Source organism: Monodelphis domestica, chromosome 6, assembly GCF_027887165.1.
Source record: "Monodelphis domestica isolate mMonDom1 chromosome 6, mMonDom1.pri, whole genome shotgun sequence".
NCBI classification, from domain to species: Eukaryota; Metazoa; Chordata; class Mammalia; order Didelphimorphia; family Didelphidae; genus Monodelphis; species Monodelphis domestica.
Window position 1 is genome coordinate 109,699,472 of NC_077232.1, and position 112,947 is coordinate 109,812,418.

The window sequence follows — 112,947 nt, forward strand, 5'->3', positions numbered from 1 at the left end:
GTTGAATTAATTCCAACTGAAATAAGAACTTGGGTGGGACACAGATGCACTCAAATAGGTAACTCCCAAACATACATAGAGGACAGTGTATAAATGGGTTGCCTGTAAAAAAGACATTCAGTTGTTAATCACATTCATATTGAGAAGATTTGGCACAAATATTAATTATTTCAAATATCAAATATTTCAGAGACTTAATCTGGCATATGACTGTCAGCATTAATAGGCAAATAGCAAATTGACGTGATGATTTGGATGATAGAATGACTACATTTTATTTTTAAAATTTTATTTAATTAATTTAGAATATTTTTCCATGGTTACAAGATTCATGTTCTTTTCTTCCCCTCCTCCCATAGCCAATGAGCAATTCCACTGGCTTTTACATGCGTCATTGATCAAGACCTATTTCCATATTATTGATATTTGCACTAGGGTGATCTTTTAGAGTCTACATCCCCAGTCCTATCCTCATAAACCTATGTGATCAAGTAGTTGTTTTTTCCTCTGTTTTTATTCCCACAATTCTTCCTCTGAATGTAGATGCTATTCTTTCTCATAGGTCCCTCAGAATTGTCCTGGATCATTGCATTGCTGCTAGTAGAGAAGTCCATTGCATTCGATTATACCACAGTGTATCATGTTCTCCTGGTTCTGCTCCTTTCGCTCTGCATCACTTCCTGGAGGTTGTTCCAGTCTACATGGAATTCTTCCACTTTATTATTCCTTTGAGCACAATAGTATTCCATCACCAACATATACCACAATTTGTTCAGCCATTCCCCAATTGAAGGGCATCCCCTCATTTTCCAATTTTTTTGCCACCACTAAGAGCGCAGCTATGAATATTTTGGTACAAGTAGAATGACTGCATTTTAGCTTGAAAACAGTAACATCATATGTTTTTGCATTGTACTCATATCCTCCTTTGCTTGCTCTAAATATAGAAATTTGCTATAAGAGGACAGCATAATAACAGTATCAAAATCGATTCTTTTAGGCATAAGTCTCAAAGGCATAGAGTGATTTAGCACACATGTAACTCTGTATCACCTCTGGTAAGAGTTAACAGTTGGCAATCAATCATTCAGTAACAGTTTCACTTCCCAGCTAGACCCAGCAATAATCAAATGGGGAGACATTCCTAATTAAAATGAAATCAAATGGGGATATTGACTCCCAAAGGGGTCCTACCCTCAGGTGTGCTGAAGGTCATCCCTTGACCTTTTCCAGATAAAGATCTCCATCTATGGCAGTTCAGAATTATACTCTTTCTGAATAACCTGTGGCTTTTTTCTTTAACGCGGGTTACTGACATTATGATCAATGCCAGACAACTAAATCTGAATTCAAAACTTAAAATAATATGAGATAGCATTGCAGGAACTTTCACCTCAAATGGCAAGTTTCACCAACTATAGCTTGGGAAAAAATTTTCCAAGATTCATTTACTCTATGTGAGATTTTATTCCATATCTTTTTCTTTGTTTTCTTTTCTTCTTAAATTATAACTCATTCTGTCATAAAGAGAAGTTATTAGAAATCATTCTTGTAATTTAGACAAACTTGTAAATTCTCAGTAATCCAGTTTCATTGTTTAGAAATTCCTTAACCCAAACAAACTTTTCACAAGGCAGATCAATTTGTTCACACAGATGAAACTTACAAGCTCACAGATAAAAGGTTTTTTCCTTGTAACTTTTCTACCCAGACGAAACTTTATTTTCTTTCCATATTTCTTTAAGTCCTCATTGAGTCTTATCACGATATAATTGACCTGACAGGAGTTCTTTGGGGGCCATCGGCTTGTTCTTTATTGTCCCTTAAAAAGTTTTTCCTTTTGGTAGTGAGTAAATAAGAAAATTCTTAAAAATTTAGTTGAATCAGTTACAAAATAGATAGGAGATACTCATACACGTCACAGCACGTAAGACTTCTTGATATCTAACTATTCTCATCAAAATTAGTACTTTTTGTTTCTGTTGCATCCCAAGTCATATACCTTTTCATTGTCTGTGAAGCAAGAAAAGGTTAATACATTTGTAGGGGTATTGATTTTGATAACTTTCCCTAAATCCTTTTCTAGAATCAATGATGACTTAATTCTCTAGTTGTTTAACCATAAAATTGCTATATTGTATGTTGGGAGATGGGGAGATGCTCTTACTTGCTTTGAAACAGATTAACAAAGAATTCTACTTTTTAAAAAAAGGTGTCTGATGGAGACTGTAATTTTCCGAAGGTGTAACTTTTCTCATTTTCATTTGAAGCCAATAAAAGATTAAATATGTGTTTTCGGTTTCCTCACACTAATTTATTATAGAAAACATTTAAGTTTTGCTTAATTTTTAGTTGTTTGCTTATTTCAAAACAAACCTTTCCCTCCTTGCATTGATAACAGGATTTGCTTGGTTTCCTTTAGAAAGGATCTGAATTTAGGTTTGTGGCATTAATCAGATCTCTGATCAGTAAGCTGGTTATTTTAGTAAGTAGAAATTCAGTTTAGGAAGTTACTTTTGTAATAAAAAGATACTCTGGAGATAGAGAGATCCTTGAGAAGATACTTGAGATACTCTAGTATCCCTTTATCTCAGAGTATCCCTTTATTACACTTTCAAAGTTGAAAAAATTGGTCAAGATATTTTATTTTACCTGAATGGAATCAATATGTATGAGCAGCTAGATATTCCCTAGTAATAGGACCCTGGGCAAATCAGTTAATCCCCATTGCCTAAACTTTGGAACCAATTCACAGTATTGATTCTAAGATAGAAGGCATGGGTTAATTCCTTACAGGTTGTAGTTGACATCAGGTTGATATAGACTTTATTGCTATTTATCAACTTGCCATAACTTATTTAAATCTTTAAACATGATGAATTTTTATTCTCCAGGTTTTCCCAATATCATTATATGAAAAACCCATGTCACCATTGTAATATTTAAATTCGGGCTCATCATGTAATAGGATCAACACACACTTCCCTTACAATTTTATTTGTTGATAAGGATAGAGTACAGTTAAATTAAAAAGAAGAATACTTTCAACAGTCTGCAGGCTTATAGCAATATCTTTAACCCTGTGATGTCTGATGGAAGGAAAATTCATCTCTTTAGGCAATTATGATTTCTGTATCCAGAACTTGAAAGTATTCCAAGCTTCAAATTCTAAACATTCAGAGCATAATTCAGAAGTAAGATCTGTCACTTTAAAAAACAATCTAAATCTAAGTTTAGGATTATTAACCTTTAATATACATACTTTAATACACATACTACACATATGTTGAAACAAGCATAATTTAAAAATTTCCAGTGGAGAAATCAAACTATTTCTCTTTGCCGTAGTCTTAGTTTCCAGTTATTTTAATATCTGTATTTTGTCTCTGTCCCCTTTTAATGTGACCAGTGTTATTAGGAGAAAAGATAATATATAAACCACAGAGATACAGATATAAAGACAGTGATTTTTAACAATTAGAACTCTAAACCCATACCTATAGACTGATGAGGAAGGAAGCTATGAATTTATCTCTGTCTACTTCATTAGCCCTTTAAAGCATAGATATACATACACACATAAACACTCACACACACACAAAATAAATAATCTAGGAACTCTTGTCATAAGACATATAGAACAAAAAGAATTAACTCTATTCTCAATGACTCTTCAACCTCAAATGGTCACAAGTTGACCCTTCAAATCCTAAATATTTAAGAAAAGATGGAACTTTCAACAAGATTAAAAATTCAAGTAGTCTCTTAAAAACCATAAAAAACAAACATACAAGAGAAGGGCCAAAAGGGGGAAAATTTTTCCTAAAAGCCACTTTTTACTTATAGCTCAGAGAGATGAGAGATTTGATGAGAGGGAAGTTTAGGATTTGGGGGCCTCCTAAGGTAGACAATTGTGAAATTGGAATCTGTTACCCTAAAAACTACACTTCCCAGCAAAACAACAATTTCTAGGAGCTTACTTCCTGCTGTAATGTGCTGACGTAGACAGGAGATAAATTGGGTGGAGTTCTATGTCTAGCTCTCTTTCCTTCCTGTTGGTGGCTTTGGTGGTGCGGGCCTTTTGAGCAGGTAGGTTAGCTTAGGAATGTGGTTTTATTTTGTTAGATAATTACTTTTTATTCCTTTACTTCTAATGATTATTAATTAATCTTATAAAATACAACATTTGGAGTTACTATATATTAATTTTAATTTTACATATATGGCCACCACTGAAGTTGGAAAAAGAATTCTTATTTTGAGTAGCTAAATTTTGCAAAGCTGTGTTTCTCTCCTGCCATTTCTAATTCCCTGTTCTTGCTGTTTTCTTTTTTTCTCCCACTTTTTCACCAGCCACCACACCCACCAGTCTCCTGCAGCTAACTCCCTGGATGTCCCTTCTGCCTGCCTCTGCCACTCCTGATCCTGCTCCTGCTACCATCAGGGTTGTCTAGACGCTGTCTGTAGATCCTTCCCATTTCTGCTATCCGTGAACTATTGCAGTCTGTGCCTAATTGCCCAAAGGTCAAAGAGCCTTTTAGAAGCACCTTTTTTTTTTTTCTGTGGAGGGTGAAGTACAGAGATCCCTCCCCACATCCCAACATGAGTTTTCAAACCTGCACTAGCTACTTTTCAGCAGGGGAACACACCCACCCCTACCTCCAGTTTAGCTAACCCAGATAGTCTTCCATGCTCCTGTCTGTGGAGGAGGGGACTGAGGTAGCATGTGGCCCCTGGTGGCTTTACCCTTAGGGGGAAGGGGAATGAAGGCTACTCTTCCAAACAGAAAGTAGAATTGCAAGCATTGCTTCCTCTGTGAAAGAGCAGTGCATTACCTATCTCCCAGATCCCAGTTTTAGGATGTTTTTTCTTTCCACTGTTCCTTGGGATTACAAGGAGAGATTCATCTCCATATACCCCCCTTGCCATTCTGGCCTGCCCAGTCTCTACAATACATCCAATATGGGATTCCTCCACAATATGTTCAGTTTGGAATTCTCCCTATGGGAGATCCCAGAGGTGTGACAAAAGGAACCTAGAAGGATAATAATCCTGTGGGGGGGGGAGGGAGAAGGATCCTTAAAGAGTCTGGAGGTGGATTTTTAAGCCATTTCAAATTTCATTGTTTGATGGAAGTCTCTGTATTGGAATTGGAAACAAAGGACTTTTGAATTCAGTACTTGCATCCTGTCATGCTTATTTTATTTTGCTCATTATTTGCTTTAAGATTTAATTCTGTTTTAAGTCCATATATTAATCTGATCAATACTATTCTATTATACTGAATCACTTTAAGCTACTATGTTTTGGCTACTAGATATATTCTGTTACATTGTTTTTATTTGTATTTCCATCATGACTGTACTGAACAAAATATTAATTTAAATTGATTTTAAGGGGTCTTCAGAAGTGATTTTTTAGATATTTAATAGCATCAATAGCTCTGACTGATTATCTTGCCTGCCTTTGAGTTCTTTGTAACAAGAGGTAAAGGGTCCATTTAGTAGCTGAAGTGAAGTGTTATAGCACTATTATATTCCCTACCTCTGCATTTATAAAAATGTAATGGATGAGACATATACAATATCATACCAGAGGAGCTTCAAACATTTTTAAATGTCACACAGGAAGTGGCTATAGATACTCATGTGAATCCTATATGATAGTGGGTTTGTTTGCTATTTTCATTAACTGGGCTATTGGGAATTTTGCTATTTTAAAAAAAATGTGCATTACATACTATACTGCTGTTTTATAAAGCTGTTTACTTTGTAAAAAATCATTTGCACTCACACTGTGGATCATGGACAACTTAAAAAGGAAATGGATCTCAGTTTTGGGTGATAAAGCCTTTGTATTATACCTCTACTTGGCTGACACAGTGTATCACTGATCATAAGCCATATTTTTGATTTTTAAAACATTTTTCTTTTTTCTTGTATGTGTAATATAGTATTTGAGTTTTATTTTTCTCTCATTTTTTGAACTTGAAGCATATGTTACCAGTATTTAAAGTTTTTTTTAATTTGCACTAGAGTAAGTTTAAAATGTCCATTAGCCCTAATATGAATGCATATCCAAAAGCTTTAGACTATAGAAACTTGCCATTCATTGTTTAAAATAATGGGACTTTGCATAATGATTCTGTCTGATTCAAGGAGAAGGGAATACAAAAAGAACCACTGTACATTTCGAATGAAGCACAAAGCTAATCTACATAGTGCCAATTGAGCAAAAGGTCAAGGAGACCAACTAATCCCAGTGGGATTGATGAGATTTTGAGACAAAACAAGAGGACTTGAACTTGTTTGGGGTTTGAAATTGAGGATGTTTGACATACATCATAGTCAGGTCTTCCCTGTCCCACATTCTATCAAGCACTTTACTTTGGCAGCCATTCTGGCTCCTGTAGCCCTGAGAGAAAAGGTAAAATCAGACCAAGGAATGCTATTTCCTAATTTGTGGCTAAAATCTAGTCCCTTTTCTATCTTTCATAATGTGGCAAACTTTCTGTAGCCCTGGCTACTGATTAGGTAAGTGCATAATTGCTACTATAGGCTTGTGGGACATAAATCACTTTAATTGGGCCCTGATTCAAGGTTTTATTTTTCTTTTACTCAGAATTTTTACACATAAGAATTTGATATTTTATATTTCATCCAGAAATAATTTTTTCTCTTTTATTTGGATTTTTTTGATGTTGTTGATTTTCTTTTTCTAATTGATTTAAATGCCTCACAACTCAGCTATTTATCCCTGGGTGACCCCTGTATTTTCACCATCCTCCTCAGGAGGAAATGTATTATTATTCTATAATGAAAAATTTAAATTACTTTGAGCATAATTTTGTGATAAGAAGCTTGCTACCCCCCCAAATCCAGAAAGTGAACTGTTTCGAGAAGGCGCCATGAAGATGTTTGTGGAGGCCACATGCTGCACCAGAAGATCCAGAGTAAACTTTTGGATGTGGTGATTTGAACTGTGGTGAGTTGAATGCATTTGTTTTGTATGTATACTCTTATGCTAAAGGGGACTGCTCCCTAATTGACTTTTTGTCAGTGTGCCTAGCAATCATTGGTTGACAATGATGTGAGAGACATCCTTTCAAAATCTATTGGATGCAGACAAAGCAGTATTCAGGGGGGAAATTATATCCTTGAGTTCATATATTAACAAATTAGGGAGGGCAGAGGTCAATAAATTGGTCATGCAAATTAAAAGACTAGAAAGTGAACAAATTAAAAATCATCAGATGAAAACTAAATTAGAGATTATAAAAATTAAAGGAGAAATTAATAAAATTGAAAGTAAAGGAACTATTGAATTAATAAATTAGACTAGAAGCTGGTACTTTGAAAAAAAAGAAAATAAAATAGACCAAATACTGGTCAATCTAATTAATAAAAGGAAAGAAGAAAACCAAATTAAAAGTATTAAAGATTAATAGGGAGAGCTCACTTCTAATGAAGAGGAAATTAAGGCAATCATTAAAAACTATTATGCCCAATTATATGGCAATAAATATGGCAGTCTAGGCGATATGGATGAATATTTACAAAAATATAAATTGCCTAGATTAACAGAAGGAGAAATAGAATACCAAAAATAACCCTATATCAGAAAAAGAAATTGAACAAGCCATCAAAGAACTCCCTAAGAAAAAATCCCCAGGACCAGATGGATTCACGAATGAATTCCATCAAACATTCAAAGAACAACTAATCCCAATATTGTACAAATTATTTGACAGCATAAGCAAAGAAGGAGTTCTACCAAATTCATTTTATGACACAAATATGGTACTGATTCCAAACTCAGGTAGGTCAAAAACAGAGAAAGTAAACTATAGGCCAATCTCCTTAATGAACATAGGTGAAAAAATCTTAAATAGAACATTAGCAAAAAGACGCCAACAAGTGATCATGAGGGTTAGTCATTATGATCAAGTGGCATTTATACTAAGAATGCAAGGATGGTTCAATATTAGGAAAACCATCCACATAATTGACCATATCAACAAGCAAACTGACAAAAATCACATGATTATCTCAATAGATGCAGAAGAAGCCTTTGACAAAATACAACACTCATTCCTATTGAAAACACTTGAAAGTATAGGAATAGAAGGGCCTTTCCTAAGAATATAAACAATGTATATCTAAAACCATCAGCAAACATCATCTGTAATGGGGATAAACTAGAAGCCTTCCCAATAAGATCAGGAGTGAAACCAGGATGCCCATTATCACCTCTATTATTTAACATTGTACTAGAAACACTAGAAGTAGCAATTAGAGAAGAAAAAGAAATTAAAGGTATTAAAATAGACAATGGGGAGATCAAGCTGTCACTCTTTGCAGATGATATGATGGTCTACTTAAAGAATCCTAGATAATCAACTAAAAAGCTAGTTTAGCAAAGTTGCAGGATAAAAACTAAACCCATATAAGTCATCAGCATATCTATATTTTTCCAACACATCTCAGCAGCAAGAATTAGAAAGATAAATTCCATTTAACAGCACTCCAGATAGGGGGCAGCTGGGTAGCTCAGTGGATTGAGAGCCAGGCCTAGATACTGGAGGTCCTAGGTTCAAATCTGGCCTCAGCCACTTCCCAGATGTGTGACCCTGGGCAAGTCACTTAACCCCCATTGCCTAGCCCTTACCACTCTTCTGCCTTGGAGCCAGTACACAGTATTGACTCCAAGATAGAAGGTAAGGGTTTAAAAAAATAAAAACAAATCACTCTAGTGGTAGTCTCTTGGTGACTGAGAATGACTATTGTCTTTGTGCAGTTTCATCTACGGTGTACCCTCATGTGGCTTTGGAGTCCAAAGGCTGAGGCGCACAGTTTGTGGCACATGGGGCATGGGACGCCAGTTGTTATGGGAAGTGCAGTTGTGGCCTGGTGTCGGCGTTCACTCGCAGCGGCAAGACGTCGACATCGCTCATCTTCAAAGGTGGTGGCGGCATGGTGAATGTGGGTTCTCCAGCTGCTTCTATCAGAGGCAGCGAGTTCTAGTTGCTTTGGTGTAATGCCAGCCCACTTCAAGTTGGACTTTAGCTGATCCTTGAATCTTTTCTTTGGTCGGCCTTGTTTCCTGAGTCCAGCTGACAGTTCACCATAGAATACCTGTCTTGGTATTCTCTGTGGGTCCATGTGGATGACGTGTCCAGACCATCGTAGCTAGGTTTTGAGGACCAGGACTTCGATGCTGGTGGAGTTGGCTCTGTCGAGGACTTCCTGATTGGTGATTCGGTCCATGTCTCACAACCGTACAGGAGCGAGCTGAGGACCGCTGCGTTGTACACTTTGAGCTTCGTCGCAGTGCTTACACCACTGTGTTGGAGGACTTTGCAGCGCAGCCACCCAAGTGCCTGGCTGGCCTTTTGGATCCTGGTATTAATCTCGTGGTCTAGGGACCCGTCGTTGGCGATGGTGCTGCCCAGATACTTGAAAGTGTTGACATTAGAAAGCTGAGTGCTGTGGATTGTAATGCACGGCTGGTTAGTTGGCCTCCCTGGTGCAGGTTGGAACAGCACCTCTGTTTTGGTGAGGCTGATAGTCAGGCCAAACAGTTTTGTTGCGGTAGAGAACCTGTCCACAATGGTTTGAAGATGATTTTCTTGGTGGGCCATGAGAGCACAGTCATCTGCGAAGAGAGCTTCCAGGATGAGTCTCTCTGTTGTCTTTGTTTTTGCGGTCAGGTGGCGAAGGTCGAATAGTGAGCCATCCAGTTGGTATTTGATGTAGACGCCCAGGTCTAGATCCATCACAGCATGTTTTAATACTTGGGTGAAAAATAGGTTGAATAGTACCGGAATGAGGACACAGCCTTGTTTCATGCTATTGGAGATGTTGAAGCAATCAGAAGTTTCTCCACCAGATAGGACTTCCCCTGTCATGTCGACATGAAAGAGCTGGATCAATTTGATGAATTTTGCTGGGCAATTGAGCTTGCTAAGGATCACCCATAATGCATCCCTGTTCACTGTGTCGAACGCCTTTGTTAGGTCTATGAAGACAATGTAGAGACTTAGATTCTGCTCAAGGCATTTTTCCTGCATTTGCCTCACCGTGAAGACCATGTTGGTGTTGCAACCTGGTCAGAAGCCACATTGTGATTCAGGCAAGTTCTGCTCTGAAACAGATGACAGGAGTCTGTTGAGTATAACTCGGGCGAGAATCTTTCCAGCAGTGGAGAGTAGTGAGATGCCTCTGTAGTTGTCACAGGCTGCTCGTGCACCTTTGTTCTTGTATAGGGCTACGATGGAGGCATCTCTGAGTTCTGGGGGCATGTCTTCCTCTTCCCATATGCTGGTCAGCACTATGTGGAATGCCTGGAGCACCTTTCCATTTAAGGCCTTGTACACCTCAGTTGGGATCCCGTCTTTACTGGGTGCCTTGCCTGCACTCATTTGTTGAATGGCTTTATGGACTTCCTCTATTGAAGGAGGGACGTCAAGTTGTTCAATGGTGTGGTTTTGGGGGATCTGGTCAAGGGCGCTTTGGTCGACTGAAGAGGGTCAGTTGAGAAGCTGATTGAAGTGTTCTTTCCACCTGTTGCTGATGCCTTTTTTATCTTTTATGACAGTGTCACCATCAGAGGATAGCAAGGGAGTGGTGGTGGGTTTTAATTGCCCATAGACAGTCTTGAGGGCACTGAAAAATTGTAGTTTTTCGTATCAGCAAAACACTGGATTTCTTCTGCCTTTTTTTCCAACCATCAGTCTTGCATCTTCCTGATCTCATGCTGCGTCGTGGCTTGGAGAGACTTGAATCTGTCCTTTTTAGGAGCAGAGTTTGGGTTATTTTGCCACTCCATAAAGGCTTTGTTCTTCTTGCTCAATAGGTCTTCAATAGCAGTGTTGTTTTCGTCGAACCAGTCCTGGTGGTTGCGTTGTTTGGGGCCTAGGACTGCCTTTGATGTTTCCTTCACTGCATCTCTGAAATGGTTCCATTTCTCTATTGAGCTTTCAGTGAGTGGTCCCTTGGCAGACAGCTTGTCGTCCAGGCAGGACTGGAATGTTTGCAAATAATATGGATCTCTAAGACGACTCACGTTGTAAAATGCGCGAACTGTCTGGGCGCGTTTTGGATGGTGAGGCGCAATGCACATTTGAAGAGTCGCTCTAACCAATTGGTGGTCTGTCCAGCATTCAGCTCCTCTCATGGCTCTGGTGATCTTTACATCCTGGATGTCTCGCTGGCGTACAATGATGTAGTCAATGAGATGCCATTGTTTTGATCGATCGTGGGTGCATCCATGTTGTTTTATATTTGTTCGCCATTCTGAACACAGTGTTCGTGATGGTGAGTTCAAACTCTGAGCATTTGCTGAGTAGCAGTAGGCCATTGTTGTTCATTTTGCCCACACTGTGTTTGCCGAGCATTCCTTTTCATCTTTCGTGGTCCTGGTCAACGTGGGCATTGAAGTCTCCCAGTAGTATCAGCTTGTCATTTGTGGGCACTGAGTGCAGGACGGCACTCAGGTCAGAGTAGAACTGCTCAATGGTCTCCTCTGTGCTGGTCAGTGTTGGGGCATATGCGCTGATGATTGTGGCATACCGGTCTTTGCTGAGAGGCAAACAGATCTTCATGAGCCTCTCGCTGATGCCCACAGGCAAGTCTGGCAGCTGTTTGAGCAAACTGGTCTTGATAGCCAGGCCAACACCGTGGATTCTGTCTTCATTTGAGGCTCTACCTTTCCAGAAGAAGGTGTATCCAGTGGTGGGTTCGCTGAGTGATCCCTCTTCTGGTAAGCGTGTTTCGCTTAAGGCTGCAATGTCGATGTTATATCGTGCCAGTTCTTTACGAATTAGAGCTATTCTTCACTCAGGTCTTGGGGGTATTCTCTCTATCAAGTAATGTCCTGATAATCCATGCTCCTAGTAGGAGTTTCTTAGTATTTTGTTTTCTTTGGTTTTGACCACTTAAGGTGATGACCCGCCAGCCGTGGTGTGCTGACCGTGTGTTTGTAGGGCAGGCAATATTTGGGACACCTTTTCTAGTCCCCTCCCTTGATTAGGGTGAGCAGTGCTGTCCTAGAGAGGGCTGCTCAGTCACCCAGGATGCTGCCGAATGTCCCTGATGCCCACAGGACCGAGAAACCACTGGTCCGTGGGTCGCCTACGTGCAGGATCATGACTACAACTGCCAGTGGTCACCCCCACCTGTTGCGCCACCACTCCCCCGTCACCACAGGTCTTGAAGAGGGTGGACGGAGTTAGGATAGATGAGTGTGCACAAAAATACTTGTGCGTGAAGGAGATTTAAGTGGAAAAGCTGATGCACAGAGACAGTCCCACTCTCTCGGCATTGGAAGCCTGGGTCCAGTGGCATGAAAAATTGTTACATCTGGAGACTTCCTCAGCTGCATTGGATGGCCGTGTTGTTTTTTTGTGCTCCAACACGCCCTAAGCACTCCACAGTGCTTTGCTGCGTTACCATCTCAGCCATTGAACCTTCTTATTGGTTTCTTCCGCCTGTTCCGCCGAAACAGTCTTCACATGCTGGGTGAGCAAAGCCCTGGTTCACTGGGGGTCGATGACCAGATGGCTACCCTCACAATATAAATATAAAATACTTAGGAATCTATCTGCTGAGACAAACACAGGAACTATATGAACACAACTACAAAACACTTTCCACACAATTAAAACTAGATCTAAACAATTGGAAAAACATTAGCTGCTCATGGGTAGGATGAGCTAACCATCCTGCCCAATCTTATTTACTTTTTTAGTGCCATACCCATTGAACTACGAAAAAACTTTTTTACTGAATTAGAAAAAAAGTGACAAAAGTTCATTTGGAAGAACAAAAGATCAAAGATATCAAGGGAAATAATGAAAAAATGTGAAGGAAGGAGGCCTAGCAGCACCAGATCTTATACTGTACTATAAAGTAGTGGTCATCAAAACAATATGGTACTGGCTAAGAGACAGAAAGGATGATCAGTGGAATAGACTAAGGGTAAATGTCCTCAGCAAGATAGTGTATGATAAACCCAAAGATCCCAGCTTTTGGGACCAAAATCCACTATTTGATAAAAACTGATGGGAAAATTGGAAGACAGTGTGGGAGAGATTAGGTTTGTATCAATATCAAACCCAAACCAAGATAAACTCAGAATGGGTGAATAACTTGAATATCAAGAAGGAAACTCTAAGTAAATTAGGTGAACACAGAATAGTATACATGTCAGATCTTTGGGAAAGGAAAGATTTTAAGATCAAACAAGAGTTAGATAAAATCACAAAATATAAAATAAATAATTTTGATTACATTAAATTAAAAAGTTTTTGTACAAACAAAACCAATGCAACCAAAATTAAAAGGAAAGCAACAAATTGGGGGAAAATTTTTCATAACAAAAACCTCTGACAAAAGGGTAATTACTCAAATTTATAAAGAACTAAATCAATTGTACAAAAAATCAAGCCATTCCCCAATTGATAAGTAGGCAAGGGACATGAATAGGCAATTTTCAGTTAAAAAAATCAAAACTATTAATAAGCACATGAAAAAGTATTCTAAATCTCTTATAATCAGAGAAATGCAAATCAAAACAACTCTGAAATATCACCCCACACCTAGCAGATTGGCTAACATGACAGCAAAGGAAAGTAATGAATGCTGGAGGGGATGTGGCAAAGTTGGAACATTAATGCATTGCTGGTGGAGTTGTGAATTGATCCAACCATTCTGGAGGGCAATTTGAAACTATGCCCAAAGGGCGATAAAAGACTGCCCTTTGACTCAGCCATAGCACTGCTGGGTTTATACCCCAAAGAGTTAATAAGGAAAAAGACGTGTATAAGAATATTCATACCTGTGCTCTTTGTGGTGGCAAAAATTGGAAAATGAGGGAATGCCCTTTGATTGGCGAATGGCTGAACAAATTGTGGTATATGTTGGTGATGGAATACTATTGTGCCCAAAGGAATAATGAACTGGAGGAATTCCATGTGAACTGGAATGACCTCCAAGAATTGAAGCAGAGTATAGGGAGCACAACCTGGAGAACATTGTATACGAAGACTGATATACTGTGGTACAATCGAATGTAATGGACTTCTTCTCTATTAGTAGCAATGCAATGATGCAGGATGATTCTGAGGGATTTATGAGAAAGAATACTATCCACATTCAGAGGAAGAACTGTAGGATTAGAAACACAGAAGAAAAACAACTGCTTGATCACATGGGTTGATGGGGATATGATTGGGAATGTAGACACTAAATGATTACCCTAGTGCAAACATCAACAACATGGAAATAGGTTTTGATCAAGGACACATGTAAAACCCAGTGGAATTGCAAGTGGGCTACAGGAGGTGTTGGGGGGAGGGGAGTAAAGGAACATGATTCTTTTTACCAGGGGAAAATATTCTGAATTGACCAATTAAATACAATTTAAAAATAAAATAAAATAAAAATAAAAACAACTCCCCCCCCAAAAATAAATAAGATCACTCCCCTCTACCCCCCCCAAAATAAAGAGTAGAACTGGTCAAATGAAAAAGGCAACACACTAACTTAAGGAGGAAAATAATTCCTTAAAAATTAGAATTGCACAAATAGAAGCTAATTAATCCATAAGACAGCAGGAAGCAGTAAATCAAAATCAGAAAATTGAAAAAGAAGAGAAAAGCTAAAATACTTCATTGGAAAAATGACTTACCCCATAAATAGATCTAGAAGAGATAATCTAAGCATCATCAGAATATCTGAAAGCCACAAAAAAAGAAGAAGAGCCTGGACACCATATTACAAAAAATCTTCAGGGAAAACTTGCCTGACATGCTTAAACAAGAAGGAAAAAACAGAAATTGAGAGACTCCAATATTCATCTTCTGAAAAAAGATCCCAAAATAAAATACCTGAGGAGTATTTAGTCAAATTGGGGAATTTTGTGACCAAGGAAATACTACAAGTATCCAGAAGGAAATTATTATAATATTATGGAACCACAGAAAGGATTACACAAGAACTAGTAGCTTCTACATTTAGGAACCACAAGGTATGGTATATGATTTTCCAAAAGATGGAGAATCTAGGATATATACCTAATAAAACAGCATAATCCTATGGGGTAAAAGGCAATGGATATTTAATGAAATAGAGGAATTTCAAATTTTCCTGACCAAAAAATCTAAGCTGAAAAGAAAATTCAAAGAACAAATTCAATACTCAAGAGAAACACAAAAAAGTAAAGTGAAAATTTTAGGGTTTTGATAAAGTTGAAATGAGTATATTCATACCTAGGAAAGTGATAATTGGATACATTTAGATATTTGTGATACTTGAGAAAAGTAAGATACTTAATTTATACAAGATACCTAATGTAATTAAGATGCTTAAGAACTTTATCCCTGTTAAAGCAATTAAAAGGACTATAAAGAGAAAGAAGGGATGGGGGACACAGGTAGACAGCTAAGTGGATTGAAAGCTAGGCCTAATGAAGTCCTGGGTTCAAATTTGGCCTCACAGACTTCCTAGTCATGTGACCTTGGGCAAGTCACTTAATCTACATTGCCAAGCCTTGAACACTCTTCTATCTTAGAACTGTAAAATTGAGATTTGAACTCTGGTCTCCATTCCCCAGGAGTCCTTGCTAGCTCCCAGAATGCTCTCTAATCTCACTGAATTCTCACCTGGGACAAGAACAAAATTTTATTTAAAGGGTTTTCCCTGTAGGCGGCTCTTTTTTTTTGGACTTCTGTTTTAGAGCAGATGTGGCTCTTTCCATAATGTAGGTGAGGTCTTGTCTAGGCCTCTGGCCTAGGCACATTTTCCATATCCTGTATTTTCTTTAATCCTTAATCCTTAATAAACCTCTAAAAAAATATAATACTCCATGGAGAGAGAAACTAATTTCTACCTGCCTCAGTCTCCCCTAAATTTTAATCTTTACTGAACCAATACACCAAATTGATTCTAAGGTGGAAGACAAGGGATTTTTAAGAAAGCTAAACAACATGGCTTGACTTGCAGAAAAAACAAAAAACAAAATGTGAAGGAATAGGAAAGAGGAACATCTGGGGAGAAAAGGAGAGATAGGTAGAGACAACATCTCTCATTAAGAGATTCATAAGAGGCAAATACAGTGAAGGAGAAGCTGGGGTGTGGAATAGATATCCTTGAACCTTACTTTTATTGAAACTAGTCTAGGATAGGGATAACTCTCACATTCAGTCAGTTGTAGAAAACCTACCTTTCCCTGTAGGGAAGTCGAATTGGGGAAGGTGGTCAACAAAAATCTGTGAATAGGGAAAGACTAAAATGGAGGGAGGAAGGGAGAGATATCAACAATTTTATTTTTTAAAATGACAATGAGGAAACAACATATCAAAATTAATGTGAAGCAGCCAAAATAGTACTTAAAGGGAAATTTATATGTCTAAATCCTTGTATCAAGAAAGTTGTGAAAGAGTAGATTGGGCATATAACTAAAAAAAAAAGAAAGAAAGAAAACAGAAAAAAAAGGCAAATTAAAAAAACCATGGCTAAACACCAAATTAGAAATCCTAAAAATCAAGGGAGAGATTTATGAAACTGAAAGTATGAAAACCATTGAATTAATAAATAAGACAAGGAGTTGGTTTTATGAAAAATAATAGATAAACCATTGTTTAACTTGATTAAAAAAAAGAAGAAAATAAAATTATCAGTATAAAAAATGAAAAAGATGAAATCACAAGCAATGAAGAAGAAATTAAAACAATTATTGGAAGTTATTTTTGCTCAACTATATGCCTATAAATCTGATAAACTAAGTGAAATAGATCAATGCTTACAAAAATATGAAGTACACAGATTGGTAAAAGAGGAAATAAAAAAACCCATCACAGAAAAAGGGAATGAACAAACCATCAAAAAACTCTGTAAGACAAAGGCTCAAGGGCCAGATGGATTCACAAGTGAATTCTACCAAACATTCAAAGAAGTGTAAAATTTAAATTAAGGAGCTTGACAAAGTAAGGAAAGCAGTTTAATTGAAACTTTGTTTAATTTAAGAAGTTACAGATAGATAGAAAGAAAGAGAAGAGTGATTATTAAACTTCTACCCTATAAATATACCTAAAATTCATAAATTTTCCTAAACCTATCTCTGTCTTCTCAGGACAGCCTGGCACACCAGGCTTACTCTACTCTACTCTACCTATAAATTATTCACTTACTACCTAACTCCCTAAAATAACAGACAGCCACCACTCACTCACTCCTTTAATCAGTTTTCTATAGTAACCCAACTGTCAGTAGCCAACTGCCAGCAGATCCTTGCCTCAGAGACAGACCTCCTGCTCTTTAGAGATCCCAGAGGTAAAAGATATCAATTGTCAACTGCTGCTTCTTTTTCTTCTCACTGACCATCTTTCCTAACTTCCTTTCAGAGGGCCCGCTGCTTCCTCTCCTCAGTCCTGGTCTCCCTGGTAAAGGAATCTTCAGCTCTGGCTCACTGAACCTGTCAATCCTGCTCTCTCCCCTTGTAAGGAGACAGAGGAAGAGATTAAGAAAATTCCTTTAACAGAAGAACTAACTCCAATACTACATAAACTATTTGGAAAAAGTAGAGGAAGAGGGAATCCTTCCAAACCATTTTTTAATGACACAAATATGGTACCTAAACCAGAAGAGCTAAAACAGGTTCCCATTTTTAGATCTTAGTGGTTCTTTGCTTAACAGTACCTCTAGATTTGAAACCTGGGATCAAATCTTGGATTGGATAAGATTTGTTTGTTGAGTGACCTCTCACTTCTCTGTGCCTTAGCTCTGTAAAATGAGGATAATGTGATGGAAATATTTTGCGAACTTTGTAAGTTCTATAGAGATCATAAATTTAAGAGCTGGAAGGATCTTGAGAGGCTTCATTTAATCCAGACCTTTAATTTTATAGATTTAGAAACTGCCAGAGAAGTTTGGTAACTTTTTACACAGGTAGTAAGGGGGTGGAATCTAGATTTAAACTCAGTTTGCTTGACTCCCTATCCAGTGTTGTTTTAGCTGTTGAAGTTGTCCTTTCTCCTAGATTGAGAAACTCCCTCATTGCTCCTGGTACAAGAATGATGGACTTCTGCTTTTCTGACAACTATAGCAAGGGAGAATGGGAGAGAAAGAATCTTCTGCTTATTTTATAATAAAAATAACACTAGCAGCCTAGTTATAATTCAAATCATCATGAAACTCAATTTTCCTCATCTCTCTTGGCAGACTTTTTCCCTAGAACTGTAATACAGTTCTGAGTTAGAGGCAGAAAGGACTTTGGATATAAAAAGCTAACCCCCTCACTTGATAGCTAATAAAACTGAGATGCAGGGAAGTGAAGTGATTTGCCCAAGATGAGAAAGATCAGCCTCAGTGGCAGGATTCAAATTATGGTCTCCTGTATTCAGAAATTGAGTTCTTTCATTTGTGCCAACACTGCTTTCTCTTTTCCTTTTATTCTTGTCCTCTACTCACTACCTAGCAGGAGAGACTGCAAGTTATAGTGATCTAAAGCAAAAGGACCAAGCAAAAGTGGGGTTTACTCTCTACTGACCTGGACATTTTACAGATGATGGTAGATATTTTTCTGGAGTAGGTAAGGAAGATAAGAGTTTGGAAAAACTTTAGCAGAGGAGTACACTTCAGAAGAATCAGGATTTCTTAAAAGGTAGATCTCAGCACTGAAAATATTCAATAGTGTTAACTTACTGTTCTGATACTTTTAGATTATGCCAGAGAGTCTTGTCCAATTAGCATTCCACCTCCTCATTGAGGCAGTTTGCAGGCCTCTAAATCAATGAATCATGGCTTACTAAAAATCCATCTATTAAGTGCCTTAGGTACTGTAGGTACAAAATGTTATATACCAAGAAAAGAATGGAGACCCATCAGAGGAGGAAGGAGAAAGCTGACTATCCATTCTCTACTTAAAAAAGCTAAATAATTTACAATCAGAGTCCTTAATTTGCCTTAATTAAACCAAATATTGGAATTGGGGCAGTACAGAATTACATCTTTACTAGAATATTCCACTAAGTAACTTGACTATATGTAGAATGAAATCTTGGGGTCTGCACCCCAAAGTCACTCTAATGAGCAGATAGAAAACTGGACAAGATGCTTACAGAGAAATTGTGACCTTTATTAGGGAAGGGAAGAGGATGGGGGTCTCTGCTCTGAGTGGTCGACTCAACAGCAATGTTCAAGGATATAAAAATAAACTCGGAACTTGTAGGAAATTAGCAAACGCTTCTCTTTTAGATGCCCACCACCTGTGTATGACACAATGGCAGTGTATGTTATATATTTCTTTATCTTGTCCTACCTTTCCTAAGATTCCCAGTGTTCTTGAACTCATGGGAGCATTCCTCAAATTTGCAATTTTTAGCTGAGTCAGAGTTTAGACATGGCCAAGGTCTTTTGTACTGATATATTTGAAATAGGAAGCAAGGTTATAACTGAGTCTCATGAGAATTTCCCATCACTATGCCTCAGTTTCTAATCTCTTTTTAATCTTTTGAATACTAACAGAGTTATTTAAAATCCATAATAAGAAAAAGGGGAAAATCTGGGGTTTGTTCACATTAGAAAAGAATGAATTAAAGGTATATATATATATATATATATATATATATATATATATGTATATATATGTAATACTTACTGGCTCCATCTTTGAACTCATAGTTCTTGAAAGGAAGACAATTCTGCTTTCAAGCACTGTTGTAAGATTTGAGATTCCCTTGTCCCTATATCCTTTGCATTCATTCTCTTGCTGTTAGACAGAAACCCCAAGCATCCTAGGCTACTCTGAGACTGGTTCAGCAACAGCTAGGGATCTGAGAATTTACTTTAATTAACTGTTGGGGCCAGGAAGTAGGATAACTAACCGAAGATTCCAAAACAGTTGGATTCTGCAGAAGTCTGTTGGATTGAGTGAATGAGCCTCTGTATGTCTGCCTGAAAAAGTGACAACTCGTTTGGTGTCAATGCCCTTCACTTATCTTTTGTTCTGAAGATGCCAGGTATACTTATCAGCTGTTTACTTGTTTATACATTGCAAATCACAAGCAATTGATAAGTTTGAGCAGAGTTTAATCTGGAAAAGGTTTGGAGAACTATCAGAGGAGAAGGCCATGACTTGAGAAAGTTGACTTTGCTAAACTGGTGACTAAGATAAATGGTCTAGATAATTGAATGAGACATCTAAAATTTAGAAGCCATGAAGAAGCAGAGATTTAGGATAAAAGAAATTTAGGATGACAATGACTAAGATCAAGATTAGTGATTTAATTATGAAGTTGGGTCTGGGAGGGTGGAAGAAAGACATGTGGTTGGGAAAGTAAAATAGAAGTTTATTCCATGATGTCATATGCTGTAGAGAAGAATACATATACATGCATACAGACATATGTATGTATGAGTTTGAAAACTAATGTTTTTTGCTTGTGTTATTATTGTGTATCTTCACTTCCTGGGTTCCATATTGGTATAAAATCCAGCCAAGGTACATTTTTTGGTAATTATTTATCCATTTAAATTGGATTTTTCAGTTTTACTATATAATTGAGCTAAATAACTACCAATAATTACCTCAACTTCATTTTCATTTGTAGTGCATTCATTCTGTTCATTTCTGATGGTAGTCTGTTTTTCTTCTTTTTTAAGTCAAATTAATAAATGTTTTATTTGTTTTATTATTATTATTTGCTTAAAACTAGCTCCTATTTTTATATTAGGTCAAATTTTTTAAATTTGAATTTTGTTTGTCTTTTCCTTGATTTTCAGAATTTCCATTTTGGTGTTTAATTTGAGATTTACATTTCTTCTTTTGTCTAATTTTTTTATTTGCATACCAAATTCACTGCCTCTTTCTCTCTTTTATTGATGTATACATCCAGAGATGTAAAATTCCCCCTAAGTATTGCTTTGGCTATATCTGACAAGTCTTGGAAGGTTGTAATATTGTTATAATTCTCTTTATTGAAATTATTGATTGTTTCTATGATTTGTTCTTTGTTTCATCCATTCTTTAGGATTAGATGATTTAGTTTTCAATTAGTTTTTATTCTGTTTGTATGGCCCTTTATTAAGTGTAATTTTTATTGCATTATGCATAAGACCATATGCATTATGGTCTTAAAAGGGTGCATTTAATAGTTCTGCTTTTCTGCATTTAGTTGTGAAGTTTCTGTGCCTGAAAATAATGTCATCTTTTTTTTTTTTGTGAAAGTGCCATGTACATCTGTGACAAAGTATACTCCTTTCTACTTACTTTCAGTTTTCTTGAGAATTCTCTCATATATGTCTTTCTTAGGATTCAATTCATCTCTTTGACTTGTCATTTATTTTATGATTACATTTATTTAGCTTTGAGAGGTGAAGGTTGAGATTCTCCTTTAGTATAATTTGACTATTTATTTCCTCCTGTAATTCATTTAAGTTTTCCATTTCTGAATGCGATGTTATTTGGTACATATGTTTAGATTTGATATTACTTTATTATCTGTTTCTTATTAGCAAGATATAGTTTTCTTGCTCAGCCCTTTTAATTGTCTATTTTTTGCTTTTCCTTTGGTGGCTACCACTGTCTTTTCTTTTTTAACTTCAGTTGAATAATGATTCTGTTTCAAATATTTATCATAGCTGTGTATATCTCTCTGTTTCAAGTGTGTTTCTTGTAAACATGTATTATTTTAGCTCTGATTCTTAATCCATTCTGCTGTCCATTTTTCTTTTATGAGTGTGTTCATTTCTTTCACATTCATGGTTCTGATGGCTAACTATGCATTTCCCTCTATCCTATTTTCTTCTTATTATCCTTCTCTCTCTCTTTTTTATTCTGCCTCTTTTCTAAAGTCTGTTTTGCTTCTGATAATTGCCTTCTCTTTTATTACTCACTACCCATCTTCCATTGTCTCCTCCAACTTCTCTATTGAGTAATATATATATATATATAAGACCACCTCCCCAACCATTTTCCCCTCCACAGTCAAAGTATTTTTTTTTTGTGGACCTCTTTTATGTAAGATAATTTCATTTCTAGTAAATCTCTCTTTCTTCTCTATCCATTTTTAAAACAGCATCCCACCAAAATTAACTTACTCCTACCACACTTTCTATGGAGAATACTTCTATGATAAAGTTCTTAGCAGGTATATATATCATCTTCCCATGTAGAAAATTATATAGTTTAAGCTGAATGGTTTCTTTCTGCTTAGTTGCACTATTTTCTCCTTGATCTGGAAATTTTGGCATTTAGCTATAATATTCTTAGAAGTTTCCATTTTAATAAATTTGTCAGGTGATGATCAGTGCATTCTTTTTCTTTGTACTTTTTGTACTTTATTTAAAACTTTTGATCAATTATGTGTTAAAACAATTTTTAATAAGAATTTAAAAAATTTCAGTTGCAGATTCTCTCTCTCTTTCTTTTTTTCTCTCTCTTCTCTCTCCTTGGGAAGGCAAGCAATTTGATATATGTTATATATGTGCAGTCATACAAGACATATTTCCACATTAGTGCCCCTGTTTTAAAGAAAACAGGTCAAAAAAATCCAAGACAAATTAAGAAAGTAAAATTATACTTTATCTTCATTAAGCCTTCATCAGTTATTTCTCTGTAGGTGGAAAGCATTTTTCATAATAAGGCCTTCAGAAATGTTTTGGATACTTTTATTGCTGAGAATAGCTAAGTCATTTATAGTTGGGCATTGTGCAGTATAGTTGTTACTGTATACTATGTTCTCCTCGTTTTATTCACTTCACTTTGCATCAGTTCACATTTCTTTCCAAGATTTTCTCAAATCATCCTACTTGTTCTTTATAACCATATAAAACAATTTTTTCAGCCATTCCCCAGTTGATGGACTTCTCTTCAATTTCATGTTCTTTGTGACCATGAAAATAGCCTGTATGTATATTTTTTTATGGAAATAGATCCTTTTCCATTAAAAATATCTCTTTAGGATATAGGACTAGTAGTGGTATTGCTGGATCAAGGGGTTCCTTTGATATTTTTTTCCTTTTCTTTGAAACTCAGACCTAACAGTACTGTAGACCTAGTAGTGTTACTGGCCTAATGTGTTTTTTTCTTCCATTTTTAATGTCTCTTTTACCAAGTTATTAGTTGTCCTATCATAATTTTCTTCCTTTGCTTTAAATTCTTTATATGATTTTTCCTCTAACACTCATTTGATTTTGAAAATTATTTTTTAAGTCTTCTAGGAATTCTTGTCAAGCTTGTGTCCAATTCATAGGTTTTTTCCTCTTTGAGGTTTGAGAGCTCCTGAATCTGCTGCTCCTTCAGTTACCATCATTTAGTATACCACTGGTGTTTTATCAACATGGCCAGCCTCCTCCTCCTATCTACGATCTTTCTTTCTCATTTCCTATGTTGTCGCATGTGGATTTGAAAAATGTTTTACTCTGACTTTTGTTGCTGTGCCACTCCAGAATTCAATTTGAGGTGTTATTTTAAAGTTGTTTTGAGGGGAATATTGGGAGAACTCAGCTAAGGGCTTCTATATTTAGCTATCTTGGTGATGCCCCTAGAAGTCCTGTCTGATATGCATTTTTTAATTTTTATATTACATTATTCATAAATAATGGTCTCATGGCCTGAATTTGGAAACTCCCAATCTGATCCTCATAAGTAAATAAGAAAGCCCATCATCCAACAATTAATTATGAAAAGGTAAAAGAACCTCTAGAAGTAAATACCATTCTTTCATTCACCCTAAAGTAATATGACCCTGTCATCTTTTGTTCTTCCCCCAGAGAAATGGGTCCTATTTCCTTTCTTTTTTGTTTTCTTTGGAAGATCATGCCAAATCCCCTGTAAGCAAAGCAGAACTTCTATTTTATTCTACTATTGCATTCATTGAAAACCAGTAGTAGAGGAAGACCCAAGGGACATCTAACTTTTTATGACTTAAGAATCAAGTGGTCCGGTAATGATCCCTTGGAGAACCTAATTCAGTGAAAGATTTATAACTTGCCTTGCTTTTGATTCTATTTCCTTTTTAGGTATCATAATTGTGTGTGTGTGTGTGTGTGTGTGTGTGTGTGTGTGTGTGTGTGTGTGTGTGAGAGAGAGAGAGAGAGAGAGAGAGAGAGAGAGAGAGAGAGAGAAAGAGACAGACAGATAGACACAGAGACAGAGACAGAGACAGACAGAGAAAGAGACAGATAGAGAGATGGACAATGAGAGGGAGAGAGAAAGAGAGAGGATAAAGGCACACATGTGCCTCTCTTCTTTGTGGAAAGAAATAGCATCTTACCATTTCTCAGTAATGTGATAGTGGAAAGAACTCTAAACTAATATTTTTAGAAAATCAGGTTTAAGTCTCGGGTTTGACATTTGCTATCTGGCTGACCTTGGAAAAGTTATTTAATCTCTCTGAGTCTCAGTTTTTTCTTTAAAATAAGTATATTTTACATTTGGAAAGTTAGTATAGTGTACTTGTACTCCTTATATTACTAGGTTATTGTGAAGAAAGCATTGTGCAAATCTTAAAACACTGTATAAATGTTAGCTGGAATAATTTTTCTTTGGTTCCTAGCTGGTGGCTAGGACTGTCTTCTGGCACCACTGAAGATATTGAGGACATTCTTATCTAAGATCTTGTGAACATTTATTATTATTATACTTTATTTCATTTTGGATTGCTTTTGGACTTCTTAAATTTCATTTTTGCCTCAGTCTATGGCTCTGGCTTAATACTCATCAGTTTTCCACTTTCTCCTTTTTCGTTCTATCTGTGGGTTCCTTGTCTTCCTTGGACAATGTCCACTTGGAGTCAATGCATTCTCCCTACCCCCTTTATCCAAATCCCATGTAATTCTGTTGCTAAAGACATTAACATTTATATTATTCTATAGTATAATTAGTATAGGATGGAAAAAACTTGGCATTACAGCAGATCGTGTTAAAAATTAATCCTTTTCTTCTTCATACCCTTACCTTCTGTTTTAGAACCAGTAGAAAGTATCAGTTCTAAGGCAGAAAAGTGGTAAGAGTTAGGCAATTGGGGTTAAGTGACTTGCCCCAAATCATATAGCAAGAAAGAGTCTGAGACCATATTGAAAGCAAGGACCCCTTGTCTCCAGGTCTTGCTGCGCGATTTTTATGAAATATTGAGTGATTTTTCCTCTGGCTGCTTGAAGTATTTATTCTTTGACAAGGGAGTTCTGGGATTTGGCTATCATATCCCTGGGAGTTTTCATTTCAGGATCTCTTTCAGGAGTGAATAGTGGATACCTTCCATTTCTATTTGTAAAGGGGAATTCTTTGTTTTCTTTTCTGAGTTTACACTTGTAAAAGGGAATTCTTTATTCCCTGGGTCTATTTTAAATTAACACTTTAGTTAACACTAACTTAAGTACCCCTATTTAGATTGTGAAGACAGGATTAACTCTCCTTTGTCTACTTTTGAATTGAATCAACAAAATATTGAACATCTTACTTAGTACTCAGTGCGAAGCTAGCAAGGTACTTAAAGAACTCACAAGTCATTTACTTAGAGATCCACCCTTTTAACTCAGTACCAAACTTGCAAATCCTATGATTAGAGTTTACACCCTCCAAAACTCAATCAGCCAGGAATCTGTGAACTCTTTTGATGAGTATTCACTCCTCCAGAAGGTGAGAACTGGTTCCCACAAGCACTGCACCCTGGGCAGTGATAGACAATTTGGAAACTGTTATTGGTCCCTATGAAGAGGGGCAGGGGCAAAAAAGTCACCATAAAAGCCATAAATCCTTCAGCTTGAGTCAGTTTTGTGGAGATAGTCTCCTGACTAGAGAGAGTCTTCCAGGGAGCTTTCTTGGAGACTGGGATTTGGATTGTGGGCTTGGAGATCAATTTCAACTTGGACTCTAACTCTTGGACTACTTTGTGGGGTGAGTGAAAGGCTTTTCCTAATTTCTGGAGAGACTAGCTTCCAACTGGGAGGAGGTCATGTGATTACTCACTACTGGCCTTCCTGATTGAGAGCTAATTAATCTCTGCCTGGATTAAGATATGATTGATAACTTTCCTATCCCCTTCACATTTTTCTACTTTATTGTTTCCTCTCTATTTTGTAAATAAATTTCTGACTTGAGATGTGATAAATATTGGTGATGACATAATTTTATAAAATTATTGTCTAATCATTAATTTTCACCTTTATATTTTGTGTTGTTTGGATTTGAAATATTAGGATGGGTTTTCTTGATCATTTCTTGACATTTAATGTTTAGGCTCTATTTTTTTATCATGTCTTTCATGTAATCCAATAGTTCTTAAATTATTTCTCCTTTATCTATTTTCCAGGTCAGTGTTTTTTTCCAAAGAGCTATTCCACATTTTCCATATTTTTATTCTTTTGACTTTCTCTTACTATTTCTTGCTATCCCATGGAATCATTATCTTTCACTTTCCCAATTCTAATTTTTAGGAAATTATTTTTCTCAGTGAGGTTTTGTATCTTTTTTTTTCTACTTGGCCAATTCTGCTTATTAAAGAGTTCTTCAGGTAATTTTTGTGACTCTTAATATTAGACTTCATTAATAGAAGTAAAATATCTAGATCATGCAAAGTGGTTGCTCTTTATTATATTCTTTATTAGTCAGACTATATTTGAAATAGTATGTTCAGTCTTTGGTGCTGCATTTAAGGAAAAAGATTTGGATTTTAATAGAATTCAATAAGAGTGTATCTAGGAAAGGAGAAGCAGGATGATTGAATTTGTAGTGAAGGAACTAGGAAAGCTTAGATGGAAAGGAAAGACTACCTCCAAATATATGAAGGAACAGCATGAGGAAGATGGATTAATTGTTGTTTGTTTTTTTGGTAAAAATTACATAGAGGAAGATATTGGCTCTAGAATAAAGAGGAAATATCTGATTATATCCAGGAATTATCTAAAAGCAAACCAAACTCCCATTAGTGCAAGTATACAATTAAACCCTTAATGACTGGGAATGTGGAACAAGGGATTCATGAAAAACATTAGATGGGAAGACTAGCTGATATGAGCTTCCTTGAAATAATGAATATATTATGATTCATCCATCAAACATTTTTGGTAGTTTACTACGGGAAGGTTCTAATTATGGGCTTAGGGATGTGTAAAAATGGATAACAATCCAGGCTTTGCATGAGATAGATTTGTTTTCAGTTTCACTAGTCATCAGTAGTTCTGGTTCTAGTCATCTGTGCCTCCTTGGCACAGTTTTGAGAGATAAAAGTTGTCCTAAGTCAGTTTTGGGTCAATTTGCTATTAGCTTCATTGTTGGGCACTGTCTTAAAGATGACTTTCATTATCATAATCATCAACATTAAACAATTCATTACATGTGTCTATGTTTATTAATATGTGTTAGGGAGGCTACAAAAGTAAATGAGAGTGTTAGGAGTTTTATCCTGTGGAAGACTTAGTAGGAAGAGGCATGAAAATATGTATGTGCACAGTATGGGAATATAAGATGAGAAGGCTTTCCAGAAAATAACACACAAAGCCCAAAAGATAGATCCTTCATTCCAGCAGGAGCTCATGAAACTTCTAGGCAAGATAATTTTTATATTTGAGTGGGAGATGTATCTTCACTCTTTTTTCCCTCTGTGTATAATATAAAGTATCCACTAGGGGACTCAGTGGATGGAATGCAGAGCTGGAGTCATAAACACCTGCTTTTGAATCAACTGCAGACACTTTCAAACTCTGTTAACGCAGGCAAGTCACCTAAGATCTCTCAGCCTCAGTTTCCTTAGCCATAAAATGGGGATAATAATAGCACCGCCCTCACAAGTTTATGTGAAGAGCAAATGAGATGAAATACATGAAATGTTTTGTCAAAGTTCAAGCACTCTGTATAGGTTAACTATATGACTCCTTTATTTCCATCCATAGCATTTTCTACCTCTCAGTTCTTGCATAGTTTTTCATATATGGGCATATGTTATATCCCCATTAGATTACAACCCGTGAGTGCAAGGAGTGTATCTCAATTATCTTTATATTCCCCCAGTTCCTGGAATAGTGGCTTATAAAAAGGGGGGTTTAGAGTAAATGAATGAATGATCATCTCAAATGGTTGCTGAAGGGGAATAGCAACAGGGCTTTTGCTAAGCAAGTGTTTCTTTCTTTTTTTAATGTTAAAATTATTATATTTTTAATACCAATATCCAACCTTCATGATTAATAAGCTATCTAAGAATATCAAAAATATCAAATATCAAAGAATCACAGAAGTAAAAGAGAATGAGATATGGATAGTTTCTGTCTTTTCTTAGGCAGAATTTAAACCAATGCAAACTCTAGGGCATTTTCTATCCTCAAAGCTACTTAAAATTATTCACATCTTAAAACTTAGACTTTTACCAGGCAGCACTGGGAAAAACCAAACCCAACCCAACTTTCTAGAAAAGAATATTCAGACAAAATATCACTCATATTAGAATTGAATGTTTCTTGGCTGGTAAGGTTACTTTCTCTTAGCCATACTTATGACCAACCTTCTATGTGGATAATTTATGATCACAAATATATATGCTACAAGGATCTCAAATGCTAAGCATTAATGAAATAATGGAAAAGCAAATAATTTATGCTACATATAAATATATTTCTCCAGTAAAGTTACAGGTGATGCCTTATCAGTGCAAGCAATCCTGTCTTACAAGGCTATGACAATAAGTTGAGGCAAACCTTGCTGACAGAATATGCTTGTTCAGATCACCAGACTAACCATGCATGGAAAGGCTCATTACTTGAAGAAAGCTACCAAAAGACAAAATTATTTTGGCAAAATTATAGGGGGCAGCTGGGTAGCTCAGTGGATTGAGAGCCAGGCCTAGGGACGGGAGGTCCTAGGTTCAAATCCGGCCTCAGACACTTCCTAGCTGTGTGACCCTGGGTAAGTCACTTGACCCATTGCCTAGCCCTTACTGCCTTGGAGCCAGTACACAGTATTGACTCCAAGATGGAAGGTAAGGGTTTAAAAAAATCAATTTAAAAAATACTGTTTACTATGTCACAAAAACAGTTTCAATGTAGCCCAATAGCAGGTATACACATATCAATGATTTCATTAATACTTTTAAGTACTGATGGCATGTACACATTATATTTTGTACACTTTTTCCTTTAAATATATATTTTTCCATATTTTTTAAGAAAATACATTTTTTAAAAAGGTTGAAAAGATATAGAAAACTGTCCTACAAATCTAATGTTTATTTTCCCTAACTAGTATAAAAGTTAGCCAGCTCTCTTTGAGCAGTAAAATATCAAGTTTTCACTTTTCAAGCATGAAGGCCTAGTTACATATATCCCATGTTGCTTTTGCTTTCCCATCTCTTCTTTGCTTCAAACCCCCATGCAAGTTTCTTCTTTTTTTTGAGCCTCTTGTGAAGTTTCAGCATCTTTTTTAGCCTTTACAAAATTACGCTAAGCTACAGCTTTGTCAATTTTTACTCCAAGCTCCCAAGTAGCTAACCCATTACATAGTTCTTCTGCTTTCTCAATATCCCCTTCAGCCACAGATTTGTCGATGCTCACTTCAAGGTCAAACTTTAGAAGTTCTCTATTACTTATGAGGGGTTCAAACTTATCATTTATTCCAAAATACTGAGCAAGCTCCTTCCACTGGGCTTCATTTGAACATTGTTGACTGCCAGACTTCATTATTCTTCAATTTTTCTTTTCTGGGATGTTTTCTTTTAGTCCTTTTGCTTCTAGAATTTGTTACATTTTCCAGTTCAGAATGTTTTTGATGTAATTCTTGAAACTTATTCCACATATTTAGGGGAACTCCAGATGGACACACTTCATCAGCATTTTTTGCGTCTGTCTCTGCCCCATTTTTAGGTCCACCAGTATGGAAAACAGGGAGCCTGACTTCTCCAGTCACATCATCTCCCTTATCTTCCTTTGAACTGAGTTCTGAAATCTTCACTGTGGTCTCATCCTCTCATCCTCAGAACTCAACTCAATATCACTTTCATTCACCCCAGGTGGTAACAGTCCACTCCACATCTTCTTTTCTGACCGGCTCCCGCGATCCGGCAGCCATTTTTCGCAAGTGTTTCCTAAGGACTGTAGTGGAAGGCAGAGAAGTGGAAGAGGGAGAAGGACTACTGGGTGAAAGTGGCATTTCAGCTTGGAGTCAGAGTCAGTGAGATTAGGCAGGTTCTCTGAATATCCATGGGATGGGAACTGATAGATCATGGGACCAAAGATCCCCTTAATAATATTTGGGAGCTAAATGACTCTTTATAAAACAAAACTCATTTTTATTAAGAAGCCCAATATTCAGAATTAATCCATAATATCTTTTGGAGAGCTCTAAGTACTTTGGATGGTCATTCTCTCAGGACTTCTTTGCCTAGAGGTGGTTGTTACTATAGTCTACATCACTTAGCAAGCCAACAGTTTAGCTAAGAAGCCTTGACTTCTTATGGCTCCCTCTCTTTTCCCTTCAGGCCACAGTGTCTTTAGTGCCAAACTTTCTCCACAAATATGTTTTTTTTAAGGGGGACAAATTTTGGGGACTAATTCAAGTAAACAGCACTCTTCTAAAAATGTAGCTTCTAATGCAGCACAAAAGTTGACAACCCTAGTTTGCCTTCTCTTGGCTAGACAAAGATGAGCGATTCTTGAACAAAATGCCAGATCACTTATGTTTGTGTGTGCATTTGTGTGTGTGTGTGTGTGTGTACACACATTTGAGCACATGTCACACATATACATGCAATAAATAAGACACTATTTAAAAATGGTTAGCACAAAGTATGGCACATAGTAAGTATTTAATATATGCTTCTCTTCTCGTTGGTTTGTTTGTGGTGTTACCATTTAAAATAAAAAAAATACATAACAATATAATATGTAACTTAGCAATTATATAATATATATCATTTGTTACAAATATGTAATAAGTTATAATTTATAGGCTTCTCCAAGAGAAACAAATTCTCACATTAATTATGTTCAAAAACTTATGTCTTAGGGCAGGGAGAGGGGGCAGCTGGATGGCCCAGTGGATTGAAAGGTAGGTCTAGAGATGGGAGGTGCTACGTTCAATTCTGGTCTCAGATCCTTCCTAGCTGTGTGACCCTGAGCAAATCACTTAAACCCTATTGCCTAGCCCTAACTACTCTTCTGCCTTAAAACCAATATACAGTAATGATTTTAAGACAGAATGTAAGGCTTTGTTTTTTTTAATCTATCTCTTGGGGTCAGGTAGGGGGCTCAGTGGATAGAAAGCCAGACCTGGAGATGGGATGTCCTGGGTTCAACTCTGGTCTCAGACACTTCCAGGCTATGTGACCCTGGGCAAGTCATTTAACTCTCATTGCCTAGCCCTTTCCACTCTTCTGCCTTAGAACTACTACATAGAATTGATTCTAAGATGGAAGATAAGGTTTTAAAAATACATTCTTTTTACCCCTTCCCAACCATCCCCAAGAAAGCAGGTAATAGGATATAGGTTGTACATATACTATCATATAGCATGTATTTCCTTGTTCATCATGCTGTGAAATAAGACACATATTGTTTACCCTAAACATTCATTGAAGGAAATAAAGAGTGGTATGTTTCAGTGTCTCCTCCAATATTTGTCATTTTGCCATTTTATGATTTCATCCAGTTTGATAGGTGTGAGATATACTATCTATCTATCTATCTATCTATCTATCTATCTATCTATCTATCTATCTATATCTTTTATTTCTTCATCACAAAAATAATCTGTTGATATCTTTTGACCATTTATTAATGGTGGAATGGCTCATTTTCTTAGATATTTGACAACATTCTTTATACATTTCAGATATGCTCTTTTATGTGACTTAAATTATCCCCATTTATTTTCCTCTTCCTCCTCCTCCTAATGCATTTTTCCTAATGCCCTAATTTAATTTAGTTTTTTCATATCATTCCATCATATTCAACTCACACACTTAACCTCTATGTATACTACTTCTAACCATCCTAATAATGACAAAATTCTTTGGCATCACAAGAATCATCTCCACATGTAAGGATGTACACAAAGCTTATTCAATGTCTTTTGATTTCTCTTTCCTGGTCTCCTTTTTATAACTCTTGAGTTTTGAGTTTGAGAGTCAAATTTTTGATTCAGCTCTGTTTTTTTTCCATCAGGAATATTAGAAAGTCCTCTATTTCATGTTTTTCCCTGGAAGATTGCACTCCATTTCTGAGTAAGTCATTCTTGGTTGAAATCCTAGCTCCTCGGCCCTCTGGAATATCATGTTTCAGACCATCTGATTCTTTAATATAGAAGATGCTAAGTCTTATATTATTCTGACTATGGTTTCATGATATTTGAATTGTTAGTTTTTGGCTGCTTTTATAATATTTTCTCCTTGACCTGAGGGTTTTTGAATTTAGCTATAATATTCCTGGGAGTTATCCTTTTTGGATCTCTTTCAGGAGGTGACTGATGGCTTCCTTTGATTACTATTTTGTTCTCTGGTTCTATAGATTTCTTGATGATTTCTTGAAAGATAATGTCCAAGCTCTTTTTTTGATCATTGCTCTCAAGAAGTCCTGTAATTCTTAAATTATCTCTCCCAAATTAATTTTCTATGTCAGTTGTTTTTGCAATGAGATATTTCACATTTTCTTCTATTTTTTCACTCTTTTGACTTTGTTCATTTCCCCCCATTTTATTTGTTTAATTAATTTAGGATATTTTTCCATGGTTACATGATTCATGTTCTTTTCCTCTACTCCTCCTTGCCCCCTCCCAGAGCTGACAAGCAATTCCACTGGGTTTTACATGCACCATTGTTCAAAACTCATTTCTATATTATTAGTATTTACAATAGAATGATCATTTAAAGTCAGCATCCCCAATCATATCCCCATTGAACAATGTGATCAATCACATGTTTTTCTTCTGTGTTTCTAGTCCCACAGTTCTTTCTCTGGATGTGGATAGCATTCTTTCTTATAAGTTCCTCTGAATTGTCCAGGGTCATTGCATTGCTGGTAGTAGAGAAGTTCATTATGTTTGATTGTGCCATAGTGTATCAGATTCTGTGTACCACTGGTTCTGCTCCTTTCACTTTGCATCAATTCCTGGATGTCATTTCAGTTCACATGGAATTTCTCCAGTTCATTATTCCTGCCAGCACAATATTATTCCATCACCATAAGATACTACAATTTGTTCGGACATTCCCCAATCTATGTATAACCCCCTCATTTTCCATTATTTTTTGCCACCACAAAGAGTGCAGATAAAAAAATTTTTGTACAAGTATTTTTCCTTATTATCCAGCAGTGCTATGGATGGATCAAAGGGCAAGCATTCTTTTAAAGCCTTTTGGGCATAGTTCCAAATTGCCTTCCAGAATGGTTAGACCAATTCACAACTGCACAAGCAATGCATTAGTGTCCCAATTTTGTCACAATCCCTCCATCATTTATTACTTTCCTTTGCTGCCATATTGCTCAATCTGCTAGGTGTGAGGTGGTACCTCAGAGTTGTTTTGATTTGACTTTCTTTAATTATAACAAAATTTGGACTCTTTTTCATGTGCTTATTTGTAGTTTTGATTTCTTTATCTGAAAACTGCCTATTCATGTCCTTTGCCCATTTATCAACTGAGGAATGGCTTGATTTTTTGGACAATTGACTTAGCTCCTTTTAAATTTGAGAAATTAGACCCTTGTCTGAGGTTTTTGTTATAAAGATTTCCCCCCAATTTGTTGCTTCCTTTCTAATTTTGGTTGTATTGGTTTTGTTTGTACAAAAACTTTTTAATTAAATGTAATCAAAATTATTCATTTTATATTTTGTAATATTCTCTATCTCTTGCTTGGTCTTGAAAATCTTTCCTTTGTCATAGATCTGACAGGTATACTATTTCACCTAATTTGCTTATAAATTCCTTCTTTATATTTAGGTCAATAATGAATTCTGAATTTATCTCGGTATAGGGTATGAGATGTTGATCTAAACATAATCTATCCCATACTGTTTTCTAATTTTCCCAGCAGTTTTTTCAAATAGTGGATTCTTGTCCCCAAAGCTGGAATCTTTGGGTTTATTGTACACTATCTTGCTGAAGTCATTTACCCCAAGTTTATTCCACTGATCCTCCCTTCTGTCTCTTAGCCAGGACCATATTGTTGTAATGATCACTGCTTTATAGTACAGTTTAAGATCTGTTACTGCTAGTCCCCCATCCTTCACATTATTTTTCATTAGTTTCCTTGATATTCTTGATCTTTTGTTCTTTCAGATGAACTTTGTAATAATTTTTTATAATTCTATAAAAAAGTTTTTTGGTAGTTTGATAGGTATGACATTGAATAAGCAAATTAATTTGGTAGGATTGTAATATTTATTATATTAGCTCCTCCTACCCATGAGAAATTAATATTTTCCCAATTATTTGGGTCTATTTTTAATTGTGTGGAAAGTGCTTTGTAGTTGTGTTAACATAATTCCTGTGTTTTTCTTAACAAATAGATTCCTAAACTTTTATATTGTCTAGGGTGATTTTAAATGGAATTTCTCTTCTAACTTATCCCCATTCCAGATGTTAATTGCTGATGTTTTTAAATATGGTTTATTATTTTTAGGAAAGGCCCATCTATTCCTATACTTTCTAGTGTTTTCAATAGGAATGAATGTTGTATTTTTTAAAGACTTTCTGCGTCTATTGAGATAATAATATGGTTTCTGTTGGTTTGATTATTAATGAAAAGGGTGCTCTCACCACTAATGAAGAGGAAATTTAGGTAATTATTAAGAATTATTTTGCTTAATTATATGGCAATAAATATGATAATCTAGGTGAAATGGGTGAATATTTTTCAAAAATATAAATTACCTAGATTAACAAATGAAGAAATAGAATACTTAAACTAACTCATCTCAGAAAAAGAAATTGAATAAGTCATCAAGGAACTCCCTAAGAAAAAATCCCCAGGGCTAGATGGATTCACAAGTGAATTCTATCAAACACTTAAAGAACAACTATTCCCAATACCACACAAACTATTTACCAAGTAAGCAAAGAAGGAGTTCTACCAAATTCCTTTTATGACACAAATTTGGTATTGTAATAGTTAAAAGGTCACCAAATTTTAATAGTTAAAATTAAATTTTGAGGCTGTTAGTAGCTTTAGTAGTTTTATTACATCAAAGTAGAGATAGTAACGAGAGGGGAATGTAGGAAAGAGGTAGGGAGTTGCCTAGCTAAATCCCCTATTGCCATTCTGATGGAATTCAGCTCACCACCAACAGGGTTCCAATCTCCAGCCAGAAGTTTGAGAAGATCTCTTCAGCAAGAGTCCCCAGAGCAAGGGTCTCCAGCAAGGGTGTCACCAAAGCAAGAATGTGTGTTCATACCTCTGGTCACACATTTATAAGTTGTTTTATCCACCAAATAGCTCTCCAGTCACATCTCAGGAACCAACCATAGTTCCCTAATTTGCTTGGCACCACCCAGGGTGGCAGTGCTTATGGGATCAATTTCCTGTGTTGTTGGTTTTAACTTCCTTTCCCTATGGGCATTTGTATCCTTGCACATCTCAATGGCATATGCTGATTGATTACATAAAAAGTCGCTGATTGATTAAATTGAAAGAAATTCCATTCTCACTGTATTGATTCCAAAGCCAGGCAGACCAAAAACAGAGAAAGAAAACTATAGACCAATCTCCTTAAAGAATATAGATACAAAAATTTCAATAGAAGAGTAGCAAAAAGACTTAAGCAAGTTATCATGATTATTCACTATGATCAGGTAGAATTCATACCAGGAATGCAGGGATGGTTTAATATTAGGAAAAAAACATCCATATCATTGACCATTTCAACAACCAATCCAAGAGAAATTACATGATTATCTCAATAGATATTTGATCATTTCTTGATGTCTTGTGGAGTCATTAGCCTCTATTTTCCCAATTCTAGTTTTTAAGACATTGTTTTCCCAATTGAGCTTTTGTACCACCTTTTCCATTTGGACAATTCTACTTGGTATATAGTTCTTTTCCTCTGTGAGTTTTTGTACCACTTTTCCCAAAGGGCCAATTCTGTCTTTCTAGAAGTTTTTCTTTTCAGTGCATTTTAAAATATCTTTTCCCATTTGGCCAGTTCTTCCATTTAAAACGTTTTTCTCTTCTTTGTATTTTGCTGGCTCTTTTACCAATAGGCCTATTATGGTTTTTAAGATATTAATTTCTTCCTTATTTTTTGTTCCTTTTTTACTAAGCTACTGACTCTTTTTCATGATTTACACATATCACTATCATTTATTTTCTAAATTTTCCTTCTACCTCTCTTAATTGATTTGTGAAATCCTTTTTGAGCCTTTTTGGGTTTTAGAGGAATTCATATTTTTCTTGGAGACTTTGGATGCAGCAAGATGGACTTTATTTTGCTCTTTTGAGTTTGAGTGTGCCATCACCAAATAACTGTCTATGTGGTTTCTTTTTTTGATGTTTGCTCAATTTCCTGCGTTTTCCTTTAGTTTAAAAAAGTGTTGGGGTTTGTCACTATAGTGAAGGGAGCACTGTTCTAAGCTTTAGGTTCTCTGTGAAGCTTCCTTCAGAGCTGGCACTGGGAATCTATCTGCTTTAAGGTCTTCCATCATGGAATGATGTTAAGGATAGCTGTGTTTAATACTCTCCCTATCTGTTCTTTGGTCTGTGAGTAACTCTAACCATTCTTTTCCCTATGGGAACTATTACAAAAATTTCCTGCTCCCTTGTGGCTGCAATTACTGATATATGTTGATAATACTTCTCACACTGTGATTGTGCCCCAGGATTGATTTCTGGTTTTCCATGTGGGCAATACAATAAGAGTTTTGCACCAAGAGATAGCAATGGTACTCTTGTAATCTCCTTCCAAGTAGTTGTCTGCCTCCCCTTACCATCTGTGGTTGAGAGTTCCAGAAGCCTTCTTTGATATTCTTGACCTTTTATTTTTTATAACTCAATGTTGATTTTTTTTCTAATTCAAAAAATATTTTTGTAGTTTAATTGGGCTGGCATTGAATAAGTAGATTGGTTTAGATAGAATTGTCATTTTAATTATATTGGCTTTGCCCTCCCATGAACAAGAAATATTTAATTATTTCAATCTGACTTCATTTTTATAAAAAGTATATTATAATTATGTTTATATAGTATCTGGATTTGCTTTGGAAGATATTTTATTCTATCTATGGATAATTTAATTGGGTTATCTCTTAATATGCTATTGAAAGATATTGTTAGTGATATATTTTATATCCTGCCAATTTGCTAAAATCAATTATAAAGTCAATTAATTTTTTAGTTGATCCTGTAGTGTTCTCTCTCTCATATATATAAATATATATAATTATCATTATCATATCATCTTCAATAATAAATAATGTTTTTACCTCTTTGAACATTCTGATATTTCAATTTCTTTTTCTTCTCATTACTATTACTGGTATTTCTAGTAGAACATTAAATAAAATTGGTGATAATGGGAATACTTGTTTTATCTCATGGGGAAGACTTACAATTTATCCTAATTACTAATACTGTTTGCTGATTGTTTAAAATGTAACCTTCTTATTGGTTTAAGGAAGAATCAATTTATACCTATCCTTTAAGTGTTTTTAATAAGAATGAGTATTATATTTCATAAAAATACTTTTTGCATCTATTGTTTTCCCAGAGACTAACTTCACAGAGAAAATAATTCCTGTTTTCGGAGCCATCCTAAAAGTGATTCTCCTCCTGGTATTTTTCTTTTTTTTTATCTGCTCCTTGGACATTCTCATCAGTGCCTTCCAGCTTATTGGAGGTATGAAAAACAATTTCAGGAAGGGCCAAAGGTTTGTGGGTAGCTTTCCTTCTGCCTTCAAATTTATTTTGGTTTAGTCCATAGTTATTCAACTAGCAATCTCAATCTAATTAATCTTCCTTCTTTTAAACTATATTCTCAGGAGTCTCATTTTTTCACCCATTCTAGAGATATTTTGACTTGGATGATTCTTAATTCATATTTTCCATTCTTTTCTCCTCTCCCTCCCCAACCTAGCACCCAACCCACCTTACTTCAACTTTAGTCTCTAGAAGTGAGACAGTTTAGGGAGTATATATTTCATATATCTTTCTCTCTTTTCTTTCTCTCTCTTTTAGTCTCTCTGTCTCTTCCTTTCCATATCTATCTATCTATCTATCTATCTATCTATCTATCTATCTATCTATCTATCTATCTATCTATCTATCTACCTATCTATCTCTCTAGATATAGCTATGTTTCCAACAGATTAAGGTTTTGTGGTGAGATTTTGATCCCTCTATTAATGTCTGAAACATAATCTCTCATTTCATAGATTGAAATCTGGTAAAGGTGTAAGTGTGTATGTTTTCTCTTGTGTTGGTGACAGGAGTGGGTTTCTATGAGAAAAATAGAACCCTGGATTTATGCTAAAAAAGTGAAAACAAGGGTTGGAGCCAAGATGGCAGCTTAGAAACAGTCAAAAGTCAATTCCTCTGTGAATGCCCTTCCATGATAATCCAAATAGAGTTTCAAGGGGGACAGAAATCCAAATCCAACAACAAGACAGAGCTGCAGGACCATCTTGCTCAATTCAACTTAAAAGGTACAAAGAGAAAATTTAATTCTTAGGTTTAAGGAAAAGAAGGAAGGTCCCAACATCCTTCTCCCACCTACTGAGCTCAGACCCACAATGGGCCTCATGCTGAAGGCGGGATCTCAAGGTGAATGCTACAACTGTGAGAGCATATTTTGGTATCACCATGCAAAGCTTAGGGTTCTGACTAGAGCTGGCAGGGAGGTGTCTTGGGAAAGAAGCAGAGAAGAGGACTGGCTGGGTGTTTCCTTTAGCCCTCACACCTTCACCTTTGGTCTCTGCTGGCAGTTGGGTAGGATTTGGCCTCAGGACACATCAGCTGTCAGATCAACTCAATTGGCCTAATCCAGTATACCAGCAGAGCAGAGAAGAGGCCTCTAGAGTGCAGAAATTCTCAAATTCACAGAGCCAGCAGAACCAGAGAAGCAAATGCATAGCCCACAAGGAGAGAGGAAAAAAGAAAGGAAAAAAATATGAATAAACAACAGAAGGGGAAAAAATTGTGAATGAAAGTTTCTATTCAGAAAAAGAGCAAAGATTTGATGGAAGAAAGGAGGACCAAGAAACATTAAATAAAACCTCAGAATTCCCAGTGAACTGGTCTCAGGCTCCAGAAGAGCTAAAGAAAGAATAAAAAAGAATAAGACTAGTTGAATAAAACTAGAAAAAAAAACCTTAAAAAGCAAAATAGGTCATCTGGAAACAGAGACACATGAACTAAAACAAGAAAATAGTGCTTTGAAAGCCAGAATTGATAAGCTTGAAAATGAGGTAAGAAAAATTAAAAGACAATGGTTTACAAAGAAAAATTGATCAAAAGGAAAAGGAGGATCAAAGTGTCATGGATAAAATTGAGTCTTTAAGAATTAGAATTAAACAATTAGAAGCTAAGGATTTCACAAGGTATCAAGAGTATATAAAAGAAAAGAAAAAATGAAAAAATAGAAGAAAATCTGAAACATCTTATCAAAAAAACCCAACAACACTGACCTGCAAAATAGATCCGGGGGGACAATTTAAAAATCATTGGACTACCCTAAGGCCATGTCCAAAAACAAAATCCTTGACATTATGCTACAGGAAATTATCCAAAAGAACTGCCCTGATATCCTTGAATAAGTGTGTAAAACAGAGACAGAAAGAATCCACAGATCACCTCTGGGATTAAATCCCCAAATGACAACTCCCAGGAATGTTATAGCTAAGTTGAAGAGCTCCCAGATCAATGAGAAAATACTCCAAGCATCTAGAAAGAAACAACTAAGATATCATGGAACTACAATCATGTCACACAGGACCTGGCAACCTCCACATTTTGGATCTGAAGACTTGAAATACGATATTCTGGAAGGTAAGAGAACTGGTTCTACAACCAAGAATCAACTACCCAGCAAAGTTGACTATACTCTTTCAGGAGAAAGTATGGTCATATAATATAATATAATAAAATAGAAGTCTTCCAAGCATTACTGAAGAAAAGACCAGACAGGCAAGTAAGGGGAAAGGAGGAAGGGACTGGCAGGCTAGGCAAAAAATGATCAAGTTACTTAGAGGAATAATGAGATTTTAAACTATGCTGATCTACCTTTTCTATTAATAAACTTTATAAAATATATATCTGGATATGTATATTAATTTAATTATAACAGTTGGCAATCACTAGACTGTTTTTTTTTCTGGATCCTTAAATTTTTCTGAGGGAAATTCTAAGTAGCACTTAGGTAAGCCTAGGAGAATAAATTAAAGTGGTTTTTAGAGCAAGTGCTCATCTGCTTTGATCTGCTTTGCCTGGGACAGGAAAGCCATGGGTTTTTTTTTTTTGTCTTTTTGAGTTCATCACTCTGGATTTGTGAGCAATTCCCTCCCATGTGTTTCCCCACCCCCATTCCTTTATTTTAGTTGAGGGTGGTTTGGTAAAAAGTGGAACCAGGGGTTTTAGAACCCAGACAGGGGAGCGGACACAGACTTCTGCTTCTTCCCAGCCCCTGAACTCTCCCCAGGGCATGATACAGGGCAGGAAGCTGATACAGGCTCCTAGCTGCTTGCTGCCTTTGCTCAGCTCAGCACAGCGCAGCATGTAGGCGTAAGCTCCCCGCGCCCCCTCAACCCATTACAGAAAGCCCTACCTGCACCCACTAAACTAAGCATAGCATGGCCTTTAGGGACTAGGGGAACAGTACATAGGGGTAGCTCCCTAGGAATTGGTGTCAGGCCCAGCCCCCTACCCCTGCAAATTTTGAATCTGGCCGTGAAGGGCTGGGGAAGGGAACTCGTGTGCTTGGTAGTTAAAAGAAACATGTGGCTCTTCCTTCTGGGGGAGGAGAAGAACTAGGCCCTTCTTTCTTCCTTCCCCCAACCTTAAACATTTTTTAGGACTGAGCTAAGAGGAAATATTGGGTTTTTCTTTTTTGGTCTCTCCCTTCCCCCTCTCTCACATTCCTTTCTCTCTGCTTTTTTTTTTTTAAGTAACACCTACCTGCAAGTGTCTTACACTCTACACTCATTTATAGAACCACCTACTGTAACAAATTAAAACTGCAGGAAATTTAAAAGAAAATACCTTCCCTATTGCTGTTACTAATCCAAAATACTGATATTAAATTGAATATAGTTAAATAAAAGGATTATTAATAGTTAAATATTAATAATATTGAGTTAAAAATCAAAACCAAATTTCTAAATTTGAACAAAGCCAAAATTAAATCAAATTAATTAAATGTAATATTAAGGAATACTTTTAGAACACAATAATATTAATAATACTATTGACAACAATAATTATTAATTTTCAATAACTATTACTAGTCACCATCAACTATTATTAATTACTACTAATTATTATTTATAATGGATACTTGTTTATGATTGTTATTATTATTAATAACATAATATAAATACACATTATTAATTATTAATAACAATAATAATTATACTACACATTCATTATTGATACTATTGCTGTGCAACAATTACTCATTTCCTTATATTAGCTTTTTGTTTTAAACCTCCTCTCATTGCCTTCCACAATAACATTGAAGAAATTTGTGTCTTCATTTTTTAAACTTTTCATTGTTTAAACTGACCATTTAGCAATACTCACACTAGCTTATTAGGCAGATTAGGATAGACAGATGAAAAAATATGGGAAATACTGCAACACATCAAGGGAAATCAGGAAATATTCCTCCTGATTCCCCCCTGCATACACTTTTTAATTCTTGGGGCGATCCTAATTTAACTAAGGAGAATTGAATGGCAAAGAAGCTAGAAAGCTTTGTAAGGCATGAATGGAAAAGTCATTTACCTGCCCTAAATATGGCTCTTTTGACTTCAAGCTCTTGAAAGATTTGAAGTTAGCTATTAAAAACAAAGTTTCCAAAGAGTATAAGTACTGGCTCTTATGGGCATATCAAGTTGGTAAATCAACCATGCCCTCTAGTGAGGGCACCATTCTTTCTTTGGTACCAGACCATTCTAGCTTAACTCCTTCAGTGAAATCTAGCAAAAACACACTCTATCATCCCACCTGGCTTATCAGGAGATTTCTCCTCATACTGATCCAAACCAGGACTTGAACCCCTCAGCTCCTCTCCCTATCAGACTTCGCTTATCTCCTACTCCTCCTATCCCCTTTCCTCCCAATCCATCTCTACCCTCCCTTACCATTCCACTACTTATGCCCTCCTTCTTCTAACTACCCAGTGCCCACCCATCTCCCCTATCCCCACCTGTACCATCCCTACTTACCTAATTCTCTTGGCCATATTTTTCCCTACCCTCCTCCTCCTGACCAATCCCACCCACCATACTATGTCTTCTCTGGATCTCATCCATCCTACTCCTCTTCTCCTCCCCAGCCCCATCCCTGGTCCTCTCCACCCCACCTCCAACCTCACCCCCCTCCTCTCCACCCCACCCTTAGCCCCTCCCCCATTCCTCTCCATCACATTCCTAGACCTGTCCCTGATCTTTTTGCCCTGCTTCCCCATCCCCTGACCAACCCCTCCCTCTCCATTCACCCACCCCACCCCTTACCCTGTTAGCCTCACTACAACCCACTCCATTGAACTCCAGAACACAGGTCAAGCAGAAATTACCACAGATGATTCAAATAAAGGCCTTTTCCCTCTAAGAGATGTCTCTACTTATAACAGATGTGGAGAGTTAGTAAACATTAGATATCATACACCTTTTTCTCTACAGAATATTGAGAATTTTAAGAAAAAACACCTTCATATGAATCTGAGCCTATATTGGTAATAAATAATATTGAGAGCATTTTTCGTACATATAACCCCACTGGATTGATGTGAAATATTTGTTCCAGGCCTTGCTAATGGAAAGGGAAAAGAATAAAATTCTTTCTCTAGTTAATCAGGCCCAGGGTAAAGGAACAACTTATTGGCCAACTGAAGATCTCAAATGGGACCCAAATTCAGAAAAAGATTACTTACAACTATGCCAGGCTATAAATGCATTGCCAAAATCTATGAGAGCTTGTTCTGATAGGCCTGGTACATGGACTAAATTTGAAAAATCTTAAGTAAGAAGACAATGAGAACCCCTCCTAATTTATGCATAGGCTTATTGAGCTGGGAGGAAGGTATATAGAATTGGATCTTCATAGGGAAAGAGATATTAGACAAATCAGAATACAATTTGTAAAATAAAATACAGGTGTAAGGTAGTTAGGAATTATTTTATGACTAGCAGTCCAAACTGGCCTACTAATGGACCTTGAAGAGTTGAAAAGAGTGGCAGTTTTGCTTTTGAGGGACATAAGGAAAAGGAGAAGGAGAACACTGATCTAGTGGAAACATTAAGGAAGGAAATAAAGGAATTAACTGCTAAACAGGGAGAGAAGGATAAAGAGAATGCTACTTTATTAGAGACATTGAGGAAGGAAATAAATTAATTAACTGAAACAACTGAAAAGGAAAAGCAGGGGGAGATCATAGTTCCCTTACAAGAATCCACAAAACAACCACTAACATGTTATTTTTGTGGAAAAGTGGGTCACATAATTATGAATTGTAAGAAGAGGAATAAGGAATATAGGAATAGAAGGTTGAGGGATAATGATAATAGGAGGAATAGTTATTTGAATGAGATACATCAAAACTGACACCCAAATATCTGTACTCAGTGTGGGAACTCCCCTCAATATGGGGGACCCCAGAGGTGTAGACAAAGGGATTTAGATGACTGATGGTTCTTGGGAGGGGAAGGAAACTCAAAGAGTCTCGAGATAAATTTTAAGCCTTTTCAGACCTCATTGCCTTATTGATGTTAACTGTTTCAGTTTGTTCCCCTCCCCAGAATGAAGAAGTCTCTGTAACTCAATTCTAAATACAAGATGCATATAATTTGCTGTTAATCACTTCATAAGTTATCAAAATTGGAATATTCTGTTACATTGCCTTTATTTTTGTACCTTCCCTATGATTTTGCTGTAGAAAAATATCATTGTAAAAAGCTCACAAATAGTCTTTTGATCCTTTCTTTGCCTTTGTTAATTGTCACACAGAGATGATGCATAGACTCCATTAAATTAGTTTCAACTTGTATAAAAGTTTTGGAGAATTTATTGTCTAATGATTTCATTGGTTTTAAACTGGTCTTCAGAAATGATTTTCGTATATCTGGGGGCATCCCTACCTCTTACTGGTCATTTGCCTGCCTCTGAGTTGTTTGTAACAAGAGGTGAGGGTCCATTTGTAGCTGAAGTAAAATGCAATGGTATTTTTGTATTTTCTCATCTTTGCATTTACTGATCCTATAATAGATGAGACATTTGAAGTAATTTTCACTTTTAGTCCTCAGCTCCAGGTGAAAATGGTTGGGACACATTGGTGACAGTTCTTTTATACTGTTATAGTGTCATACCAAGATGGAGGGAGGTGGCCAAGTGGCTTAGTTACCCTGTGATGTGTTATAATCTCATCCAACAGGTGGGAATGATTTTTCCTGTGAAGCCTAGTAGCTTCAAAATGGATTCATTATATTTGTAATTCTTAATCAGCAGTGCAGAGGTTTTCTTGGTTTCTCCTACCAAATTTGGAATGATGGTAATAATAGGCTTTGTTAAAAACATTTAAACCAAGGTTGAAAGATTAGTTAAATCTGTAGAACTTGTGACAAATATTCATGAGTTCAAAGGTTTTTTAAATGTCAGATAGCAAGTATACCAAGTCATGTGAATCCTAATGATAGTGGATTCGTTTGTTATTGTCATTAAATGGACTCTTATAATTTTTGGGATTTTGTTACTTCTTAGAATCTGTTTTAGTTGTTGTACTACTATTTTAAAAAGGCTTTTACCTGGTGAAAAAATTATGTACTCTCACACTGTGGATCCTGGCAAAGTTAAGAGGGAATTAGATCTCATTTTTGAATGAGCATCTTTTGTGTTGTGTCTCTGCTGGGCTAACACACTGTCACATAGACTGTGAATTATGAAATTATTATTCATTATTATTTCTTCTTTTTATATTGCAATAGGATATTTGATTTTTTCTCTTTTCCTGTTCTTGATGATACTTTAAGTACATGAAATGAGTATTAATGTTTTTTGACTTGAAGGATAAAGCTTACAGTATAAGTTTACAGTATCTATTATCCCTAGTAACTATGTACACCCCAAAGCTTTAGAGTATGGAAACCTGCCATTTATTGATAAATGTTATGGGATTTTGTTTAATGATTATGTCTGATTCCAGGAAAAGGGAACAAAAGAGCCACTATACAGTGCCAAGTAGCACAAGGTCAAAAAGGACCAAACCAATCCAGGGAGGATTGTTGAACTTCTATGCCAATACAAAAGGACTTGAACCTAGTGTGAGAATTTAGGTTGTGGTGCTTGACATATGTTAAGATGCTGGACTCCTTTGTATCATACTCCATGTACAATATTCTGAGTCAAGTACTTCAGTTTGACTAACTTCCTGGCTCCCCCTATCACTGACAGTGAAGGTAAAATCAGTCCAGGGAATGGTTTTTCTCACTTGCTGCTGAAACCTAGTCCTTTCTTATAGTTTGGCAATTTTCTGTATTTCTGGCTGCAAATGGGTGCTGTATATAAAAAAGTGCTGTATTGCTGCTATTGTGTTGTGGGATATTTTAATATCCCTTTAATTGAATCTTGCCTGTGATTCAAGAACCTGTTACAAGTTTATTTTTTACTCAGAATTTTATACATGGAAGATTTTTATTTTATTTTTTATCATTTCTGTACTTATTATTTTTATGCAGAATTTGATTTTTGTTTTTTATTTTGGGATTTTTTGAGTGGTTTGTTTTTCTTTTGACAATTGTTTCATATACTTCATAACTCAGCCATGTATCCCAGGATGATTCTGGTGTTTGTCAACAACCTCCCCAGGAGGGGTTGTATAAATATCCAAAATCCAAGATTTAAAAATTTTTGGAGAAATTTCAGGAAAAGAAACTTGCCAACATCCCAAATCAAGAAAGTAGATCCTTTTGGAGAAGATGCTATAAAAATGCCTGAAGAAGCACACACTGGTCAAAAGATCCAGAATGAACTTTGGGATATAATGAACTGAATTGAAGGAGGCTGACCCTACTTATTCTGAATGTAAACTCTAATGCTAAAGGGGACTTCCCCCTAATTGGCATTTTGTCTATGCATCTATCAATCAGTTTTTATAATTTTCTTCTCATATTTCCCTCTTATCTCTAACTATTGTAACTTCCTCTTAGAAAATGCAATATTGTATGTACTTTTAGCTAGAAGGTATTTAGAGGTTTAAAATAATTATGTTTAAATGATCCATTGGGGAATCTGGTCACCCAAAGGATCACGGGGGGGGGGGGGGGGGGAGTTGTGTCAGGAAAGTTCATTCCCTCTCCCTCCTGGAGGGTTGACCTGTCCATTCACATTCCCTAAATGCCAGTGCAGCATCTGCAAACATCAATAAAAGAAAGGGGACAGGTTTTTCTAGGTTTTTGAATGAATGTGGCTTTGAATGAATAGCTTTTGAATGAAGACAGGTAAGGAGAAAGGATGAAGGGACTGGAAGGCTAGGCAAAATGTGGTTAGGTTACTTAGAGGAATGATGAGATTTTAAATTATGTTGATCTACTTTTTCTATTAATAAACTTTATAAAATATATATCTGGGTAGGTATATTAATTTAATTATAACAACAGTAGTTAAATTGGGGCAAAATGTATCACATAAAGAACTTGGGGGGGGTGGGGTGGGAAAACAGTACAATGGAAGGGAGGAAGTGGTTGGTGACAAGTAATACTTAAATTGTACTCTCAGTGGAATTGATTCAGGGAGAGAACAGCCAGATTGATTAGAGTATAGAATTTTATCTTATTCTTTAGGAATGTAGAGGGGAAATTAGAAGCAGGGCGGTGGGGAGGGGACAAATATAAGGGAGGGAGAGGCTGAGGAGGGTGTGTCCAAAAGGTGAATGAGAGGGAAGTAAAAAGGAGGGATTTTGGGGGAGCAATATAAGGGAGTGGAAAGGGGGAGACTGATTAAGAGCAAAACAATGGAGGGATGGGAAAGAGTAGAAAAACTAAGGTTAGGATTAAAGAAGGAAGTTAAAATGGAGGGGAAGACACATATAGTAATCATAACTGTGAATGTGAATGGGATAAACTCACTTATAAAATGTAAACAGATAGCAGAGTGGAGCAAACATCAGAATCCTAGCATATGTTGTCTAAAAGAAACACACATGAGGCAGATAGATACACGCAGGGTAAAGGTAAGATACTGGAGCAGAATATATTGGGCTGCAACAAAGACAAAGAAGGCAGTAGTAGCAATCATGATCTCAGACAATGCTAAAGTAAAAATAGACTGGATTAAAAGAGATAAGGAAGGTAATTATATCCTGATAAAAGATTACATAAATAATGAAGAAATATCAGTACTCAACATATTGTAAACCTTAAAATTTCCCAGACCCTACTTTATAAGATTGGATTAAGACCATTCCCCATTTGGGCAGTGAACTCTACTTAAAGCAGGAATGTGAGAATTCTACTTTGCCTACTTGGGTCTGCCCTAGGGAAAGATAAAGTTGTAAACTCTTTTCTGAACAATGAAAAGTACTTAAACCCATACTTTTCTTAAGCTAAGTACCTATAAAGGTCAAGCAAGTTGTGAATTTACAAGGAACAAAGAACTGGAAAACTTAATCAGAGCTTTCCTGGTGTGAATTACTCAAAAATCCACACCTTCTTAGGTGTGGACTAAGAATGGGCGGTCCTTTAGAAACATCTACAGTGATTGGTAGATGTAAGGACTTAGGGGAGGTGACAGAGGAAATTTTGCCCTTAAAAATAAGAGCTCAGGGAAGAGCTGAGAAGTCATTCTGAAACATTCGGATTGGAGAGACTCATTCTGAGGAGACTGATTCTGAAACATTCAGATGGAGGAGGGAGCTGGTGAAAGCAGCTGAGATGCTGCTGGCCTGGTGTCATTAGAAATCCTTACTTAGACAGATCTTATGGTGAGTTATAAAAAACTGACTGATTTCTCTTTTAAGACTCAGGTCTAGGCCATGTTGGCTTGGGGCCCTTCATACTTATTCCTTTCTTACTCTCTCTCTCTTTCTTTGATTACTCATTGTATTGTTAATTAAAATCTTTATAAAACCCAATTGACTTGGGTATTTGAATAATTGGGAATATTTCCCTGGCGACCACCTTATATTTGATTTTAAATCTCACAATATATGCACCAAATGGTATATCTTTCAGACTTTTAAAGGAGAAATAGAAAGAGCTTAAGGAGGAAATAGATAGTAAAATTATGCCAGTGGAAGACCTCAATCTTCCCCTATCAGAACTAGACAGATTCAACTAAAAAATAAATAAAAAAGAAGTAATGGGAGGGAATGAAATGTTAGAAAAATTAGAGCAAATAGATGTCTGGACAAAACTGAATAGGGATAAAAATGAATATGTCTAATCTTCTATAGCACAAGGTACATATACAAAGACTGACCATGTAATAGGGCACAAAAACATAGCAAACAAATTCAGAAAAGCAGAAATAATTACTACAACTTTCTCAGATCATAATGTCATAAAAATCATAATTAATAAGGGTTCATGGCGAGGCAAATTTAAAATTAATTGGAAATTAAATAATCTAATTCTTCAAAACTGGTGGATCAAAGAACACATCAAACCATTACTGATTTCATTGAAGAGAATGACAATGAGTAAATAGAAAATCAAAATTTGTGGGATATAGCCAAAACAGTACTCAGGGGAAAATTTACATGCCTAAGTGCCTATATCAACAAAATAGAAAGGGAGGAGATTAATGAATTGAGTATGCAACTTAAAAAAACTAGAAAAAGAACAAGTTAAAAACCCCAGATATAAACTAAATTGGAAATCCTAAAAATTAAAGGAGAAAATAATCAAATTGAAAGTAAAAGAGCTATTGAACTAATAAATAAGACTGGGAGCTGGTACTTTAATAAAACAAATTAAATACATAATGTATTGTTAACCTAATTAAAAAAAAGAAGAAAATCAAATTAACAGTATCAAAAATGAAAAGGGTGATATCATATCCAAGGAAGAGGAATTTAGGACAATTACTAAGAACTATTTTGCCCAATTATATCACAAGAAATATGACAATTTTGGTGAAATGGATGAATATTTACAAAAAAGATAAATTGTCCAGATTAATAATGAAGGAAATAGAATATTTAAATAATCTCATACCAGAAAAATAAATTGAAAAAGCCATTAAGGAACTCCCAAAGAAAAAATGTCCAGGGCCCAGATGGATTAACAAATGAATTCTATCAAACATTAAAAAAAAAAAAACGAATTCCAATACTATTCAAACTATTTGACAAAATAAACAAAGAAGGAGTCTTACCAAATTCTTTTTATGATACAATTACAATACTGATTCCCAATCCAGGAAGACCAAAAACACTTTCTACCCCACATACCCCTTTCCTTGTTCCATTTCAACTTCTCTGTAGGGTAAGATAGAATTCTATACTCCAATAGAACTAGCTCTTCTTCCCTCTCAGAACTGATTCCACTAAGAGTAAGGTTTAACTTTGCCTATTATCATTCTCTTTATCCCCTTTTAAAAATAGTTTTATTCCTTGCCCCCACCCCCATGTGCCTCTTTATATAACATATCCTATTATGTGGTATAATACATTCTATTTTACTTCTTCCTTCAAGTTTCTCTTGGTATCATCCTCTTTTTTGTCCCCCCCATTTTTTCTACATATCATCTGAAACATCTTAATATCACAACCTCTGCCTGTGAATATTTCTTCTATCTACTATGAAAATGAAAACAATTTTTAGGAGTAACATATAGGAATATAATAAATTTGACTTTATTGAAGCCCTTGATCCCCATCCCCCCTTCTAGTTTTACCTTTTTATGGTTCTCTCGGATTTTGTGTTTGGACATTGAATTTTCCATTTAGTTCTGGTCTTTTCTTTAGGAATGCTTGGAAATCATCTATTTTATTAAATGACAATATTTTCCCCTGAAAGTATATAGTCAGTTTTGATGGGTAGGCAATTCTTGATTGTAGACCCAATTCTCTTTGCCTTTCTGAATATCATATTCTAAGCCTTGTGGCCCTTTAGTATGGAAACAGCAAGATCCTGTGTAATATTGCCTGGGGTTCCTTGATATCTGAATTATCTCTTTCTGGCTACCTGCAGTATTTTCTCCTTGGCTTGGAAACTCTTGATTTGGCTACAACATTTCTGGGGGTTTTCTTATGGGGATTTAATGTAGAGGGTGATCTTTGGATTCTTTCAACATCTATTTTGCCCTCTTCAAGAATATAAGGGCAGTTTTCTCAGATAATTTCTTGTAATATGATGTGTAGTGTAAGGAATTAAAATTAAAGTTTTGACTTAACTGTACGAAAATTATAAATAATATAGTGGTTGCTGATTTAAAATATTATAGCTCAAATCAAAATGACTTTCAATAATTTTTATTTACAAAATAGATAGAGAGAATGAAAGTAGAAAAATACAAAAAGAGGGTAGAGAAGATGTCTACCCTATCAAACTAAATATTGCTCTGGTGCTTGGCACAGCCTGGCAAGGCTTGTTAACCTATGACCAGAGAACCCATAGTTCCACTCACATGGTCTCCTCCAAGAAGAGAAGGCCTCTCAGAAACGAATCTCTCCAGATACCAGGAAAGGAAGGCCAGCTACTCACTCACCAAAGAGGTAGTCCAAGTCCCAAGTTACCTTCAAAAGGCAGATTGTTGTCAAAGTTGTCAAAGACAACTACCGAAGACTATCTCCACAAGACTGCTTGCAGAATACTCCCTCTAGCTGAAGAAGTTCAGGATTTTATAGTGATTTCCCATCCCTTCTTCTCTTAAAAGGGGATAATCACAACTTCAGAATTGTCTAGCACTGCCCAGGGGATCAGTGTCTGTGGGATCCATTTTTTCACCTCTGAAGGTGTTAACTCTTATCATAGGCCTCTCAAGGTGTCAACCTTTTATCATAGGCTTCTGCAGGTATCAACTTTTATCATAGGATTCAAAAGTTTCTGATTGATGGAGTTATCATTCACTTTAGCAAATGACTTGCAAATACTCTTACTTAGTGTTAAGTAGGGGTGCTTTGAGTTCTGGAGCTATCAGACATTTTAGCAAGTGACTTGTGAATTCTCTTACTTGATGGCTAACAAAGTGTTAACTCAAAATAGACAAAGAGAAAAAAGAATTCCCTTTCACACTAGGCTTTTTTTTTTTTTGGTCATGACTTTCAGGTAGCCCAACAATTCTCAAATTGCCTCTCCTGGATCTGTTTTCCAGGTCAGTTGTCTTTTCAATGAGATATTTCATATTTCCTTCTATTTTTTCATTCTTTTGAGTTTGTTTTTATTAATTATTGCTGACTCATAAGATCATTAGCTTCTACTTGTTCAATTCTAGTCTTTAAAGATGATTTTCAGCCATGATCTTTTGAGTTTCCTTTACAGTTTGATCTATCCTGCTTTTCATGGCTTCTAGCAAATCAATTCTGGTCTCCAATTTGCTTATTACTTTGTTTGATTTTTATGCCTCTTTTTCCATATGGGCAATTTTGTCTTTTAAAACTGTTATTTTCTTTTTGTATTACTTTTATTGCTTTTTTACCACTTTTCTTCCCATTTTTCTTCTATCTTTCTTAGTCCTTGAACTCCATTTTAAGTTCCTCAAGAGCTTGTGACTAATTTCCCCCCCCCTTTTTTTGGTGAAAGTTTGGATGTTTTTTTGTTTGTGTGTTTTTCACTCTTTGTTGTTGCTTCTATAGTTTGCTTTTTTTCTCTATAGAAATTATCCAGGGTCAAGAGCTTTTTTTTTTTTTACTGTTTCTTATTCCTTTTGTCACTAGTAGATCAGTTGGTTGGCATTGCTTTCTTAGCTTCTATCTCTCAGGGCTTTGCCTTTGTAGTCTATTCCCTTCCCTGTCAGAAGTCTGAGTGAGGGCAGGTAGGTTTATGATATTCTTTGTATAGTAAGCTTTAAAGTGTTTTTCACTGAGGCTATCGTTCCAACCTCGGCTGCCTTGCCTGTGAACACCTGTGTTTCTGTCCAAGGTCCACATTCTTCAGCCTCTAATCTCACTGCCAAGGCCTTGCACTGCCCGTAGGGGTATGTTCATGATCCTTTTAGCCATCACTCAAGAATTTAGAGATTTTCCTGGCTGTCACTCTTAACTCTGGCATGGAGGGTGGTGTGAGGGAGGGGTTATCAGTTTGTGCTTTGATTAGTTCAGTTTTCCCCCCTTATAGGGTAGGAATCCTCACTCATTGCCTTTCTTTAATACTGCATCCAGTGGGAGAACACCTTTACTGGTCTGGTTTTGATTTCTGTCCTTTTGAGACACTTTGTAATAAGTAGTTGAAAGGAGATTCAAAAAGCTCCTGCTACTAAGTAACCATCTTGGCTTTGCCCAGGAAGACCAAAAACAGAGAAAGAAAACTACAGACCAATCTCCCTAATAAATATAGATCCAAAAATCTTAAATAAAATACTAGCAAAGAGACTACAGCAAGTTTTCACAAGTATTATAGATTATGATCAGGTGGGATTTATACCAGGAATGCAGGGCTGATTTAATATTAGGAAAACCATTGACATAATTGGCAATATTAACAACCAAACTAACAAAAATCACATGCTAATCTCAATAAACACAGAAAAAGCCTTTGACAAAATACAATACCCATTTCTATTGAAAACACTGGAAACTTTAGGAATAGAAGGGCCTTTCCTCAAAATAATAAGCACTATATATTTAAAACTATTAGTAAGTATTATTTGCAATGGGGACAAGTTAGAAGCCTTTTCATTAAGATAAGCAATGAAGCAGAGATGCCCATTATCACATTTTTTAATTTAATATTGTACTAGAAATGCTAGTGGTAGCAATTAGAGAAGAAAATGAAATTGAAAGGATTAAAACAGGCAATGAGGAGACTAAGCTATCACTTTGCAGATGATATGATGGTCTACTTAAAGAATCTTAGAGAATCAACTAAAAAGCTAGTGGAAATAATCAACAACTTTAGCAAAGTTTCAGGGTACAAAATAAACCCACATAAACCATCAGCATTTTTATACATTTCCAACAAAACTCAGAATCAAGAGTTAGAAATAGAGGCTCCATTTAAAACCACTCTAGACAATATAAAATATTTGCAAAGCTATTTTCCAACACAAACACAGGAATTATATGAAAACAGCTACAAAACACTTTACACACAATTAAAACCAAATCTAAATAATTGGAAAAACATTAATTGCTCATGGGTAGGATAAGCTAACACAATACTCAAGTATTTTCTTTACTCAAATTACTCAAAATAATTTTGTTATTCAGTGCCATATCTATCAAACTATCAAACTTATTTTTAGAATTAGAAAAAAGCTGTAACAACTCTCATCTTGAAGAAAAAGAGGTCAAGAATATAAAGGGAATGACTGAAAAAAATATGAAGGATGGTGGCCTAGCAGTACCAGACCTTAAGCTGTACTATAAAACAGTGGTCATCAAAACAGTATGGTCCTGGCTAAGAGACAGAAGGGTAGATCAGTGGAAAAGACTAGGTATTAATGACCAAAGCAAGTTTAGTGTTCTATAAACCCAAAGATCCCAGCTTTTGAGGTAAGAACTCCCTATTTGACAAAAAGTGCTGGGAAAATTGGAAAACAGTATGGGAAGAATTAGGTTTAGATCAACATCTCATGCCCTATACCAAGATAAATTCAAAATGGGTAAATGAATTCAATATAAAAAGTGAAATCATAAATAAATTAGGTGAACATAGAATAGTATATCTGTCAGACCTTTGGGAAAGAAAGGAAATAAGATTAAGCAAGAGATATAGAACATTACAAAATGTAAAATGAATGATTTTAATTATAATAAAAAGATTTTGTACAAACAAATCCAATGCAATGAAAATTAGAATGAAAGCAACAAAGTGGGGGAAAAGTTTTTATAATGAAACTCTCTGACAAAGGCCTAATTTCCCCAATATATAAGGAATTAATTCAAATAATAATAAAAAAAAAACATGCCATTCCCCAATTGACAATGGTCAAAGGACATGAATAGGCAGTTTTTGCATGAAGAAATCAAAACTATCAATAAGCACATGAAAACATGTTCTAAATCCTCCTGATTACAGAAGTGCAAACCAAAATGACTCTGATGTATCACCTCACATCTAGCAGATTGGCCAATATGACAGGAATTAGGTGGAGGAGCTCACAAACCACTTAGTGAATTCACTCCCTACCTGGTGCTAGGTGAGAAGCCAGAAAGATACTGGGAGAGCTCTACCCTTTTTTTTTTTTCTAACTCCAGAGACTTTTTTTCTAACAGCCAGAGACTTGTGAATTCTTTTAAGAGTTCACACACTCAGAAATGTGTGGTTCCAAAGGTGTGAATCCTAGGAGGAGAGGATGAGAGATATAAGAATTTTGGAAACTGTGATTGGTCCCTGTGAAGAGGGTAGGGGATAGGAAACCACCACAAAAGTCACAAAAATCCTTAGGCTAGAAGTCTGGTGAAGTTGAATCTTGTCAAGAGTGTCTCCTGGAGATAGTCTACGAGGAATGTTATTGGAGACTGCAGCATGGATCCTGACTTCAACTTAGACACTTACTCTTGGACTACTTGGTTGGGTGAGTGAAAAGGCTGACTCCCTTCTTAGTTTCCTATGAGACTAGCTTCAATCTTGGAGGAGGCCACGTGATTACTTACTACCAGTCCTCCTGGTTGAAGACTAGTATAGGTATTTTCTCTCACCTTTTCCACATTTCTCTACTTTATTGTTTCCCCTCTATTTTGGTAAATAAACAGTATCCAACATTAAATTTAACCATTACAAAGGAAAATAATAAAATTTGGAGGTGACGTAGCAAAATTAGGACAGTAATACATTGATGGTAGAATTGTGAATTGATCTAACTGTTCTGGAAGGCAATTTGGAACTATGCCCAAGGGGCTTTAAAAGAATGCTTGCCCTTTGATCCAGCAAGATCACTACTAGGTTTATACCCCAAAGAGATAATAAGGAAAAAGACTTGTATAAAAATATTCATAGCTGCACTTTTTGTGGTGGCAAAAAATTGGAAAATGAGCGAGAGTCCATCTATTGGGGAATGGTTGAAAAAATTGTGGTTTTTTTTGATGGTGATGGAACACTATTTTGCTGAAAGGAATGATAAACTGGAGGAATTCCATGTGAATTGGAATGACCTCCAGGAAATGATGCAGAGAGAAAGGAGCAGAACCAGGAGAACATTGTGTACACAGACTGATACACTATGGCACAATTGGATGTAACCGCAATGCAATGACCCAGGCAATCCAGAGGAACTTATGAGAAAAACACTATCCATACCCAGAGAAAGAACTGTGGGAGCAGAAGCACAGAAGAAAAAGTATGATTGATCATGTGGTTCAATGGGAATATTATGGGTTTTAGCTTTGAGAGATCACTCTATTTCAAGTATGAATAATATGGAAAAAGGTTTTTTAAAATGATATATGGGCAACCTAGTGGAATTGCTTGTCAGCTCTGGGAGTGGGGAGGGAAGAAAGGAGAGAAAATGCATGAATAATGTAACCATGATAAAATATTTTAAATAAATGAATTTTATAAAAAATTTTTTAAATGAAGATGATAATTGGAATAATTTTATCCACACAGATCTGCCTTTTGGGCCTTCCCTATCCCACTCTTCTTTATAGTCTCTCCATAAATTCTTCCAATAGTATCTTAAAACAATCTGTTTTTGTAGGTAGAGATTTTGGGGCAGGTCACTCTGTATGTGTGTGTGTGTGCGTGTGTGTGTGTGTATGTGTGTGTGTTTAATATCCAGCCTGGTCTAGTATCTTTTCTGTCTTGTTGACTTTAATTAGTGTCATGGTCATATGGTCATTTGTTTTTTATTCCAACTATTGGGATAATTGACTTCATCTGTCACTCTATTTCCTTTGTATGAAGCCTGGCCTTCATGTTTATACTCAACATACTAATAATGGGTTGTATTATTATTACCAAGCTCTGGAGCAGGGATTGAGTCATACGATGGAAATGGAAGATTCATTTTTATCTTCAGGAAGGAACTTTGCAATTTTGCTTAGCTAACACAAGCAGATGAAAAACATTTAAGGTCTTCATTTCACTCTCTCTCTCTCTCTTTACACACACACACACACACACACACACACACACTCACACACACACTCACACACACACACACACACACACATATATATATATATAATTTGTATTAGGCACTGTGCTCATCAATTAAATATTCTCATTTCATACAAAAGCCATGTGAGGTAGGTTCATTTTACAATACAGGAAACTGAGACTGAAAATAGTTAAGTTACTTGTCAAGGGTCATATAGTAAATAAGTATCTCTGAGGCTAGAGTTAAACTGATGACTTCTTGAATCAAGGTCCAATTTTCTATACACTTGCATCATACAGCTGTCCTAGGGCCACTCAGACAACAGAGATGCTGAGTAAGAGACAGAGAGTGCCCCTGCCCTCCAACTGAGAGAATCTTTGGGGAGGAGGGTGAAAGAGAGAGAAGAAGCCTTAGATGTCAGAGTAATTCTTCCAAGGGACAGGAACGAGTAAGCCATATATGAGGGAAACAGCAGGTGGATTAGTTATAAAACAAGAGAGATGCTAAACTGGAGTAAGAGAAAATGACATTCTGGGCAAAAGATGGTAATAGCTGTTATTTTGTTGTACTTCAAGATTTGTGCAGAAAAGCAAAGTGTCTAACCTATGCTAATAGAGGGAAATAGAGGTAGGGTCTCAACTCATGGCTTCCTAAAGCCAAATTCAACCCTCACTACTCTCCACCATGGTGACTGCCTTGTTAGCCAGTTGACTGTCCTCACTAAATCCTCATTTACACAGTGGCCCCCAGACTTTGATGTATAGTCTAGCAGTCTCAAACAACTACCATATATCTTTTTTAAAATGTTTTTACCTTTTTAGGAAAAGTGGCTGGTGAACTTTTCTTTGATGGTTCAATATTTTACAATCCCTTGGCCAGTTTGATGGTGGGTGTGCTGGTGACTGTTTTGGTGCAAAGTTCTAACATATCCATATCCATCATTATCAGCATTGTATCCTCTTCAGGTGAGTCAGTCCTGACAAATAAACAAACACACATACACAGAGCCATGTTAATTAGGCAAGCCTGTATCCATTCAAAGAGTTTCATTCAAATTTTATAATCATGTAATTATTTGCAATGTGCCCTGGCCTTTAAGCTTGATCTTCTTGTTTTTTCATCCTTCTGTCAGGCTGAATCTCTTCCTTTGATGTTATCTATTCTCCCTATTCTTGTGGTAGAGTCAGAAAATTAAGCTCTAGCTGACAGAGTTGGGTTGCTTATTCTTGGGTGAAATTTTCAATGCTTATTGCTTTGGATGATCTTCTTTGGAAGAGTGGAGTAAGTACTTCTTTCCATTTTCCCTCTCTAATATTTAACCCATCTGAGTCTGAATAAGTGTCTTTGATGTAGCTACAGTTTGAGTGGATTTCTTTTTCTATTAAATATAATTCAGACCAGATTCTTTTGTATTAGTGTTTTGTTTTTAAAATGAGCTTGAATAGAAATAGATCTCTCCAGATCCCAGGACTGGGTTCTACACCCCTTTTTTGGTTGATATATGTCAGTTTGGCATTTAGTGCAGGGGACACATGTGGAGTCAGGAGGTAAGTTTCCCTATAGTGTGGCTGTGGAGGAGAGAGGAGGATGAAGCACTTCCATGGAAGACAGAGGTTAATAAGTCAATAAAGGGTAAAGAGGTAAGCATGGGATTGGGGTGTTACTATAGCCAACATTGTCCATATTCTTCAACATTGCTGCCAGTGATCTCTAGTTTTCTGGCTTTGGCAAAACCCCCAGTTCCCTTAATCTAGTTATAATTCTGGGCACTTAATCTTAGAAAGAAGAGAGTTTAAGTCTTCTTCCAGTGAATTTCTACCACTTTTCTACTTTATTTACCTTTTTCCTTTGACAGTGTTGACAGTAGAGAAAGCAATTCCCATGATCATGGGAGCCAATATTGGGACTTCAGTTACCAGTACAATTGTGACCCTCATACAGGCTGGAGACAGGGATGAATTTGGAAGGTAGGAAGTTTTGTTTCACTTATTTACAAGTCATTGTTTTCCCTATAACTACAATAACTACTTCTGATAAACAAAGTTGACAGTTTTCACTCATTTCCAGAAATACCTCCATGTTTTTTTCTATAGACTTGTATATTGTAATTTACAATGCAGATTTGTGAGATAGGCATATTCACTGAGCAGTTTAAATAACTCAGTTATTTACTTTTTTGTGACAAAAATTCTTACAAAAAATAGAGATAATTATAAGTTGGCAGTGATTTCATTTTTGGTATGATATATTCCCTTTTACATTTTGTTCTTTTAGGCTCATAAAAAGAAAAACACATATTTTAGGGAAATGTTCTAGAAATAGGTAACAAGTCATGTTGGAGAAGAATGGCTATGCTGAATAACAGACTAAGGGAATGTTTGTCTTCCTTGTGAAGGGAATATCACCCACATTTCCCCTCCCCCTAAATTGATGGTCTTCAAGTTTTACTAGCTCCAATAAGGATCAGAGCTAACCAGACTATGAAAATTTGGAGTTCTGGTAGCTCTACCTATTGTGCTACATGACTGCTCCAAGAGGCATATTTTTTTTTGACTTTTTAAACATTATTTTATTTGGTTATTTACAAACATTATTCATTGGAAACAATGATCATTATCTTTTCCTCCCCCCGCACCCCTCCCACCACTTCTCCCATAGCCGGCGCACAATTCCACTGGGTTTCACATATGTTCTTGGTTCGAACCCATTTCCATGTTGTTGGTATTTGCACTAGAGTGTTCATTTAGAGTCTCTCCTCAGTCATTTCCTCTCAGCCCCTGTAGTCAAGCAGTTGCTTTTCATCGGTTTTTACTCCCACAGTTTATCCTCTGCTTGTGGATAGTGTTTTTTGGATCCCTGCAGATTGTTCAGGGATATTGCATTGTCCCTAGTGGAGGAGTCCATTACCTTCGATTGTACCACAATGTATCAGTCTCTGTGTACAATGTTTTCCTGGTTCTGCTCCTTTCGCTCTGCATCACTTCCTGGAGGTTGTTCCAGTCTCCATGGAATTCCTCCACTTTATTATTCCTTTTAGCACAATAGTATTCCATCACCAACATATACCACAATTTGTTCAGCCATTCCCCAATTGAAGGGCATCCCCTCATTTTCCAATTTTTGGCCACCACAAAGAGCGCAGCTATGAATATTCTTGTACAAGTCTTTTTCCTTATTAACTCTTTGGGGTACAAACCCATCAGTGCTATGTCTGGATCAAAGGGCAGAGTCTTTTATCGCCCTTTGGGCATAGTTCCAAATTGCCCTCCAGAATGGTTGGATCAGTTCACAACTCCACCAGCAATGAATTAGTGTCCCTACTTTGCCACATCCCCTCCAGCATTCATTACTTTCCATAGCTGTCATGTTAGCCAATCTGCTAGGTGTGAGGTGATACCTCAGAGTTGTTTTGATTTGCATCTCTCGTATTATAAGAGATGTAGAGCACTTTTTCATGTGCTTATTAATAGTTTTGATTTCTTTGGCTGAGAACTGCCTGTTGATGTCCCTTGCCCATTTATCAATTGGAGAATGGCTTGATTTTTTGTACAATTGATTTAGCTCTTTGTAAATCTGAGTAATTAAACCTTTGTCAGAGGTTTTTATGAAGATTGCTTCCCAATTTGTTGCTTTCCTTCTGATTTTAGTTATATTGGTTTTGTTTGTACAAAAGCTTTTTAATTTGATGTAGTCGAAATTATTTATTTTACATTTTGTGACTCTTTCTATGTCTTGCTTGGTTTTAAAGTCTTTCCCTTCCCAAAGGTCTGACATGTATAGTATTCTGTGTTTACCTAATTTACTTATAGTTTCCTTCTTTATGTTCATGTCAGTCACCCATTTTGAATTTATCTTGGTGTAGGGTGTGAGGTGTTGATCTAATCCTAATCTCTCCCACACTGTCTTCCAGTTTTCCCAGCAGTTTTTATCGAATAGTGGATTTTTGACCCAAAAGCTGGGATCTTTGGGTTTATCATATATTGTCTTGCTGAGGTCACTTGCACCAAGTCTATTCCACTGATCCTCCTTTCTGTCTCTTAGCCAGTACCAAATTGTTTTGATGACTGCTGCTTTGTAATAGAGTTTGAGATCTGGGACTGCAAGGCCCCCTTCCTTTGTATTTTTTTTTCATTATTTCCCTAGATATCCTTGATCCTTTGTTATTCCAAATGAACTTTGTTATGTTTTTTTCTAAATCAGTAAAGAAATTTTTTGGAAGTTCCATGGAGTTTTTTTATTTGCATTTCCAATTGATTGATTTCTGCTCTCCCTAGTTTGTTAATATATGCACTCAGGGATATGAATTTACCTCTGATTATTGCTTTGGCTGGATCCCAAAAGGTTTGAATGGATGTCTCACCATTGTCATTTTCCTTGATGAAATTATTAATTGTTTCTGTGATTTCTTCTCTAACTAAACGATTTTGGAGTATCATATTGTTTAATTTCCAATTAATTTTTGATTTGGTTTTCCACATATCGTCACTGATCATTATTTTTATTGCCTTGTGATCTGAAAAGGCTGCATTTATTATTTCTGCTTTTCTGCATTTGTATGCCATGTTTCTGTGACTTAGTGTATGGTCAATCTTTGTGAATGTGCCATGTGGTGCTGAGAAGAAGGTGTATTCCTCTTTGTCCCTATTTATTTTTCTCCATATGTCTATTAACTCTATTTTTTCTAAGATTCCATTCACTTCTTTTACTTCTTTCTTATTTATTTTTTGATTTGATTTATCTAAATTTGATAGCGGTTGGTTCAGATCTCCCATTAGTATAGTTTTACTATCTATTTCTTCCTTCAATTCTCCTAGTTTTTCCATTAGAAATTTGGGTGCTATACCATTTGGTGCCTACATGTTGATTAGTGATATTTCCTCATTATCTAAAGTCTCTTTTAACAAAATATAATTACCTTCCCTATCCCTTTTAATCTGGTCTATTTTTTCTTTGGCTTTATAAGATATCATGATTGCAACTCCTGACTTCTTTCTATCAGCTGAGGCCCAGAAGGTCTTATTCCATCCTTTAATTCTGACCTTGTGGGTGTCTACCCACCTCATGTGTGTTTCCTGAAGACATCATATGGTACGGTTTTGGATTCTAACCCATTCTGTGATTCGTCTATGTTTTATGGGTGAGTTCATCCCATTCACATTCAAAGTTATGACTGTCACTTGTGAATTCTCTGGCATTTTGATTTAATCCAGTGATTTACTTTAAATCAGTCCCCCTTGTCCCCTCCCTTGATATGTTTCCCTTTCTAGTCCCTCCCTTTTTGTTCCCTCCCCCTGACCCCTCTTCTTCCCTCCCTTTTGTTTTCCCTTTCCTCCCTCCTCCCCTTGGTTTTCCCTTCTCCCTACCTTTGTTGGGTAAGATAGAATTCAAGATCCCAATGGATCTGGATGTTTTTCCCTCTCAGAGTTGATTTCCCTGAGAGTAAGGTTTAAGTAAAAACTCTCTTCTTCTCCTTCTTATAGGAGTTTTCTTCACCTCCCCTTCCCGTGTGAATCTTTGTGTGAGAAAGATTATTCTATTTGATTTTTCTTTTCCCCCTATGTACACATTACATTTTCTACATATTAATATATATAGATTGATATAAATGTAATTCTTATAGAAGAGAGTTTGAATAAATGAAAAGATAGCAATTTTCTCCTTTTCCCTTTCCATCATATTTACCTTTTCAGGTATTCCATTCTCTTTGTTTTTCAATATCAAACTTTCCACAGAGCTCTGGTCTTTTCTTTGCAAAAAGTTGGAAATCTTCTATTTTATTGAATGCCCATACTTTCCCTTGGAAGTATATAGTCAGTTTTGCTGGATAGCTGATTCTTGGTTGAAGACCCAGCTCTCTTGCCTTTCTGAAAATCATGTTCCATGCCTTACGGTCATTCAGAGTGGAACTTTCAAGGTCTTGTATGACCCTGATTGGCATTCCTTTATATCTAAATGGTCTTTTTCTGGCTTCTTGTAGTATTTTTTTCTTTTGCTTGAAAGCTTTGGAATTTGGCAATTACATTCCTGGTAGTTGTCCTTTGGGAATTTAGTGTAGAGGGTGTTCTGTGAGCTCTTTCAGTGGCTGTATTGCCCCCTTGTTCTAGAATCTCTGGGCAATTTTCTTTGATTATATCTTGTATTACGATGTTGAGTTTGCTGTTTATTTCTGGATTTTCTGGTAGTCCAATTATTCTTAAATTATCTCTTCTTCCTCTATTTTCCAAGTCTGTCTCCTTGTCAGTGAGATATTTTATGTTCTCTTCTAATTTCTTGATCTTTTGGCTTTGCTTTATTGATTCTTGCTCTTTTACTTGCTCGTTGTCTTCCAGTGTCCTAATTCTGACCTTTAAAGCCTGGTTTTCCTTTTCAGTTTGGTCAAACAGGTTTTGTAGTTGTGTGAAATTCTTTTGCATTAATTCCCACTTTTCCTGCCAGAAGGCTTCCATCTTTTTGATCATTTTCAATTCAAATTCTTCAAAAGTTTGTGGAGCGTTTCCATTTCCTTTGGAAGGTTTCGGTGCATTTGCTTGTGTTTCCTCTTCTATCTCCTCTGTATTTTGTATTTTTGCTCCATAGAATGTGTCCAAAGTTGCCCCCTTCTTGTTTTTCATGTTGTTTTGAGGCTTTTTTGCTTCTGTGCTGTTTGCCATCTCTATCTGAGTGAGGGGGGCTGGCTCTTCTGTTATCTGACTGGTGTTCAGTGGCTTTAGCCCTAGGCAAATTGTCTGTCTTCCCCAGGAAGCCTGGAATTGCTGGTGTTTTGGTGTTTAGGTGTTACTACCCTCCTCAGTTCCCTCCAATGCTTCTCTGTTGCCTTACTTCTATGCTCTGCGCCTGGCTTGACACTCTCAGATGTATTTCGATGCCTTTGCTGGCCAGAGGAGCCTGCACTCTGAGGGGGAGGACCCGTGGCTTCCAGGAGCCCTGAGGGCTGCTGATAGGATTAACCTCAGACTGAGTATACCCTGAGGCAGGGACCTTTGGTGAGACTCAGATGGAAGGATCTGGCCAGGGGGCTACAGGCTCCTCCTGTCTCTCTCTGTTTCCCTGCTGTCTGGGTGCCCCCACGACTGGCTCAGGTTGTTTCCAGGATGCGGCCTTCAGAATAGCCAGCTCCTGAGGACCTTTTGCCTGCCCTGAGGTTCCTGCTGCTGCCTCAGATTCAATGCTCTGGGTTGGGGGGGAATGGGTCCTGGGACATTCCTTTTGCCTACCCCTTAGATCCGAGTGATCTAGGGTTCTGACTTCTGGGGGGCCATACCTTTTGATCCAGGTCCAGGAGGAGTGTTCCCGGGGTCTATTCTGTTGTGTGTTTTGAGTTTAGGTGCCCTAGGAGCATTCAGTTTGAGATCGGTAAGGAAGGGTTTCTGGAGCTCTGAACTTTAGCTTTTTCTAAGCTGCCATCTTGACCGGAAGTCCCTAAGACGCATATTTTTAACCAAACAAGAAATAGAGGCAATTACAAAAGATAAAATAGAAAATTTTAATTATTTGAAGCTGAAAAACTCCTTTACAGACAACATAAATGCACACTGGAAAAGAAGGCAAGTGGTTGAATGAGAAAAAAAATCTTTGCATCAAATTTCTCTCCCATGGGTTTGGTACTCAAGATACATAAACAATTTTGAAAATTGGTAAAATGACCAACCTCTCTCATGTTCTACCAAGTGTAAAAAATTAGAACTCAATAAAAGTAGGACCACCCACTCAATTTATTCCCTATCTCTAGGAAATACGGAATGACAGGAAGTTAGTGGGCTCCCAGGAAATGTAGGGTTTTTTTTTAGGGTAACAGATTTTCAATTATATACAAGAGAAGGTTAGAATAGGTATCTACTCAACATAAAGAGTTATAAGCAAATTAGGGAAGCATAGAAAAATTTATCTGTCAGATCTATGGAAAAGAGAAAAAATTTATGACCAAAAAAGTGGATATATAATGGATAATTTTGGATATGTGAAATTAAAATATTTTTGCAGCAAGAAAATGAATGCGGACAAAATTAAAAGAAAAGCAGGAAATTGGGGGAAAGTATTAATAGCAATGTTATCTGATAAAGAATTCATCTCTCAAATATATAAGGAACTGAGCCAATTTTATTAAAATAAGAGTCAATCCTCAAATTTCAGAAGAAATCAAAGTAATCAATAGTGATATAAAAATGCTCTAAAGTACTATTGATTAGAGAAATTCAAATTAAAGCAACTCTAAAGCACCTCATATCCATGAGAGTGACTCACATGATAGAAAAGGAAAATGGCAAATGCTAGAGGGATATGGAAAAGCAGGGTATAATAGTACACTTTTAGTAGTTTTCAGTGGGTTCATCCAGTCTGCAGAACACTTTGGAACTCTGTTCAAAGGATTATAAAAACTGTTTATGCTCTTTAACCTACCATACCACAACAATACCACTACAAAGTCTGTATGCCAAAGAGATTAAAATAAAATAAAAGGAAAAGGATCTATATGTACAAAACTATTTAGAGGGCTACTTTCACTTTTGCAGAGAATTGGAAATTAAGGGAATACCCATCAGTTGGGGAATGGCTATGGTATATGATACTGATGGAATACTAGTATACTATAAGAAATGAAAAACAGGATAATTTCAGAGAAACCTGAGATCTATATGGATTGATGCAGAGTGAAGTGAGCAGAATTATAGGTTATTATATGTAGCAATCACACTGTTAGAATGATGGAGTGAAAGATTCAGTCACTCTGATCTATACAATAATCCAAGATCATTCTAAAAGACCCTTGATGAAAAATGCTATCCACCTCCAAAGAAAGAACTGCTGAAGTCTGAACTATCTGTTGATAGAGCAATGAAATTGTTTAATTATTTTACAGGACTATTTAGAATTATGAAAATAAATGGACTTAAATGTACATACCCTTTGAACTAGAGACTCTATTACTAGTCATATATCCCAAGGAAGCCATAATTAGGAAAAAAAAAACATCCATATGCTCCAAAATTATAAAGGTCAAGTAGGACTCAAATGAAGAGAGATGAGAAGACACTCCTTCCTACCTTTTGGTAAAGATAGAAGGTTCCACAGGTTTTACACATTGCACATGTTTTTAGACTTTCTCAAAAAATTGATTGGTTATGTTTATTTTTTTCCTCTCTAAAAAACACTCAACTATTTGTCTTATGGGATGGCTCATAAGGAGGGGCCGGAAAGGGAGACACGGGATATAGTGCTGATATAAAAAAGAGAAGAGTTCAATAAAAAATTAACTTTAAAATTAAAACAATGATTAGGAGAAATTTTGCCCAATTATATGCTAATAAAACTGACAATATGAATGGAATGAATGATTATTTATAAAAATATAAATTACTCATATTAACAGAGGAAATATAATACTTAAATAATCTTATCTTAGAAAAGTAAATTGGCTAACCTAGAAATAAGCTTCTTCAGAAAAAAAAACAAAACCAAACAAACCTGAGGGCCAGATGGGGTTACATGTGAATTCTACCAAACATTTAAAGAACAATTAATTCCAATTCTATATAATTTGAAAAAATAATTAAAGGAGTCCTAGCTAATTCCTCCTATGACACATATATTGGATTTTTAAATTAGTAGAATTTATTTCCAAGTATCTCAGCTCCTCTCTTCCTTCCCCACACAATAGGAGGCATCATCTAGAAACATAAATATATATAAATTGTCTTTTGTGTTTCCACTTCTCTATTTATTCTCTGGAGAAATACATTGACAATTATTCTTCAAATATTAAATCTGTCACTATATAATATTTTCTTGATTCTATTCATTTCATTCTTCATTATTTCATGTAGTTTTTTCCAAGTTAAAAAATATGCTAACTGCTAGGTCACAGTAGTTTCTATCACAATCATATGCCATAATTTGTTTAGTTATTCTCCAATTGGTGCATGTCCCTTTGATTTCTAGTTCTTTGCCAGCACAAAGAGAGCTGCTATAAATATTTTTGGAACATATAGATTCTTTTTTCTTTTCCCCTGATTTCCTTGGGAAATTTTTTTTTTTTTTGCTGGACAAAAGGACATATGCAATTTTATAGCCCTGTGGGCATAATTCCAAATTGCTCTCCACAATAGCTCACAATTCCACCAGTAGTGTATTAGTGTCCCAACTTTTTGATATCCCCTGTAATGTTTATTATTTTGCCCTTTTGTTATTTCAGTCAAACTGATGGGTGTGAGATTATACCTCAGAATTATTTTGGCTTACATTTCTCTAATTGGTAATGATTTAGAGCATTTTTCCATGTACCTATAAATGCTTTGATTTCTTGATCTGAAAACTGTCTGTTCAGATCTTTTGTCCATATATTGATTGGGGGATGACTATAGATATTATTTTGATTCTTAAACCAGGGAAAGGAAAAAAAACAGAAAAAACCTAAAGAACAATTTTTCTAATGAATATTAATGCAAAAAATTTAAATAAAATACTATCAAGGAGACTATGGCAATATATCAGAAAGGTCATACAGTATGTCCAGGTAGAACTTCTACCAGGACTGCAGTGTTGATTCAATATTAGGAAAACTAATAAAAAAGCAAAATGGACCATATCAATAACAATAAACACAAACATCATAGTATTAGATCAATAGATATATAAAAAACTCATGACAAAATACATCCATTCCTTTTGAAAATTGAATAAATTGAGCTTCCTTCCAGCATCATTATCAGACTATTATATTTAGCAATTAAGGGCATGTGCAAAAAAAAAAAATCTTCATGTAAACTCTTTGTGAGAATGCTTTACACTCTCCATAAAACAGAAACTAAAATTATTTGTTACACAATTAGTCACAAATTCAACCCTGCTGTTTTTTGTTTGTTTGTTTGTTTCTTTGTCTTGCTCAGACACACAAAAAATTATCTAAAACAGTTCTATCTTCTTGTAGTAGCTAGGTCCTACTACACTGCGCTTGTCTCAGTTCCCAAATCTGTTGTAATCTGTAACTTCCTTGTCACTTCTTTCTTTGACCCTCTTCTCCTACTAAACTTTGCTTCCTAATAGTAATTAAAACCTTCCACTACTGCTACTACTGGAACTACTACAAACACCTCAATTATGTGGTATAATAGTGATCTCCTTTATAAGCTGCTTCCATAGTTTTCACCCTTCATAAAATCTAAGTTTGGAGACTAATTGTTGTAGTTGCCAAAATCATTGTAGCTTCTACCATCTCCAAAGTCACTTCTACGATCACCCCAAAGCTGCCTCCACCTTCTGTGTTTTTATAGCTGTCATAGCTGACACTCCCACCATAGCCACTGCCTTAGTTTCTGTAACTTTGTCCACCACATCCAAAACCTCTGTTTCCTCCAGAGTAACAAGAGCCTCCTTCACCATAACTACCATCATTTTCAAATGCATTGTAGACATCTCCATGTCCACCATTTCCTCCACCACCATGACTGTCACTAAAACCAACACCACCATTGAAGTTCCCATCAGAGCCAAAGTTTTTTTTTTTTAATCTACCAAAACCATTTATACCACCAACAAATCCCAAAGTACGTCATCCTCTTTGACTAGATGAAGGACTGGCCATTTCTTTCTTTGAAAAGACTTTCTTTACTTCACATTTGTGACCATTCACAGTATCTTATTCACAGAATTATGGTCGTCAAAAGTAATGAAAACAAAATTTCCCTTTTTGTCACTGTCTCAGTCAGTCATGATTTAAATCTCTTTATTTTTTTCCACGCTATTCAAAATAGTCTCTTAAGTGATGCCCTTTTGTGCCTTCCTTAATGTCACCCAGGAAAATCTTTTTCATAGTTAAGTGGGTAGCTGACCTTTGAGAGCCCTCCTTGGAAACAGGTCTTTTTGGTTCAACAACTTGGCCATCAACTTTGTGAGGTCTTGCATTCATGGCTGCATCTGCCTCTTCCATGGTGGCAGATGTAACAAAATCAAAACTCTATAATATTTGATATTTGGGTCCCTCATTACTATGTAGTCTGTAAACTGGCCCATTGCTCAAAATGGCTCCTTAGACTTAGGCCTCCTGTCTTGAAACTCAAGCCTCTGATGAAATGCTTTCACAGCTACTCAGGTTCTTAGAAGATTGTGACTTCAATATGCTGAGATCAGAGGCAGGAAATTTAACAATTCTTCTCCAAAAGCATCAAGACAGGAAAGCAAATGGAACTTTTCTTAAGATGATATATTTTAACTATCTGAAACCAAGAACAAGCATTATCTGTCATGGGGTTAAACTAGAAGCCTTTCCAGAAAGATCAGGGGTGAAGCAAGAATGTCCATTATCACCATCATTAGTTAATAATATACTAGAAATGCTAGCAATGGCAACAAGACAAGAAAAAGCAATGGACAAAATAAGCATATGTAAAGAGGAAATAAAATTATGTCTTTTTGCAGATGATTTGATGGTATACTTAGAGAATTCTAGAGAATCAACTGTGAAATTAGTCAAAACAATAAATGACTTTAGCAAAGTTGTAGGATACAAAATAAACCCACATATTCAGCATTTCTATATATTTCCATCAAAACCCAGCATAAAGAGATAGAGAAGTTACATTTAAAATACCTATAAACAGTTTAAAATATTTGGAAGTCTACCTGCCAAGATAGACCCAGAAAGTAAATGAATACAATGACAAAGTACACTTTGCACAAATAAAGACAGATATAAAAAGTTGGAGAAATACTAATTGCTCATGGGCAGGTTGAAACACTATAATAAAAAGGACAATACTACCTAAATTAGTTTGCTTATTTAAAGCCATACCAAACAAACCACCAAAGAATTATTTTATACAGTTGGAAAAAAATAACAAGGTTCATCTGGAAGAAGAAAAAGTTAAGAATATCATGGGAATCATGAAAGGAAAAAAAAAAGCAAAAAGCAATGTAGCCCAACACTAGCATATATCAAATTATAAAAAAAATGGCAATCATCACAACAATCTAATATTGGGTAAGAAATAGAATTGTTGATACGTGGAATGTATTAAGTTCACAATATACATTAGTAAATTACCAGAATTACCTAGCGTTTGATAAACCCAAAGATCTCAGCTATTTAGGCAAAAACTCACTATTTAATAAGATTTCTGGGAAAATTGGAAAGCAGTTCAGCAGAAACCAAGCGTAGACCAATAATTCACACCATCTAATAAAATAAGCTCAAATTGTGTACATGATTTAGACAAAAATGATATCATAAACAAATTAGGGGAGCTTATAAAAATTAGCTATCAAATCTACTGATAAGGGAAGACTTCATAACCATGAGATAACACAGGGTAATAGGAGATGAAATGTATAATTATAATCATATTTAATTTTTAAAAGATTTCTTTTGTACAAACAAAAGCAAGTAAGATAAAATTAGAAGGAAATCAGGGAATGGGGAAAAAATTTGACAATTTTTTTTTCTGATAAAGGCCTCATTTCTCCAATTTAAATGGAACTGAGCCAAACTTTTTAGAATAAGAACCATTTCCCAATTGATAACTGTCATAACATATGAAGAGGAAGATTTCAGAAGAAGAAATCAAAATGACCAATAATCACATGAAAAGATGCTCTAAATTACTACTAAAAATGCAAATTAAAACAATTTTGGAATACCACTTGATACTCATGAGAGTAGCTCAGAAAAGGAAAATGGCAAATGCTTCAGGAATATGGAAAAGGTGGGATGGATAATACTGCACTGTTGGTGAAGTGGTGAACTGGCCTAACCATTCGAGAGAAAAACTTGTCCAAAGGACTCTAAAAACTGTACATACTCTTTGACCCAGCAATAAAACTTCTGTGTGTCCTGTATCCTAAAGTCAGCACAGAAAAAGAAAAAAGACCTATATATACAAAAATATTTATGGTAATTTTTTTGTAGTGGCAATGAATTGTAAACAGGGAAAACTAATTAGTTGGGGAGTGGCTGAGCAACTTGTGGGATATGATTACGACGGAATACTATTGTGGTCTGAGAAATGAAGAAGGGATGGTCTGAAAAAAACAAAGAAACCTGGGAAGACTTGTAAGAATTAATGCAAAGTGAAGGGTGAGTATAACTAGGACAATTCTGTACACAGTTGCAGCAACGTTGTCGTGATAATTAATTGTGAAAGATTTAGCTACTCTGACCAAAACAGTGATCCATGACAGTTCTAAAAGGCTCAAGATAAAAAAATTCTATCCACCTTCAGAGAGAGAATTATTGTATTCTGACAGCAAATCAAAGCATATTTTTCTTTCTTTTTTTTCTCATTTCTTTTTTATCTGTTGCTTTTTCCTACAATGGAGCTAATGTGAAAATATCTTTTGCATGACATCATATATATATATATATATATATATACACACACACATATATATATATATATATAATTGTTAACATATTTCTTGCCTTCTCAATGAATGGGGAGTAGGGTGTAAGGAGAGAATTTGGAATTTAAAACAAAGAAATAAATTTAAGAGTTATACACACACACACACACACACACACTCACCCACATATATATGGCTTCTGTGTGTCCTGTATCCTAAAGACATCACAGAAAACTGTGATATATATGAAATTATATTAAAAATGCTCTAAATGACTACTGATTAGGAAAGTCTAAACCAAAAGAGTTTTGAGTTATCTCATACCCATCAGATTGTCTAAAATAACAAAAGGGTAAAAATGACAAATGTTGGAGGTGATATTGAAAAAGAGGTGACACTGATACACTTTTTTGTTAGAATTGTCAATATCAGGCATTATGCCCAGAGAGTCTCAAAACTGTGTATATCCTTAGACTTTACAGTACTATTGTTGGGTCTATTTCCAAAAGATATTAAGGGAAATAAAAAAGAACCTATACTTCATTCATACACACACACACACACACACACACACACATCATCATCATCATCATCATCATCATCATCATCTCTCATTGTGGTGGTAAAGAACTAGAAATCAAAGGAATGTCCATCAATTGGAGAATGGCTAAACAAATTATAGAATATGACTGTGATATAAGCTACTGTAAGAAACAATGAGAACTTACATTTTTTTTTAAATTTGGAAAGACCTACATGAAATAATGAAGAGTGAAATGAATAGAACCAAGAAATTTGTAACACTGACATACTTAATATTTGAAGAATAATTATGAATGAACAGAGAAGTAGAAATATGGAAGATTACCTATAAATTTCTTGGGTGATTCTTGCTTTGGTATGGAAAGAGAAGGATAAGCTTAATAAGAAAAAATTTGTTTTAAAAAGAAAAAATAAATAAAAATCAGTCTCCCCCCAAATGCGGAATCCAGTGCCAAAGCTGGAGAGGTTTGGTTATATTTGTTAGGCAATTGGCATATACAGTGTTTAACAAATTGATGTGTTCACAAATTCGAGGGAAAAAAAAAGAGTTAAACAGTAATACTAGGTGAAACAAGAAACTGAATTAAACATTAGACTATAATTTAAAAATTATAAAAATGGAATGGAAAGAATTAGCATTTATTAAGTATTGACTACATACCAGGCACTGTGTTATTACTTACCTTACAAGTCTCTGATCTAATTCTCCCTTCATATGATGAGTATACCTGCTCCCCCTCCTGACTGCTAGGGATAACAACATGGTACATGGGAGGGAAGAGCAATTAAGTAAGAAATGAGGAGGCCTCCAGCTTCACTGTCAATTCCACCACCTGGTCCATGTGTGACATTGGTTGAGCAAATTCCAGTAAGTGTTCCCTGTCTTTGAAATGAAAACATCAAAAATGTGGTCTACCTGCTTCACAGAGGTGTTCTCCTAGATACAAAAGAACATTGAAACAGGAAGCTCTGCAATAGCACAAAAAGGGGGTGGTATTATGGTGATGTGTGTGGATTATGGGGTCTTTATTACCCATGTGATCTGTCCATTTTTGGGGAGGGGAAGAGGAACCTGAATCTATGCTTTTACTATTATGTAGGAACTTCCATTGTGGAAATCCTACAGTGCTGATGCTGATTGGCAACTGCAGGACTGGTTTGGGTCACTGGAAGTGTTAAGTGACTTGCTCTTGATCTAAACTAGAGGTGGGCCCAGAATCCTGGTCTTGTTGACTTTAAGTCATGCTTTCTTATTCTGCACACACTAACCACTTCATGCTATGCATTGAATTAACAGACTTGTCATTCTCTTTCTTTGGATGTTCTTCTTCTAGGGCTTTTGCAGGAGCTACTGTACATGATTTTTTTAATTGGTTGTCAGTGCTGGTGTTGCTGCCTCTGGAGGAGATTACGAGCTACCACTACCACCTCTCCAATATTATAGTGAAATCCTTTAAAATCAAGGGTGGAGATGATGGCCCCAAACTCTTGAAAGTCCTCACAGATTCCTTAACAAAACTCTTCATCCAGGTGGGCATCAAGACTTACACTGATTTTGAGTCTGAATCATTAAGAAGGTGAAATAGCAACTGTGGTGAACTTGATTCACTTGGAAAGGGAGTTAAAAATGTCCTGACCCAATTTGGTGGGGCTAGTTGGATATTCTTATAATGCAACTCCCTCATTTCATTCCCAAATAAAATGGAGCTAAGGAGCAAGCACCGAGTTGCTTCTGGTGCCACATTAGTAGTTTTCTTCCTTTCTACTCCCATCTACCACTCTGGTCAAAGAGAGACTCAACTGTGCTACCATTTTGTGCCTGATGCCTTTTTTCCCCCCATGATGTGGACATAATGGGATTGCCTTCAAATGAGGTCAGAGGAGAAGATCTTTCTTAAAAGGATGCTTCATTGCTCATTGCATAGCAATCAACTAAGAAGCATTCTTTAAGCCCCACCACAGTCCAGGCATTAGGGCATAAGAAGACAAAAATGAGGCATTCATTGGCCTCAAGGAGCTGACAGTGTACTGGGTACTTTAAACAGTGTAAAAGGATTTAACTGGCCTCATCCTAATCAATAAGTCAAAGTTGTGTATATTCAGCACAGTTCTTTGGAAATGAGACCAATCTGTCTCCCCTTTACACACATTCTGGCTTTCTCTTCTGTACACTGGAACCCTTAGGAGAGTAATTAACATTTTATTCACAAATCATAGCTGAGGAACAGGGCAAATCTTTTTCTCATGTCTGTTGTTTTCCACAGCTGGATAAAAAAGTCTTAGCTGAAATTGCTGCAGGAAATCAGGAAGCAAAAAACAAGAGCCTGATAAAGATTTGGTGTAAAACTTTTGAAAATGTGGTAAGTTTCAGAAAATGATTCCAAGGTCATACATAGACAGTGGTTCCTCCTGTGATGTTGAAGGACTACAAGTGCTGTGGGTTTCCTATAAACACAGTGCCCTAGACCAAAGCTCTAGTCACTCTGCTCTAATTAAAGCTCAGACTAAGGGGCAGAATAAGACTTCTTCAAGATAGGGATAAAGCAATTATCTGCATGGGTCTCCCTTCTGAAGTAACAGAGCTCAGCCTGGGTGCAGCTCAGCTGGCTTTCAGAAATGATCCAGATGTTGTATAGGTTATTTTCTCTTCTTTCAGCAAGTGCCCCATAGCAAGAAGGCTGAAAGTCCTCTCTTTGGACTATGTAGAGGATGAGGTAGAGAAGAAGGGTAAGATGGGGATTTAGTGGTCAATGGTGGTCACATCTTCAGGGCTATGAATTGTTTCTTCACATATTGCCATCCTTACTAAGTTTTTTTTTTCATCATGGTGTCTTTTAGATTTTTAGCAATGTTACCGTTCCCTCACCAGAAAATTGTACCTCTCCCACTCTCTGTTGGACTGAAGGGAACATGACTTGGACACTCATGAACACAACTTATGAAGAGAATATTGCAAAATGTGAGTAGGAAATCTGCTAGAAATTCAACTCTGCTGAATTTCTAACCCCATTCTCAATTGTTGCTAGAGCCAAGGACAGGACCAAAGAAGTCATGGGTAAACAAGACCTCTGAGGTACAGGTGTATGAAACCTGGGAAGATGTAGAGTCCAGACTGTTCAGTCACCTTCTGTACTTATTCCTCCTCTGGTAGCAATTGATAGCAAGATAGATAGTCCTTGATTTGGGAATAGATTGCCAGACCAATAAGGCAGCCTTGGAAAAGGAGCATTGAAGGCCATATCCTTGGGGAAAGAGAAAGTGGGCTAGGTCTCCCTAAGGAACAACCCAGCTCCTTTTTGCCTGGTACAAATGGGTACCTTCTTTACCTGTGATACAGAAGATAGAGCAAAGCACTATGTAAATCCTCAGCAAATTTGTCTGGTCTTCTCCATGACACCAGTCCAGTCCTGCCCCTGAGGCATTTGGAGGAATTGACCCATAGCTCTTAGAAATATAGGATGCTAGAGAGGAAAACATCTGCTCTCTCATGCAATTCTTACAAACACTGAGGTCATGAAGCAGCTGCCTCTGAGGACTAGACCATCTTGGTTCCTCTGACTCTCCAACATTTGCAGGGCATTGTCAATAGTCCTGACATTCCAAGTGCTGCACCTGCCTGACACAGTAGCCTTGTGAAAGGGAGGAATAACTTGCCTTCCTGAAGTGAAATATTACTATCTGCATTTTCTAAAAGATAAGTGACATCCATAAGGTCCCATAACCAGTTACAGAAGAGCTGAGGCTAGGACATTCCTTGCATGACGCCTCACTGGGACTCGGGTACCATTCCTAGCTCCAATGATGTGAACAGAGCTGAGTTCTGTTGCTGCTATTATTAGTATTTGCTTTTCTTCTCCCCAGGCCTGATCCCTCCCCTGCTGGATTTATTTTAGACCTGGGATAGGGGCTACTCTAGGGGGTTTCATTAACTCGATGATGTTTCCAGAGTAAAATGTGCAAAACTTCCTGCAATTCTATTCTAATAATTTGGTTAATCACAATGTACTGAGAGGAGGGAGATTTAGTCCTCAGGGTACAAACTTTCCTTCCTGAGAAGCAGGATAGAGAAGCATATAAATCTGTGTGTGTGACAGTATCTGTCCCTTAACCTCTCCCTGATGTTGCTTTTCTCATTTGTAAAATGAGAAATTGGAATAGAGGGTCTCCCAGTTCTCTTCCAGCAATATGCATTCTGCTTCATAGAGTGCAGGGTTGAAAAAAATTCTGTAATGGTTTCAGAGACAAAAAACAATGATTTCTACCTACCTAAATGTCTAATTTATTACTAGGGAGGGATTTAGGAACTGAGGTTCAAACATGGTCCCATCAGTTTGAATGATGTCCTCATAAAGTGAAATGGATGAAGAAGATATAACTCAAATCCAGCTCCAGTGACTTATCTGGGTGACCCAGAGCAGGTCACATAATCTCTGTCCATCTCAGTTTCCTCATCTATGAGGAAATGAGGAAAATAGTAGCATCCACCTTTCAGGGGTATTGCAATGATTAAAAGGCATTCTCTTTGTAGAGCATTTAAAAATCTTAAAATGCAATATGTATATCAGCTATTACTATTATTATTATGGATGTAACATTTTCAGTGTACAAATCACTTCATTATTATTCCTGCACAATTAAACTAAAGTGCAAGTAAGTGATACCAACTCAGACAAGTCTATTCCTAGGAAGAGGGAAATGTCATCTATGGTACAAAGATCAAAGAATGTTAGAGCAGGAAGGATACCTTGGGGTCATTTAGTCCAACCCTCTCCTTTCAAAGAGCAGAAGACCCAACACCCATAAAGGTGTAGAAATCTGCCTGCTGTTACAGAGAAAGGATCAGGATCAGGATTCAAACTCAGAATGTCTTTATTTCAATGAAGTGCTCTTTACTGTTATATTGGGTGTACAGGAGCTTAACTGACAGGGAACCTCCCCACACTCATTTATCAAGACATTTTAGGAATCAAAAATGACTTCTTTTAAAAATATTAGGAATTATTTTACCTAAGGCATGGTGCTTTTCCCAATACTATGTACCCAGATCTGGAGATGAGGAGGAAGAGAAAGATGATTTGGTCACAATGAGATTCTTAGAAAGGGAAACAAAGCTGAGCTCTAGGAAAGACATTGTTAGATCCAAGAAAACCATCTAGATGCCTCACCCTTATGAGCCATGAGTCCTCTTGATAAATGGTTCCTCTGATCCCTGCAGGCAAACACTTATTTGTGAGCACCAACCTCTCAGATTCAGCCATTGGATTAATTCTTCTACCCCTCTCCATGCTCATCTTGGGCACAAGTTTGATCATACTTATCAAGGTCTTGAAATCTGAACTCTGGGGACCAGTCACTGCAATGATAAAGAAGACCATCAACACAGGTAGTCATTTCTTCATCCTGGGCCTTTCTGTGTGCTGAGCTCTTAAAAAAAAGTCACCCACTAGCTCTCCCCACATTGTGCTCACTGAGGTACATGTCTGACCCAACTGTCTAGAAACAAGTACTCTATTTGATCTTGGCTTCCACTTCGGGTTCTCCTACTGATTAACAGTTCTTGGAATCCATATTGTTTCCATTTATTTTGAATTTGTTTTATTTGCATTGGGAATATTCCTAAGCCTAAGAGAAAGCTCATTGCTCTGATGTTGTTCACTGAATAAAAAGAGAACTGGCCCTGGAGGACCTGCTTTACCTGTATGGAGAGATCTAGGAAAATATGAATAGCCACAGAAAATTGATAGAAAAAATTTTACATCATATTTAAAATATACAGAGAGCTTTGTCAAAGTTATATGAATAAGGGTCATTCCCTGATTGAAAAATGGGTAAAAGACTTGAACAGACAATTTTCAGATGGAGAAATCAAAAGCCATATATAGGTATATGAAAATTCTTTAAATTACTGCTAGTTAGAGAAATTACAGCAATGCAAACAAAAACAACTCTGAGACCTCACCTCATGCCTATCAGACTAGCTAAAATGAGAAAAGGGCAAAATGACAAATGGTTGATGTAATATGGAAAAATGGAGACACTAATACACTGTTGGCTAAGTTTTTAACTGATCCAATAATTTTGGAGAGTAATTTGGAATTACAATTATAAAACTTATATCCATTAGATTGCTGGGTGTGTCTTCCAAAGAGATCAAGTAAAAAGGAAAAGAGCCCATATGCTTCAAAATATTTATAGCATCTTTTTCTGGTTGTAAAGAATTGAAAACTTTCCATCAATAGGGAAATGGCTAAACAAATTGTGGCATATGATTGTGATGGAATAGTATGGTACCATAGGGAGTAATGAGCAGGCTGATTTAAAACAAAAACAACTTGGAGAGAACTACACCAGAAGCATGAAATTGGTAGAACCAGGATCATATTATGCCCAAACATAGAATTAATTTGGAATGAATAAACTGTGAATGTTATCTCAGGAAAGTAAAGTTAAAGGTAAAACATGAAAAACTTAATTTATGTGTACATGTTGGTCTCCATTATGATGACTACTATGATTTGGAGATGGTGGGTGTTGACTGGAAAAACCAGTCTTTAATCAAGGAAAGGGATTCAATGCTTTCCTCATGGCCTCCACAGAGAACTGAGCACTACACACACACAGAAACTGAGGGGATTGAGCTCTGATTGCTCTGTTCCCTGACCTCCAGGAACCCCAACCACCAACCATGCTAGATTGACAACTTCAAGGAACAAAAGAATTTGGGGGACCTATATACCATTTGGAGGATCCAGGGACAGGGAAAGATGATTGACATTACCATAGCTACAAGGAAATGGGAGTATTCAAACTATACAGACCGGATACAGTCAAGCTTGGGAAAGGCTTGGGGTGTAAGGGAAGGGGCTACTTACAATGGACACTAAAAGGATGGTCCCTGCCCAGGTGTGGATCTTCTTGGGAAAGAGTCTCTGATCCAATGGGGAAGACTCCCTAAGACAAAGAGAATACTTAGCACCTGTTTAGCCTCACCTAACTGGGATTGTCAATTACCTTGGGGTCCCTTATTCAGTTTCAGACTGCTAGCCTGAGATTCCCTTCAGGGTAGATTCTGTAAGGAAAAGGGAAGAAGTACAAACTTTGGGGTCTCCAATTTACAAGCTAGTTATAACACTTGGGGTTCATCAGATCTTACTAGGCTACAAGTTTGGGGTTTCCAGATTCCATGTTGACATTCCATGGGGAAGTGCTGGGACACTTATGGATGGGATTTATTATATAGATATTAAGAAAAGTAAGCTGAACATAATAAAAGAGAAATGTGTATTTCATTTGGTTTTATAAAATTTGGAATAAAAAGTCTTCAAAAAAAGAAAAAGAAAAAGCAATGAGAATAAAATTAACCCAAGGTGAGATAGTAAGAGAGTGAGAAAAAAAGAAGGAAAAAGTTATATTCTACCATGTTTCCCATAGGGAGAACATTACCGAGCCTTTAGTGGGATTATTCCCTTTGGGGGACTAAGTAATGATAATAAGAAGAGAGATAGTATATTATAGTGGATAGAAAGCTGACCTAGAAGCCAGGAAAATCCAAGTTCTAATCCCAATTCTGACACATACTAGTTGTGTGAACAACACTTTAAAAACTCTTTAGGACAGTTTAGGCAAGTCTTCAGGACTCTGTAATACAGAGAATCTTCCAGCTGGCAGAGTTCCCCTACCAGAGAGATCCCTATACCATAGAAATCATAGGATAAGTCTGAATATTTGTTCCCTAATAAACTCTCTAGAGTTATACACTTAGCACAGAACTCTTACAGACATCAATGTATTGAACCTTCACACCAGTCCTGTGAGGCAGCCACATCTGGAAGATGTTAAACAACTTGTCCAGGGCTCTAACATCTCAGGTGGGATTTGACTTGGTCTTTTGGATGCCAAAGTCCATTTTTGTTGGTCAGGCAGGTATTAGCTGTGTAATCTTGGATGAGCCACTAAACCCAGATAAGCCTTGTGGCACAGTAGAAACGAGTGTTTGTTTTTGAGTTAGAGGTCCTAGGTTTAAACATAGGCTCTGCCTATGTGGCTTTGGGCAAGTAAGTTAAGGTCTATGATACCACATTTCTCCCTCTGTAAAATGAAGAGGGATAGAACAGATGACCTAAATTAGTCTCTCCTACCTCATACGTTGAACATCCTATGATCTTCTGGAGAAAAAGAAAAAAAAGTGTTCTCCATGTACTATTCCTACTAGGACACTATAAATGATAAAAAAGTTCTGGAAATTTCACTGTCACCATTAGTTGACTAAGGAAGAAGGTCCCAAACTGGGACATATCCCTGCTTCTTCATATACAACCACAGAAGCAGGAGTGTTGGAGAAGAATAAGGAAGGTGATGGCAAGGCATTGGCTTTGATGGCCATCTCTGGCTGACAGAAATATTTATTAGAGAGGAAAATGTATAGGCTGATCATACAAGATGGCAAAGTAGATAAAGTACTAGACTTTCAGGCAGGAAGACTTGAGTTCAATTCCTGTCTCAAAACTTACTGTGTAGCCCTTGGCAAGGCACTTAATTTCTGCCTCAGTTTACTCTGTTTACTACCTCCCTGGGTTGCCATGAGGATCAAATGAGATAATGACTGCAAAGTAGGTAGCACAGTAACTGGCACATAGTAGGCACTTAATAAACACTTAAATCCCTCCCCACTTCTCTACCAGGAAGATTGACAACTTCCAGTAATTCCTATTGCTTTATGGTTTTTTGCTCAGTGCTAACTGCCAGTTCACACAACTAACATCTAGGAAAAGATTGGGACGTTTGCCAAGTGAACCCTTTTTTCCCTCAGCTTCCCTTCACAGTCCCTGATCTTACCTCTTTCTTAGCTGGGTTGTTGTGAATTAGGATTCCAATGGGACTTGGGTGGAGCTGTGGGAACAATGGGGCATGAGGAATGGGATAAGTATCTATATTATGCCTATCATGTGCTGGGTACTGTGTTAAGTGCTTTTTACAAACATTATCTCCTTTGTGCAAAGAGGAGTATAAAAGTCCTTTATAGGAGTTTGGCTGGGAGCTCCTGAGACACCAAACCTTACTGTTTTTGTCTTAGGCACTGTTTGGGGTAGAAGTTTTAGAATGAGCTTTTAGTCAAAGAACTGTTTCTGTATGAGAATGCAACATTGATCAGAACACTTATAGAAATGGTGCCTTTTTCTTCTCTTTCTTCACTTCTATTTTTCAGATTTCCCCTCCCCATTTACCTGGATGGCAGGTTACCTTGCCATTCTTGTTGGAGCTGGGATGACCTTTATTGTGCAGAGTAGCTCTGTGTTCACTTCTACAATCACTCCTCTGGTTGGTAAGTCTTCTTTTTCTCCCCATTTCCATTTTTACATGTCCACATCTCCATTTTTACATTTGGTCCTGCCATGCATAATCACTCCCACCCAGGAAGGAATCCAATATTTTTTTTCCCCCTCAGGCCTCGGTGTGATCAGCCTTGAGAGAGCTTACCCTTTAACCTTGGGCTCCAACATCGGCACCACCACCACCGCCATCTTGGCTGCATTAGCTAGCCCTGGAAATACTTTACAAGATTCACTCCAGGTCAGGATGCACAGTTGTAACTCATTACCTCTTTCACTTAAACTCTCTGTTCTTAACCTACTACTAAATCCTCCTTCAAATCACACCTTGGTTTTTTTCTTATCAGATGCTTCATATCACAAGGGGAAATTTAGTACTCCTGAGGTCACACCTGCATCAGAATAGTGACCTATAGACTAGAAAACTGTCCCTACCTCTTGTTCTCAGAAGTTGAACTTCCTTAAGAGTGACCAAATATCTCCAGTTTGTGTCTATACTAAACAAATTCAGATGATGAACAGTCTTAACTCCCCATCCTTTGCCTTGTGCCCTCCACAAAAAGATGATAATGTAAGAAGAGTTTGTGATTTTGATATCAGAAGACCTGACTTGGAGTCCCAGCTCTGTTCCTTGGTAGATGACAGGTATAGATCAATGTTTTGTGTTTAAAGAAATGAAGGTTGGTTTCATGGAGGGAAGAGGGAAGAGAAGTCTCTTCCTTGATGGATATTTAGGATCTGTTTGGGCAGAGAGCAGGAGGAAAAGCATTCTGAGAGGGGGAAGAATGGGAACAAAGGTTCCAGTGAGTGTCAAATCAACAAGCACCTCTGAAGAACCAGTTTCACTAGAATAATTGGCCGTGGCACTAATAATAGTACTTTTATAGGCACCATCTTATTTAAGTCATTGGAGGTAACACTTGAAAAGGCAGGTGAGAATTACGTTCTAGAGGCAAGTATTTTAGTTCTTATCCTTCAAACACTGGGAAGACAAAAAGTATTTTATTTAAGGGTAGGATGTTCTCAGAGTTTTGATTTAGGAAATGTGTGTGTGTGTGTGTGTGTGTGTGTGTGTGTGTGTGTGTGTGTGTGTAGGATGCCAAGAGACCAACCAAGAGGAGGCTTCTGGAATACCCATAGGATCATAGATCTAAAGCTGGAAGGGACTTCAGAAATCATCCAGTCCAATCCATCCTCATTTTTATAGATAAGGACATTAAGAGTAAGTGACTTGCTCCAAGTCACACAAATAATACTAATCAGAGGAAAGGCAGCATCATTTTCCACTGTACTATAAGACCAAGTAACAAAAAGTGAAGATGTAATGGTATCATTGGGAATGGAAAGGAGGGGAAAAAAACCCAAGTAATTTAGGAGTGATCACATGTAAGGCAAGGAGGAAGCAGGGGTCAAGGTTGAGATTTGTGTCCTTGATGAGTGCATGATATTGGTGCCCTTAACCTTCTCCTGAGTGAGTTTTACCTTAGTATTCTCTTGTCTTCTCTTCCCCTCTTTCTCTTCCTGGCAAAGGAGGCCAATTATAGTTGCTGGTCTATGAGCAGGCCAGGTAATGACTGGGCAGGAGACAGGTGAAGAAGGAATGTGGAAGGCAGGCTGAGGAGTAGAATTTGATTCAAAACATGAAATAATGAAATTAATTTTGTAAAATAATGAATACCAAAATGATTTTGAAAGCAGTTATAATAAAAGTCTTATTGGATCTGGAATGCAATATTTTTTTTATTAATTTCATTGTTTTTTACTCACTGGCAATTAATTCCATTTGGGATGATCCTTTTAATTAACTAAATTGTTTTTGGAATAATTGTTTTGGAATTGGGCAAAAATGGCTTTAAATATCAACTTTGTTCTGTTTGTAAGCTAGGAATCAAGCTATTTGTTGTATTCAGTTCATTCCTGCATGTCCATTTACAAATATGCCAATTTTCATAGGACTTAGAGTTGGAAGAAATTTTTGAGATCCTCTAGTTATAATTTTGTAGAGAACAAAAAGTATTTTGTTAAAGAACCAGTCATGCAGGTAATAAGTAGCATAACCAGAATTCAAAGGAGCAGAGTGCGAGTTTGTTTGGGACAGGTACTTTTTCTTTCTGTATCTCTAACACGATGCCTTACATCATATTTGTTTTTGTTCAGTCATTTCTGTTTCTGATCTCATCTGGGCATTTTCTTGGCAAAGGTCCTGGAGTGATTTGCCATTTATTTCTCCAGATCATTTTACAAATGAGGTAATGGAATCCAAGAGGGCCAAGTGACTTGCTGAGGGTTATAATGTCTGCGGACAGATTGGAACTCAGATCCTCCTGCCTCCAGACCTAACATTTATGCACCGTACCACTGAGCTGTCCGATATTCCCTTCATACAGAAGGCACTTAAGGAATGCTTGTTTAATTATAGTGTATCAAGGTCTTCAGACTCCACATGTGCATTATTCTATTCATTACATCCTATATATGAGCACTCCTATTTATAGAGTGCATTAAGGTTCCCAAAGCACTTTCCATAATGATCTTATTTGATATTCAAAATAACCCAGTGAATTAAGGGCTCTGTTGTTGTCTTCCCAAATGATCAAACTGAGGCAAAGGCAGGTTTTAATCAAAGTCTTCCTAACACTGGGTTCAGTACCTACTAGGTCACTAATAACATCTCTCCATCTGCTGTTGCTCAGTATTCTGGCAAAACAAGGGAATGGACTTGATGACTGCTCAAGTCCCTCCTGGCTCTTCAATTAATTCATTTAAAAATAAATTTTTATTTTTATCATTTATCATAATTATTTTTTTAATAATTTGTCATTTTTATTATTTTGAATTTGATAAATGTAAATATTTCCACATACTGAGAATAGAAAAAAGTATATGCAATTATATATGCAATTACAAATCTCTAATAAATCCATCTTAGTTTCTTTCAAAATACATAATAAATTCAACACATCAGCTTTAAAGTTGTTGTTTTGTCTACCTGTGCCTCAGAACTTTTCTGTTCTTTCCTGTGCATTAAAAAAATGCTTCAAAGAACCCCTATTTCTATTTTTTTCTTCTTTGGACATAACTGTCAATAGCTTTCCTCTTTCCGCCAACTCCCTCCTCCCTCATTTAAAAAAAGAAAAGCAAACAAACCTGATGGCAGATTTGGAAAGTTTGCTGGCTCTCAAATTTATGAACCCAAGATGAAAATATTTGTGTTGATGGTTTCAGTGACATCATTGATCTTGCCTTTCCCTTCTCATTCCTTATTACCACCTAATTTCCCTTTCCTTTCCTTAATTCATTCACAGCATGTGCTAGATGAGCCTTCATCTTGTCTAATCCTTTTGATTTCAGATTTCCCTGTGCCATTTCTTCTTCAACATCTCTGGGGTCATTCTATGGTACCCAGTCCCATTCATGCGACTGCCTATCCATTTTGCCAGGAGCTTAGGGGATATCACAGCCACCTACCGTTGGTTTGCCTTTATCTACTTGATCTTCTGCTTTTTCCTCGGCCCATTGCTGATGTTAGAAATTTCCCTGGCTGGTTGGCCTGTGTTGTTAGCTGTAGGGATACCCATGTTATTTCTGTTGTTCATGCTACTATTCATTCACACCTTCGATGCCCTTCACATATTGCCCTCATGGATGACATCCCTAAAGCCCTGGAATAATATGATATCTAGAATAACAGGGAATAGAACCACTGCTCAAATTTCTGCATTTGCTACTGACTGTTTTTCTTGCCCTGGAACTGGACATTCTCTAAGTACACGGTGGTCCAGAGAAGGACAAACAAACCAAAACAAAGTTTCTGAAAAGTTTGATGATTCTGAAGTCATAGCTGATAAGTCCCAGTCAGGGATTTAATTTTAGGAGAAAGGCTGAGACATAAAGATATCTCACAGCAGCAGAGTCTTAAAGTAAAGGGGAGAAGAGGAGAAAATATGGATTATTTCTTGTTCCACAGGCCCTTTCCCCCTTGTAGTGAGTCATGGTGAGGGCAGATAGTTATTCACTGCAAAAATTAAGCCAAGAACCTTTGCCATCCCAACCCTTAACTCTGGAACCCAAAGTATTGGCAGACAAGGCTGGCTCAACATTGGCAGAAACAGGGCTCAAAATAACACCCTTACCAGGACCACAATTCTCTCTCATGTGGTTTGTGAAAGACCTGAGACAACAGAGAACCAGAGGGATTTTGCAAGATGAAACCTAACAAGGCCTTGTTTTGAAATCAGTTTTCAGAAGGGAAAAGCCTAATGAAAGTGCTCCATGGCTTGAATAGACTTAGCTCTACTTTTATTTTTAAGAAACTGTTTGGTTACTGAGAAACATGGCTTTTCCCAAGAAAAGTCCTGACTGTAAACAGAACTTCCCTGGCCCCATTAAGGTGGAAGAGAGGGCTGCTTCCAAATATTGATGACCATGATGACCAATACCAAAAATAAACTCTCATAGGTGACCATGCCCTCCATGTCTTGATCTTCCTTCTTGCAGTTCTGGGCAGTCTATAACTAATTTCTAGAACACCAAGAAGGTATTTCTGAAGGATAAGGTGCCTTAAAATCTGTGTCTTATCTGATCCAGAGAGATGAGCTATTATATTAACCACCTAGCCCTTTAGTGGAGTGGGGTAGTACTGGAAGGATTCTGAGGTGAATGGCCTTGCTGTAAGCCCTTCTTCTTCTGGATCCTTGCATCTCTGTCTCTTTCAAAGAGGAGAAAACCTGTTAGGCCTTTGGAGAGGAGATAGACTGGCAGGTGGTCATTCTTAGGGAAAATGTGGATTAAAAAAGCAGGACTCTCTTCAGACAAACTGTAGCCATTTTTTCCCCTGTATCTGCAAAGAATAACAGTCTGACTGGACAGGAAGCACCTTTGTCAACCTTGGGCTTTCAGGTGACCCATTAAAGACTAATCTGGAATCTCCTTCCAAATTTTCATTTACTTGTCAGGAATGAGCATTGTTCATTTCCATTTCCTGTCCTCTTTGGCCCTTAAAATCCTGCTTTTTAAGAGATTGATTGGTGAGCATGTGACTGGAAAGGTTTGAGCCAGTCAACACTCCCAGAGCATAATCCTGAAGGTTAAATTGTCTGTCTGCCTTGGTCCCCAGAACCCTTTTTATAATGGTGTGCACATGGGTAGAATGAGGGAGCCCCTGTATTCTAGCAGCTCAGATGCCCTCTCTTTGCCCTTTATGGGGCCTCCTTCAAAGAAAGATTTCTTGTCTTTCAACCAGCCACATCCATCAGTTCCCTCTAAAAAAGCCTGTCCAATGTTTTCACCTGACCCTACCTATCTAGGCTGTACCTCAGCTTCAAAGCATATAAAAAAGCGAAATATAGATTGAGGAAGACCAGCCCATTCTCGAATCCTATGTTAGTCCATTTCTGGTCATATGGAACCTTACCCTGAGCTTCCACTATATATAATTCTTCATAGACAGATACCTATATATATATGTATACATATACATATATATAGTCACTGAATTGTATAGTTTTTTTATGTTATATTGAATGTAACTTACCTGATTCTGATTTTTATATTGCTTATCTTGAGAAATAAGAAAATGTTTATCGATAATATATGTCTATTACATTGGTATATATAAGCAAGAATATTTGTATATTTTGTAGTATCTTTTAAATTTTTCCACATCATACTATAAATATAGAAGTTAAATACCTCATTGGTCCCCCTTGCAACATGTTATATGCTTTTTCCAGTTGGATTATGCTTGTGATCTATTTGCAAGTTGTAATTTTCAATATTTTTAGAAAGAAAACAAAGATATACAAAACAAAAAGAATGCATTTTTGAAGGTTAGGGGGTGGGTTACTTTGATTCATTCTAACATCTTCTTTCCAAGATGTTTGTTCATATGAGCCGTTCCTCCCTGGTTCCCTCTCCAATTAGCAAAAATAAGTGTCAAATCAGATTTCCTGCGAATGGTCTGATCAGGAATCTGAGAGCTAGAGTTGGGGTCCATTACCCTGCAAGATCCTTTCTTAAGCTAGGAGAGAATAAACAGATCATTATTTTTCCTTATTCCAGTTCCTGGATCTGGAAGCCTGAATTAATCTACAAAATCTTTGCAGAAAGTATTATTTCCTGTACCTTTCTAATTGACCATTTCCAGGTTGAGGGGTCAGGCCAGAGAGCTGCCATAAGCCTAAGTCAGAAAGCATGGAAATGCCACCTGAGTAGTACCCTGAGAAGCATTATGGGCCTGATTTCTAAAAAGAGGTGGGGTCTGTCAGATGATGGGCCAGAAGTAGGCAAGGGCTGAGATGCAAATTTAATTCTCCTAATTGGCTAGCATGAGCCAGCAGCTCTTTTGTAGTCCACATTAATATAGTGGAGTATGTTATTGAAGTATCAACTTTGCTATCAGAAGATAATGGTTTGCAAATAAGTCACACTTGGCACTAGTCTGGGTAGCTGGCTCTTGTATAGCATGGGGAGCAGACCTTGATCTGTCAGGACAGAAATTATGCCCTCTCCTTTGGTTGAGGTTAATCAAAGAGACTCAAAGGTTCTCTGGTGCCAGTTCTGTTTGTGTTGAGATTAGGGACTTCCTCTTCCTCCCTTGGCAGAGGGCATCTCCCCTTTTGGGAGCACCATTCCTCCATGGCTGCTTAGCTGTGGGGTGCCAGGAAGAGTGATGAATTTGGGGCCAGGATATAATGCAACTGGTTCTTACCCCCTACCCCAAGGCTTATAGTAAGACCAGAATGAGAAAGGGCTTTACAAGCTTTGCAAATGCAATATAAATATCACCTCTGGCTCATTCTGTGTATCTAAGGCTCTCTCCTCCCAGGAGTTTAGTGAGATGGGGCATATTGAGTAATCCATTGGAGTTAGCAATGCTCCTCCATATGAGGGAAGCAGGGTGGATTGAGCTTTTCTGGGAGATGGCTTGAGGAAAAACAGAAACTTTGAGAGTGGGGCCCAAGGAACCTAGTAAGCAGCTGAGTAGGTTGTGAAAGCCAAGGGGAACTAGGTTGGCAAATATGGCTACTCCTACCAGAGGGCACCATTTTCTCAATTTTTCTTACATATAAGACCTTAGATTCTATCTATGCCATTCCACCTTGACTGTTCTTACCTGTAAGTATATTATCCTTGTTTCCTCAGTGTTGGTTTGGGATCTTAGAACCAAATTTCCAGTGAACCAGTGCTTTTTAAAACTCTTACCTTCTGTCTTAGAATCAATACAAGTTCCAAAGCAGAAGATCAATAAGGGCTAGTTGATTGGAGTTCAGTGACTTCCCCATTGTTCTTAAAACAGTACCGGGCACAGAGTAAATACTATATAAATTTTAACTCTTATTATTCTTATCATTCTTCTTTACACAGAGATGAAGGGAAAACAGAGTTTATTACGTACCTAATACATGCTAGACCAGTGATGGCAAACCTTTTAGAGACTGCATGCTATGCCCTGCTCCCTATCTCCCCCAGAGAACATGTGCCATGCCCCACTCCATCCACAGATTGCTGGTGCACCCCTACTCTCTCCCCTTTACCAACATAGGGGAAGGGGTCAGCTCTCTCATTGGGCTATGTGGCAGAGAGGTAGATGATGTAATAAAATGATGTCAGGCAAGGTGGAGAGGGAGAAGAGAGCAGCTCTGCCCCAGTCCCTCTGCCTTTCTAGTAACCAACTCTGGGGGTGTCGGGAAGGGTAGCACTCTTGCCTGTTGATAACATTCTGTAGGCCATCTTTGACACCATGCCATTGGTTTGCCATCACTGTGCTAGGCACTTATATATAATCTCATTTGGTCATCACAACAACTCTAGCAGGTAGATGCTATCATTATCCTCATTTTACAGTTTGGGAAACTGCCTCTGCTCTAGTGCTCCAAACATTATACCACCTAGCTATCTAATGAGATAAGAACCTGACTCTAATATTATGTAGTTAATCCCAAGAACATTTCTTTTTTATTTTTATTTGGTTTTGTACATTGTGTTTGACTCTTCATAACCCCATTGGAGGTTTTCTTAGCAAATATACTTACTGGGAGCTGTCAGGCCACAATGTCTTGATATGGTTTCTCGTGGAAGCCAGGAGGTCACAAAGTAACTCCTTGGCAGGATGGAATTCCCTACTCAGTCCCCTCTGTATGACTTCTCTCATCAACATCCCTTACTAATGGAATTGATATGATTATTGTTCTCTCTCTAGTCTCTGAAAAAGTAATATAAGAGCAAAATACCTGTACACTATTCCCCCAAAATTTCACCAAAAGACCAGACTCACAAAACCAAACCCAAAAGATCATTATGGGTTAACTTTTTCTTCGGTATATAATTCCCAGAAAAAGCTGTACCCAACAAGCTGTGCTCAGATAACCCCTATTCTCATTCCCTGAAACTTATTCTCCTAAGCCAGTACATAAATCATTAATAAGGAAAGGCCTGTACAAAATACTTTGGTATACCATGCTTCATCATGCCTCAGTGACTTGATTTTGCCAACCAAAACTCTCCTTGAAAAACTCCCTAATAAACCCTGAGAAATGATTAGCCTAATATTAAATCTGAATTGTGTTTTCAGTACCCCTTTGATCTCTGAATTTCACTGCTACAATTGTTAATTGTTTTCAGGATTTCTGATCATCTATTTTTATTAAAGGTAATAAATGATTTTCCTTGATTGTCTGTAAACTCAAGCTCCTTACAGACTAATGAGAAAATTAAGCCACCTATGATGAAATCATTTATCTTGGGTAAAACCTTTGTGTATCCTGTCAGAATTGATAGTTAAAATATAAGTACAGAATGATCTCAGAATGTTAATCAAATGATTTGTTCAAAGTTAATATATTGGGGGCAGCTGGGTAGCTCAGTGGATGAGAGCCAGGCCTAGAGATAGGAGGTCCTAGGTTCAAAGCTGGCCTCAGACACTTCCCAGCTGTGTGACCCTGGGCAAGTCACTTGACCCCCATTGCCTAGCCCTTACCACTCTTCTGTGGCAATACACAGTATTGCTTTCAAGACAGAAGTTAAGGGTTCTATTTTTTTTTAAAAAGTTAATGTGTCTCTCTCATTTCTGCCTAGCTGTTCCATCTGCTGATGACCCCCTGGAGCCGTGGGCTCAGCTTGATCCGAGACCATGACATAAGTCTGGAGTCCTAACAGGGACTCTCCTGGCTAGGTAACCTGCCCCCTTTCCACCCCCTGAAAAATAAAGGCTCTCTCCAAACTTGGGTGGCTAGAATCCCACCCAAAGGGGACTTCAGACCCCCCCCCCATCAGTAGATGGAGTGGGCAATTCAGAACTTAAGTTGAAAAGGATCACCATGGGGCACAATGAATTGAAAGCAAGCAAGCTATTCACTAAAATAATTAAACACAATTTTCAGGAAAGGGCAATAAAAGAAAGAAAAGTAAGCAAGTCACAGCTGGCTAAACTCTTGGATTTTATTCAAATTTGCAGCCCATGGTTCCTTGATGTAGGGACAGTAGATTTAGACACAGAGGAAAATATTAGCCTTGACTTAAATATTATAAAATCCTGATTGGGGGCTCTCCCGTTTGGATTAGGCAGCCACCAACAACCCCTCCATCTGAGGGAGGAAGGAGTAAATGGATGGGAATGAGGGGTCCCCCTCTTCCTCCACCTTCATGACCTCCAGATCCTCAGCTCTAACAGAGAAGAGCCCATCTTTCAATCCTTTGTAACCTGCCTTTTCAAATGTTTAGGCTTAAGGCTTATGGAGCCAAAAACTTTTCTTCGCTTCTTACAGTTTTTATTTATTTATTTATTTTATAAACTCTTACCTTCTGTCTTGGAAGAAATACTGTGCATTGGTTCTAAGGCAGAAGAGTGGTAAGGGGCTAGGCAATGGGGGTCAAGTGACTTGCCCAGGGTCACATAGCTGGGAAGTGTCTGAGGCCAGCTTTGAACCTAGGACCTCCCATCTATAGGCCTGGCTCTCATCCATTGAGCTACTGAGCTACCTAGCTACCCTGATTCTCACAGGTTTTAAAGAGACAGTACCTTGGAAAAAGCAAGATGGATTTTTTTTATTGTTTCTTCTTACTTTTTTCTTCCTCAAGATCTTGAGTAAATATCTTAATTTTTAAAGGCATGTTTCCCTTAGTCTGTTTAATGTTTGTTTTGTGTGTCTCTATGTGTGAACAAGACAAGTCTTGTCTGTTTGTTCTCCTAATTGGCCACTTACAAAAAAATGCTTCAAAGTCCGCTGAGAAGAGGTAATCTATTTTGGCCCTCTAAACTTGACAGACTGTTCCATAAATCTCTTTATTTATTTTGGAAAGGGCCCATCCAGGTAAAGAGGTGAAAGATTGATTTGGATCACACAAAGGGAAATTTTATCCCTTAAACTGGCTATTCTCTTAGATTTAATATTAAAGATCTATATGTGTAGTTTTGGAAAACTGTTAATTAGTCTGATAATGTACTATGATAAGTGTAATTGTATGGTGATAATTGTGTATCAGTTAAAGGTTGTAGGTTAGCTAAATTTAATTTAGCTTAATGGCTATAGCCAGAAATCTGTTTATCATCACTAGGACTGATAAGAGAGAACCATTTCAATAAGTCTCAGAACTGTTTGAATGTAATTAATAGACAGCTTGCCAGCAAGAGGAACTTTTCCTCCTCAAAGGCAAAAACGATACTGGATGCTTAGTAAAACACAAGATATTTGTGTGCAAAATTCAGCTAGACAACAGTGATAGTGTATTGTGGAGAACTTATTCTCCACTGGGACTACATCCCAAACTCCTGATACAAACTCCTAAACTCATCAGTAGAAGGGAAATAGTAAGGGACTTTTTTTTTTTAAACCCTTACCATCTGTCTTGGAGTCATTACTGTGTATTGGCTCCAAGGCAGAAGAGAGGTAAGAGCTAGGCAATGGGAGTCAAGTGACTTGCCCAGGGTGTCTGAGGTCAGATTTGAACCTAGGACCTCCTGTCTCTAGGCCTGGCTCTCAATCCACTGAGCTACCCAGCTTCCCCCAGTAAGGGGCTTCCTGTTTCCTCTACCCTCATTATACCTCAAACCTTTTACCCAGTAACTAGATATTTTTGGTTTTACTGAAGACTTAATCATCTTCAATGTACTGGGGGGGGGGGGGGGAGGAGATTATAAAATACCTTAATTAAGAAGAGAGACTGAAGGGGATTTTCACTTACCCTTCAGCTCTAGTCAAACAGCTCTGCCTGGGGAAGGGGAGGAAGAAGGGATGCTACCTTGTATCTGTTCCCTCTTTCCCAAGTATCTGGCAACACATTGGTTCCTTCTTGATCGCCCCACTAGAGTGTAACTAGGCAAGGAGAAATAAGCCCTACTCTCTTGGAAACTTTCCAAAAGTAATTTAACCTCTTCCTCAGGCACAGGAAGGAAAACAAAAGTGCTTGCAATTACTTAACATTTATATTAAGGGTCTAATACAGTAAAACATTTTAAACAGGTAAAAGTTTTCAGTTACCTTATCTAAATTTTAAAGATATAATTTGAAAGACATTAGTTGACAGCTGGAATGAATTTTGATCTGGTAATAAGACATATTACAACTTAGGTTAAAGAGTAACAAGAATTTTTAAGAGTTTATTTGAGTATGACCAAATAATATAATTCCTATATGCTACTATTAACTAAAAATATGAGCTTTTTTTTTCTAGAAACAGACAAGAAAAAAGGATTTTTAAGTTAAAACTGAACAATTTGACTATGTGAATAAATATGTAAAATTGTAGAGTACAAATTATAAATTCAGAATTCTTTTTTTTTTTAATCCTTACCTTCCATCTTGAAATCTAGGTAATGGGGGTTAAGTGACTTGCCCAGGGTCACACAGCTGGGAAGTGTCTGAGGTCAAATTTGAACCTAGGATCTCCTGTCTCTAGGCCTGGCTCTCAATCCACTATGCTACCCAGCTGCCCCCAAATTCAGAATTATAAAAAAGGTTTAGGCTAAAAAACATGTTCTCCTCTTAGTCATAACAACTGATATTTTAGAGCTAGTTAAACTGAATTAGTAATGCAATGATTTATGAGTAATTGGATTAAGTGTTTAATATGCTAATGTGAATATGTTAGAATTGAAAGAAGTGGTTCAAGTGGTTAGGATAAATTTTTGAGAAAATATCTAGATTGCCTTTTTACACATCAACATGTCAGGTTTTTTTTTTTTCTATAAATGCTTCTGTGTGAACCATAATACATTCATGAAATAAATTTAGGATTACATTCTGTAAAAGTTAAGTATATTAAGGAAATTGTATAGAATCGCTAGGATACAAACCTTGTGATTCATTCCTTCACTCCTCCTCCTTTCTTTCTCCCCGCAGCAAGAGTTAAGTAAACAAACACTAGCTATAGGTTGTGCTTGACTTTTCATAATCCCATTGGAGGTTTACTTGGCAAATATACTGGAGTGGTTTCTCATTTAGATTATGCAGGTGGGTTCGTCTAGCACCAATACAGAATGAAATCCATCTATTCCTTCTAAGTCTGTGTGTTAATTCTTTATGACCTTCTAGAAATCCTCAGTAGAGAATTTACTCAAACTTTGATGTTGTCCCTCTGCCTCCATTCAGTTCAAGAAACTATTTTTGTGAACTTAATTTTTTTTCAGTGAATAAACATTCATGTTGTCCCCTTTGCCTTGTTACTCCTGTCCTCACTGGGGGGGTGGGGGTGGAGGAGATAAAAAACAAAAGCCTTGGAATGAATATGAACAATCAAACCAAACAAAATCCAGCACTGCCCACTTTCAAAATATTCCTTTTCCATTCTATATGTTGAGGTCATTCCTCCTATGTCAGGTGAGTACCTTACTTCAAAACTATTCAGTAAACATCTAATAACTCAATACATTCTCCTCATTACATAATAATGACATTTACTGAAAGGCTCTGAGCTCGGTCTAGATTTCTTTTTAAACTACACTAATGATTTCATCAGTGTTGAGTGTATTTTTGCAGCAACTTAGATACCAGAACTGTTGAAAGATCAATAAACTTGCCCCATTTACTTAGTGAATTTTTGGGTTTTATATGCACAGACAAAAAGCAAAACAGTCTGTGACTTTGAGGACACAATAGGGATGCAAGTAAATAAAATTAAATACAAAGTATACATAGTAATTTATGGAAGGAAGGAAGGAAATAAATATATGGCACCTACTACTGTGTCAAGCATTGTGCTGAGCACTTTACAAATGTCTTATTTAGTTCTCACAATAACCCTGGAGGTAGGTGCATTTTGTAAAAAATAGACTAGAACTCTGGACTCCAATCCCCACAAGCCCTTGCTCCACTTCCCCAAAATGCTTTGTAATCTCACGCAATTCTGAGGTGGGCCGAGATCAAGGAAGGATTTAAGCTGATTGCAAAGGCTTTTGTGCTCTTTTTTTTTCTTATCCTGTATTTTCTTTAATCCTTAATCTCTAATAAACCTCTAAAAATTATAATACTCCTTGCAGAGAGAAACTAATTTCTACCTGCCTCAGTCTCCCCTAAATTTCAATCTTTACAATTTATTATCCCCATTTTATACTTAAGGAAACTAAGGCAAATGGAGGTTAGTTGACTTTTGAAGCTAGATTTGGATTCAGATCTCCCTGAATGCAGGTCCAGGGTTCTGTCCACTGTAGCTATTAGCTTTCTCTAAGGGACAGTGTTAATTAACCAGGGTAGGAGGGAAGGAAAGAGAAAGGGTCAAGAAAGTATTCATATAGGAGTTGGCGGTGACTTTGCTTTGAGGAATGCCAGAAATTCTGCAGTGGGGGAGTTGGGAGTGAGTACATTACAGATCTAGGGAAAGCAGAGTAAAATGGAATGTCATGTATGGGCAACAATTAACATGCCATTTTGACTAGAGCAAGCAGGGAATGGAGGGAGCGTCTTATAAAATGATTAGGTAGGGAAAGTAGATTCTTAGAAGGCTTTAATAATTGGTAGTTTGTAATCAATAAGCAAAAGAGTCATTGAATGTTTCTTGAGTGGAATGGGGGTCCGAAATAAAAAATTTAAAAATTATAGTGGCCTTTTGTTTTCTATCATCTATATTTTCCTTTGTATCCCTCATCCTCTCCCCACCAAAGACTCAATTCTTTATTACCTTATGATAAGACAGATTTATTTTACAAAGAGGAAAAACAGCTGAGCAAAATGAATTAATTTTTTTCCAAAAAAAGGGCTGATATTCAGTATTCTATACCCATAGTCCATTATCTCTACAAAGACTTGGGAGAAGCACTTTCCCCTATATGTTTTTAGGAGCCAAGTTTGGACACTAGAATTTTGCGACTTTTCATTTTCATTTTTTTGTTTTTTCCATTTTTGTTCTTGTTTGTAATCATTGCAAATATTGTTTCTTCCTAGTACTTCACATTATACCAATTCAATCACAGTTTCCCAAACATCTTTGTATTCATCATCGTTTTTACAGCATCGTATTATTCCATAAATGCTTATTTATGGTCAACAAATAATAAGCACAATGTGATGTTGTACTCCATGCTCTTTTGAGTTCTCCCTTTCTGCATGGGTTTTGTCTTTGGCCAATAGAGCTCAATGAATCTTTGTTCATCTGGGGTTCTGCCTCTACTCCATCACCTTGGAAAGGAGTCTTTCTGTGAGTTAATATTTAAAATTAAAATGGCAAAGAAATTATATATAAATGTAAGCTATTATTGTTTCCTCTTTTACCATATTATCTCTCACTACATATAAGATGTGCCAAAAGTCTCAGTACAGTTTATATGATGGTTATATTTGAAGATTTCACTCCAAAGTCCTTTCCAGGCTTGGCAGTTTCTCTGAAAATGAAAATTTTGGAGTGGGTGATAGGAAGAGAATAATCTCTTAATGGCTCCATAATTCTACTATTCCAAGCCTATAATGAACTAACAACCACATTCCCCATGACATAACAATGCACTATTTACCAAGTGGCTGAAGATGTTTGGTGCTTTGGAATTGATATGATATGAATAGATGAAAGATGCAAGTATGTGTAATTGAAGTCAATTAAAAAGGCCACAGCATCAAAGACATGGGTTTTGGGTTTCCTAGGAGATAATTTTGGTCTCCTCTGTGCTAAACCTCACAGCCCTCTGTATTTCACTCCTTTCTCCCTCTTACTCCACCTTTAATGTATTAGGTAATACTATAGATCTTAGACCCTTAGTTGAGAGCACTACTTGGAGTTCAAATAAAGTCTTTGTTTTTGCTCGATTCTTTCTTTCCTTTGTTACTTCTCTTTCCTTTCTTTTCTCCCCCCTCCCTTTCATTCTTTCTGAAGCAGGTCAGGTTATTTCCATATTTTCTTATTAGGGGAATCATATAGTTTATATCATATATGGCAAAATGGCCAAGGTTATTCCATGGGTTCAAATCCAAAAGAGAAACTATAATCCTTAGAAGTCTGGTTATATTCCAAGATGCTTAATACATATACCAATTCTCCTTGGCAAAGGTATTTTTTTCAGGGCACAAGGGATTTTAACATGCTATTTTATTCATATTATGATTATAAATTCCTAATTCTTGCACACAATTTTTCACTTAATAATCATGATCATTCCTTACAATATATCGCTAAAAATACTTATCTAATAGGATAACATGAAGAGGATATACACAGAGGCATGAAATAGTATGTGTAAAATGAAGTTGTTTAATTATATATCTTTGACAATTCCCCCTTAAGCCTGCCCTTGGACCCAGTGTAAAGAGTGGGTCAATACAATTTAACCATATAGAATATAGTCTTTATGAGAAGTAATTCCAGAGAGGTTAATCCCCTACTGAGAGACAAAGATTATAAAGGAAATTGGGTAACAGTTTTCATATTAGCTACATCAAAGCAACCTACTACAATGTGATAAATCTAGAGTTAATGGTCACTAAAAAATGTAGATGGTGGACCAAGGGTTTTCAAGGTTGGAAGTGATGTCAGAATTGTCCCCTGTTTCCTGGGTCTTCTGCTGGAAAGTCGATTGATGAAGGACATTGGTTAGAAAGAAAAGTTGCTGGTAATATTAATAAGTTCATAGACTGGAAATGTTAGTGGCTCTGAAGATTCTTAGCCCATCTTAATGTTATCAAACACTAGGGGGGAAAGGCTTAAAATCAGGTTAACTGAGGTAGCAATAATCTAAAAATCTTTATCGTTGGGTATTCATACTCATGGAACATGTAATTATTATTGTCTTCAGGTCAGTAAATCATCATGTTAGAGTCTGGTGAAGATATTTTGGGCCTTGCAAGTTTCTTGGGAATAAAGGTAAAGAGGAAGACACATAGTTTTGAATACAATCTAATACAGAAACCAAAGCAATTTACAAGTCACATTGAGGCAAAGATAATGGCTAGAACAATGAGTAGCCTTCTGAAAATAATAGAATTCTAGTACCCAAAAAGCCAGAAAAATTTGAAGAGAGATAAGAAAACAAGTTCCCATCACAGGTGAGGTGAGAAAACATGAGTCTCATTTATAACTTGGTGAACTTGCACTAGAACCTCTTCAAGTGAACAGACATCTTTGACCATGTCACTAGAGCAGTTTATGTGTTAACAACAGGGCTGATTAATGATGGCATAAGCCCTGCTTTATGCAATGATGAAGAAGCCAAGAACAAGTCAATGCCATTTTAGCATGAGAGCAATGGATCTAAGTCTTTTCCTTCAACCTTAGAAGTGATGGAAGTTATGAAGAATAGCTAGACTAGTCCTTCCTGTGTTGATTGTTTGCCTTCAGTTTTGTGGAAATTTTAAATTTAGTCTTGGTCATCAGATTGAAAATCTGAATATATAGATATATATAACAATCAAAAGACTTAAGCTGTATAGTAAGGCCTATTTCATGTGGCTCCTTTAGCCATCTCAGGAGTAGTCTGATACAAGAGGAACCAGAAAGGTCTCCCAGTAATGAAGTGTACATTGGGAGAAAGTTCAGCACAGAAAGAAGGGGGAGCAGCATTTTCTAAGATGATACATATAATTCCTCCCTTTGTCTCTACCACAGGTAGAAGAGAGCTAAATGTTAGATATCAGCCCAAAGTATTCATATCATGTTCTTCCCTTTCTACCCCATTCATCCTCTCAAGCTGTAAACAAAGTATATATATATATATATATATATATATATATATATATATACACACACACACACATATATACATATATACATACTTATGTGTATGTATGTATGTATAATGAAATAGAAAGCAAAGGTAATACAACAATGATTATTAAAATGAACTACTCTTAGCACTCTGAATTTTTAGTAGCCCATACTCAATGTTGATAAATTTCATCTCAGATCTTAGATATTCCATGTAGTTGTTTCAGCTCCCAAACCATCTTTTCTCAAACATTCAGGGATAGGTCTCCTCTTCTGTAAAATTGCTTCCTTGGTTCTAAGTTGCCTATAGAGATTTTTTAGATATTCCTGCTAAAATCTTTCACAAAGCAGATCTCAATACAAATCACTACAGCTTTTCAAATATTATTTTTCTAATAATAAATTGAGGTGCTAAAAATCATCCAAAATTTTATGCTCTTAATCTCATTAACAATAGAGCAGGAACTCACAATGCACTTGAATTTTAGAAAATTTAGGTTTTTTACATGCTCCATTAGAGTCCTTTGACATACAGGGTAGTCAAATATGTTGAGTTTTTCAAAACTTTCTACTCCAATTAATTCCATTTTCTTTAGGAAGATCAGATGCTATTAGGGATCTACTCCTATATGAAACATATGCAAAATACTTTAAAAGAGAGTCTCTTCACTCCTAAATTCAGCGATTGTATAGGAATGAATTTACTTACAAGAAGTTGAATTAATTCCAACTGAAACAAGAACTTGGGTGGGACACAGATGCACTCAAATAGGTAACTTCCAAATATACATAGAGTACAGTGTATATAAAATGGGTTGCCTGTAAAAAATCCATTCAGTTCTTAATCACATTCAAATGGAGAAGATTTGGCACAAATATCAATTACATTCTGAAAGAATGAGATATTTCATTCTGATTAATTAATTAATCTGATATATGACTGTATAAGCATTAATAGGCAAATAGCAATTGACATGGTGGTTTGGATTATAGAATGACTTGAAAACAGTAACAGCTTATGTTTTTGTGTTGTACTCATATCCTCCTTTGACTGCTTGCTCTAAATATAGAAACTTGCTAGAAGAGGACAGCATAATAACAGTATCAAAATCGATTCTTTTAGGCATAAGTCTCAAAGGCATAGAGTGATTTAGCACACATGTAACTCTGTATCACCTCTGGTAAGAGTTAACAGTTGGCAATCAATCATTCAGTAACAATTTCACTTCCCAGCTAGACCCAGCAATAATCATATAGGGAGACATTCCTAATTAAAATGAAAGCAAATGGGGATATTGACTCCCAAAGGGGTCCTACCCTCAGGTGTGCTGAAGGTCATCCCTTGACCTTTTCCAGATAAAGATCTCCATCCATGGCAGTTCAGAATTATACTCTTTCTGAATAGCCTGTGGCTTTTTTCTTTAATGCGGGTTACTGACATTATGATCAATGCCAGACAACTAAATCTGAATTCAAAACTTAAAATAATATGAGATAGCATTGCAGGAGATTTTGCCTCAAATGGCAAGTTACACCAACTATAGCTCAGGGTAGTAATTTCCCAAGATTCCTATACTCTATGTAAGATTTTATTCCACATCTTTCTCTTGGTTTTCTCCTCTTCTTAAACTATAACTCATCTGGGCAGAGTAATCAATCCTGTAATATAGACAAACTTGTAAATGCTCAGAAATCTAATTTCATTGTTTAGAAATTCCTTAACCCAAACAGGCTCTTGGTACAAGGCTGATCACTGTCCATACAGATGGCCTTAAGAAGATGTACATGCTTACAGGCAAAGTTTTCTTTCTCTTTTAATTTTTCAACCATGATGAAAAAGTATTTTCTTCTTTTCCACAATATTTTTAAGTCCTCATTGAGTCTTGTCACTCTATAATGGACCTGACAGGAGTTCCCAGGGGGCCATGGGCTTGTTCTTCATTGCCCATAAATAAGTTTTTCTTTTGGTAGGGAGAAACAAGAAAATCCTTAAAGTTCAATTGAACCAATTACAAAATAGATAGGAGATACATGTGTTCTTCCCAGCAAGTAAGGCTTCTTGTTATCTAACTGTTCTTATCAAAACTGTAGTGCTTTTTGTTGCTGTTGTTTCCCAAGTCATATGCCTTTTCCCTTTCTGTGAACCAAGAAAAGGTTAATACATTTGTAGGTGGTTTAATTTTCTTTTCTCCAATCTAGAGATTGGAGGTGACTCCTTCTGGCTAGGCAGCAAGGTGGTACAGTGCATAGAGCATCAGGCCTGAAGTCAGGGAAGACCTGGGTTCAAATTCCTTTAGACACATATCAGCTATGTGAATCTGGGCAAGCATTTTAGTCTGTTTCTTCATCTGTAAAATGGGGATAATAATAGTACTCACCTCTGTGACAAGGAAATCACTTAAAGACTGATATAAATTAATTTAAGGTCGCCAAGGAATTCAGCTATGTAATTCCTTAATGAAAACTCAAGTCAGCAGTCAACCTTTTATGGAGTTTAATTACAAACAGGAGGAAGAAAGGTATGAGAGAGAATGGGGAGAAAAGGGAATAGGGCTTAAATACCCCTTCTGTTTAGGCTGGGCCAAAAGGCCCAAGCCCTTAGATAGCTGAGGCAAAGAGATCAGTCCCTATCACTCACGTGACCAAAATGGAGAAACAGTCTCAGGGGCCTCCACCTCCAGCTTTCTTCAGAGCAAGCTTCTCAGAGCACAACCTCTCAGAGCAAAACCTCTCCAACCCCCTCTAGTTCTCAGACCCCGCTATCTTTCAGGAAACCATCCAAGTTCCCTCCCCTCAGTTCTCACATCTACCAATCACTGTCCATGTCTTCCCTGTGCCAATGGTGGCTCTACCTTAACCCAGGACCGCCCTGAGGTCTGTGGCTTTGCACATGTCTGTTGAAGGTCATATTCTCAAATAATTAAATTTTGATCTATGCTGAAGCCCTTCCTAAATCCTGTTAGGACTGAGTAGGGTGGAGATTGTATCAATTCTAAAATCAATCATGACTCAAAAAACTTCCTGTTCTATGCTTAAGCATAGGTCAAAGCCCTTTCCATTGTTTAGCAAAAGGTTTCTGTCCTAAAGTAATCTTAAGAAGGGAGGAGGAGGAACCTCCCATGCCAATGGGGTTCACATTCCAATAGAGTTCCCACTATCAGTAGGAAATTTTTCAAGTATGAAATTTCCCAATGGTGAAATTTCCAACATTTATAAGTCTAAGAAATTTTAAGGTTTACACCTCCCAGTGGTGTTGTTAGGTTCAAATGAGATAATGATTCTAAAGTGCTTAGTAAATACCCCATAATATTAGTTATTATTATGGCTGTTCTGGAAGGTCACAGAGAAAGTTACTCTTCACAATGGGATTTGAACCCAGATTCTCTGACTTTAGTTCTAGATTTCATTCTATTACATCACACAGACCTACAAAGTTCATGCCTCTTGCCATCTGCAGAGTTGCTCTGTTAATCATAGAATTTGTATATTGGTGGATACTAAATATTCAGGATTCCAAGCTGAAATAAGGTGCCAATCTTGGGAGAAGATGTGGGAGGGGATGGAGAAAGAAGAGAAACCATGGTTATATCCTCTCTTCTCCATTTCCCTTTACCTAGATTATTCCATCACCTAGATCACTTCAAAGGAAACAATGATAGGAATACTATACAATGTGTCAAGGGCCAAGAGGTAGGGAGAGAGTTCAAGAAAAGTTTCTTATAGAAGCCACTTCATCAGAGCTTTGGAGGATGCTTTTGTTGTTGTTCATGTGTGCTTGATAATCTGTGACCTCATTTGGAGTTTCCTTGGCAAAGATACTGAAGTGGCTTACCATTTCCTTCTCCTGATCATTTTACAGAGAAGGAAACTGAGGCATACAGGGTTAAGTGACTTGCTCAGGGTCACATGGCTAATGAGGATCTCAAGATGGATTTGACCTCAGGCCTTCTGATTCCTAACCAGGTACTCTATTCATTCAGACATCTAACTGCACCCTTTTTCTACTTTGCTAATCTGCAAAAGGCACAGCAAGAATAACCATTTCTACTCTAGAAATATAGGGAATCCTCTGGCTTTGACAAATAGGCTTAATTGTCACTGTATTGCTGAATGTGGGACTTCCTTGTAGGTGAGCACGTTAGCATTCATGAAGGCCTTCAAGATTCTTTTTTTGGGTTTGAAAGGATTTGTCAAATGATTGCTAGTTGGCTTGCCTTTAAGAAAAAAGCCTTTTCCTTTAAAATTGGCCTATAAATATTCAGAGAATAAATCTTGAGAAGACCCAGGTATCCCCATCCCTTATTTTGAATGAATTTTTCTAACCTGGAAAGATTTACTTGAACTGATGCAGAGTGAAGTGAGCAGAGTCAGAAGGAACACTGTACACAGTGACAGTAATATTCACAATAGTGAATGTGTTCCAAGACAACTCAGAGACTGATGACAAAAAAATGCTATTTGCCCAGGTGAAAGAAGCACTACAGTCTGAACATAGACTGAAACATACTATGTTTCACTTTCTACTTTTTTGTTTGTTTAAAGTCTCTTCCACAGAATGTCTAATAAAGGAAAATATTTTACATGATTACCTATGTAAAAGAGATATCAGATTGCTTACCCTCTTTGAGAGTGGGGAAGCTTGTGTGATTTTTAAATTTTCTCCATCTTGCTTGGTCTAGCACCCAGGAATGTGCACACCCACACTTCACGGGAATGTGCTAGCAACTGACAAATCAGAAACAACTGACTCCCGCCCTGGGCTGTCCTAAGCAAAGCTTGAGCCACGATTGGCGCATGTGAGACACAGGAAGTGAGGTAGAGAACTGCCTTTGGAGTTCCCGTCACTTCCTGTGTAGAGGGCTAGAGGTGAGTTTGATCCTGGAGCTCGAGCTTGGGGGAGCCCCGCAGACAGCTTTCCTTTAGATCGTTCATGTGAGAGATAAGGACTGACTCCCTTCTCTGCCTTGGCTCTCCAAGGCCTTAATCTCCCGCCTTGACTCAGCCTGAGCCACAGCGATTTTGAGTTAAACTCCTTTCCTTCTCTCTCTCTCTCTCTCTCTCTCTCTCTCTCTCTCTCTCTCTCTCTCTCTCTCTCTCTCTCTCTCTCTCTCTCTCTCTCTCTGTCTCTCTCTCTCTCTCTCCCCTCTCTCTCTCTTCCTCCTGTTGTAATTAAATCATCATAAAACTCCATTCTGACTTGAGTGTTTCATTTCGGATTACATAAATAAAATCCTTGGCAGCCAATAATTATTGTATTCAATCTCAATCCCTTAAATTGAACCTTAACAGTTTGGCTGACCACGTAGGTTGTGCTGAGTCCCCTCAAAAATTTCTTGAATTTTCTTGCCTCTTACTCTACTTCCTCCTCACTCAGTCAGTCCTTTTAACAGCTAACTCAACTTAAAGACACAGCTGCTAGAACAGTTGAGTATAAAACAATTTTTTCTCTTCTTGTTAAATTGAAAACAGCAGTTTTTTTCTTTTTAACCTTAAGGGGCAGCTGGGGAGAACCAGGCCTAGAGATGGAAGTTCCTAGGTTCAAATCTGACCTCAGATACTTCCCAGCTTTATGACTCTGTGTGGGGTAAGGGGTGAGGGAAGAATCTTATTAGCTGACCCTTGCTGATTAGCAGCGAGAAAACTCTGGGAAAAGGAGCCCTTGCTTTTATCTCTCCCAACAAAAACAGCTAGATCATCAGAGTAAAGGTGGTGAGCCAACTTAGAGCACATTTTCCTGCTTTTCAGCCTCTCTAGTTTTAAAAATTTAAGTGGGCTTTGCTCAAAAGAATATAGCACACGGTCCTACCAATTTTAGCCTGAGGGCTAAGAAAAGATCACTTGTGACCTCTCCCAAACTTACTTTTAAAAGGAGTCTTAGCCTTAGGCACAAGGCTTTGTTTTGACTACCTTCTTACTTGTGACTCCTCCCAAACTTTTACCTTTTCAGTCCCAGGAAAAAGGTTTCCTTTTGTTTTCCTTACACACTGAAGAACTGGATAGATTCACACCCCAAAATTTAAAAGCCTAAACAAAAAGAAAGAAAAAAAGGAGAATTTACAACAAAATAAGACCCTTTGCAGTAAGGAGAGCCATCTACTGACAAGGGGCAAAAGTTACAGGCAACTTAGTGACTGACTTTAGAAAAATGTGGCTACAGCAGATGTATGGCTTACTTAAGAATTGGCTTATGAACTCCATGACCAAATTTGTATATGTACTATTCCTTGTCTCTCTAAAATGGCTCATTCCAGAGGATTTATGGCTATACCTGATCACTGCAATACTCCTCCTTGGGATTGTAATTGTTGGAGCTGTAATATTGTATCTAATTTTCTCTAAGAGAGCCTTGGAAAATACCATGCATAAGATGGAGAAACAAATAGAATTATGTCAGTTTCCTCCTGAAGAACGCATTTTATGACCAAACCAAACAATTGTTCCTTCTACTACCCAACAATATGCGGAACTAAATACTCAGCTTGAGCTTCTAGAGGAAAATATGGGGGAGATCATAACTTCTATACAAAGCATTAAAAGAGACTTAAGGGCATCCCATAATAGGAATGATTTATCTCTCCATACACCATCATTATCAGATTCCCTGTTCCACCCTGCCCTACGCAATTTGGCTCGTAGTTCTTAAATAGCACACCCCACTCCTAACCAACCTGCCTCTCCCCCTGCTCCCTCGGCTCCCACTCCTGACCAACTGGCTCCTCTCACTCCTAACCAACCTACTTCTCCCCCCCACCCCCTCAGCCCTAGAACCTCTCACTCCTAACCAACCCTCTCCTGCCCATGCTCTCTGCCCTGCCCCCTCATCCCCACCCCTTTTCCTGCTGCCTGTCTTGCCAATTTAGCACCAGCCCCTCCTCCCACCTTAACCACAGCCCTGCCCCCACCTATGCCTTTTACTCTGCCCCTTTAGCCCCAGTCCCTCCCACCTATGCCTCCTACCCTGCCCCCTCAGCCCTTTCCCCCACCCATGCTTCCATCCCCAACTCCCTTGCCCTAACTACCCCACCCACCCATGTTACCTACCCTGCTCACACTACCCTTAACCATCCCAACCCTTTCCCTTCTGTTACCCACCCCAGTGAAAATGGAGCAAGAAGCCTAGAAACAGGAACACTCGATAATTGGTATAGTAGTTCATTTCCATTAAGCAAAGTACCCACCTTTAATAAAGATGGGAACTTGGTGTCTCTAAGACACTATACACCTTTTAACACTGACGATTTAGATAAATTCAAGTTAAATGTTCCATCATTTGAGGCAGAACCAATATTAATAATACAAAAATTAGAGAATATATTCAGAACCTTTGACCCTTCTTAGATGGATGTTGAAAATTTGTTAGATAAATTTCTGACAAAGAGAGAAAAAAATAATGCCATCTCTCTGGCTAATCAGAAGAAAGATAAAGGAGCACACCATTAGCCAACTGCAGATCCACACTGGAACCCCAATGTTGCACCAGATCACACAAAACTAACCCTGGCCAGAGAAGCATTATTGCAAGTCATGAGAACTTGCTCTGATAGACCTGAACATGGGGAAAATTTGAACTGTCCTGGAAGGAATTTGATGAGACCCCCTCCCAATTTATGGACAGACTTATTGACATAGGAAATACATATATGGACCTTGATTTGACCAGAGAAAGGGACATTAGACAAATACACAGGCAATTCATTAAGAATTATTGTTCAATGGTAAAAGACTACTTTAAAACTAGCTGTCCTGATTGGGACTCTATGGACCTTGAAGAACTGAGGAAGGTAGCAATTTATGTCTTTAAGGGGCATGCAAAAAGACCTGAGACACACAATACCTCAGTGGAAGACTTAAGAAAAAAAATTGAAATGTTAAAGGGACAATTGAAAAATAAGGGAGAGACCATAGCCCCTTTGCAGGAATCCACAGCTAAATTATTAATATGCCTTTTCTGTGGGAAGAGAGGCCATGCAATGATGGTCTATAGGAGCTGGCTATGGGAAAAAAAGAAATAATAACAACTTTAGGAATAATAACTATAGGAACCATAATGCCAATCAAAATAATGACAGTGCTCCAAATGAGGAAAATGATAATACCAAAAAAAATGCCCAACAACAATATATAAAAAATGGAGCTTGACCACACTATTCTCCAGGTGAATACCCTCAACAGTGTGGGGGATCCCAAAAAACTGCCCAAGCATCTTTATGAAGGAGTGAAGGGGGGTTGAGGGCCTTGGAATCAAAGAGTGAAATCTTTGATTTTCCAGATCCTGATTTTTTAATGCCAATAATCCCTATATATCTCCCCCCCAAAAAAGTAAGGAACCTCATGTCACTTTAAAGGTGGGAAATTCATACTATGATTGTCTTTTGGACACTGGAGCATCTAGGTCAGTTTTGGTAAGCAAACCAGATGCAAAAATGTGACTCTATTGGCTCTCTAAATGTAGTAGGTGTATCAGGAACACCGTTAAAGGTCCCAAAACTTTCTCCTCGCTTGGTGTGCATGGGACTCCTAACTGTTGAACATTCTTTTCTTTTAATGCCTGGATCCCCCACAAACTTGCTGGGGAGAGACTTACTATGCAAATTACAAGCCACAATAATGTGTTCCCCAGATGGCTCTATGTCCTTGGAAGTGCCTGAAGAATCCTTAAATTTACTCCCCGTACTTCTCTCAGAGAGTCAGGAGGCAAAAGAGCCTCCCACCTTTGAAATACCTACAGATATACCAGCCACATCTTCTTCTGATGTAGGCTTACTTAAATCAGCTGTACCTGTGCAAATTAAAACTAAATCCAGCCCACCTCCTTCCATTCCTCAGTATCCTCTATCAAAGGAGGCAACAGAGGGTATTAACCCAGTAATTAACTCATCAATTGACCAGGGAATCATAATCCCTTGTAAATCTGAATAGAACATGCCCATCCTGCCCATTAAAAACCAAAAATGGGGCCCGATGGCAAGCACCTCTATAGATCCATATAGGATTTGAGGGCTGTGAACAATCACATTATAAAGAGACACTCAGTAGTTTCCAATATCAATACTATTATTTCCTTTATTCCTAGCACAGTTACATACTTTACAGTAGTGGATTTGTGCTCAACCTTCTTTTCCATACCCATACATGAGAACCCCAGGCATATCTTAGCTTTTACCTGGAAGGGCTCTTAGTACTCCTGGAGTTGTCTACCACAAGGTTTCTTAGAAAGCCCAAGCTTATTTGCACAAATTTTGAGCCAAGATACAGATAATATAAAATTTAAAAACAGCAAATTAGTCAAATATGTAGTTGATCTACTCTTGTCTTCAACAGATGCAGAAGCATGTCAGGAAGGTAGTAAACACCTTCTCTTGGAATTGTACAAAAGAGGGCATAAGATCTCAAAGGATAAAGTTCAGTGGTGTCTTCCCAAAGTAGAATATTTTGGGTGCATTCTGACAGCTGGTGCCTGTTCTATTTCTCACCAGTGAATTGAAAATATTCAAAAATTGAGTGCTCTTACCACTAAGAAACAGTTAAGAGCAATTCTGGGAGCAACAGGATTTTGCAGACAATGGATCCCTTGTTATGGGGAAAATACCAAACCCCTTATAGCACTAAAGAGATTCAGTAACTGAACCACTTAAACTACAGCCAAAACACCTGTCAGCACTATCAGACCTAAAACAGGCTATCCTGTCTGCCCCTGCTCTAGGCATCTCAGATTAAAACAAGCCATTTATTTTGTATGTATAGGAGCAAAGAGGGGTTTCAGCTTCAGGTGTTTTAACTCAGACTTTGGGACCTTCTCAGTGCCCAGTTGCTTATCATTCAGCACAGCTGGACCCAGTAGCATCAGGGGCACCACCATGTCTTAGATGAGTAGCTGCTACAGAGTTACTAGTGAAAAAAACTGTTGATCTAGTATTGGGATGCCCATTAACAATTATATGCCCACATGAGGTAGAACACTGGCATTTTCTGATCAGCAAATTACAAGGTATGAAATAACCTTGTTAAAGAATGAAAATATTACTCTAAAATGCTGTACAATCCTTAACGCTGCCACCTTGCTTCCAGATTTACCAACTTCAGGAGAACCATTACACAGTTGTGAAACACTAGTGTCCATTGAAGAAAAGTCTCAAGATGGTTTCTTGGACACTCCCTTAAACAACTCAGACCTGGTCTTATTTACTGATGGTTCTTCTTTGATGAGGGATGGCATACGCTACACTGGAGCTGCTGTAGTCACAGAATTTTCCACTGAATGGTCAGCTTCACTACCTTCTAACATTAGTGCTCAAGGAGCAGAACTCATAGCTCTGAAGCAAGCTTGTATAATTGCCAAGGATAAAAAGGCAACAATTTATACGGATTCTAGATATGCTTTTGGCATTTGTCACTCAGTCGGAATGTTATGGCTCCAGAGTGGATTTTTAACCTCAGCTGGAAAATCCATAGCTAATGCAGACATTATTAATGAAGTTTTTTCTGCTCTCCAGATGCCTGAAGTTCTAGCTTCATTGTTCTTTGTTCTGCCCATACAGGTGGCACTGACCCTGTCTCTAGGGGAAATGACCAGGCAGAAACTGCTGCAAAGCTAGCAGCCATAGAAGGGCCTGAATTAATTTTAACATTAACAACCACTGATGATTTAAATTTATCACTTTCCTATAATGAAAAGGAAGTGGAAAAATGGAAACAAAATTTCAAAGCAAAACAGATTAATGGAGTATGCATGTTGTCTGAAGAAAAACCCCTGCTCCCTAGAAGTTTCTATCACCAAATTTGCCAATCTGTTTATAAAAATGGTCACTTTGGTACCCAGGGCATAGTGGATTCTATTAATAGAATATGGATAGCCCCTGGTATAACTACCACAGCCTCTAAAGTGTATTCAGCCTGCTCTACCTGTGTACCTAAATTCCATGTTCTATATCATCCCCAGAACTCAGGCCAAGTAGAAAGGATGAATAGAGAACTTAAAAGTATGATTGGCAAATTATACACTGAAACACATTTAAAATGGCCTGAAATTCTCCCTCTGGCACTATTTTATCTTAGAATCAGGCCCAGGGGAGACTTACACATCTCACCATTTGAGATGCTGCCTATAGAGGCTAAGCCTTTCTCTCCAGCATATACATCACTATTAGGGGGAGATACTACAATTGCTTCCTATATTCAGAAATTACAGCACAAACTGCATGAACTACATGAATCTGGAGCTGCAGTACAAGCCGGACCACTAGACTTTTTGCTTCATGACTTGAACCCAGGAGACAAGCTGTATATAAAGAACTTCCAGCATAAGGGAATAACTCAGCCTTCCTGGGAAGGGCCATTCCAAATATTGTTAACTACTCCAACATCTAAAAAATTGGAGAGAAGGACTCTTGGATTCATTACTCACATGTAAAGAGATCATCTTCTGTTGAAACTGATTGTATCCTATACATGCATTGGAGATAATAATCCATTGACAAGTGGATGCTCTTTTTTTTTTTTTAACACATTGAATTCCTGAATTTATTTTTTTCTCTTTTCTCTTTTTTCTTATTTTCTTATTTTTTTCTTTTATTTTTATTAAAATATTTGATTTTTCCCTTTTTTCATTTCTATGTACTTTAGGTACATACAATCAATATTAATTTTATTCTACAATAATATGTTTAACTATATATACTTGCTGAAATATTAATACATAACCAAACAGCTTTAGACTTTGGGAACCTGCCATTTATTGGTAATTGTTATGGGACTGTGATTAATGATTGTGTCTGATTCTAGGAAATGGGATCAAAAAGGAGAACAAGAGATAACCTGAATAGTGCCAAAAGAGCACACAGGTCAACAAAGAAAAAACCAGTCCAGGTAGGATTGATGTACTTCTAAGCTAATACAAAGGACTTGAACCTAATGTGAGACTCGAGGTTGTGATGCTTAACATATGTTAAGACATAGGCCTTCCTTATATCCACTCTTTGTGAAAATAGTGACAGACAAGTACCAAAGGTTGGCTATAATCCTGGCTCCCTCTATCCCTGAGAATGAAGGTAAAATCAGACCAGGAAATGACACTTCCCTATCAAAATAAAAATCTGGTCCTTTTTTCTCTCCTATAGTATGGCAACTTCCTAATACTTTGGCTGAAAATGGGTAAATGAAATATTACTGCATTCTGACTTGTGGGATTAGAAAGTACTTAATGAGAACCTAATACAAGGCCATGTTAGAAATCTATTCTTGCTTTCTCAAAATTTTGTATATATAGATTTTTGATATTTTGATACTGACTTTGAATTCTTTTAAACTATATATAAATATATATATATATATATATAATGAACGAGTTTAATTTTTCTTTCATTAATTTTTTTCTTTCTTTTGTTTTTGTTTTTGGTATTGTTTTCATTTTCGTTTTTGTTTTTTGAATGGACTCACACACTCCCATAACTAAAACCTTGCATCCTGAGTTGAACTGGGTGTTTTTCAACACCTTTTTCAGGGGGGATTGTATTTTCATAAAATCCAAGATTTAAATTTTTGTTCGAGAAAGATCTTCAGAGAAGAAGCTTGCTAACTCCTAAATCCAGAGAATGAACTGTTTGCAGAAAGATACCTAAACCCTTACACTACAAGAAGAACCAGAATGAACATTAGGGTGTGGTTGATTGAACTGAAGGTTGATTGGACATTTATTTTGAATGTACACTCTTATGCCAAAGGGGACTGCCCCCTAATTGACTTTTGTCAATGTGCCCAGCAAAAACATTTGTTTTTCTTTCTCTCTCTCTCCTCTATTTCCCCCTTATCTATAACTATTGTAGTTTTCTTCTTAGAGGATAAATTTTGTATACACCTGCAGTTAGAAAATTTTGGGGTATAGGATGCTTATGTTTAATGATCAATTGAGGAGACTAGTCCCCCAATCATAATCAGGGGGGATTGTGATTTTTAAATTCTATCCATCTTGCTTGGTCTAGCACCCAGGAATGTACACACACTCACATTACATGGGCATGTGATAGCAACTGACAAATCAGAAACAACTGACTGCCCCCTTGGGCTGTCCTAAGCCAAGTTTGAGCAACCATTGGCACATGTGAGATGCAGGAAGTGAAGTAGAGAACTGCCTTTGGAGTTCACATCACTTCCTGTGGAGAGGGCTAGAGGCGAGTTCGATCCTGGAGCTCCCGCTTGGAGGAGGCCTGCAGACAGCTTTCCTTCAGATCGGTCACATGAGTGATAAGAACTGACTCCCTTCTCTGCCTTGGCTCTCCTTAAACTCCCGCCTTGGCTCAGCCTGAGCCAGAGTGGTTTTGAGGTAACTCTTTTCCTTCTTTCCCCTCTCTTTCTCTCCCTCTCTTAATTTCTTCTTCCTGTTGTAATTAAAAATCACCACAAAACTCCATTCTGACTTGAGTGTTTCATTTCGGCTTTCATAAATAAAATTCTTGGTGACCAATAATTATTATATTCAGTCTCAATCCCCTAAATTTAACCTTAACACTTGGAACAGAGGAAAGTTGCATGGTGGAATAGAACTTGGAAATCAAAACTATAAAAAGGATTAAAAATATTATTTTATATCTTAATGGGGGAAAATAAAATATTTTTTTAAAGGAAGGAACTTTTCTGGGACCCAGGGAGAAACTCAATGTCTCCCCAAAGTGCCTAGAAAGAACCTCCAGAATTGTTGGTGGCCTGGACACAGCTCCTCTGGGCATGCTTATGGATGAAATGAGAAGGGCCAAAAGAGAATTAAGGGCATGAGAGCCACCAGGAAGTTTTCACCCAGCTGCCTACCATTCTGCTTTGGCCTGCTCTGCCCTGCACTGCTCTGCCTAGAAAGTATGGCTGAGAATCAATGCTCAGGAAGCAGGTAGGTTGTGTCCTGGTGGGTTGGTTGATTTGGGACTGGGGCGAGATCTGTGTGCTGATAGCCCAGGAGTTGCTGGGACAGTCATATCTTTGTCTTCCTCTCTACCCTCTCTACCCAGGGCTCTAGAATACCTGGTGAACTAATTCCTTTAGTGTTTTAACTAGAGAGTAAGGACTGAGGAATACAGATATCTCTGAAAATAGAACAAATATTCTTCTTTCTTTTATTTAAAAATCACACAAATCTAATTACTCAAACTTATAAAGAGCTAAATCAATTGTACAAAAAATCAAGCCATTCCCCAATTGATAAATGGACAAGGGACATGAATAGGCAGTTTTCAGCCAAAGAAATCAAAACTATTAATAAGCACATGAAAAAGTGCTTTAAATCTCTGATAATCAGAGAGATGCAAATCAAAACAACTCTGAGGTATCACCTCACACCTAGCAGATTGGCCAACATGACAGCAAAGGAAAGTAATGAATGCTGGAGGGGATGTTGCAAAGTGGGGACATTAATTCATTGCTGATGGAGTTGTGAATTTATCCAACCATTCTGGAGGGAAATTTGGAACTATGCCCAAAGGGCGATAAAAGACTGTCTGCCCTTTGATCCAGCCATAGCACTGCTGGGTTTGTACCCCAAAGAGATAATAAGGAAAAGGACTTGTACGAGAATATTCATAGTTGCTCTCTTTGTGGTGCCCGAAAATTGGAAAATGAGGGGATTCCCTTCAATTGGGGAATAGCTAAACAAATTGTGGTATATGTTGGTGATGGAATACTATTGTGCTCAAAGGAGTAATAAAGTGGAGGAATTCCATGGAGACTGGAACAACCTCCAAGAAGTGATGCAAAGTGAAAGGAGAAGAGCCAGAAGAACATTGTACACAGAGACTGAGACACTGTGGCACAATCAAATGTAATGAACTTCTCCATTAGTGGCAATGCAATGTCCCCGAACAATCTGCATGGATCAAGGAGAAAAAAATACTACCCACAAGCAGAGGACAAACTGTGGGAGTAACCGAGGAAAGGCGATTGTTTGACTACAGGGGTGGAGGGGATATGACTGAGGAGAGACTCTAAATGAACACCTTAATGAAAATACCAACAACATGGAAAAGAGTTCGGACCAAGGACACATGTAATACCCAGAGGAATCACGCATCGCCATTGAGAGGCGTGGTGGTGGTAGGGAGAAAAAGAAAATGATCTTTGTTTCTAATGAATAATGTTTGAAAATGACCAAATAAAATAATGTTTAAAAGGAAAAAAAATAAAAATAAAAATCACACAAAGTTATATATATAAATACACACACACACTTTTTCCCCCCTCTGAGTTGAAGAATGGAGGGTAAGATAGCTGCTACTTTTCAACAGCTACAGGATAATGTGGAACAAGTAGTCAGGATTGGA

The 112,947-nt window shown here is 37.1% G+C and overlaps 1 protein-coding gene and 2 pseudogenes across 2 annotated transcripts; 1 reads left to right on the plus strand and 2 right to left on the minus strand.

The window, feature by feature from the left end:
• Positions 1-19,826: 19,826 nt before the first annotated feature.
• On the plus strand, positions 19,827-91,581 carry LOC100012635 (sodium-dependent phosphate transport protein 2B-like). Of its 2 annotated transcripts, XM_007496644.3 has the most exons (11): positions 19,827-20,017; positions 37,684-37,812; positions 57,146-57,289; positions 58,180-58,291; positions 72,533-72,728; positions 73,463-73,558; positions 74,037-74,157; positions 76,414-76,581; positions 80,404-80,520; positions 80,644-80,768; positions 83,879-91,581. In XM_007496644.3, the coding sequence occupies exons 1-11, from the start codon at positions 20,011-20,013 to the stop codon at positions 84,392-84,394; spliced, it is 1,731 nt and encodes a 576-aa protein (XP_007496706.1). In that variant the 5' UTR covers positions 19,827-20,010; the 3' UTR covers positions 84,395-91,581. The 2 variants fall into 2 exon arrangements, with proteins under 2 accessions (XP_007496706.1, XP_007496708.1); XM_007496646.3 differs by lacking the exons at positions 19,827-20,017; positions 37,684-37,812 and adding an exon at positions 57,457-57,605 and having other exon boundaries at positions 47,030-57,289.
• LOC100010819 (protein FAM204A-like) lies at positions 28,917-30,051 on the minus strand (annotated as a pseudogene).
• LOC103102810 (heterogeneous nuclear ribonucleoprotein A1-like) lies at positions 65,690-71,968 on the minus strand (annotated as a pseudogene).
• Positions 91,582-112,947: the final 21,366 nt, after the last annotated feature.

Excerpts from the sequence above, each read along its gene's own strand:
- LOC100012635 (XM_007496644.3), top strand. Across the intron at positions 80,521-80,643 it reads TACAATCACTCCTCTGGTTG|GCCTCGGTGTGATCAGCCTT; the intron begins GTAAGTCTTCTT and ends TTTCCCCCTCAG. Across the intron at positions 80,769-83,878 it reads CTTTACAAGATTCACTCCAG|ATTTCCCTGTGCCATTTCTT; the intron begins GTCAGGATGCAC and ends TTTTGATTTCAG.